The sequence below is a fragment of the Hemicordylus capensis genome, chromosome 14, assembly GCF_027244095.1.
Source record: "Hemicordylus capensis ecotype Gifberg chromosome 14, rHemCap1.1.pri, whole genome shotgun sequence".
Lineage (NCBI taxonomy): Eukaryota > Metazoa > Chordata > Lepidosauria > Squamata > Cordylidae > Hemicordylus > Hemicordylus capensis.
The window spans coordinates 4,907,147-5,047,968 of NC_069670.1; the positions used below are offsets into that span (position 1 = coordinate 4,907,147).

General features: G+C 49.7%; 5 protein-coding genes and 1 long non-coding RNA gene across 15 annotated transcripts in view; 2 read left to right on the forward strand and 4 right to left on the reverse strand.

The window, feature by feature from the left end:
• Positions 1 to 1,319: 1,319 nt before the first annotated feature.
• On the reverse strand, positions 1,320 to 34,758 carry DPF2 (double PHD fingers 2). Of its 4 annotated transcripts, XM_053277626.1 has the most exons (13): positions 34,572 to 34,679; positions 30,163 to 30,255; positions 28,163 to 28,323; positions 26,764 to 26,871; positions 23,412 to 23,575; positions 19,345 to 19,437; positions 16,557 to 16,635; positions 15,605 to 15,646; positions 9,264 to 9,401; positions 8,194 to 8,322; positions 7,827 to 7,939; positions 7,419 to 7,500; positions 1,320 to 4,253 (listed from the first exon to the last, which is right to left on the reverse strand). In XM_053277626.1, exons 3-13 carry the CDS (start codon positions 28,293 to 28,295, stop codon positions 4,177 to 4,179), a joined length of 1,158 nt encoding a protein of 385 aa, XP_053133601.1. In that variant the 5' UTR covers positions 28,296 to 28,323; positions 30,163 to 30,255; positions 34,572 to 34,679; the 3' UTR covers positions 1,320 to 4,176. The 4 variants fall into 4 exon arrangements, with proteins under 4 accessions (XP_053133601.1, XP_053133599.1, XP_053133602.1 ...); XM_053277624.1 differs by lacking the exon at positions 30,163 to 30,255 and having other exon boundaries at positions 34,572 to 34,758; XM_053277627.1 differs by lacking the exons at positions 30,163 to 30,255; positions 34,572 to 34,679 and adding an exon at positions 33,962 to 34,238.
• A 29-nt stretch (positions 34,759 to 34,787) lies between these two features.
• Positions 34,788 to 37,480, forward strand: LOC128337071 (uncharacterized). The gene is made up of 2 exons (XR_008312172.1): positions 34,788 to 35,189; positions 37,052 to 37,480. It is a non-coding gene; the product is annotated as an uncharacterized LOC128337071 (long non-coding RNA).
• A 5,818-nt stretch (positions 37,481 to 43,298) lies between these two features.
• On the reverse strand, positions 43,299 to 59,555 carry CDC42EP2 (CDC42 effector protein 2). 2 transcript variants are annotated; one of them, XM_053277634.1, is made up of 2 exons: positions 59,451 to 59,555; positions 43,299 to 44,574 (listed from the first exon to the last, which is right to left on the reverse strand). In XM_053277634.1, exon 2 carries the CDS (start codon positions 44,357 to 44,359, stop codon positions 43,649 to 43,651), a length of 711 nt encoding a protein of 236 aa, XP_053133609.1. In that variant the 5' UTR covers positions 44,360 to 44,574; positions 59,451 to 59,555; the 3' UTR covers positions 43,299 to 43,648. The 2 variants fall into 2 exon arrangements, with proteins under 2 accessions (XP_053133609.1, XP_053133610.1); XM_053277635.1 differs by lacking the exon at positions 59,451 to 59,555 and adding an exon at positions 56,642 to 56,855.
• A 17,475-nt stretch (positions 59,556 to 77,030) lies between these two features.
• POLA2 (DNA polymerase alpha 2, accessory subunit) lies at positions 77,031 to 112,422 on the reverse strand. Its single transcript, XM_053277623.1, has 18 exons — positions 112,263 to 112,422; positions 111,656 to 111,780; positions 109,590 to 109,675; positions 108,452 to 108,509; positions 107,465 to 107,562; positions 105,545 to 105,738; positions 103,753 to 103,841; positions 102,962 to 103,117; positions 101,076 to 101,138; positions 99,499 to 99,541; positions 98,053 to 98,177; positions 97,023 to 97,061; positions 94,958 to 95,031; positions 92,479 to 92,587; positions 87,049 to 87,155; positions 81,693 to 81,752; positions 79,863 to 79,989; positions 77,031 to 77,442 (listed from the first exon to the last, which is right to left on the reverse strand). Exons 1-18 carry the CDS (start codon positions 112,342 to 112,344, stop codon positions 77,296 to 77,298), a joined length of 1,782 nt encoding a protein of 593 aa, XP_053133598.1. The 5' UTR covers positions 112,345 to 112,422; the 3' UTR covers positions 77,031 to 77,295.
• On the forward strand, positions 112,354 to 126,599 carry LOC128337069 (uncharacterized). Of its 5 annotated transcripts, XM_053277628.1 has the most exons (10): positions 112,354 to 112,830; positions 113,841 to 114,189; positions 116,220 to 116,334; positions 117,161 to 117,286; positions 117,384 to 117,483; positions 118,899 to 119,155; positions 120,969 to 121,068; positions 121,694 to 121,935; positions 122,928 to 123,027; positions 124,055 to 126,599. In XM_053277628.1, the coding sequence occupies exons 3-10, from the start codon at positions 116,332 to 116,334 to the stop codon at positions 124,147 to 124,149; spliced, it is 1,023 nt and encodes a 340-aa protein (XP_053133603.1). In that variant the 5' UTR covers positions 112,354 to 112,830; positions 113,841 to 114,189; positions 116,220 to 116,331; the 3' UTR covers positions 124,150 to 126,599. The 5 variants fall into 5 exon arrangements, with proteins under 5 accessions (XP_053133603.1, XP_053133608.1, XP_053133607.1 ...); XM_053277633.1 differs by having other exon boundaries at positions 112,354 to 114,189; positions 124,099 to 126,599; XM_053277632.1 differs by having other exon boundaries at positions 112,354 to 114,189; positions 124,195 to 126,599.
• A 9,995-nt stretch (positions 126,600 to 136,594) lies between these two features.
• The window catches only part of LOC128336988 (zinc finger protein 91-like), an 8,144-nt gene continuing 3,916 nt past the window's right edge, over positions 136,595 to 140,822 (reverse strand). For both annotated transcript variants that reach the window (XM_053277384.1, XM_053277383.1), the window contains exon 2: positions 136,595 to 140,822. This exon is cut by the window's right edge. In XM_053277384.1, the coding sequence (XP_053133359.1) occupies positions 138,764 to 140,822 (2,059 nt within the window). In that variant the 3' untranslated portion in view covers positions 136,595 to 138,763.

The window sequence follows — 140,822 nt, forward strand, 5'->3', positions numbered from 1 at the left end:
AGGGCTCTGTGGTCGCCAGGAGTTGACACCGATTCAGCGGCACAACTTTACTTTTACTTTACTCCAAGATCAGATCTCCTCCCAATCTATATTTTTTAAAAATGTCTAGGAATTTGAACAGGATGTCCACTTGCACGAATTTTATCTTTTTCTGCTGCTTCTTTCTAGGCATTGCCACCTACCAGCGTGCCCTCTAATAGGGATCCCGATGTTGTTTGACTACAACTCCCCAGCTGCGGTGGCCTTTGCTTGGGGATTTTGGGAGATGTAGTCCACAACATCTGTGATTCCCTGTTCGAGGGGACACTGCCACCTACATGGTGTCCATGTTTAAAAAGCCCCACTTTCTTACCCTTACCTGCAAATAATGCTATAGGAGGAAATGTGCAAAACAGCCAGGCTCCAGTATGGAGTCTTTTTCCCATTTCTGGTTGTTTATGTTTGTGTTTTATTGTGTGTGTATAATTTAAGGCTTTTTAAAATCTGCACACACCCAACAGTTGTGTCTAGGAATTCTTGCCAACCATTTCTGAAATCCTAATCCATTCCCTTCCTGACCGGCATGCACTATCCAGAACGGTTTTCAGTTCTAGGTCACATGTGAGATTTCCAGCAGCCACATGAATAATACTGTGGCCTGCAAAGTGGTCCAAAGAGTCACTTGCATCCCAGCGAGTACTCAATTCTGTCACCAGGACTCCCCCAGAGCGTTGGCTAGGCGCTTTGACTGTGCTTTGGGGCGTGGAGTGGGGAAATTAGCTTGCTTTGGGGAGCAGTGTGGATTCCAGAGCCATTTAAGCCAGCCTCCGTGTATTTGGAAGTGATGAGAAGACAGAAATAGTTTAAACGCGTATTAAGGATAAAAGGGGGAACTTGCACCCAGGAGATCTGGTCTTGTGGCAGCAAGCAGGAATTGTCTCCTTTGCTAAGCAGGGCCTGCCCTGGTTTGCATTTGGATGGGAGACTACATGTGTGAGTGCTGTGAGATATTGCATGCAACTTTCTTGCATGCAGAAGGGTCATGTCCCCTCCCTGGCAGCATCTCCGAGAGAGAGGGCTGAGAGAGACTCCTGCTTGCAACCTTGGAGAAGCAGCTGCCAGCCTGGCTAGACAATCCTGAGCTAAACGGACCACGGGTTTGATTCAGTAAATGGCAGCGTCCGATCTTCCCGATTTGCCAGCTCCCGTGCGAAATGCACACTCGGCAAAGCTGCCGTTAGCCTGAAACCCTGCCGCTCAGTTCACAGGAAGACTCTGCGAAAGCCGGAGGACCGAATCGTCAGACAGAAGTTAATAGTCGTTGGACAGAAACCAGACACTTTCTGTGTAAAAAATGATATTTATTCACTAATGCTTCTTACAGTACCTTAAAAAAAAAAAGCCAGAATACACCATAGCTCCAACCACAATAAAAAGATGGTAAAGAAGGCAATGGGAGAAGCCCCAGAATAAGAACAACCCTAACTGATTAAACCTATAAGACAGAATTACCTGCAAATTAACGATTTGGGGAAAGGGAGAAATAAAGCCACCAACTCAAGTGTATACAGCCTGGCTGAGGTGAGGGATGGTGGGGTGTAGTGCAGATTGGGGGGGGGTGGACAGGTGCAAGGGGGGGCATGGTGAGGGGAGAGTAAGGTCAACCCCTCCCTTCCCCGGTCCCGAAAAGAAAGCCCCAAAGCACACCAATCGGCTTAAGAACCAGGGCGGCTGTCCTACTCTCACCGCCACCCCCCGCCGCAGAAATCAACGAAACTAACCTGAGCGTGGACCGCCCCACCCTGCCGCGGGCCGGGCTGCACGGACAACAAAAAGACAGGAGCTCAAACCAGCCATCAGGGGGGGGGGGCTTATGAGGAGAGCGAGTTTTAAGACACCGGCACGACCCCCTGAAGGACGGGAGGTTCGGACAGCGGAGGGACGCCTGGCCTCCTCTCGCCCGATGAGGCCGGCCGCCCACGCCGCCCCCGTCCCGGGGGGTTGTGGTTGCGGCCAAGGGAGATTCGGGGTCACCGGTGCACAAGAATGCTACCAACCCTGCGGACACTTTTCTCCACGCCCCCCCAAAAACTGGGCCAGGTTTTGGACCCTGAAGGGGTTGGAAGAATCCATCCTGTTGCCCCACAGACACCGCCAGAGGCCAAACTCCGTTCCGTTCACACCCCTTGCCTAGAGGAGTGAGACTGGAGAATGAAGAAGGCAAGATGCCGCCTCCTCCAGCAAGGCCCAGCCGACGGGCCCCGGGGCCTACCCGGGGGCTGGATTTGAACTCGCGACCCAGTGAGGCCACTAACCCTTCCCACTTCTTCAGTCCCCTGAGCTGTCTTGCACTATCTTCGGCAGGACGAGAGGCCACGGGTAGAGGAGGGGTTGACGGTTTTTTGAGAGAATGCAAGGAGCGGGGCTTTGGAGGTAGGTCTGAAGTTAATTTTTTTTTTTTTTAGAAAAAACAGGCACATCATTCTTATAGTATTACACAGAACCCAATTCTAGAGAGGGGGGCCCCCTCCCCCACAACTAGGGGGTGTGAGTGGGGCGAGGGGAGGGGGGGGAGGTCTGCCTTTAAAAACAGGGCTGGGATTTAAGGAGAGCTTTTAAAATGTCGCTTTAGAGGATCGATTCCTCGGAAGTAGGGGAAGGTGGGCGATGGAAAGAGGAGACCGCTTTCACCCCGGGAAAGGGAGATTCCGGAGAAAGGGGGTTCTAGCTGGGAAAGCCAGCAGCGCTGCTCCTGTTGGATACCCGTCTGAGCAACGGTTGAAAACTGTAACCAGTGGCCCCCACCCACTCCTCCCAGTCGTCGACAGGTGTCAAGTGAGGCTAAGACAAAAAGGACCCGCGACCAGCATGCCCCGAGAGACACGTGAAAGGTGGCGGCCTCGAGATAATCGGAGCACACATCTGCTGCTGAGTAGGAGGGAGGGAGGGAGGGACTTCCTGTTCTGGGAGGCACCCGAGGTCCTCCGCCCACCCTCTCCAAGCCACTTGCATTTTCCGGGAGAGGCCCTAAGGCCAGAGGGCGTTTTTGATGCCAACGAGCCACTTTTCAAAAGAAAAACCGCCACCCTAAAATGCTGGCAAGAGATCGGAGATGCCCCAGGGTTTGAAATAGACCAAAATCCGACACTCCACAGACCCCCATGCCGGGGGGCGAGGGGAGGCGAGGCAGAGTGAGCCTTGGCCTCCCTTTTCGGCTCGCCGGGGAGCAAACCCCGCGGCACTCATCCCTGGCAGGAATTCATCACCCTGGGGACGGGTGGAAACACAAATGGAAGCAATGGCACTTGAGCTGGAGCCGGTTCTTTGGGTCAGGAGCCAATCGCGGGCTGAACACAGGCGGGGCCTCGGGAGGGAAGCAGGAGTTTCGAGTCCACACCTGCCCGAGCCGAGGATTCCTTTTCTCCGCACAATGGGGTGGGCGCGGCTTAATCCGGGCGGCTCGAGACGAGCGGCAGATCCGCTTCCCACCCTGCTGGCAACGGAACCATCTTCTTGTGGGGGAGAAGGCAACGGGTTTGCAACTCTCTCCCCCTCTGTCTCCAGGCAACTGGGGTATGTCAGAATGCGATTTGGGGAGGGGTGGGGGTGGAGAAGATCCACACTCCGTTTTTGCTTTGCTGGCTCCACGGTGTAGAGAAAGCAGCCCGGCGGCTTCGGCTGCCGCCCGACACGGCACAGTGTCAGACCGATGAGACGGACACCGTTGCTTCTCCCAGACCCTCGCCCAGCTCAGCGAGAGAGGCTCTTTGCTTTTCTCTTGGAGAATTAAGGCTGTATATGTATGTGTATATATATATATATATATAGGACGGTCTCCGTTTGGTTCCCCGCAGTCAGTCACGGGGCAAGGGGGACCACTTCTTGGATTCGGCCGAGGTCTCAAGCCCAAAGCTCCCAAGGCGGGCCAGGGTCTCGAGAAAGAAGGAGCACGTCGTCCTGGTTTAGCAGCGGCGAGATGATGACGGCTCGGCCCCGGACAGCCGTGCCGAGGATGGCGGACAAGAACCAGCGGGCGGGTCTGAGCAGACTGGCGAAGGAGACAAACTGACCGAGAGCGGGAGGTGGCGGAAGAAAGACTAAACCGAGAACCTAAAGAGAGCCCCGCGATGCAGCAAGCAGGTGAAGGTCGCGCTTCCCGAACCCCCCCGTTTCCTCCTCGGCTGTCCCGGCACCAAATCAGGAGTTGTTCTGGTTTTGGTAGATCGAGGCCTTCTCCTTCAGCAAGTCTAGACACAGGTGGCAGCTCCAGCTTCCTGCAAGAGAGCAGAGGGAGAGGTCAACAAGGCCGGCAGAGGGAAGCACCCCCCCCTCACCTCCGCACAGCTGGAATGAATCTGGGACCTTCTGGCTGCAAAGCATGTAAGTCTTATCACTGAGCAACGGGCCCATCCCGAAGCGAAGAGTGCCTGCTGAGACTGGCTTGGCCCTAAGTAATTTTGATCGGGCGCAGACAGGCGCTTATTGGATTTGATTGATGGGCTCACGGCAGCTTAGCCTTTCTTCTTCTTCTTCTTCTAAATGTCCTGTCCCAAGAGCCTCAATCGAAGATTTTTAGATGTATTGATTGAAACAACAAATATTTATATACTGCGTTTCAACCAACGTTTCCAAAGCGGTTTATATAGGGAAACAACAAAGAAGATGGCTCCCTGTCCCCAAAGGGCTCACGATCTTAAAAAGGAAACACAAGATGGACACCACCAGCAAGAGCCACTGGAGGGACGTTGTGCAGGGGATGGAGAGGGCCAGTTGCTCTCCCCCTGCTAAATAAAGAGGATCGTCACATTTAAAAGGTGCCTCTTTGCCCAGTTAGCAGGGGTTAGGACAGGCTTCCCCAAACTGCGGCCCTCCAGATGTTGCTGAACTATAACTCCCAGCATCCCTAGACACAATTTTATGTGGCTGGGTATGCTGGGAGTTGTAGTTCAGCAACATCTGGAGGGCCGCAGTTTGAGGAAGCCTGGGTTAGGATGTAAACTTTTAATAATAAAGGCACTTGCGGTCGGTGCTACTATTGAGATAGCCTTGGTTCTCGTAGACACCCGTCAGCACACAGAGGGAGACTTTCAATGTTGAAAGGAGCGCACGGGAAAGTGAGTGAGAGAAAGCAAGAGCGCACAAACACACATACTTTCCCCATGCACTCTGTTCCACATACATACACATGAGACAAAGCAGTCTTTAAACAGCCCGAAATAATTTAGGGCTTGAAAGCGAAGAACCAGTAGGAAACAAACAGGCAACCAGACTGAACACATCAGAGTAATATGCTCCTATTGACCAGTCCCTATCAACACAGCGGGGAAGTAACTTGCCTAGTGAACAAGAGGTTGCCGGTTGGAATCCCCACTGGTGTTTCCCAGACTAAGGGAAACACCTATACCGGGCAGCAGCGATCTAGGAAGATGCTGAAAGGCATCATCTCACACTGCGCAGGAGATGGCAATGGTAAACCTGTATCCTACCAAAGACAACCACAGGGCTCTGTGGTCACCACGAGTCGACAGCGACTCGGCATAACGTTTATCAATACTCTGGTGGCTGCACTTTACATCTGCTGGCATTCCTGGACACTTTAAGCACTGTCCCATGGACAGCACACAGAGATTTGCATCATTGTGTACGTTATTATTATTGTTATTATTGTTATTATTATTTACACAGTCAGACAGGTGTTATTAACTGGTTTGTTTGATCCAGACATCGAGTCCTTCCCAAGGACCTTGGATGCCAGAATTTTATTGTCGATGTTGTTGCTGTTGTTATTATAGATATCGTCGCAGAATATAGGCTGTTCCCAGTAAAGTTGCCTTTTGTAATTGGCTGATGGTGATTTCTGTGACCCTGATGGTGTTGAGGTGCTCTTCAAGGTCTTTTGGAACTGCACCCAGGGCACCAATTACCTCTGGGATTATTTGGGTCTTCTTCTGCCACATCCTTTCAATTTCAATTGGTAGATCTTTGTATTTGGTGATTTTTTCTATTTCTTTGTCTTCTATTCTGCTATGCCCTGGTATTGCTGCTATTATTATTATTATTATTATTATTAGTTTTACATTTATATCCCGCTCTTCCTCCAAGGAGCCCAGAGTGGTGTACTACATACTTAAGTTTCTCTCTCACAACAACCCTGTAAAGTAGGCTAGGCTGAGAGAGAAGTGACTGGCCCAGAGTCACCCAGCAAGTCTCATGGCTGAATGGGGATTGGAACTCAGGTCTCCCCGGTCCTAGTCCAGCACTCTAACCACTACACCACGCTGGCTCTCTTCTCACTAAATAAGACGCCTCACACACTTCTACAAGTGTCCAAGGGGAAAGGAAGTGACACGGCCCCGAAATCACCTCTCTACACACATTGGTCTTGTCTGTACCACTAGGTTCATCCTGAAGCCTGCAGAAGGAGAAGTGGGTCTCTTCGGCATTCGATCTATGTAACTGTTTGATACGGAGTTTGGTCACTGGTCCTGACCGGGACTTGGGGTAGTCCCCCAAAGTCTCTCAGGCAGAGGAGGGTCTTTCCCAGCCCGAGATATTTTTTTAACCGGCCAGGAAGTAAATCTGGGGCCCTGTGTATGCAAACTAGGTTCTCGACCACTGCCCCATAGCTCCTGTTTTATAGCAGCCATGCAGGCAGCGGGTCACCTCGGGCAGAGTAGTTACCCTCCAGGCCAACGAGGCCTGGGTCACCGCCTGAACTATGGCCAGCAATTCCTTCGTTAAGCAATGTAACCATTAACAGGGGGTTTAAGAGCCCTCCTCCCACCTCTGGTTCGGGAAGCCTCCTCCCAAGTCAGCTGCGGCTCAGGAAATGAGTCAGCAAACGACACGCCAGAGGATGCCAGCCTGGGTTATATCACGCTATGAGCCGATCCGGGGTGCTCCCTTCCCCAATCAGCACCCTGAGCCTCATAGGGATGTAGGAAGCTGCCATATACTGAGTCAGACCCTTGGTCTATCTAGCTCAGTATTGTCTGCACAGACTGGCAGCAGCTTCTCCAAGGTTGCAGGCAGGAATCTCTCTCAGCCCGATCTTGGAGATGCTGCCAGGGAGGGAAGTTGGAACCGCAGATGCTCTTCCCAGAGCGGCCCCATTATCCCCTGAGGGGGAATCTCTTCCAGTGCTCACACTTCTAGTCTCCCATTCAGATGCAACCAGGGCAGCCCCTGCTTAGCTATGGGGACAAGTCATGCTTGCGACCACAAGGCCAGCTCTCCTCTCCTCGGTGACAGAAAAGAAAATATCCCAAGCCTGCTATTGTGCAGAACTTACTCGAAGGAGACTTCGTAGGAAGATGGAACAGAGAGGGAGAAAGAGGGACATCAACTGTGCTGAGTGATGGAACACACGCCCCCCCCCAAAAAAGTCACAGGGAGTCAGGAAGGTGGGAGGGCAGACAGGTGAAGGGAGCAGGACCTACCTTCCGGGGGCTCCGACATGGGCGGGGTGAGGCAGTACATGTGATAGCCACGGTCACAATCGTCACAGAAGAGCAGCTGGTCCTAAGCGGGAGGAAAGGGAGGAGAGATGGAGATGGCAGGTTACTCCGCCTCCTGTCAAAACGGGACATCCTGAAGAGTTTAGCTCCTCCCTTCGATTCGTGGTTCCACCGTTACAGCTGAACAGACAACTCGAAAAAGCACACAGGGGCCGACAGACAGACGGCGTGCAGTGGTGAAGGGGCAGTCCGACACCCTCTCCTTCCCCCCGGAAACATGTCCCCTGGGACTGCACAGTCCTTGGAGACGTTTCCGGGCGGCATTCCTGGCGAGGGGGTCTCCTCCTTCAAAATGGGAATGACACGAATGGCGGCGGCGGCGGTACTCACATCGTTTTCAGAGGTCCCACAGATGTTACAGCATTTGCATTCAATACACTGCCAACGGTAGGTCTTCACGGCCGCCATCATGACGGGGGTGAACTGCAGACAAGATGGGTGACCTGGTGGGGAGAAGCAAAGTGGGTGTTTATGCAGGCTCAAAGAGGATTTGGACGCCTGAGGTCTGGGCGTGCTGCGTCCGGTGACTTTCTTATCCCACAAGCAGGGCTGACGCCAAACCAGCAGGGATCTTAGGCTGCAGGACAAGTAAGTTGGGAAGTTGTCCCCAGAACAGCCAGCCAAGGGAAATCGAGGAGCGGGAGGGTGAGCAAAGCACGTTCTATAGGCAGTGAGTTCGGCAGCAAGCAGGACGGACCTGATCGCCCGCAGTCAGAGCAGGACACCAGTTCCTCAGGCTGCCCGGTCTTCTTGTTGATCTTGGAGTCTCCCAAGCAGAAGTCGCAGTAATTGTTCGGTAAGGCCAAGCCATCGGGGCCTTTCTTGGCTGTTGGGAAAGAAGTTGGTTACTCCGGGCAAGGGAGTTAATAACCCTGGCCCCTTGCAAGGATCTAGACCTGATCTCAGTCAGGTCTAGATCAACGACCCCTCTAATAGGGATTCCCAGACGTTGTGGACTACAACTCCCAGAATCCCCAGCTGCAACGGCCTTTGCTTGGGGATTCTGGGAGTTGCAGTCAACAACATCTGGGAATCCCGGTTAGAGGGAACAGTGGTCTAGATCGATACGCAGTTTTCTCTGCTGTTTAAAACAATGTTTTCAAACCCATTTCTTAAATCTTGTGAGAAGCCCATCTTACAAAACACGTTTGAAAAGGAATGTGTAAAAGTAAATATCAGTAACACGTGGCGAACATTTCCAACGTTCCCCCTCGCCCACTCCTCCCGCAAAAGGCAGGTTTATCCTTTTCAAGCTGTGCCCCTCCAATTCCAAAGACTCGGGAAATGAGGAGGCTACAACGCGAAGGCTTGCAGAGGCCATGTTGAGCAGCATTACTTCTCCCCTGGCTTCACTCCTAAAACATGAGGCACTAGAAAGCTAACACCTGCTTAGAAGAGGCGCCCTTTATAGGAAGTGCCCCGTGTTCCAATCCTCGTTCAGCCATGAAACTCACTGGGTGACTCTGGGCCAACCACTTCTCTCTCAGCCTAACCTCCCTCGCAGGGTTGTTGCGAAGATACAGATAACCATGTAAACCAGCTCTGGGCTCTTTGGAGAAGGAGCGGGATATAAATGTAGCAAATAAACCCACAGAAACGTTGCACACGAATAGCACTCTGCACACGCTCAAAGGCCTTCTTTTGTATCCTTCATTTTCTCCCAGGGCTGAGCGCCGAAAACAATTAAAGGGACTCGGCTCTGGCTCTGTTGAAGCCGAGATGAGAGATTTCTCTTATCGCCTCCCCGGGAAGAGGGAAGCAGCTTACACTTTTGCTCCTCGGATCTCTGCGAGACAGGGGTGGGAGGCTGCGAATCCTCCTTGTCCTCGCCTTCTTCCTCGGCCAGGTGGGAATGGGCGTAGTGGTAGCTCAGTCCCGGACGGTTCTTGTAACGCTTCCCGCAGACTGAACAGGGGAGAATGGAAAGAGAAGAGACAGAGAAACGGCCTGAGCATTCCCAGCAGCCTCCTCCTCAAAAACAACCAACCAAACAAACAAACCCCTCCCACAAACCCACACCTCAACCATGGTCCACCCACCTCATCTTGCTGGTGGGCCAACCAAATTACAAAAAGAGAATTCGCCAACTTGATGGATTCCTTTTGGGGGGTTGGGGGGTAGTTGGCACCCATGGGGCCCTACCACCCAACCCACTTTGGTGCCCGCTCGTCCTTAAAAATTGGGCAGGCGCCCACACCTGCAAAGACCCAAAACGAGGGCAGCAAAAAGTAGGTTCTGTTCCAAGGCTCTAGAATCTGATCTCTATAATATAATTATTATTATTATTATTTTACACAGTCGGACAGGTGTTATTGACTGGTTTGTTTTATCCAGACATCATCATCATCATCATCATTATTTCGATTTCTATACCGCCCTTCCAAAAATCGCTCAGGGCGATTTACACAGAGAAATAACAAACAAATAAGATGGCTCCCTGTCCCCAAAGGGCTCACATTCTAAAAAGAAACATAAGACACACACCAGCAACAGTCCCTGGAATTACTGTGCTGGGGGTGGAGAGGGCCAGTTGCTCTCCCCTTGCTAAATAAAGAGAATCACCACGTTAAAAAGTGCCTCTTTGCCCAGTTAGCAGGGGTCCCTGCTGGGATGCTCTTCACTTCTGCCCATCATCAACAACACGGCCTGCCGCTTTCCAAGGGCCTAACACAGCTCTTGGCCCTTTCGAGTGTCTGGAACCGCACGCCGGGTTCTGCAACGGAAGCGACTATATGCATACCTAGTTGGGTTTGTGCCTCAGGGATAGGGGCTGTGGCCAAGGAGATGGCTTTTCTTGACTAAGAACATAGGAAGCTGCCATGTACCGAGTCCAACCCTTGGTCCATCGAACTCAGGATTGTCTACCCAGACTGGCAGCGGCTTCTCCAAGGCTGCAGGCAGGAGTCCCTCTCAGCCTGGTCTTGGAGATGCTAAGGAGGGAACGTGGAACCTCCGGCACGCAAGCAGGCAGGTGCTCCTCCCAGAGCGGCCCAATCCACAGAGGCAAGGGGAGTGTGGTCAAGTCTCAAAGGCTGACCAGGGCTTCCAGGCATCAGAAGCCCGGGTAGGTGGCCAGGCACCGCAATTCACTCTCCACCCCAGATTGCCCCTTGACCAGATCGACCAATCCCCATACAAAACTCTTGCCAAGAGAGGGAGAGGAGATTCTCGTCTTGTGGTAGCAAGCATGACTTGTCCCCGTAGCTAAGCAGGGTCTGCCCTGGTTGCATATGAATGGGAGACTTGATGTGTGAGCACTGCAAGAGAGATTCCCCTCAGGGGATGGAGCCGCTCTGGGAAGAGCATCTAGGTTGCAAGTTCCCTCCCTGGCAGCATCTCCAAGAGACGGCTGAGAGAGACTCCTGCCTGCAACCTTGGAGAAGCTGCTACCAGTCTGTGAAGACAATACTGATCAATATAGACCAATGGTCTGACTCAGTATATGGCAGTTTCCTATGTAAGGCACTGGGAACTCATCGGGGTAGGGGGAGGAGAGAAGCCAACGGCAGGCTCAGAATCTGGCAAGCAGGCTGTATTCAGCGTGAACACAAGAGAAGCCCTGTTGGATCAGGCCCATCTAGTCCAGCATCCTGTTCTGCATAGTGACCCACCAGATGCCCCTGAGAAGCCCACAGGCAAGAGCGGAGAGCATGCCCTCTCTCCTGCTGTCGCTCCCCTGCAACTGGGATTGAGAGACACTGCTGGAAAAAAATGGCTGGGGGGGGGGAGATATATATATACACACACACACACACACACACACACACACACACACACTCCCCGGTTCCCCACCCTTAAAGCATGGGACCAGCTGCGGGGGGAAGAAAAGGAGCCAAATCCTTTCTAAAGCCCACTTAAGTCCCACAAGCCTTTCTGCATGGCAGCTAGAGAGCTCCTTTGCCACGACTCTCTTAAGGCCTGTGTAAACACAGCTGATTAAATAGGGGCCTGTCAGGTTGGCAGGTTCCCTCCGGTGTTCCTACTCTGCTTCCGAGGAGGTTCAGCTGGACGCAGGAAAAAGCTCACTTCGGCGCCGCCACTGGGAGGAAAGAGACGCCACCTCTCCTGGAGGCACAGAAACTTTCTTGTCCATGGAACCGCTCCGGGCAGTTCGGTTCCAGTTTGAACGGAACTCGAACCAAAACGCGAACCGGGTTGGCTTGGTTCTGCATGGTACGGGGTTGGAATACGGTTGGGGGCAGTGTTCCCTCTAACAGAAAACCCCAGATGTTGTTGACTACAATTCCCAGCATCCTCAGCCAAAGCCCACGGCAGCTAGGGATTCTGGGAGCTGTATTTATTTTTATTATTATTTTTTACATTTTATATCCCACTCTTCCTCCAAGGAGCCCAGAGCTTAAGTACCGTATTTTATGGACTATAAGACTCACTTTTTTCCTCAAAAAATATCCGCCAAAATTCAGGTGTGTCTTATATGTTTTAACAGTTTAATATGTTAAAACTCTGAAAAACCGGATTAAAATTAAGGTGCGTCTTATAGTCCGTAGCGTCTTATAGTCCGTAAAATACGGTACTACATACTTAGTTTTCTCCTCACAACAATCCTGTGACGTAGGCTAGGCTGAAAGAGAAGTGACTGGCCCAGAGTCACCCAGCCAGTCTCATGGCTGAATGGGGATTTGAACTCAGGTCTCCCCAGTCCTAGTCCAGCACTCTAGCCACTACACCACGCTGGCTCCCTTCAACATCTGGTAGTCAACATCTGGGATTCTCTCTTACAAGGAACACTGGTGGGGGGGGAGTGGAAGGTCACCTTATGCGCCGCTTGACAAAATTACAAGACTTTGTGACGGGCGGGATGTAGGAAGGCTGAATGGGCTCATTTTTCACCCCTTTACATTCTCAGCATAGAAAAAAGCCTGCCTGGGAGTGATAAACAATTGATTAAATAACTCTTCCTTCTGAATATCCTAACCTCAGTTAAATTCCTAGGCACCATTGTTCCCTGGCGTCTGGGATTTGTCAAGCCCTGACATAGTAATCATTTTTTACTATTACGGATCAAGGGTGCTGCTGCTGACCTCTCAGTTTAGGCTGCCCAAAGGAGCAAGTGGTAAGCAAAGAATTCCAAGGAAACTGAAGACTTGGGACTTAGCCTATCATTTACAGAACTAGTAAAATCCCGTTTGGACCCTGGGGCTGGGTTAATATGTAACCCCGGCTGCTCTGAGAAGAAAAGGACTTCGATCAGCTGCCTCCCCTCTCTGTCCTCACCCCAAGGGGAGTGCCTTCTATCCATTGGGGTGGGGAGGGAGCACATCAATATGTTTTATTTGCAGCACCTTCTGTCTGGGCATGATGGTTTCATTCCCCTCAAGGTGTCTCAATCTTGCTTTCTCGCTTGTAAAATACAGAGAGGGGCTTACTCTGATGTAGGTTCTTATTGTCTGCCGCAAACGGTACGAGGACTGTCTATCTGGTCATAGGAACATAAGAAGCTGCCATATACTGAGTCAGACCCTTGGTCCAGCTAGCTCAGGCTTGTCTACCCAGACTGGCAGCGGCTTCTCCAGGGTTGCAGGCAGGAGTCTCTCTCAGCCCGATCTTGGAGATGCCGCCAGGGAGGGAACTTGGAACCTCAATTCTCTTCCCAGAGCAGCTCCATCCCCTAAGTGGGAGAATCTCTTCCAGTGCTCACACATCAAGTCTCCCATTCATAAGCAACCAGGGCAGACCCTGCTTAGCTAAGGGGACAAGTCCTGCTTGCGACCTCTGCTCTCGACCGGTCCGGCCTCCGCTGGATCTGTCCGTCCGGTCTGCACCACTTTGTTCCGGCCTTGGTCAACTAAACTTCCCACCTCTGCTTTTTAAATCCGTCCTCCTCCTTTTAGTTTTAGCCTAAGTCTCACTGACACGTATAGTCGCCCCTCGTGCGGGTTGCGCTGGCAAATCCACAGCTGGAGAACAATCGGAATAAATGGGAATGAGGGGGAACCACAGTCCACAAAGCACCTCAGAAGCCGGGGTGGGGGGGAGATCTGAAGTCACTTAGGGTGCTGTGCTGCAAACCGAGACCAGAGAAGGCAAGAGGGCCAAGCAGGGAGTTGCCCCATGGACCCAGTGGTAAGGCCGGGCTCGACCATACGTGCCCGCTCCCATGCAGAGAGGGATGACTGTATATACCAGGCCCCCGAGCTGTTTTTTGAAGTCCCATAATCCACAGTCACAGTGGCCAGTAGCCAAGGATTATGGGAACTGTAGGCCAGCATCTTCAGGAGGGCCGAAGTTGAGCAGCCCTGGTCTATAAATCTCTGGTTTATTTTTAAATCGTTAAATTGTTGTAAGTTGTTGTAAATTGTTTGTATATGTTTGTATATGTTTTTCACTGGTTTTATGCTAGCGGAAACCGCCCAGAGACAAAAGTTTGGGGCGGTGTACAAATCTGATAGATAAATAAACAAACAGATAAAATAAAATAAAATAGTACCAGCAGAGGCACCACTGATCTGTGTCTCTGTTTTCAAAAGAGGCGGAAATGTTAATGATAATTGGGAGGCGGGCACTCACACAATCTGGATGGACACAATTTCAGCACACGTGGCGGGGGGGGGGGGGGGGCGCCTGCAGATATGTCGGTTCCATAAAAATCGGAAGGAAAAAACCGTAGAGGGTAAAAAAAAGCCCCCTTCCAACCGCCCCAATGTAGCGGAGTGTTCAGAGCCTCAGAGGGGACTTTTGACAACCAGGTGAGTGGAGCTGGTCGAATTCAGGGGCAGGGACGGGGGAGGAGGGCGTGGACAAGATGGACGGGGAATTTCTCAGCTTGAAAAAGACACCCTCAAGGTGGTCACAATCCCTTCTGCTTCTGCGGGGCGGGGGGGGGAGGTGTCAAAACTTTAGTTATGCTCAAGAACAGGTTCACAAGGCGCACATGCACACCAAGCAAATACAGGAGCACCTCAATATATATGGATTCTATATCCATGGTTTCGCGTATTCGCGGGTGTCTAATTGACAACCAATTTCAATATCCATGGATACGAAAGGCTTAAAACCCACATAATCCAGTTCCTAGAGGTTGCTTGCGGCCGCCATTTTGTCCATGGTAACCATTCTGTGGCTCATTTTGGCCACACACACAAAAAATGGAAACATCTACGATTTGCGGGACCTTTTTCGTTCTTTGTGGGGGGCATTATTGGATGCCAGGAGACCCCGGAACACGGCAGGACACTTTATTGGGCCCACGTTGGTGTTTGGGGGGCTGTTTTTTTTCCAAGTCTGGGAACCTAAGCCCCGCGTTCCCATAGACTCAATCACTCGTTAACCGCGGTAATCTGTGGGCACGGAACCCCCACGGTTAACGAGGTCCACCTGTACTGAAACATTTTGTTGTGAGTCTGCACTTGTCTAATTTGCTGCAGGCCAGTTTGGGAGACAATTCCTTGTCTGGAATGAGGGATGGAAATTAACACCACCCAAAAACATCTGGATGCAAGTCCTCGATTCTTGGGCACGTCTGGTCATTTTGCAGCAGCTCTTCCCAAAGCCCAGCCACAGAAGCTGTTCCCTCAAATACTGGAACATTCAATCTCCCCCGCTTCCTCCGAGGCATTTCTGAAACACTCTGGCCTGGAGCCGGTTCGGATTAGGGATGTGCACAAACCGGTTCGGAAGTCCTTTTCTGGACCTCCGAATCGGTCCGGTGCGGATGGGGTTTACCTTTAAGGAGCAAGGAGGGTGCTCTTACCCACCCACCCACGCCACGTTTCCCCGCCGGCGCTGTTTCCAAAACAGCTTAGTCCGCGCTTTAGACAGCGCTGGTGGGGGAAACACGGCGGGTGTGTGTGTGTTTAAGAGCAACCTCCCTGCTCCTTAAAGGTAACCCCCACCCGGCTGCTGACCCAGCCCAGTGCTGGTTCGTGTACATCCCCAGTTCCGATGGGCCCTTTTGAGACCCCCAAACACCACACACATAACACACACCCCAAACCCTGCCCCACCCTATCCCGTAAGAGGGAGGGATTTTTGGAGCCCTGCATCACGAGACCCAGTTTAAAAACAAACAAGAGTTTTTAAAACTAACATTTCAGAAGAACAAAGTCAGGAGGAAATAAAATAGCAGAGAGAGAGAGAGAATGGACTACCTCGGTCAGGAGGTTTCAAGGTATGCTTGTGTTTGTAACTATCTGAAATACAGAAAGAGAATAATGAGAGAAAGGTGAAAATACTCTACAGGTCACACACGGCGCATGCACACAGTCAGCTATATAGAGCGATTAAAAAGGAGAAAAGAAACATGCTACTTTGTGTTATTTTAAATTAAAAGCGGGGGGGGGGTAGTGTAAAATTCTCACAGGACAGTAAAAGAGGGAGAGAAAGAAAAGTAATTTCAAAAACTCATTCTTTGCAGTTTCGAAAAGTCTTGCCAATTCTCCCCCGCCCTTGACATTACCAGCCAGGTTTGCATGGGCATTAATTTCCAAATTGGTACGCAGGAAAGTCAGGGAAGATGGCGCTGGAGAAGGCAGCGAGCTGGATCATGGAACCCCCCAGGTAACCAGGCAAAGATGCAGCCACTGCTGGGTGGCTTCTATGCCTGCCAGGGGGTGGGGGAGACCTGTTGGGGGGGGGCACCTGTTCCATATCAATGCCGCGTTTCCTGGTGTCTCCAGTTAAAGGGCTTCAGGTGGGAGAACTGAACAAGATCCGGAGTTGGCAGGCCTGGGCCAGTCTGTTACCTTGGTCCCCGGGGAGACGAGAAAAGCTCTCCCACTGGCTTTTGTGCTTCCACAGAACTCTTCAGCCGGAAGAATAAAGAACTCTGTGAAACCGAAAAGCGGCTCGGTATCTTGCGAGCCATTCAGTGCATCCTGGGGAAGTTCCGGTCACCGGCTCTGGCCCAGGCCTCCCAAAGGAGTGTGTCATCCTCAAGAGGAACGCCAAGGAAAAGCAAGGGTCCAAGAACAGGCAGGAAGCCCACCTAGCTCTTTGGTGCTTCTCTGCAAGAGACCTGCCCGCCCCGCCCCACCCCCTCCTGTCTGGCAAAAGCAAATGTGTCCTGCTCAATTCCAGAGCAAGGCTCGCCTTCCGACTTACTGTCACAGGCATACGGTTTGTCTCGGTCTTCCAAAATGGCTGCATCCAGTTTCTTCCGGGCACTTCCGACTCCTTTGCCCTAGGAACCCAGAAAGCAAGAAGGTCAGGAAATTGCAGTTACGGAAACGCTATCACTTCCCGATTGGGACCCCGGGCGGATCACAGAATATGGAGCTGGCAAAAGCAGCAGGGCTGATCCTCCAATTTTGCACAATGGAACACACCACGGAGGCCCAAGCTGGACTGGGGAAAGTGTCATCGGACCTGGGACTCAGGCCTGGCCCAGCAGGTCTCTATCTATCTATCTATCTATCTATCTATCAAACTTCTATACCGCCCAGCAGGTCTTTATTTATTTATTTTATTATTATTTATTATTATTATTATTAATTCGATTTCTATACCGCCCTTCCAAAAATGGCTCAGGGCGGTTTACAAAGAGAGATAACAAATAAATAAGATGGCCCCCTGTCCCCAAAGGGCTCACATTCTTAAAAGAAACATAAGACACACACCAGCAACAGTCACTGGAGGTCCTGTGCTGGGGGTGGATAGGGCCAGTTACTCTCCCCCTGCTAAATAAAGAGAATCACCACGGTAAAAGGTGCCTCTTTGCCCAGTTAGCAGGGGTCTTTATTTATTAAACTTCTATACCTTCTATAAATTTATTTATTAAACTTCTATACCTTCTATAAATTTATTTATTAAACTTCTATACCACCCAGCAGGTCTCTATCTATCTATCTATTTATTTATTAAACTTCTATACTGCCCAAACTTTCATCTCTGGGTGGTTAACATAAAAACAACTAAAAACACATATAAAAAAATAAAACAATGCAACCATTTAAAAAAAACAGCCATAAAATTTAAAAACAGACCATTTTTAAAAGCTGGGAAAGCTTGGGTGAGAAGGTGGGTTTTTCAGGTGTCACTTCCTTTCCCCTTGGACACTCTTGTAGAAGTGTGTGAAGCCTCTTATCTGGCAACGGACAGGATGATGTGAATCTCTGTGCGCTGTCCACGGAACTGTGCTTAAAGTGGCCAGAAATGCCAGCAGATGTAGAGTGCAGTCACTAGAGGCTTGATAAAAGTTGTGCCGAGTCGGTGTCGACTCGTGGCGACCAGACAGCCCGGTGGTTGTCTTTGGTAGAATACAGGAGGGGTTGACCACTGCCTCCTCCCGCACAATATGAGATGATGCCTTTCAGCATCTTCCTGTATTGCTGCTGCCCGATAGAGGTGTTTCCCTTAGTCTGGGAAACATCCCAGCAGGGATCTGAACCAGCAATCTCTGGCTTGCTAATCGAGTCATTTCCCCGCTGCGCCATTAGGTGGTTTGTGTTATGTATATATACTGTAACCTTATTATAATAAGGGGGGGGGGGGCGACATTAGCAAGGATTACTTTTACTATTTAAAGCCAGATCATGTCTAAGGCAAAGGCTTTTAGACATAGACTGCCAAGATAATTTGGCCTCTGCCAGGAAATGTTTTCTCTTTAAAGTTGTCCTACTCTTTCCTCTTCCTCATTCCCAGCACCTTATCTATCTAATGTGACAGGGATCGGTCTTAAGAGAGCTTTTTCACTCGCAAAATATAATTTATTACCACCTGCACTGCTGACAGGCCGCATGGCTGGAATTCCTACTGTAGAATGTAGGAATGTGTGTCGGGGGGAAGCAGAAGAATTGATTCTATAATGGGTTACGGGATGCTTTTATTCTGGTTTATCCTGGGAAGTCTTTGGGGTTCTGTGTCAGGTTTTTATTAGCCGGCACCAACCCCCACATTACAAGAAAAGCCGCCAGCTTTTTCGTTTCTGCCATCAAGGTAGGTGGCAAGCCGGTACAGAATCCCGTACAGAATTATTCTGAGTCAATACTCAGTGTTTCTGACTGTCCTGTGGTTTTGATATGTTGTTTTAACAACCCAGGTTTTTTAAAATCAAAACTTTTTTTGCTATGGCTACCGCTAGACAAGCTGATTTGTTGAATTAGATACTTGCTTTTTAATATATTTTCACCACTGGAATAAGACAAAAGGGTAATTTCAGAAAATGTAAGATAGTCCACTACTGCCCCACAGTGGTGTTTACTTGAAATGACACCACAGACGACACAGATGGAGGAGAGCTAGTCTAGTGGTAGCAAGCATGACTTGTCCCCTTAGCTAAGCACGGTCCACCCTGGTTGCATATGAATGGGAGACCAGAAGTGTGAGCACTGCAAGAGATTCCCCTTAGGGGATGGAGCCGCTCTGGGAAGAGCATCTAGGTTCCAAGTTCCCTCTCTGGCAGCATCTCCAAGATAGGGCTGGGAGAGAGATTTCTGCCTGCAACCTTGGAGAAGCTGCTGCCAATCTGTGAAGACAATACTGAGCTAGATAGACCAATGATCTGACTCAGTATATGGCAGTTCCCTATGTTCCTACGAGGCTGTTCTCAGGAGCAGGGCGGCAAACCTGCCATACACTGCAAACTCGCACTTTAAACCGCCCAGAGACGGAAGTTTTGGGTGGTATAAAAATACATTAAATAAATAAATCTCTAGGGGCCAGAACAACAAAGCTAAGCTGCAGTCTTCATGCTGGCAAATTCGGTTTTGAAAAGAAGCCCCTGCAAGATAGTCCAAATGTACAGGTGTATTCATGTACCAGCATGGTAAGAGCACTGCCCTAGAGTCCAAATGCTGCCCCCTATTGCGGGTTCGGCAGCCCTACGGAGGCCCGGAGTGCTCAATCCAGAGGCCCAGCAATAACCCCTGAAGCCCCCTTTTGCCAGCTGTACCTTCGCCTTGCCTTTGCCTCGGCGCTTCGGGGTATCTTCTTCATAATCCTCATCGTCCAGGTCATCCAAGAAGTCGTCCGGTTCAAGGATCCTCTAGAACAGAGAAGACAGACTGCTGCGGTGAAAACAGGCCGATACGGGAGAACGAAACGAAAGGAGGTTTTCGCGTTGGGCCCCCCGACAGCAAGTTGACACTGACAACAGCTGAGGAGTGCCGAGGAGTTCGAACTGCTCGGCTGAAGCGGAAGTCATGCCCTAGTGCCACACTTAATGAATTTATAAATTAGTCCCCAAGGTCGCTCATACAACCAGGTCTACCCAGAGGAGTGCAACCCTAACCCCGGCAGAACCACCGGGATGGGTCCCAATCCTGCTGCTCCTCTGCCAGGTAGCCCAGGTTTTTGACCTGGGCTAAAAACAAGGAGGGCAGGTGTGCACCCACCTACCTCACGGCCTGGTCATGTGGGCCACCGGGCTGACGGCAGCCATTAAAATGATAGAGGCCTGGGGAAGGAGTGCCCCGGCCTCAAGGATTCCCATAATGCGCTGCGCTTTTGCACAGTGCATTGTGGGATATCTGGAGACCAGGCTTTGTCCCCCCAGCCTCCAGATGGCCACACCGCTTGCTCCAGCATGTGGGTATGCAAGCAGCACAGCTTGAGAGGAACCGGCGGTCACGTGGGGGAAGGTAGGGATGATCCTGCCTGCCCCCCGCCCTCCCCAGCCCCACATGAAGCGATCGCGTGAACAACCTTACTGAGTGGCAGACCCTCACATTTCAAGCACTGAATATCTACAGGGGCTCATTAACTGTTAATTTTTTAAAAAAACTTTTTAATTCGATTTGTATTTTCCCCCACTCCAATTTAATTTCCGTGTGCAGTTTTATATTGTTCTGTCTTGTAAGACACCTTGAGATTTATGTTAATGCAAGGCGGTATAAAAACGTAACAATAAATTAAAAAATAAATAAAAATAAACGGTCTTTGCAGCTCTCCTTCACCATGTCGGATAGAGCTGCTCAACTTCAGCCCTCTTGCAGATGTTGGCCTATGACTCCCATCACCCCTGGCTATTGGCCACTGTGGCCGGGGATGATGGGAGTTGTAGTCCAAAACCAGCTGGGGGCCCAAAGTTGAGCAGGCCCAATGTAGGAGCTCAGCCAATACCGCATAATGAACAAAGCGTTGGCAAGACCTCATGGGTTCAAAGCCCCAAACAACAAATATTTATATACCACTTTTCAACAAAAGTGTCCAAAGCAGTTTACATAGAGCAATAATAAATAAATCAGATGGCTCCCTGTCCCCAAAGGGCTCACAATCTAAAAGGAAACATCAGATAGACACCAGCAACGGCCACTGGAGGTACTGTGCTAGGGGGGTGGAGAGGGCCAGTTACTCTCCCCCTGCTAAATAAAGAGAATCACCCCTTTTTAAAGGTGCCTCTTTGCCCCAGTTAGCAGGGACAACTGCTAACCCTACATACCGCTAACCCACTTACAGGCCTGACCTGAAAAGGCAGTAGGATGCATTATACCCTCAGAATTACAAGAGCAATGAATGCACCACTGAGAAACCTTCAAGGCCAAGTTGAAGACAGATCATCCTGGAGAGAATCTATCGATGTGGTCGCTAAGAGTCGACAATGACTTGATGGCACTTAATCCATCAAATTAAGCCACAATCCACCCTGAAGCAAGCAAGCTTTGTCCACATGGAAGTTTAGAGGCAACGTAATAGCGATGCACGCATCTGAGACAACCGGAATGAAAGAGAAGGGCTCCAAGCCAGACATTTCGTGCCCACGAGCGCTCGGGCCTCCCGCAGCGATGAAAAATCTCCCTCGCACACCCCCCGCTATGCCTTGCTAGATTCTGGAAGCCAACTGCAAGCTCTCTTCTTCAGCGGCCTTACTAGGCTTTCGGAGGCGATGCTGGAAGTTGGCCAAGATCTGGCAGCTCAGCAAGCCAGAAACGATGATGGAAACCAGAGCGTTGCATCCTCACCCCGCAGCAGTTGTTGCACAGCAGACTAAATTCGGCCCAGGGTTGCAAAAGAAGTTCTAACAAGCAAAGGCAACTTCCCTCCTTTTATTGCAGACCAGGAGGACTGAAAAACCTGGAGCAAAGGAGGAGGGGGCAGCAGTGTTCCCACTAACAGAGTCCCCCAGATGCTGTTGATTACAACTCCCATAAGCCCCAAGCAAAAGCTACTGCAGCTGGGGATTCTGGGAGTTGTAGTCAACAGCATCTGGGAATCCCTTTTAGAGGGAACACGGGTGGGCAGCATAAGCTGGGGTGGGAGAAGCAGGTGGATTAAACCGCACATGAGAGTTCAGGAAGTGGCTTTGCTGGAGATCTTACAAGACAGAAGCCACTGGAGAATGTAAGAGGATGTGGCAGGAAGGGGCGGGGCTGTGAGTTTCCTCTATGATCACATCTGGATAAGACAAATGTTTATAGACCGCTTTTCAACCAGCCTTCCCAAAGTGGCTGACAAAACCATAAATCAATATTATTGTAAATCTTTGCTGGTCAATGACCGAATAAACTTATACTGATAAATCAGTAAATAAAATGGCTCCCTATCCCCAAAGGGCTCACAATCTAAAAAAGAAACTTCAAGACAAGCCACCAGCAACAGCCACTGGAGGGACGCTGTGGTGGGGATGGATCGGGCCGGTTGCTCGACCCCTGCTCAAGAAACAGAACCACCACAGGGCACCAGTGCAGAACTTAACACTAGGTGCAGAATTAGGAGAATCCCAGCTCCTTCCTTTTTTGTATTTCATTCATTCATTCATTCATTCGATTTCTATACCGCCCTTCCAAAAATGGCTCAGGGCAGTTTACACCGAGAAATAATAAATAAATAAGATGGACTGCTGTCCCCAAAGGGCTCACAATCTAAAAGAAACATCAGATCGACACCAGCCACTGGAGGTCCTGTGCTGGAGGTGGCTAGGGCCAGTTACTCTCCCCCTGCTAGATAAAGAGAATCACCACATTAAAAGGTGCCACAACCCTGTGGCTGTGGGTGCGTGGAGGGAGGACACTCTGCAGTGGGCAGTAATGCAAGAAACACTCTGACGCTGATGACGGAACAAAGAAAAAGCCCACTAACAATGGTGCCAACGGGGGATACCTAGCTTGATGGTAATACATGTGAAAAGGATCACACGACTATACTCGAACACAAGTTGAATGTGAATCAGCAGAATGCTACAACTGTTTTTTGTTTTTGTTTTAAACTAATACGATTTTAAGCTGAAACAGAACTTCCAAGTCACAAGAAATCATCATTCCACTTTACTCCACGCTAGTCAGACCTAGGGATGTACCGGAACGCGATTCGGAAGCCGAATCGCAGCACGATCCCTTTAAAATCGAGTGCGGACACAGAGGAGAGCAGGTCCATCTGTGATCCTCCACCGCTCACCACCACTGCCGTACTGGTAGTGCTTCCAGAGAGTGCTGCCAACACACGCAGATAGCTAGGTGGAATGCCACCAGTCCTGCAATGGCAGAGAGCTGAGGAGCAGCAGGGATGGAGCAGCTGGGAAAGCCCTCAATTTTAAAGGGATCGTGCCCCGATTCGGCTTCCGAATCGCGTTTCGAGCACATCCCGCGTCAGACCTCATCTAGAGCACTTAATTCTGGGCGCCACAATTCAAGAAGCCCGTAGACAAATTGGAATGGATTCAGAGGAGGGTAATGAAAGTGATCGGGGGTCTGGACAACAATCCGATGAGAAAACTGAAGAAACCGGCGATCTTCAAGGGCAAGGACTCATTTCTGACCCAAAAGGGCAGAAGTGGATCTAAGTTACAGGAGGAGAGGTTCTGGTTGAACATCTAGGAGAAATGCCTTAACAGTAACAGCAGTTTGACAATATAACCAATTACCTAGGGGAGGAGGAACTCCCCCACTGGAGGTCTTCAAGTAGAGACTGGACGGCCATCTGTTGGGGATTCTCTAACTCTGGATTTCCTGCCTCGAGCAAGGGGTTGGATGAGATTGCCTCTACAAGGCCCCCTCCAACTCTAGGATTGTCTCTCTGCCGTACCTTCCGAGCTCGGCTGTTGGCAACGGGGAACTCGCCGAGGCTGTCTTCGTCCGTGCGCGGGTCGGGCAGGCTGCGTTTCTCGAGGGGGTCCGTCCTCAGGAGGGCCTCCAGGCTGCTGCCGTCCTGAGAGATCAAGCCCTCTTTCTTGAGAGTCTGTTCAGTGTCTGCAGAAGGGAAAATCCAGTTGGGGAGCTGGGTTAGTCTGTTGGAGCAAACACAACAAAGAGTCTGGTGGCACCTTAAAGACTCGCAGGTTGACTGCGGAAGAAGCGGTTTCCGGGCCAGAATCCACGACTCTGGCCCACTAGTCCTAAAAATCCGCCACTGTCGTAGAATCCATTCTAGCAGATGTATAGGAGGACCTCGTTAACCGCGGGTCCAGCAGCCATGGTTTCACGTATCCGCGGTTAACGAGGTTAACGTATATGTGGGGAGGAAAGGGCTAAACCCATGTATCCGCGGGTCGGGGGTGGCCGGAAATGACCTCAGAGGAATGACCTCATTTAATTGAAAAAAAAGGGGCAAAAATGGCAATTTTTGGCCACTTTTAGCAGTCCAGGAACCTAACCCCCCGATTCCCATAGACCAAACGGCCCGTTATTTGCAGATTCGCTATCCGTGGATCCGCTATCCGCATTCTCCTGTATGCGGCAGACATGCATGGGTGCAGAGAAGAAGAACTCAGTCTTGTTCTAGTCTGTGCCATTTCTGAAGAAAGGCCAGTAATGCAAGAACAGTGACCACTCACAACACTAATAACTAGTAGTACAATAACCTTTCCTACTTTGCGACCACGGTTAGTTCCTAAAGAAGTTTCAGTTGCAATAGCAAAGCTAGGAAGGTGGTTGGTTTTACAAAGATATATATCACAGACCGTCTGCATTTTATGCGCTTTTGGCGACACTGTTTAAAACGTCTTTCCTCCGAGTCTGCCAACTGTGGGTAACGCCATGCCTTTCACAAAGCAGGCTTTACTCCAGGCAGGCTTTTGCCACAATAAATCTGCTACTCTTTAATGTGCCACAAGTCTTTGTCTTCTGAGGTTTTTCTTGCTGCAAAATCAAAAATGTGGGGAGGGGGACGAGAGAAGTGACTGAACAAAAGCTAAAAACGTAATCCTTTCTCACTAGAGGTGTGCACGAAACGCAATTCAAGCTCTGAATCGCAACATATTCCCCGTACCTTTAGCAGGGAGGAGAGCAGATCCATACCTGCTCCTCCTCTGCTCGCTGCCACAGGAAGTTTGGCGGCACTCAGCCAGCTAAGATCGTGCATCGGCTGTACGTCTCCCAGCTGGCCTCGTGCAACACCAGCACGCACATGGCCTCCGCGCATGTGTGCCAGCCATTTGTGTGGTCAGTGGTGAGCAAAGGAGAAGCAAATGTGGACCTGCTCTTCTCCCTGTTAGACCTGCTCCACCTCCCTCACAGAGACTGTGTCACGATTTGGAGCTCGAATCGCATTTCGTGCACATCTCGACTTTCCACATCTATTTGCCTACAGAGGTACCTCTGTGCGTTTGCCACAGGACGCCTGCGCATTTACAGAGAACCCTGGGGGACGTTCCAGGCACACGCTCAGTTCATGCAGAATGCTGGCAGGGCCTCTTGGCCATGCAAAAATTGAGAACATGCCTTGGAATACACCCAGCACCGTGCTCCTGTTCACACACAGCAAATACAGGAGGCTTGTTCTCAGTGGCTGCTCTAGACTAGACTAGAAGAGGGATCGACTTGAGCCCTCAGAACAGTTCGCTGTTGATCCCGGAGATCCCTTCTCTGCCCAATGCTTGTACATAGCAGAGCAATTCCCGCAGGGCCCATCCAAGCATGAGGGTGGCATGGAGGGCAATTTGCAGAGGGCTCTCTGAAACAAGGAGCCACCCTGTCCCAGAAGACTGGCGAGCCTGGATATTTCCATGCAGAGGCCTCTTTGTTCAGAAAGAAGGCGAGAAGATGGGGGGTTTTAATGGCTTTGTGAACTTGCTGCCGAAAAGCAGTACACAAGAACTAGTGAAACTTAATTTAATTAGGACGTTTTCCGGCTCACTTAAGAACAATCTCATCGACTGTTTCAAGCCTCTGCAATCGAGAAGGAAGAAAAAGTGCTCAAAGGCTGCGAATAATAATAATAATAATAATAATAATAATAATAATAATAATAATAATTCGATTTCTATACCGCCCTTCCAAAAATGGCTCAGGGCGGTTTACATAGAGAAATAATAAATAAATAAGATGGATCCCTGTCCCCAAAGGGCTCACAATCTAAAAGAAACATAAGACAGACACCAACAACAGTCACTGGAAGTACTGTGCTGGGGGTGGAGAGGGCCAGTTGCTCTCCCCCTGCTAAATAAAGAGAATCACGACGGTAAAAGGTGCCTCTTTGCCAAGTTAGCAGGGGGTGCTTGGAATGCAGCAATGTGGATTTGAAGGGAGAGGGAGGGAGAGAGAGAGAGAGCGCACATCAGAGAAAGATGACATTCTACTTTACCTATCTCTGATCACAAAAATGCTTGCTCCAGCAGAAGACTTAGGGGCCACTTCAGACATTCTGGTATAGTCCTCTTACAGTATGACACCAACACAGCATTGGCATAGCCGCCACTGAACTGGGGAGGTGGGACGGGGACGGACGAATGCCACCGGCCACTGGGGGCTACCCGATGCCCCGCCCGCCCCGCTCTAGACACCCAGTCAACAAACAAACCGCTTGCTATCTGGCAGAGGGCGGTGGTGAGCACTTCCGTGTCCCGATTCTGGCCACACTCCCTTGCTGGCATCAGCAGTATATCGACGCAGGGGGGTCTGGCCAGCATCGGGGCACGAACCTGCCCCTCTCCAGGAGCCGAGGCCTTTGTTTCCCAGTCCGGTGTTTCCTTTCCTCTTCCCTCAAGGGAGAGAAAAGAAGCAGCCAGCCAAGGAACTGCTTCGGACTGGGAGAGGGCAACGGCGGGCACGGCCGTGCTCTGGTGACGGCCGCACACCGCACGCAGGCAAGCCTCTGTGTGCACACGGAGCCATCGAACATGGAAGCCTTGCCAATCGCCCCCTCCCCGAGGGAGGCGGTGACCTCCCTACACTTCAGAGCACAGATTTAAAATCACACGCGCACCAGTGCTCCCTAAATCCCAGACGCTGACGACGACAACGCCCAGCATTCTCGGCCAGAGTTAAGCCAAAAGAGATACCCTGTCGTGGGCTCCCGATGACCCACCACCCCTCGGTCAGAAGAGGGTCCCTTCTAACCACGCTGTTTTTCTGCACACTTCCACCCCGCAGCCCAGGGCAACGCCAGCTTGACAGCAGAGAGAAGGCCCGAGGTCCTGGAGGGAGGAGACGAGACGTACCTGGTTTGATGGAAGGGAAGGAGAGCCGCGGATCCTCGGGAGGGTGGGAGCGGCGTTTTTTCCTCCAGCGGCGAGCTGGGTAGGAATAGAGCTGGCCGGACGCCAAACCTGCCAAAGAGATTAAAAAAGGGGGCAGGGGGAGAGCGTCAGAGAAACGGCACTAAACGCCCTGCCTTCGGACTCTAACCGGGAGCCGGTTCCGATGGTCCTGCTTCCAGAGATCAACGGGGCGCCTCTAATTCCATTAAGCGCCATTGCTAGTTGTGACCAAGCGGGGGTTACTTTGTGCTTTCTGGGGGGCGGGGGGGGCTACCCTCAGAAAAGAGATGGCTCCGACGTCCCGTAGTGCCAGGCCTGTGAGACGAGGTCAGCTCTCATCAAACCTAAGCGTGGATCGGGTCAAAGCTGAATACTCCACAGCCCTCCTGACATGGGGCAGGGGCAACCACCCTCTCTGTGCAGTGGGGCGGGGGGGTCCCTTTAAGAGAAACCGAGCTCTCTCCAGCCACAATGCCGAGGCATACAAGAAGAAGCATCGTCCTCCTCAGTACTTCCCCCAGAGGGTTCTATGGAGAAAGCCCGGGGAAGGACAACACTTAAGAACATAAGCCCTGCTGGATCAGGCCCAAGGAAGCCTCTCTAGCCCAGCCTCCTGTTTCACACAGTGGCCCACCAGATGCCCTCGGGGAGCTCACAGGCAAGAGCTGAGGGCAGGCCCTCTCTCCTGCTGTGGCTCCCCTGAAAGTATTCAGATGCATCTTGCCTCGGAGGCTGGAGGTGGCCTTTAGCCCTCAGACTAGATACAGACTTCCCAGTACTCAGTGTCAAGAGTGCACTGGAGCTCAACAGAGCTCTATTCCTCTTAGAAGGGCCCAGAGGCATTGGGCAAAGCCCAGCACTGCATGGAGATCTCTGTGGCTCCCATATCATCAGCATCAGCATCAGGGGTGAAGAAATGTTGGCTCCGTTGATCAGCCAGGCAAAAGAGTTTACTCGTGAGATGGCTCCTCAAGCTATGTTGGCACACTACTCATCAGCACTTTTTCCACTCGTCAGGCAGCATTTTTCACTCGCCACAGACTAGTAGACTAGTGAATTTCTGCAGCCCTGATAATTATTATTATTATTGGCTCAAGCAGCTCCCATGTGAAAAACCGTGCAGATCACGGCTGCGATCCACCCTGGTTGCCTCTGGTCTACACAGCCGACACAGACCCACGCTTCCGGCAACAAGTTAAGGGGTTTCCACAGGTACCTGTCCCAGGACTCAGTCAGGAGCAAGAGAAGCTGCTCTCTGACCAAAATTATGTCCCTGCTGCAAACTGCACCCCAGAAGAAGGCCATGCTGTATCCCCAAGTCCCATATCCCCAAAGGCTGCTAGGAACGTCGGCACCCAACCTGGTCCCCTGTGCCGCTTCTCCATCCAGATGTAGCAGTTACTCTGCGCCACGCCCGTCTGAGAGTCCAGGAACGGCAGTCGGACGCTCCTCTCCGCGCACAGCCGGGCGTTGTAGTTGTGGCACTGCTCCATCGCATCCTTATAATATTGTTCACCAAGGCTGGAAGGAAAGGAAGGGGGGGGGAAAGAGCTTTAGAAAAAGTCTTGCCCTGCTCGGGTGGTTTAGCTGATTTCGGGTTCGCTGCAGCACAGAGTCGTCTCGGACCACCGGCTCCCGAATAAATCAACGCACCTGATGATATGTGCAGGTAGGAGACCTGGTCTTGGGGCAGCACACATGAGTTGTCCCCTTTGCTAAGCAGGGCCCACCCTGGTTTGCATTTGAATGGGAGACTACATGTGTGAGCCCTGTAAGATATTCCCCTTTGGGGATGGGGCCGCTTTGGGAAGAGCACCTGCCTGCTTGCATGCAAAAGGTCCCAAGATTCCCCCGCTGGCGCATCTCCAAAATAAGGCTGAGAGAGACTCCCACCTGCAACCTTGGAGAAGCCTCTGCCGGTCTGTGGAGACCAGGGATTCTCAACGCTGGGTCATCAGATGATATTGGACTTCAACTCCCATAATCCTCAGCCAAAGGCCACTGGGACTGGGGGATTATGGGAGTTGAAGTCCAATATGATCTGGGGACCCAACGTGGAGAATCGTTGGTGTAGACAATACTGAGCCAGATGGACCAAGGGTCCGACTCAGTATAAGGCAGCTTCCTCTGTTCCTATGAGCTCTTTTGGGAGGGCTCTACTCTGCATGCCAAAGCCTCCAACAAGCTCGGTTGTCGTGCACACGGGAGAGGGCCTTTTGTGCAATTGCCCCCAGACTGGCGTCTTTCTTATGTTTCTTTTTTAGACTGTGAGCCCTTTGGGGACAGGCAGCCGGTTAATTCATTAATCAATCACTTTTCCTGTACGTAAACCGCTTTGGGAACTTGGGTTGAAAAGCGGCAGAAACATATTTGTCGTATTTGTATTCTCCTGGCTACCTGGAAGCAGTTGAAGACTACCCTGCTGATAGGAGCTTCATCCCCCTGGTCAGGGGATGGGGACACAGCTCCTCGCTTAGCATGCAGAAGGTCCCAGGTTCGATCCCTGGTAGCATCTCCAAGTAGGGCTGGGAAAAACCCCTGCCTAAAACCTTGAAAAGCTGCTGCCAGTCAGTGTAGCCAATCCTGAACGAGCTGGAGCAATGGTCGGACTCAGTATATGGCTCCCTATGTTCCTCGCTGTGCTGTTTTATGGGTTTGTGCTTTTTTTTTTTTTTTTTGAATGCAGCTTGAATGATTGATTGCTTTAGATGGATTTTATTCTCTCTTATGTTTGAGTTGTACAAAAGGCACTGCAAATTTTCTTTGGATCTAGGAACCAGCCCCCCAAAATCAGGAGCCGGACAATGGGATACTTGACAAAACCACTACAGTGCAGTCTTCCCTCTAACAAGGATTTGAATTCTCTATTAGCCTTCAGGAGAGCCCTTAAAACGTATTTGTTTTTAAATCGGTTTTAATATTTTAACCAAGTTTCAGGGGTTTTTTTAATTGTTGTTTTAAAATGTTTTTTTTAATTGTTAATTGTTGTTATATTGTTTTTTAATTTTTGTTTTAGCTCTTTACTGTTTTAATGGTATGTTTAAATTGTAAACCACCCTGAGCCATTTTGGAAGGGCAGTATAAAAATCAAAACAAACCAAACCAAATCAATAACAGGGATTCCCAGATGTTGTGGACTACAACTCCCATAACCCCCAGCGAAAGGCCACTGCATCTGAGGATGCTGGGAGTTGTAGTCCACAACATCTGGGAGTCCCTGTTAGAAGGAACACTGCTACAGTGATGGACATTGTGGGGAGAAAGGACACATGGATAGAGAACTCTTCATCCACTTTGCAAGTCATGTAATTAGAACAGATAAAGGGAGGCCTGGGGCAAACAAAGATTCAGTAACTCTACCTCTAGATATCCTAGTCTAGGTTCCATGGTTAAATTTCTAGGTGCCATGGCTCCCTGGCACCTGGGATTTGTCAAGCCCTGTGGTACGCCGACCTGCAGTCATTGACAAAAGGTGATACAGAAACGTAAAAAAATAAATACATCTAAGAAGGTGGAAGTCCTCGCTGCAAATAAACCTCATCGGAAGGCTGAAGCTCACCTAGGAGTGCAGATCCGTATCCCCTCTAAGAGGGAATCCCAGATGTTGTTGACTACAACTCCCAAAATCCCCAAGCAAAGGCCATTGCAGCTGGGGATGCTGGGAATTGTAGTCAACAACAGCTGGGAATCCCTGTTAGAGGGAATACGCCAATCCACAAACCAAGCACCAGAGGTAGTAGATGCCACTTCCCTGAATGTAGTTGGTTCACATTCTTAAAAAGCCAACCCCACACTGAGCTATTGTCATATTTAAAATTTAGGGTCCCAGGATCAGAATTCTGGGCAAAGACCTGCTTTCAGGCTTTCATTCCCAAAACAGAGAGGCATTCATGGAGTGGGCATTCTGCATTACTACATCTCATTTTTAGTCTATTAAGACCATGGAAGAAATAAAATATCCAATTCTATTCAATCATCTCATTAGCAAAAAGTATCAGAGGGCATGTTCTCAGAGCACGGGTGGGAGAAAAGAGCACACAGTTTGCATTTTTATTTTCATTCTTCTAGCATCTGACTTGCAGCAAGCAATGAAGTCTCCTTCTTTTAAAAGGCTATAATTACAGTAACTTCAGTGTTTAAATCTTGCCACACAAAGTAGAGGAGAGGAGAAGAGCGGAATAGAAACTTGTGGGCATCGGTTTGCTGGGATGGGGGAGAAATTTATATTCTTGCTGCCAGGAAAGAGGGGGCGAGAGAAAATTAGGCCCAATGTTTTACCAATCCTGCGACAAATATTTATATACCGCTTTTCCACAAAAGTTCCCAAAGCAGTTTACAAACAACAGCACAAACACCCAAACACCGCCCTGTCCCCAAAAGGCTCACAATATCAAAAAGAAACAGAAGACAGACAACAGCAACAGCCACTGGAGGGATGCTGTGCTGGGGACGGATAGGGCCAGTTGCTCTCCCCTCTGCTCAATCAAGAGAATAGCCACTTATAAAAAGGCGCCTCTTTGTCAGGGGAAATGTTTTATATTCATCTTGACATTACAGTACAAGCTGAAACAGCGATGCTGAGCACTGCTGAACTCACCCCTGCTTTCTCTTGACCCTCATTCTACCTGCATTCAGCTAGCAGTGAGCACGGTTTGCAATTTTATACAAGCCCCAGTATTTCGGCGTAGTGAGAAGGCAGCCAAACAGAACTTCCTAACTAATTATACCAAAGCAATGGGGGAAATGACTTGACTAGCAAGCCAGAGGTTGCCGGTTCGAATTCCCGCTGGGATGTTTCCCAGACGATGGGAAACGACTATATCAGGTAGCAGAGATATAGGAAGATGCCGAAAGGCATCATCTCAGACTGCGCGGGAGATGGCCATGGCCAACCCCTCCTGGATTCTACCAAAGACAACCACAGGGCTCTGCGGTCGCCACGAGTCGACGGCACACTTTACCTTAACAGAGAAACAGCAAGTTCTGATGCCCTCTCCTTCACCCTGAAAATATGTCCTGGAGAGACGCATAACCCTCAGGGACATATTTTTGGATGGCACAGAGAGCTTCCGGGCATGGGGAGGGCATCAAAAACTACCGCTTCCTGGCGGCACTGGTGCAGTTGGTGGGGAAGTTCTGTTAGGCTGCTCTCTCACTGCCTCCGGGGTCTAATTTCTCTATCTCCAAATATCTTTTAAAATGTTATGGGGAGGTCCATCTCTCCATTCTACACCCAAGCAATAAAGGCAGAGGGGCTTTCTCTTGTGTTTACCCCTCCACTTTCCAGGGGGTGGGGAGGGCGCGATGGCGGTACAATATCACCCCCTTTCCAACACAGCTTCTTTTAAAACCTGATTTGGCAAGGGCAATATTTTCAGTGCCACCATTCCCTTTACGGGCCAGAGACTTCCCTCTCCCTATTCTCCATAGAAACCTATGAATGGTGCTGTGGGTTTTTATTCCTATTCCACCTCTCCCAGTCACACTTTACCTGCGCTGGGGTTTGGGATGGGTGGGGGACAGATCTCTTTTCTACCATCCCCTTCCTTTGAACATACTTCATTTTTATTCTTTCTCTCTCCTACTTTTGTTTGGGACCAAGCAAAAAGGGACTACCGCCACCACACCCCATTACTGGATTCCTATTTTTAGGGGTCTGCTTTTCCTCTTCTGCCTCCACCTTTTTTCATATGAGATTTGTTGTAAGGGGAGAATGTTTGTTCTCTTCTCTAATGCCTCTTTTAATTGGGGGCGAGGGAGCAGGAAAAAGAAATTCACTCTTATTCTTTCCCCCTGTTTTCTTCCAAGACATCCTCCCACAACCTCTCGGCTCTCTCTTCTCAACACCATGGGAGGAGAGCTGGTCTTGTGGTGGCAAGCATGAATTGCCCCCTTTGCTAAGCAGAGTCTGCCCTGGTTTGCATTTGGATGGGAGACTACATGCGTGAACGCTGTAAGATATTAGTGGGGGGGGGCCTCTGGGAAGAGCATCTGCCCTAAGTTCCCTCCCTGGCAGTATCTCCAAGCTAGGGCTGAGAGAGACTCCTGCCTGCAAGCTTGGAGAAGCCGCTGCCAGCCTGGGTAGACAATACTGAGCTCGATGGACAAGGGTCTGACTCAGTATAAAGCAGCTTCCTGTATTCCTTCTTTCAAAGGGTCAGAGGAACGCACATAATTTCCAAATAGACATTTGGAAGGAACCAGGGCTTTTCAGAGGGCATTCCCTGTCATTCATTTCAGCACATTCCCTAGGCCTAGAGCATCCGCGTGGCATGAAGGAAGTCCCAAGTTTCCCTCCCTGGCAGCATCTCTTAGACAGGGCTGAGAGAGATTCCTGCCTGCAACCCTTGGAGAAGCCGCTGCCAGTCTGGGTAGACAATACTGAGCTAGATGGACCAAGGGTCTGACTCCGTATATGGCAGCTTCCTTTGTCCCACCTCCTCTCTCCCAGTTTTCTTTTTATACATTTTTTAAGAGGAAAGGGTGCCTTTTTTTCTTTCCCGTTCCCTCATTTACAATGCCAGAAGAGGGAGGCACCTTTCTCTCTCACACACACATAACATCTGGGAATCCGTTAGAGGGAACACGGCTTTTATCCCACGAAGCCAGTGTTCCCTATAATAGGGGATTCCCAGTTGTGGTCGACTACAACTCCCAGCACACCCAGCTGCAATGGCTTTCGTTTGGGGGATGCTGGGAGTGGTAGTCCACAACATCTGGAAATCCCTGTTAAAGGGAACCCTGCACGAAACGGCTTTAACTTTCCTCCCCTGTGGAATGGCTTTAACTCAGGCCTGCTCAAAGTAGGCCCCCCCAGCTGTTTGAGGACTACAACTCCCATAATCCCCAGCCACAGCAGCCAACAGCCGAGCCAATATCTGAGGGCCGAAGTTGAGCAGCCCCGTCTTAACGGTTGCTTCTGCTCTGGTTCTGTCCTTGTGGCTTTGAACGGTGTGTGCCACCTAGAGAAAATAGGATAAATTTATATTTATATGTATTCACTTAGTGCGTGCATATACTGCTCCCTACAAAAAGCCCCCCGGGGGGCAGCAAACAAATATAAAGCCAGTATGGTGCAGTGGTTATGATGTGTTCAGAAAACCAAAGAAACTCCAGTTTTTGTCCTAGAAAACCTCATTTTAATTTAAAGTAACCTCACATTAGTTAGGAGCATTGGGACTAGGACCCAGGAGGCCCAAGTTCAAATCCCCATCCAGCCACAAAGCTCACTGGGCAGGCTCCGAGCCAGCCACGTCGCTCTCGGCCGCGTGGCCTACCTCGCAGGGTTGTTGTGAGCAGAAATGCAACCATGATGGGCTCCTCGGGGGAAGGGCAGGATAGAAATGCGGTAAGTAAATCGATAGATATGAATAGATAACTGGGGCGGGGGCCCCTATTGCTCCACATAACCCCTGATTTTTGTATTTTGGGGGGTCTTCCTCTTCCCCACCTTCAAATTTGGGACTCTAATGGAGGGCACTTTTACTCCCCCACCCATTTGTCCCCCACTCCCCCCAATCCAGGGAAGAGCAACGCAATTCTCTCTCTAAGAAAAAGAAAACTGAGTAACTGGAGGCGTGAACAATGAAAAAGGACAAAAAGGCTCAAAGGCCGTCCCCCCCTCTCCTCTTGGTCTCCCCCAAAGCCACAGGCACCCCCGCCAGCAGACTGCCCTCCTGCGCGCGCTCCATCGGGTTCCGGCTATACCATTAGAACCCGGACGGGGGGGGGAGGAAGGGAACGGGGGGTAGAGCGAGAGTCCCACTCACAGTTTCACCACATTCTGTACCACCGCCGCCATCTTTCCCTCCGCCGCCTGGGCCGAGAATGCGGAAGCGCGCATGCGCCGGCTTACCCCGCGCCGGCGCACTTGGTCGGTTTTCTGGCCCGTAAACAGTTCTCCCTGGGCATGCGCAGCCCCTCGCTCACTCTTCCCTCACCACAACCCCCACCCCCGCGCATGACCACTACCCACCATGCGCCGCGAAAGAGCACACGATGCCGCCGCCCGTCTTCCCGCCGCCGTTTCAGTCAAACGTTGAGACGGCGCACGCGCAAAGGAGGGAAGGGCGCCCCGGCTCGGCTGCTCATGGAGCCCTACTGCGCTTGCGTCAAGAGGCTGGCCTTTTTCGTTTCTTTCTTTCTGGTCTCTGAAAAGTTTTTCTTGGGGCGGTTTAGGGGAATGATTTAAAGGAGCGCTTTTGGAACAACTGAAAAATAACCATAGAGCTTGGATAATAGCGGGATCGAGACCCCCATAAGAAGCATTCCCAAGATCAATAAAAATGAGCTAATCCGTTTGTTAAATCCAAAGGATTTAAACACAAAATTAAAACTTGGAAGTAGCGAAACAATATGAGCCATACGATGCACATGCAAAAATAATGGTAATTTATTTTTATTTATTTTTATTTTCGAAGGTGGCTTTGAATTCAGGAGGAAGAGAGACAACATCTCTCTCCCTCTCAACATCCCTTGTCAAAATAATTCAGAAATAGACACCAACTTTCAATTTTATCCCCTCCACCCGCGAAATCAATTTCCCCTTCATTGCACGTATTTGCATAATGAGCATACAAGCAGGACCATCTCCCGCGTGTTGATAGATAATGAATGTAGTTTTCTCGTTGCCAATTGCAGAAGCTATTTGTCTTGAATACCATTCTGAATTCTATGAGTTGCAACTTTACATCAAATGTTGCTTATTAGTACTATTGGCTTCATTTGATCAGGGTGAACCCTTTCCATCCAGCTCTTTATTCAAATTGATCTGGTTTTCCTTACTGGTTTAACTTCTAACTGAGCAAAGAGACACCTTTCAAAGTGCTGATTCTCTTATATTTAGCAGGGGGAGAGCAACCGGCCATATCCATCCCCAGCACAGGATCCTTCCAGTGGCTGTTTTTGGTGTTTATCTTATCTTTCTTTTTTAGATTGTGAGCCCTTTGGGGACAGGGAACCATCTTATTTATTTATTCTTTATTTTTCTATGTAAAGCACTTTGGAAACTTTGTTGAAAAGCAGTATTTAAGTAGGAGGAGGAGCAGTCGTAGTAAAAACAATTTCATGGGAATTCGGTGAAATCTGGAAATTTTTAAACCATGAAAAAAACTCTTTCCAGAGTGGCTTCATCCCCTGAGGGGAATCTTCTCTTCTAGTGCTCACACATCAAGTCTCCCATACATATGCAACCAGGGCAGACCCTGCTTAACTAAGGGAACAAGCTATGCTTGCTACCACAAGACCAGCTTTCCTCTCCAACTTGCCTTGGGGAGACTGCAACTGCGTGGGGAAGAGAAACCGGGGGGGGGGGTTTACATACATACACCCCATGCCACCGCTACCCCCTGGCCTTTGGGGAGGGGGGCAAGGACAGCCCATGCCACCCGCTGGCGACGGGGCCCGACCAGGTTTGGGAGCTGTGTGTGCTCCCAATTTTCAGTGGTGTGAGTGCAAACAAGCAGATGAGAGGAGGGAGAAGTGAATGTGTGGAATCAAGATAGGAGGAAAAGCTAGGTGGTTGCTGACCGCGCATGCGCGGCAGCCATGTTTTGTGCATGCCGACGCCACCACCGTGCGAGGTGGTGATTCAGAGCTCAGCTGGGGCACCTTTAAAAGTGAGGAGAGGAGGTCCGTACCTCCAAACACCCCACGTGCGGTGGCGGCATTGGCACGCGTATGGTCTCTGCACATGCGCGGCGGCCATTTGCGTGGTCAGCAATCACATCACTTTCCCTCCTACCTTGATTCAACACCATCCCTTCTCCCTCCTCTTCCCTAGTCATTTGCACCCACACAACTGAAAACTGGGAGCACACACACAACTCACAAACCTGGATTGGGCACCGTTTCCGATGGTGTGAATGACCTCCTTGCGTTTTGCCATTCGAGATGCGTTCAGCATTGCCCGTCTGCCTGGATCTGCAAGAAGGGAGGGTGGGTAGAAAATGCTGAGCTGTAATGTACACTTGGGAAGCGTATTTGTTAACTTAAGGAGAGGCCTAAGTGCATAGAAAGGAAACTGAGTGCATATATTAACTCTGAATGTTTCCGGTCCTTTGGGTAAAAACAACATTCTTTTGCAAAGAGCAGATCGCTCCATTAGGAATTCATTTCATGCCATGAGTTTTGTGTGGGCCAGCTGCATCCAGACACGAGCAGACACTTTCTTGGCCTATGTAGCGGGGAAATGAAGGATAACTCAATATGGTTTTTTTAATTGTTGATCCTCTTGCTTCACTTTCTTCAGAAACTTCCTTTAAAGAGGATCGATCCTTTGTCACTGGTGAAAATGTAAGAAGAGCCCTGCTGGATCGAACCAAGGATCCATCGATCTACCCCAGTGTCCTGTTTCCAGCAGTGGACAGCCAAACGCCTCCAAAGAAGACGACCAGAAGGGCCTGAAGACCACCCCCTGGCTTGTTTTTCAGCATCCGGTTTTCAGAGGGGACGAATACTCCGACACCAGCATTTAAACAGCTGCCATCGTATAAATTATCAAACAACGTAAACACTTAACGCAGATTTCTTTCATTTCTCACCTGCACTTACATCACTGCCATATTTATTTTGCATGTCTGATTGTATCTATTGAGGTGAACGGTTGACTCCTAACCCTCTCCTCCACTGCCAAACTCTTTTTCCAATCCCCATTAAAAATGTAAGGTTTTAAAATTTGCGTCCTCTCCTCTTCTTGCCGGTTGTGTCCAAGAATTCTCTCTGAGGAATGTGGCAGCCCGGATTGGAAGCTTTCTGCTTCTGAAAAGTCCACATGCAAGAACTAAAGGCAACAGCCTCCTCTCCCATGACCCCCTACATATACGTGTTCTTCCAGTATCTGGGAGTCTCTGAATACTCTTACAAAATGGTTATGGATTATAGCTTTCCTTAGATCATCCTTCTCCAGGAATTTGTCTTAACCCATCCTAGCCAGCCACCAGCTTGTGGCATAACTTAATAACGCCCTGCTTTGAGAAATCTTTGGGCAGGTTCCCACAACCGCCGGGGTAAATGTTGAGCGAAGCCACTTTGAATGACACCCACGGCATTGAGGGGAAAAACCCCTCCCCTCTGCTCTCGGGTTTTGTTTTGGTGCAAGTTCACATGGCATGCCTCCACATTGGCCTTCTAGCCAATGGGGTGGGGGAGATTTCTAAAGCCTATATCTGCATTCCTAAAGACGGTATCCCTCTTATCATGTCCATGATTCTATATCAGTGCCTCTCCCTATTTGCTCCGGCGTTTTCAGAAAAAACTCTCTTAAAACCGGCATTTTAAAAACCTGGAAATACTTTGAGCTAAGCTAGAATTCGGAAGACAAAGCCTGATTTGTGCGTGGAGTGCTTCCAAGGATCTCGAAGGGATTTCGGGGTAAGTTTGGCTGGTGTGTGAATGTGCATACTCTTTTCCGGAGGAGATTCGGGGTAACAGCCCTGTCGGTAAAGCCTCCAGCTAGCCTGGAAGTGGAGGAAATGCCAGAGATACATCTATACCCAAGATCTGGAAGTCGGCAGGAGAATCTCGGGAGAACATCCAGCAGAGTGTGCAGGAGCTGAACATGAGCGGGTTCAGATGTCACACTTGCCGGGACACTTACCCCACTTCCGGACTGCCTGGTGGTCATGCGAATGGACCTTTTGCGTTGGTCTATCCTGAATCTCCTGCCATTCCAATTCTGCCTACCTATGACCCTCTGTGATGATTTCAAAACACCACTGGAGCCCTCTGCTTTTCCATACCAGGCAACTTGACTTGGACATGTATTTAATTCTCTGAGGTCATTCACACAACCAAGAACTGTGTTCTACCCAGGTTTGGGAGCTGTGTGTGCTCCCAGTTTTCGGTTGTGTGGAAGCAAGGTAAGAGGAAAACCTGGGTAGAAGTGATTGTGTGGAAGCAAGGTAGGAGGAGAACCTGGGTAGAAGAGATTGTGTGGAAGCAAGGTAGGAGGAGAACCTGGGTAACCTTTCCTCTTACCTTGCTTCCAATCAATCACTTCCACCCAGGTTCTCCGCTTATTTTGCTTCCACACCATCACTTCTATCCAGGTTTCCCTCCTTGATCTTGACCACCTTTTAGTGAAATTTCCAAATTTTAATATCATAGGAGGAAAGTGGGGCTGCAATGCAATCAAGCGACACAAGTCATTTTGGCAGGGGAGGGGAGACGTGTGAATTTTCTAAAAGTACCTGGTGTGAGTGGGGACGGGGAGGAGGTTGGAGAGGAAAGGAAAGAGTCTTTTTAAATGTATGGAGTGAGATCTGAGGGAGTCCCATGTGGGAGGAGAGCTGGTCTTGAGGGAGCAAGCATTACTCTTTGCTAAGCAGGGTGTACCCTGGTTTGCATTTGAATGAGAGACAACTTCTTTGAGCGCTGTAAGAGCTTCCCTTTAGGGGATGGAGCCACTCTGGGAAGAGAATCTAGGTTCCAAGTTCCCTCCCTGGCAGCATCTCCAAGATAGGGCTGAGAGGGACTCCTGCCTGCAACCTTGGAGAAGCCGCTGCCAGTCTGGGTAGACAATCCTGAGCGAGGTGGACCAAGGGTCTGACTCAGTATATGGCAGCTTCCTATGTTCCTAAGGGCGAGAGACCCCTGGATGAGTTACATCCAGAAAAGCACACTGGCAGATGGAGGGAAGCAGGAAAATGAGTACGCGCAGGGTTCACCTCAGGTTCAGCTCCATTTGCGTTTGACTTTGGCAAGGAGAAATCCATGGAAACAGCAAAGTTGCTGTGCTGTCACCACCGGCTGGCCGTCACCATGGCCACAGAGCACAGGCAGGGATTATGGACAGCATGGTAACAGGCTGGCTTCTACACAAAGCACAATAGTGTTGGTCCCAGAAAAGGGCTTCACATTTACCTGACAATACACTGCAAACCATCAGGAAACAATTGCTTAAAAAAAGGGGGGGGGGAGAGGGAAATCCAAAATCACAAGAGAGAAAGAGCCTGTTAAAAGGGAGGCGTCCTGTCCTCACATTTTTCTGCCAGGGAGACCCCTCCAAGGGGGGAAAAACACACACACAGAGAAGTTAGCCCAAAGCCTTCACCACTGTAAACCGAACAGAAAGTTCTGCTTTCAATTTTTGCAGTTGGAAGACGTTTTGCACGCCCGCCAAATAAAGCGTGCATATGCAGAAACTCTCTCCTTCAGCAGTGTTTATCCCTGTTCCTATCAATTTCGCAACGCCTGGACCAATATGAACCCAATTTGCGACAGCTTGTAGCAAGGGACACCTCAACAGCAGAGTTTGCGATGTCATCCATCCCAATTCAAGATGGCGGGCGCGGAAACGTTTGAAGGGCGAATGGGCTAACTTGTGGACCGTCTCACCGATCCGAAAACAAGTTTGGCACAGTTGCAAGTGACACACAGGGACACCTCAACGGCGTCGGAGTTTGCGATGATGTCATCCACCCCGATTCAAAATGGTGGGCGCGTGAAGAATGGCTGAGGCGCAAGCGGGCTCCCTTGTAAATTGCCTAACCGATTCGGACCAAATTAAGTCCCATTGTAGGGATAGTGAAAGGAAAGGAGGCAGATTAGTTCTTACTAGAACAACTTGTTTAAAAATATTTAATTGCAGTTGGCGGGGGTGAACCCTAGTAGAACTGCGGGGTGGATAAAACAAACCAGTCAATAACTCCGGTCCGACTGTGTAAACAAGACGATAATAATAATAAACCACGGCGATTAAATTCGAAACAAGGCATCGGAAATGTGAACAGCGCCTTCAACTGCGGCATCACAAACAGGAAGTGTGGAAGCCAACATCCGAGTTCCGCCGTGACCCCGTTGCTGGGTGTAATCTAGAAAGCGCCCAGGTGTCTCTCTGATGTTTCCTTTTTTAGATTTGGAGACAGGGAGCCATTTTATTTATTTTCATTTCTCTAGGTAAACCGCTCCGGAAACCTTTGTTGAAAAGCAGACTATAAATAAATATCCATAAAGCTGCGCTCCAACTGGGTTGTCCAGTTCTCGGAACACAATCCGACTGAGGATTTCCAGTCCTCAAGGAGATCCAAGAGATTGTGTAAACCTGACATAGGGCCATATGAGCTGTGCACATCACCCAGGCCAGGAAAGACGGCAACGGCAGCCCCATTCAAAAGCCAGCCCTGCTTTTCCGAATCGGTCACGCAACGGGGGCCTCGGACAGACACCGTCTCCCCTGGTGAGGCTCCTCGCTTCGCAAAGCCGCTGCCGTTGCAACAACAGATGGGGTGGACAAAACAGGCCTGCCAAGGGACAATCGCCTAGGGACAAAGCCCTGGTTTGTTAGCATAACAAGCTGCTATTTATTCTCCCCCTGAACATGTTCCAGCAAAGCTTCATATGTTGCACCAGACAGCTGACCAGCAAGGCAGTCACAAAGACGAAGGAAAAAACCACTCACAAGGGCGGTCAGGAAATCAGAGTTGTCTGGGTTTCACCTGGATTTTAAGCATCTCACCCAGATTGCTTTGCCCACCAAGATTCCAGTTTGCTTTCTTTTCTCTCTCTTTTTTTAAGCTAAGCCCTTGTAGAAGCAGTTATGGAGCAAAACGTGTAGTGACTCTTCTGCTCAAAAATCATTATTTTCAAGCTCATTGGCATAACGTGCAAATTAGGCAGCTGGATTTGGAAAACCAGAATGTGGCAACCTTATGCTGGCTGTGCCTCCTGGAAGTTTTTCACACTGATTTATTTATTATTTCTTGCTTACACAGTCAGACAGGTGTTCTTGACTGGTTTGTTTTATCCAGACATCGAGTCCTTCCCAAGGACCTGGGATGGCTGAATTTTATTGTCAATTGTTATAGATATCGTCACAGAATATACAGTATAGGCTGTTCCCAGTAAAGCTGCTTTTTGTAACTGGCTGATGGTGATTTCTGTGGCCCCGATGGTGTTGAGGTGCTCTTCAAGGTCTTTTGGAACTGCACCCAGGGCGCCAGTTACCACTGGGATGATTTGGGTCTTTTTCTGCCACAGCCTTTCAATTTCAGTTTGTAGATCGTTGTATTTGGTGATTTTTTCTATTTCTTTTTCTTCTATTCTGCTATCCCCTGGTATTGCTATGTCAATTATTTATTATTTATTATTATTATTTACATTTATATCCCACTCTTCCTACATACTTCCGTGTCTCCTCACAACAACCCTGTGAAGTAGGCGAGGCTGAGAGAGAAGTGACTGGCCCAGAGTCACTCAGCAAGTCTCAGGGCTGAATGGGGATTTGAACTCGGGTCTCCCCGGTCCTAGTCCAGCACTCTAACCACTACACCATGCTGGCTCTCGTTAAAAACACTGCGTATTCAAAGTTCTGATTCAAGACAGGATCCCTGCCTCTAAGCAGTGCTGCAGGTGTGTCTGATATCGCTTGCGTCCCAGGGCATGTTCCACACAGGGCTTTTAGCTTGCATCTCCTCCGGAACAGGGCAGGTGCGTTCACCTATCGGCCAGATTTGCCCTGAAGAAGTCCCGGTGAACTATCAGGGAGTACTTGACACACAATTCAGGTTTTTCATCGCACATTAGAGCGTATCCCGTTTTCCATCCGGAGGTTTTTTTAAAAATCCGCTTTTTGAGTCGGTTTCGGGGGGAAACTTCGAACTGGCAGTGAAACCTTAGAGAAAACCCACAGTAAAGCGTGCTGACTGGGAAAGCTCAGATGCAGTTCCCAGCAAAAAACACAGAATATTGTTGGCTGCTGGGCCAGATGTGAGCCTCTGGGGTGTCTAGGTCCCACCTAGTCTTTACCAGGCATCTCGCCATCCACTGTCACTAAACCTCATCAGGCCTGTTCAGTTTCACCCTCCTGCAGATGTCGGCCTACAACTCCCATAATCCTTGGCTCTTGGCTACTCAACCAGGGATTATGGGAGTTGTCGTCCAAAAAGAGCTGGGGATGGGGCTAAGTTGAGCAGGCCCGGTAGCTGAAACAAGTGCCTCTTACGCAGGAAGCGGTCTCAGAGTCTTGGTCCCTCGGGCTCAGCATCGTCTACCCAGGCTGGCAGCGGCTTCTCCAAGGTTGCAGGCAGGAGTCTCTCTCAGCCCGATCTTGGAGATGCTGCCAGGGAAAGAACTTGGAGCCTAGATGCTCTCCCTAGGAACATAGGAAGCTGCCATATAGTGAGTCAGACCCTTGGTCTGTCTAGCTCAGTATTGTCTTCACAGACTGGCAGCGGCTTCTCCAAGGTTACAGGCAGGAGTCGCTCCCAGCCCTATCTTAGAGATGCTGCCAAGGGAGGGAACTTGAGACCTTCTGCATGCAAGCATCCAGATGCTCTTCTTAGAGCCCCATCCCCTCCTGAGAATATCTAGCAGTGCTCACATGCAGTCTCCCATCCAAATGCAAACCAGGGCAGACCTTGCTTAGCAAAGGGGACACTTCATGCTTGCGGCTGCTCTCCGCCACGTCACCCCCACAGCATGGAATGGAGAACAGCGCAATGCCCCCCCCCCGGCTGTTTTGGAGCTCTTCAACCGCCACACCCAGAAAACGACGATCCTTGTTTGCAGGTAACAAGATGCCTGTGAATTTATTGTTCTGTTTACAGGTTCCCGAAGCTCAGGGTAGGGGAGAACCTCCGCCCGCCCAAGTCTCAGCTTGGTTGATGCAGGGTGTGCTGGAGGAAGGAGACGGCGGCGGCTGACTCAGCAAGATAATCTTTGAAAAGCTTGGCAATAATATTAGTGAAGCTGCACCCAACGCGCACACACACACACACACTCATACTCTTTCTTTCCAATCCCCTAATTATACGTGGCCCAGTTAACAGCAAAACACTCATCAACAAAACGTTGCATTTAAAAAATAATAATAATAACGACATGTCCTTTCCGATGGAGGCCCAGCTCATCACGTCAAGATTTCCTCCCTGTTGGCATCCTGCAAAGGCATCTCCTCTTTCCCGGGATGGTGCTTCTCCATCACCTGGAGAACATCGTCCAAGATGGACGGCCCCAAGTCCACGTGGAGAGAGAGGAGGGAGCCGGCGTGGGACAGAAAGGGCTCGTCGGTCTGGTCTTCCCCCACAAAGCCATTCAGAGGGGCTGCCGGGCACTTGCCGTTGGGTGTGTCTCGGGGCTGGAGAGTCCTAACCTCCGTGGCCGGATTCTCAACAGGGTCCTTGACTTGGCAAGCCGGTTGGCCCTTGTCATCGAGGTGGAGCCGGGGCGGCTTGGGCGGGGCTTGAGCCGGCGGCAAGGTGAGAGCCTGCAGGCCCCCGATGACGGGCAGCGAGATGGCGTTCTTGAGGACGGGCGACGGGATGTCCAGAGACGGCTCGTAACCCGAGATGGTAGCCGTCCGGGAGAACTCGAAGGGTACCACGTAATGGCCAGACCCGTCCGGGTGGCCCTCCGTCCTCGGCAGGAGGTGGAACTTGCCTTGCAGGAACGAGACGTCCCCAAACATGTCGCTCTCCCCGCCGCTCCCAATGTGGATCGTGTGCCGGAAATCCCCCAGAGGGGGGCTGATCATGTCAGAGGAGAGGATGTCGCGGAGCTTCTCTTTTTTCCCTCTCCGGCTCCCCCGTTTCAGGTAGATGGGCACTTTCGTGGTGGACATCTTGCCAGGGATCGTACCGCGGGGAAAGGCCCTACGCCGTGTCGTTTTGAGCCATCAGGAACAGCGGGAGAAGGGGAAACGGAACGTCTGCAGGAGTCTTTGGCGGGCGTGATCTGCAGCAGAGATGTCCGGGACCCACAACCGCCTCCTCTACATCTCCTGGATGGACGTCTCTCCGGCCGGGGATGTTCCCTCCACGGATTCTGGCAACGGCTCTGTGAATAAAGAGATGGAAAGCCGGCTAAGCATTCGGTTTATAGTCTGAACCAACGCCACATTGGGCCTTTTTAATCCAGCCTAAGGACACTAAAAAGCCAGTGGGAAAATAAAATTAACTCACTGGGCTGGGCGCAAAGCATCAGCACCTCTAGTTCACCATCGCCGACTTCTCTCCCCTACCTGCCCGCCACCCTGATGTTGCCATCCCCCGCCGCTCCCCGCCCCCTTGGTGCCACCGCCATTTTCTTCCCACCGGACCACGGCAGCTTCCTATGTTCCTAGCGGGTCCTGTTTTCGATTGTAAGCCCTTTGGGGACAGGGAGCCATTTTAAAAAAAATATAATCTATGTAAACCGCTTTGGAAACTTTTGTTGAGAAGTGGTATAGAAATATTAGTCAGATTTGTCACCGTCACGGACCAAAATGATGACGGGTTTATTCAGTTGCAGCCCAGAGAGTTGCTAACTCAAGGCCACTTAGCGTGTTCACGAGAGAGGCAAAGATCTGAAGCAGGGACATCCTGACGCATAGGTCGGCCCAGCTGGATCAGACCCCAAACGGTCACCTGGTCTCCTCCAGTGGCCCACCCGATGCTCCCAGAAAGCCCGCGAGCAAGAGAAGGCAGCCACCGCATCCGTCACTCCAACCCAGACTGCCTTTGAGGCTGTCTTGCTTGAATCGCCATTACTTGTTTCGCCATCCTCCATGAATTTGTCCAATCTTTCTCTTTCTCTGTTCTTTTTTTGAGCCATCTAAGCCATCGACTGTCACCACATCTGGTGGAAGCAAATTCCATGTACATTCCACAAACATCTCACAAATTCCATGTACATCTCAAATTCCATCAAATTCCATGTACATCTCAAATTCCTTCAAATTTTCCATCAAATTCCATGTACATCTCAAATTCCATCTCAAATTCCATCAAATTCCATGTACATCTCACTGCTGGTATCCGCCCTGAATTTTATTCATTCATTCAACCGTATTTTTAAGACCGCCTTATACTTATTTATTATTCCTCCATGGAAACCGCTTTGGAAACTTTTGTTGAAAAGCGGTATATAAATATTTTTTGTTGTTGTTCTATAAAACCTCAGGGTGGTTTACAATTTGCTTGAAATTGACTGCCCAGGTCGTTGGGCAATGCCAAACAGGGTTAAGAGAGAGATAAAACAGCACCCGTCCTGTCCCACAAACTGACGAGAGTCCAGATTCTCGCCTCACACGTCTTCACCAATTCAATTTGTGATGTCCAGGGCATTTTTTCACACAGCAGGCTTTACAACGAGTTCGAAGTTGCCCCCGCAAAAACAATGCAAAAAGTGGTTTTTTGTTTTTTTTACCCCGGATATAAATTGGGCTGCACTCTTAACGCGCAGTGAAAACCCCGAATTGGGTGTGAACTGCTCCCCCGATAACTTGCAGGGACAAGGAAACGCCCGGGAGGAAAGAGAACACACAGAACAAGTCCAGCCACATTTTCTCCTGCAAGAGCAACACACTGTTCCCTGTAAGAGGGATTCCCAGATCTTATGGACTACAATTCCCATCATCCCCAGCAGCAGTGGCCTTTGGCTAGGGATGATGGGAGTTGTAGTCCACAACATCTGGGAATCCCTCTGACAGGGAATAATGCACCAACACCTTTCACCATTGAAACAGGAGAAGACCACCGAATGCCAGGAAACTCCGGAGCATGGACGCAGCCCAGACTTCAACTTTCCTGTGCCATTTTAGATGGTGAGCCCTTTGGGGGCAGGGATCCATCTAATTTATTTATTATTTCTCTGTGTAAACTGCCCTGAGCCGTTTTTGGAAAGGCGGTATAGAAATCAAATAAATAATAAAATAATAATAATGCTCCCCCCCCCGCATTATTGGATGTAGATCTTCCCAACGAAGCCTGCAAAAGTGAATAGCCAAAAGCAACCGGCCAGCCTGCCCACACATGCCCGTGTCAATCACGTGGGGCGTGCGTGCGTGGAGGCTGGCCGGTTGTTTTCTGTAAAAACAAAACAACTTTTGAAAGTTGTTTCAACTTTACTAGGCTACTCCCTGCCTTGGGGCCTCCGATCTGCCCCAGATTTATTTTATTTTATTTTATATACAAACTTGGCTTTGCATTTCAGCCTGAGAGGTTCAGGCTAGAACATTCAGCTGGACACATTTGGAAACGATTTCCCCAGAGTTTGGACACTTGTCTCTTTTAGGGAAAGTAGGGCACAGCAGCACAGGAAGCTGCCATATACTGAGTCAGACCATTGGTCTATCTAGCTCAGTATTGTCAACCCAGACTGGCAGCGGCTTCTCCAAGGTTGCAGGCAGGAATCTCTCTCAGCCCTATCTTGGAGATGCTGCCAGGGAGGGAACTTGCAACCTTCTGCTCTTCCCAGAGTGGCTCCATTCCCTCCTGGTTTTCATTTGATTGGGGGACTACATGTGAGCACTGTAAGATATTTCTCTCAAGGGATGGGGCCACTCTGGGAAGAGCATCTGCGGTTCCAACTTCCCTCCCTGGCAGCATCTCCAAGATCAGGCTGAAAGAGACTCCTGCCTGCAACCTTGGGAAAAACCACTGCCAGTCTGTGAAGACAATACTGAGCTAGATAGACCAATGGTCTGACTCAGTATATGACAGCTTCCTATGTTCCCATTTCCAACCCTCGCCAGCTGGCAAGAGAGGCAGGAACTGCCTCTCCAAATGTCTCTCTGGGTGGCAAAGCTCCATTTAACAATCACCGCTAATGAGCATCGACAGGTTTATTTCCCAGTGAATCTGTCGCCTCGCCTAACCTCCTTTCAGGGAACACCCAGACAGTTATTAGCACACTGTGTCCAACTATTGCCTTTTTAGGAGAAAATAAGCAGCATGTTTCTAAATCGACGAGAGGTTCGGCAGCAAGGCAGGCCACACAATAGTTAATGTGGGAGGTCAAGCATCCGACCAGCTCCTGCACAACATAAAATCCGACACAATTTTTGTGAGGCTTGTGGAAATCCAAGACCGCTCGAGTGCCTCCACCCCAAGACTCGCCATTTATTTATGACCGTATTTTCGGAAACGCCATAGATATGTTCGACGGCACAATCTTTCCTTTTAGCAGGCCAGAGGTTGTCAGTTCGAATCCCCGCTGGGGTGTTTCCCAGACTATGGGAAGCACCTATATTGGGCAGCAGCATATAGGAAGATGCTGAAAGGCATAATCTCATACTGCGTGGGAGGAGGCAATGGTCAACCGCTCCTGTATCCTACCAAAGACAACCACAGGGCTCTGTGGTCTCCACGAGTCGACACCAATTCGACGGCACGCTACCTTTATCTTATATATAGTTTCTTATAGTAAGTCCGGAGATTACTATGAATGTGGGTTCCGCAGGCGTCCAAAATCAGCTTTGAAACACGTATACACTGCAGCGTTTCTGCTGAAAATTACGATACATATACATACCGCTTCATACCAGTGTCTCATGGCGGCTTACAAAATAAACGATAAAACCAGAATTAAAAAAAAAAAAAAATTTAAAACAGTCATTTAGGAACAAACCGAGCTTCAACCAAGTGTCATTTTTATCCCAAGATAAAGTTGGACGGTCTTAAGGAGGCTTTTCCTCAACGCTGCCCTTTTCACAGGAAGATCCTTCGCTCGCTCCATGAGATACAGACTGGACACCCAAGCACCAACGAGATTTTGTATATCGCTCAGATGCTCTCAAAGATAGTCCCCTGATAACTGAGCAAAGAGACACTTTTTCAAAATGGCAATTCTTTTTATTTAGCAGGCAGAGAGCAATCGGCCCTATCCGTCCCCAGCACAGCATCCCTCCAGTGGCTGTTGCTGGCGACTATCTTATGTTTCTTTTTCAGACTGCGAGTCATTTGGGGGCAGGGAGCCATTTTATTTAATTCACATTTATTTCTATCTTTATAAACTGCTTTGGGAACTTTTGTAGAAAAGCAGTATATAAAATATCCGCCGTCCTCAAAGCCTCCATCCCACCCCACGGACCTTCAGTAGGTGTCTTTTAAGAGTTTCCCGCTTTTCAGCCGTTTTGCTTGGCTGAGCACCCCAAACCCCAAAAAATCCAGTCCGACACGACTGAATCCGAACACAGAGAGCTGCGCAGCGGATGCGAATCGGGTGGGTCCTCCGCCGGGGACGAGCCGATAACGAAGCAGCCTCTGTTCCAGATCTTGGCACGGAGCAAACTGCAGCCCCGGCTGTGGGCACTGCGGACAGAGCCGGTGTTAGAAGCAGCCGTTGAATGGTCCCGCCCGGAACTGCATCAGGAAGGGAAGGACCGAGAAGGGAAGCGGCCTCCTTGGAAACCGCCACAGCAAAGGAGCCAGGCAGCTGTTTTGGGAGAGCAGAGCTGGGGGCCTGCGGCAAAGGCGACGACACCCGGGACCGAAACGAGCCCGAACCCGCCACCACACCCCGATTCGGAACATGGTCATTCGCTCCACGCCCCGGGAAATTTCCTCCTGAAGAGTAGCAACGCTGCAGCTAATGTGGTGTAGTGGTTAGAGCGCTGGACTAAGACCAGGGGGAGACCCGAGTTCAAATCCCCATGCAGCCATAAAACCCACGGGGCGACTCTGGGCCAGGCACTCAGCCGAGCCTACCTCACAGGGTTGTTGTGAGGAGAAAGCTAACCATGCACACCATTCTGGGCTCCTTGAAGGAAGAGCAGGATATAAATGTAAAAATAAAATACTGGTTATCAGACTGGGGTGGGGTGGACCAGGAAACACCCAACCAGACAAGCAAAAAGGAGATGAGGTCTCACAGTGGTATGAAGCATTGATTGAAGCCCAACACGTTTCAGCCTTGGAGACCTTCTTCGGGGGCAATAATTTGGAACTAGCTGGGCTGGGCGCCCGCCACCCTTGTAGCTTGTCCTCCTGCACCCAGGATGCACAGGTATACTGCCTCTAGATGCAGAGGTTCCACTTATCCTATTGCGGCTAAACAGCTACCCACAAATTTGCCCAATTGCTGCCAAAAGCCATCTCAGCTCGTGGCCAACACAGTGAGTTCTGTGGACCGTGTGAAGGGACTTCCTTGTGTCTGCCAGGAAATTTCCCTGGGGAAGCCCCATATTTCAGATACAAGGAAGACATCCTGGTCTTGTAGTAGGAGAGCTGGTCTTGTGGTAGCAAGCAAGACTTGTCCCCTTAGCTAAGCAGGGTCTGCTCTGGTTTGCATTTGGATGGGAGACTACCTGTGTGAGCACTGCAAGATACTCCCCTTAGGGGATGAAGCCGCTCTGGGGAGAGCAGAAGGTCCCAAGTTCCCTCCCTGGCAGCATCTCCAAGATAGGGCTGAGAGAGACTCCTGCCTGCAACCTTGGAGAAGCCGCTGCCAGCCTGGGTAGACAACACTGAGCTAGATGGACCAAGGGTCTGACTCAGTATGTGGCAGCTTCCTCTGTTTCTAGCCTCCCTCTATCCACCCCTTTCGTAATTTGATAAGCTTCTCAAATATATATTTATTTATACATATGCAAAGATGCCTCTGGGAAGCCCACAGGCAAGAGCTGAGGGCATGCCCTCTCTTCTGCTGTTGCTCCCCTGAAACTGGGATTCAGAAGCATTTTGCCTCTGAGGCTGGAGGTGGCCTATAGCCTTCAGATTAATAGGCATTGATAGACCCATTCTCCGTGAACTGATCTAAACCCCCTCTTAAAGCCATCCAGGCTGTTGGTTGTCGCCACATCTTGTGGCAGTGAATTCCATAGGCTGTGTGAAAAAGTATTTCCTTTTGCCAGTCCGAAATTGCTTGGCAACCAGCCTTTCCTTCATAATTGGGGGTGTCCTTTTTTTTTAACCTTATAACACCACTTTCCCCCAGATAGAAAGATGCAAGAAAAGCCCAAGGGGTGTGTGTGTGTTTGTCAGCACTGCGCCCTCTAAGACATGCACACTTAAACGTTTTTGGATGTCCACTCAGTACATTTTTGATCCTGCTCAGCTTGGCCGCATTCTGAATGCACATGCGCACACAGGACCTTGATACGGCCGCGCAGAACAAAACTCATTCTGCACAGAGATGAAATAAACTAGAAAAAAAACTTAGCGGCGGTTCTGTGCGCAAAACAGGAAGTGAACACTCACATTTTGATTCCAGTAATATCCTGCAGCAGGCAGGAAACCAATTCACTGTCTATGCCAGGGCTGCTCAACTTCGGCCCTCCTGCAGATGTTGGCCTACAACTCCCATAACCCCTGGCTAATTGGCCACTGTGGCTGGGGATTATGGGAGTTGTCGTCCAAAAACAGCTGCGGGGTGTGTGTGTGTGTGTGGCAAAGTTGAGCAAGCCTGCTCTATGCTGACTGCCAACAGCTCACCAGCGTCTTCGGAGAGCGTTTTGCGATCATAAGAGCAGCCCTGTTGGATCAGGGCCAAGGCTTTGCTAGTCCAGCCTCCGAGGAACATAGGAAGCTGCCATATACTGAGTCAGACCCTTGTTCCATCTAGCTCAGTATTGTCTTCCCAGACTGGCAGCAGCTTCTCCGAGGTTGTAGGCAGGAATCTCTCTCAGCCCGATCTTGGAGATGCTGCCAGGGAGGGAACTGGGAAGCTTCTGCTCTTCCTAGAGTGGCTCCATCCATCTTATATCTTACAGTGCTCACACTTCTAGTCTCCCATTCAGATGCAACCAGGGCGGACCCTGCTTAGCTAAAGGGACAAGTCATGCTTGCTACCACCAGACCAGCTCTCCTCTCCTTCACTCAGTAACAACTGGAGGAAACCTGCTTGTGAACGACTGGATTAGGGCATGCCCCCTTCCTGCTGCTGCTCACTTGCAACTGGTTCTCAGAGGCATCTTGCTTCCGAGCCTGGAGTTGGCCTATAGCCACCAGGCTAGTAGCCCTCAATAGAGCTGTCCTGCATGGATTTGGCCAAGCTCCACTTAAAACCATCCAAGCCACTGGTGATCACCACAATACTGTGGCGGAGAATCCCGCAGATTAATTCTGCCCTGTGTGGAAGAGGACATCATTTTGTCGTTCCCCAGCCCTGAGCCCCGAGGACTTTTTAACCTGGAATCTCCTGCACACAAAGCGATGCAGGTGGTAAAAGATGCCAGCAACACAACCATCCTCTGCTAGTTATTCCACTTTTTAAATTTTAAGCCAGCGTGGTGTAGTGGTTAGAGCGCTGGACTAGGATTGGAGAGACCCGAGTTCAAATCCCAATTCAACTTCATGATACTTGCTGGGTGACGCTGGGCCAGTCACTTCTCTCTCAGCCTAACCTACTTCGCAGGGTTGTTGTGTTGTGAGGAGGAACTTAAGTATGTAGTACACCACTCTGGGCTCCTTGGAGGAAGAGCGGGATATAAAATGTAAATGTAAATAATAATAAATAATAATAGCAGGAAAGAAACTGACCACTTTTACTATGGGAGGAGAAACCTCCCAGGTGAACAGAGCATTTCCAAACAGAACAAAAACGACAAATATTTATACATCGCTTCTCAACCAAAGTTTCCCAAAGCGGTTTACATAGAAATAAACAAATACAGATGGCTCCCTGTCCCCAAAGGGCTCACCAGCTCAAAAAGAAACATACACGAGACACCAGCAACAGCCACTGGAGGGATGCTGTGCTGGGGACGGATACGGCCAGTTGCTCTCAGCCTGCTAAATACAAGAGAATCACCACTTTAGAGATGTTGCCTCTTTGCTCAGTTAAACAACAATAGAGCATAGTTACACGCTACTATTACTGTAAGTTTGTGCTGGTTTCTTGCCAGTTTCATTTATTTTTATTTATTTATGTCACACTTATATCCCGCTCCTCCTCCAAGAGCTCAGAGGTTACATGGCTATGGTTATTTTTACAAGTATATCCCACTCTTCCTCCAAGAGCTCAGAGCGGTGTACTTGGTTACGTTTATCCTCACAACCCCCCTGCGAGGTAGGTTAGGCTGAGAGATACATGACTGGCCCAGGGTCACCCAGTGAGTTTCATGGCTGAATGGGGATTTGAGTTTCATGACAAACCCCACCCCTCCCCACATTCCTAGGAACTTTACTTTGCTGAGAATTATTGGTCAGAGATCTCTAGGAGGATTTTCAGACAGCAGGCGTCACCACAGGTTTACTGCAAGTTCAGGGCTTAACAGATACTTGATGCAAAGAGAGGGTTTTTTTTAACCTGGACATAAATCGTGCTAGGCTCCGATACGGAGCGAAGCACCCGAATCGTGTGTGAAGCACTCTCTTGAAAGGTCACACAGACTTCGGGATAATTCTGGCCAATATGTGAACGCCGATATGTGAACCCTCCCAAAGTAAAGTCATGGTAAAGTCGCCATCTGAAAAAGCTTTAGACTAGTATAGCCCTTCTTTGCAGAACTAAAGTCCCCAAAGTTTCCTCTGGAAAGGAAGTGTCTACTAATGTTTAAGATGCATGGGGTGTCGCTTTGCTCTTTAAGATCCAGGGATGCGCCATTCCATTCGTGGATACCCCTCCCTTGTTGCTCTCGCCTTCCTCGTCCTTGCTTCCTTCCGGTTCAGTTCAGATTCAGAATGCAACGCTAGCTTGCAGGCGGCTTGGGGCAGGGACCTACCTTTTCTCGCTTATGCTGCAGAGAACAGGCTCTGCTTTATGAGCAGCCACGGAGGGAACGGGGCCACCCACGGAGGCTGCTTGCAACATCCAGGACTCCCAGGTAATCATTAACGCAATTTTCATGTGACCGGCCGACACACCCGAAGTAAAGGTTGGAGGGCAGGCGGGTGGGGCAGCCGTTTGTGGCTCTTCCAATGAAAGACACTCTCTGGATGCGGGGAATTTGATTGACAACGAGAAAGCCCCCCCTGCCTGCACCCCACCCCAGCAATCAACATTCTTCTTCCTAAGCTCCTTTGCATCAGAACAGCCCGGCTGGATCAGGCCCAAGGAGGCCCATCTAGTCCAGCCTCCTGTTTCACACAGTGGCCCACCAGATGCCGCTGGAAGCCTACAGGCAGGAGCTGAAAGGGGCGTGCCCTCTCTCCTGCTGTTGCTCCCCTGCAACTGGGACTCAGAGGCATCTTGGATCTGAGACTGGCCTATAGCCCTCCGGCTAGTAGCCACTGATAGTCCTGCCCTCCATGAACTGATCGAAACCCCTCTTAAAGCCATCCAGGCTGTTGGCCGTCACCACATCTGGTGGCAGAGAATTCCACAGGTTGATCATGCGCTGTGTGAAGAAGTACTTCCTCTCCATTAGATATTGCTTTAATGGTGTTTTCAGCGTTTTAACTTTTTAAATTTTAATTGTTGAAAAGTGCCAGTCTTTTTATTGGTTGTTTTTGTGGTTTTTGTAAACTGCCCAGAGAACTTGCGTTTTGGGCAGTATAAAAATATGTTAAATAAATAAATAAATAAATAAATAAATAAATAAATAAATAAATAAATAAAATTTATTTCCTGGCTATCCGTTTCATGGGATGACCCCTGTTTCTAGCGTTATGAGAGAGGGAGACAAATTTCTCTCTATCCACCTTCTCCACCCCATGCATGATTTTATAGACCTCTAATCATGTCTCCTCTCAGTCGTCCTTTACTCTAAACTAAAAAGCCCCAAGCCACCTAATGGCACAGCGGGGAAATGACTTGCTTAGCAAGCCAGAGGTTGCTGGTTCGAATCCCTGCTGGTCTGTTCCCCAGACTATGGGAAGCTCCTATATCGGGCAGCAGTGATCTAGGAAGATGCTGAAAGGCATCATCATCTCATACTGTGCGGGAGGAGGCCATGGTCAACCCCTCCTGTATCCTACCAAAGACAACCACAGGGCTCTCTGGGCGCCAGGAGTCGACACCAACTCGAAGGCACACTTTACCTTTAAAAAGCCCAGGCATTGTAGCCTTGCTTCGGAAGGAAGGCTTGCCACTGGCCACGATAGTCAAGCAGAACCTCCATGGTCAGAGTCACTATACCAGTGAATAACAAATGTCTTCGTGCCCCGCATTTGGGATTTCCCAGAAGCATCTCGTAGGCCACCTCTAGGACCAGATGGACATTTGGCCTGATCCAGCCCAGCAACACGTGTTCCGATTCGCCAGGAGAGCCCAAAGGACCCTCCACCTTCAGCATCCCGTTAGTGGGGATCGGTGCCCAGAGACTACTGACTACAACTCCCAGAATCCCAAGCTTCAATGGCTTTTGCTTGAGGATTCTGGGAGTTGTAGTCCACGACATCTGGGAATCCCTGTTAGAAGGGACACTGATTGCATTCCATGATACTGCTGGGGACCAACAGATGTTTCGGTGGACGTTTCCCTAAAGCCACTGCTGGAAACAAGAAGGTGGACCCTGCTGGGCTCTTCTGGCCCTCCCCACCACACGTTCTTGAGCGCCCCCTACAGATCCGACCCCCTTTTCTGCCCAGCCCAAAGGGAGAGCTCACAGGGACACAAGAAGCTGCCATATACTGAATCAGACTCTTGGGGATTGTCTACACAGACTGGCAGCGGCTTCTCCAAAGTTACAGGCAGGAGCCTCTCTCGGCCCTACCTGGAGATGCTGCCAGGGAGGGAACTTGGAACCTTCTGCATGCATGAAGATGCTCTTCCCAGAAGGGCCCCATCCCTTCAGGGGGGATCTCTACCAGCGCTCACGCATGTCGTCTCCCATTCAAATGCAAACCAGGGTGGCCCCTGCTTAGCAAAGGGGACAAGTCACGTTTGCTACTGCAAGACCCACGCTCTTCTTGGAACCTTTTTAAAAAAAAATAATTTAATTAATTTTACCTTTTTATATCCCGCTCTTCCCCCAAAGGAGTCCAGAGCAGTGAACGGCATACTTCAGTTCCTCCTCACAACAACCCTGCGAAGCAGGTTCAGCTGAGAGAGTCACGACTGGCCCAAGGTCCCCCAGCAAGTCTCAAGGCTGAGTGGGGGATTTGAACTCGGGTCTCCCCGGTCCTAGTCCGGCACTCTGACCACTACACCACGCAGTCACCGACCAGACAAAAATCGCAACACAAGGGGTAAGCGGTCACCTCCAGCGACCACGATTCTGACAGCAGTTGCTGACAAAGCACCGTTGACAACAGAACAATATACAGATAGTGCAATCGACACTCGTGATTTTACACCCTACACGGCTTGCAGTGTTGCAACAGCTCTGCTCCCTCACCCCACACCCCGACGTCACAGGACGCACGGATCCATTCCACGGGCGTCCCTCAGCCCAGCGCCTCCAAAGATAGCCTGGGTGCGGTGGTCTAAAGTTACAAAGTGGCCGCCAGGCGGACCAGATATTAGTGTCCCCAACCCTTGCCGTGGGCCCCAGAAACCTCTTCTGTCCCTCCTCTCTTTTCAGAGAGAGGAGAGCGGGTCTTGCAAGCAGGACTTGTCCCCTTAGCTAAGCAGGGTCCACCTTGGTTTGCATTTGGATGGGAGACTAGAAGTGTGAGCACTGGAAGATCTTCCCCTTCAGGGGATAGAGCCTCTCTGGGAAGAGCAGAAGGTTCCAAGTTCCCTCCCTGGCAGCATATCCCAGATAGGGCTCAGAGAGATTCCTGCCTGCAAGCTTGGGGAAGCCGCTGCCAGTCTGTGTAGACAATCCTGAGCTAGGTAGAGCAAGGGTCTGACTCAGTATATGGCAGCTGCCTACGTTCCATGCCTTTTCATAAGTTTCCAAGAGGCATCTAGTGGGCCACTACGAGAGGAGAGCTGGTCTTGTGGTAGCGAACATGACTTGTCCCCTTAGCTAAGCAGGGTCTGCCCTGGTTGCATATGAATGGGAGACTAGAGGTGTGAGCACTGGAAGAGATTCCCCCCTTTGGGGATGGAGCCGCTCTAGGAAGAGCATCTAGGTTCCAAGTTCCCTCCCTGGCAGCATCTCCAAGATAGGGATGAGAGAGATTCCTGCCTGCAACCTTGGAGAAGCCGCTGCCAGTCTGTGAAGACAATACTAAGCTAGATAGGCCAATAGTCTGACTCAGTATGTGGCAGCTTCCGACGTCTCTAATCATTAATGCTTGGGCACAGGCAGGGAAATATTGGCGAAGGGGGGGGGCAGATGTGGGGTGCTGCCGGAAAGAGAAACGAGACTCACTTGCAGAGGGTTTTTTGTAGAGGACTCTGGGGGCCGGAGGGGTGGGGGGAGGCTAGCCGTCCGGTGACGCCAGCTTCCAAACTCCAGCATTTATAGTTACTCCGCCTGGTCTCAGAGTTCAGATTGAGACTCCCTCCCGGCCACCACACCCTGCTGTCAAAAGTCCAGGGTCGCTGATTTTTTCTCTCTCTCCCTTCTTCGAGCCGCCTGGCCACTTTCCCCAAATATAGAGAGGTGTGGAAACTCAAGCCAGATGGGAGCAGGGCGTAGCTGGTTGCCAGATGGCTGGTCTTATCTAATTTATTTATTGAAAGGAAGCCGTCTTCCTTTTAAAAGGGCCAGCCCTCATTCCCGAATCGCACAGCTCCAAAAAGAGCTGACATCAGAGATGCTGTGTTGATTTCTAAAAAGAGAGCTGCCAGGGTTGCCAACTAACCAGAATAAGAGCAGGCGGGCCTGCTCTTGTGCCCCTGCTAACTGGGCAAAGAGGCACCTTTTTATTTATTTTATTTTATTTTATTTTATTTTAACATTTTTATATCCCACTCTTGCTCCAAGGAGCCCAGAGTGGTATACTACATACTTGAGTTTCTCCTCACAACAACCCTGTGAAGTAGGTTAGGCTGAGAGAGAAGTGACTGGCCCAGAGTCACCCAGCAAGTCTCGTGGCTGAATGGGGATTGGAACTCAGGTCTCCCCGGTCCTAGTCCAGCACTCTAACCACTACACCACGCTGGCTCCTTTTTAACATGGTGATGATTCTCTTACATCTAGCAGGAGGAGAGCAACTGGCCCTCTCCACCCCAGCACCCCTCCAATGACTGTTGCTGGCGTCTGTCTTATGTTTCTTTTTAGACAGTGAGCCCTTCAGGGACAGGGATCCATCTTATGTTATTTATTTGTTATTTCTCTATATCAACTGCTTTGGAAACTTTTTGTTGAAAAATATAAATATTATTTGTTGTTGTTTAACAGAGCTTGGTGGGTTAAAGAGATCATGCTCTTCAGGGTAAGGAGAGACGGAGGTCATTCACACAATCCAAAAGGGCATTCTACCCGGGTTTGGGAGCTATGTGTGCTCCCAGATTTTGGTTGTGTTGAAGCAAGGCAGGAGGAAAAGCTACCCAGGTTTCCCTCCCACCTTGCTTCCACACAACCAAAATCTGGGAGCACACACAGCTCCCAAACCCGGGTAGAACACCCTTTTGGATTGTGTGAATGATTTCAAGGAAAGCTCTCCAGAAACAGTCAGTGGATGGAACACCTTCTGTACCAAGATTTTAGTTTGGCGGGTGTGTATGTGTGTGTGAGAAAAGACAGAACAGATATTTCTAACGGTATGGAGAGCATATCTCCCTCTTTCAATCACCCCAGGATATTGACAAGCCATGGCGTCAGGCCTGAACAGAAAGTACTTGTTCACACAGCACAGAATGAACCTGCAGAACCCCCTGCTACAAGACTTGACAATGCCCCCAGCTTTAAAAGGGATCAGGCAAATTCCTGGAGGGCAGAACTAGCAAGATGGAAACACAGGAAGCTGCTGTCTACCGAGTCAGACCCTTGGTCCGTCTAGCTCAGTATTGTCAACCCTGACTGGCAGCAGCTCTCTGAGGTTTCAGGCAGGAGCCTCTCCCAGCCCTACTTGGAGATGCTGCCAGGGATTGAACCTGGGAATTTCAGCGCACAAAGCCACTGAGTTATGGCCCCATTCTCAGTGCTGTTCACCACTGCTCCCTCTTAACAGGGAATCCCGGATGTTGTCGACTACAACTCCCATAATTCCCAGCCAAAGGCCATTGCAGCTGGGGATGCTGGGAGCTGTAGTCCACACCATCTGGGAATCCCTGTTAGAGGGAATGCTGCTGTCCACCCAGTTGTTAAATGGCACCTCCTTATCCAGAGGCAGTCTACCAGAAGCCAGACAGCACCAGGGGCCTGTGGAAGGCACCATGCCCTGCTCATATCCTTTCCAGAGGCTCTGGCCAGCAGATCCCTCCTTTATCTGATCTGCGTTTTTCTCATATTCATTATCCCCCCGCCGCAAACACACACACCCCCACACACACTTACACTTTTTTTTAAAAAGATTTTAAAACAAGAAGCAAAACAGCATTTGGTTAAGGACAAAAAAAACCAAACTTCGTCACTTGCAAATGCTTGCAGATCAAGCAGCTGCAAACAGCACAGGAGCAGAGGCAGATAAAGACAGTTGGCAGCCCTAACTGGGATGCAGAGTGGGCCTGCTTCACGCCCCACCACGCGCCAAACCCCACCCCGTTCGGGTCTAGCCTTGTTTGGCAGGGCTACTTGCACATGCTCAGAGGAACTCTTGCTCTGCTGGCAGATTGGCGAAGGATTGAGCAGAGAAAAGCCCAAGGCAGGCTCCGACTCCAGACTTTTAAGCCTGATCTGGCAAACCCCGAAGCTTTGACATCTCAGCGCAGCCAGCCACACGCCCGCCAAGAAGACTGCCCCGTGCGTGCCCCTCCCCACACAGGGGGGGCTTGCCCCCTTTTTAACTCTGAGCGCATATGCAGAAGATAGCACAGCACGGGGTGTGGGTGGGACAAGGAAGGAGATCGGAGATCTAGCCAGATCTTATGGGAAAGAAACTGAGGGCGGGGGTGCCTCTGAACATAGGCAGAGTGCCTCCCCCCCCGACGGAAGTGCCTCTGAACATATGCAGAGTGCCCCCCCCCGGGGGGAGGTTTCTTTCCCAATCCCAAGAACCAGGAAAGGGCTCCTCTGGGAACCCTCCTCCTCCTCTTCCTCCCCCAGTCTCCCAACTGCACAGGCAGCTACTCACCCGGAGAAGTCCGCAGCGGCTGCTGCTCCTGCAGTAAGTGAAGTCAGCAAAAGCGCGGAGGGCTTCCCTAGGCAGCCCTGCCTTGCCCGGCCCCGCCCCTCCAGCCTCTAGCCAATCCGAACGCGCTGCGATGTAACCAACGCCCCTCTCCAGCCACACCCCTTTCAGAGCCTCCTCCAGTCCAGGGCCTCTCGCTCCCCCGCCCCCGCCCTCCAGAATGAACCACCGTATTTGCCCGAATAAAAGACGACTCTTTTAAAAAAATAAAATAAAATGAGAGAATGTATTGTTTTTCACAAAGAAAAGAAACCCAAACAGAAGATGGCCTTTTCCAAGAAATACACAGTGCAGAAAGCGATCAGTTACAGTTGATTATCTTACAGCTGAATAACAAGAGGACTCTTCTGCATTTAAGACGACCCCCTGGGGGAAAAAAACAACCTGCGTTTACTCGAAAGCAAGAGGAGAGGACACTGAATTTAAGCTGGGCCCTGCTTTTCCAAAATTAAAGAACTGGGGAGGAGGGGGGGGAATCTAATCTTGGATTCAGGTAAGCAGAGTGTCCTCTTTCTCTCCTCCTCTCTGGGTTGTGGTGGGGAGAATAGAAAGACTCTTCCCTGTGTGGGCGACCCTGTTGGGTGTGGGTCCTCACAGCTTGCCATAAAAGGATCCATTCCACTCCAACGTTCCTTGGTGGGGTTTCCTTTGACATGCCGTAGATGAGATGGGAATTGAAGAGCCCCTTCCACAACACCGCAGAGTCCAAGACAGTAACTAAGAGTGTAGATCATCTTCCTGGAGAGCGAAGGGAGTCCACGGACAATGTAACGCAGAACCCGAGGAAGACGATTCTTAATGTCCCTGTTGCTTGATCAAGCAGAGCTTGTTCAGACGGAACGTTTGCAGACTCAGAGTGGGGTTAACAGACAACCAGGTGGGTTGGAATGTTCGCAGACTCAGAGTGGGGTTAACAGACAACCAGGTGGCTAAATGAACTCGGGGGGGGGGGAGTGGGGGAAGAAAAGGTTGAACAAAAAGAGCAGGGAATTTCTCAGGTCGAAGAATACTCCTTCCAGAGAGTCACAACCTCTTCTGCTTCTCTGGGAGTTTTCCCCAATGGTGATTTTACTGTGACTTTACTTTGGGAGGGTGGGGTTGCATTCCCAAATCGGCCAGATTGACCCCAAAGTCCATGCGATCTTTCAGAGATAATTCCAAACACGATTCGGGTTTTCCCCTCCGTATTGGAACCTAGCCCGATTTATGTCCGGGGTTAAAAAAAAAAAATCTTCTTTTTGCATCGGAGTATCCCGTATGCCCCGAATTTGCAGTAAAGCCTCATCGTCCAGGAGAGGAAATAAAAACTTAAGAGTGAAATCCACACTTAGGCCTGGAGCGGCACAAAGCGAGCCAAGCCGATGATTTTTAATTATGTGGCATTTTTTCAGGCTCAAGAGAAGATTAACATCTTTTGCGAGGCGCCACATTTCAGGGCAAAACAAACTGTTCTTTGGGGCTGGAGGAATGTGGTCCGGATTCCTTCTTTCCACACAAGTCAGATGCAAGATGCCCTAGAGGTGGGACAGGTTGTTAAAAGTGCTGCTTGGGGCCCCCGACAGGAATCTGGAAAAGAACATTCTCTCTTGCGGGGAAGAGAACACCAAGTCATTTGGCCCAAGAAATAGAATTCCTCCAGGCAGGCATAAGAGAAATAAATACGCAGAGAACGGCAGACCCTTCTCGGCTGAAGCATGATATTTCTTGCCCAATGCCATGATGCAGATTATACTACAACTGTTTTAGTAGTATATAATGAGAGGAGAGCTGGTCCAGAGGTTGCTGGTTCGAATCCCTGCTGGGATGTTCCCCAGACTATAGGAAACACCTCTATTGGGCAGCAACAATATCAGAAGATGCTGAAAGGCATCATCTCATACTGTGCGGGAGGAGGCAATGGTCAACCCCTCCTGTATTCTGCCAAAGACAACCACAGGGCTCTGGGGTCGCCGGAAGTCAACACTGACTCCACGGCACACTTTACTTTTACCTCTGGTTAGGAACATCGGCAGCTGCCACCTACCAAAGTCAGACCTTTGGTCCACCTAGCTCAGCATTGTCGACCCAGACTGGCAGCGGCTTCTCCAAGGTTGCAGGCAGGAGAATCTCTCTCTCAGCCCCATCTTGGAGATGCTTCCAGGGAGTGCACGTGGAACTCTCTGGCGCGCAAGCAGATTGGATGTTGCATTGGCCTGCTGCTAACCATTATGGCAACGTTTCCGGGTTTTTAGGGCCAGAAACGGAGAGCTGGCTGTCTCCAGATTCCCGGCCAGGAGGCATTGGGCGGACTGCAAGAACCCGCCCGATGTATTAATGTTTTTTTGATGCCTCTTTCTCCCAGCTGCAGCTGACTGCTCTGAACTTCCAACCACTGGAACTTCCAACCACTGGAACTTCCAGCCACTGGAGCAATCAATCCACTAGGACTCCCTTTGAGCCCTGTCACCCCCGCCCAGCAAAGCGGCCTTTCCTAGGAAAAAACCCTCCTTCCGTGGAGTCCAGCGGCCTTCTCGAGTTGATGGGGAAGTACGGAAGGTCGCTCGGGGCCCCTCGCTGCGTCTCTGAGCGCGCACACACGCAACTCTCTTTCTCATGAGTGATTCATCCCTTTCCTTTAAGAAATGCATAATTTTTTCCCCCTCCAGCTTTCCCATGCCAGCTGGCTGCCGCCCAGAGCCTGCGTCTTCCTGTTGTGCAACGCATTGCAACCAAATTCAGAGACAAATACCCCCCTCAACAAAAAGACGCCCCACCCCAGCGCGTTTCTGGAGAAAAGCAACCCAGTTCGAAAGTCTCGGCGGCAGCAAAAACCCTTGGAGAGGATTTCCTCTTCCGAGGAATATTTCCTCAGCGGCGGGTGGGCGGGATGGGGAATTTTATCCTGAGCGGCGGGCCGGCGTATCCGGGTGGCGCTGACCTTCGGCCTGGGCCAAACAGCTTAAGCCCGCGCTGAGCTTCTTGGACATGGCTGCGATTGCTTCAGGACACTGGCATTTACGACAGGAAAGCCTTCTTTGGGGAGGTGGCAGCGGGGTGGGAAGACGTTGGAAAACATGACGGGGAAAATGGCCTTGCCCTCGCAACGCCACCTGGGTCAACAGAGAGCGGCCGGGACATCAGGAATCTGCCCACAATGGACACTCCAAAAAGGCCACGTCCTCCTTGCCCTGTTGAACCAACGGCGCAGCGGGGAAATGACTTGATTAGCAAGCCAGAGGTTGCCGGTTCGAATCCCCACTGGTCTGTTTCCCAAACTATGGGGAACGCCTCTATCGGGCAGCAGCCATCTAGGAAGGTGTTGAAAGGTATCGTCTCATATTGCGTGGGAGGAAGCAATGGTAAACCCTTCCTGTATCCTGCCAAAGACAATCACAGGGCTCTGTGGGCGCCAAGAGTTGACACCGACTCAACGGCACACTTTACCTTCACAACCCCGAGGCAAATATCTTAGCGACCTTGGAAGCTGCCTTCTACCGAGTCAGACCCTTGGTCCACCTAGCTCAGGATTGTCGACTCAGGCTGGCAGCGGCGTCTCCAAGGTTGCAGGCAGGAGTCTCTCCCAGCCTTATCTGGAGATGCTGCCCGGGAGGGAACTTGGGACGTACTGATTGCAGAGAGGCAAGTGCTCTTCCCAGAGCAGCCCCATCCCCTGAGGGGAATCTCTTCCAGTGCTCACACATGTAGTCTCCCATCCAAATGCAAACCAGGGCAGACCCTGCTTAACAAAGGGGACAATTCATGCTTGCTGCCACAAGACCAGCTCTCCTCCCATAAAAACCATAAATAAACTTGGAACATAGGGAGCTGCCATATACTGAGTCAGACCCTTGGTCCATCTAGCTCAGTATCATCTACACAGACTGGCAGCAGCTTCTCCAAGGTTGCAGGCAGGGGAGGTCTCTCAGCCCTATCTGGAGATGTTGCCAGGGTGCTCTTCTCAGGTAGGCCCCATCCACTAAGGGGAATATCTTACAGAGCTCACACAGGTCTCCCATTCAAGTGCAAACCAGGGTGGACACTGCTTAGCCAAGGTGGCAATTCACACTCGCCACCACAAAACCAGCTCTCCTCTGCCATGACAGGGAGTTGTGCAAAGGCACCTTTAGCAGGGTTAAGGCACCAGTGGCCAGAGGGAGCTTGTAGGAGAATCCCCTGGTATATTAGTCCCTGCTAATCTGAGCAAAGGGACACCTTTCCAAAGTGGAGATTCTCGTGTATTTAGCAGGGAGAGAGCAATTGGCTGGACGCAAGGTGGGAGGAAGAAAACCCGGGTAGACGTGATTGTGTGGAAGCAAGGTGGGAAGAGGAAAACCTGGGTAGCATTTCCTCCTCCCTTGCTTCCACACAACCGAAAATTGGGAGCACACACACGGCTCCCAAACCCAGATAGAAGACAGTTTTTGAATGTGTGAAGGACCTCAGGGTGCAATGTGAAACCTGCCACCAGGTTTTCGCACCAGCACCTTTTTGATGCACTCACAATGAAGAGCACTTCTAAACATGTGCAGAGAGGGGAGCTGGCCTTGTGGTAGCAAGCATGACTTGTCCCCATAGCTAAGCAGGGTCTGCCCTGGTTTGCATTTGAATGGGAGACTTGATGTGTGGGCACTAGAAGAGATTCCCCTTAAGGGATGGAGCCGCTCTGGGAAGAGCATCTAGGTTTCAAGTTCCCTCCCTGGCAAGATCTCCAAGGTAGGGCTGAGAGAGACTCCTGCCTGCAACCTTGGAGAAGCCGCTGCCAGTCTGGGTTGACAATACTGAGCTAGACAGACCAATGGTCTGACTCAGTATATGGCAGCTTCCTATGTTCCTATGCCTCTCCCTTACCAATGAATGATCGCCAGCAGCAGTGACATCCCTGTAAGGATGGTAGTGACAGCAGGGGGATGGTAATCACCACGTCTAAGAATATTCCTTCTCGGCAGAATTTTCTATCCCGGCCTCTCTTGCTTTCGAAATCAAGCCTGTTTACAAGCTCGGAAATAAATTAATGCAAAGCAGCCCTGGCTGAAAAGGGACGATGACTCTCACAGAAAGGAATTCAGGGCGGGTGGTTTCAGAGACAGCAGCCAGGAGAATCCCCAAAAGGGAAGGAGAAAGAAAAGGAAGAAATTGTGGAAGTAAGAGGAGCCTCTGCCTTCCTCCTCTAGTTTGGAAGTGCCCAAATTTCTTTTCTTTTCTTTTTAAATAGCCCCAAATGCTGAAGCCTCAACAGAAAACGCTGCACTGAAATTTCCAACTTAGCTCCTGGGAGGAGTTGAAAGAAGTGACTGAGTTTGGTAAGGCAGTTCTGCTGCCTCGGAACAGCAAGAGGTGCAGGGGCAGAAAAGACACAGAGCTACCAAGAGGACGCGGGAACAGACGAGCTGGTTTTGTGGTAAAGGCAAAGTGTGCCGTTCACTCCTGGCACCCACAGAGCCCTGTGGTTGTCTCTTGGTAGGATACAGGAAGGGTTGACCATTGCCTCCTCCCGTACAGTATGAGATGATGCCTTTCAGCATCTTCCTAGATCGCTGCTGCCCGATAGAGGTGTGTCCCATAGTCTGGGAAACATCCCAGAGGGGATTCGAACCAGCAACCTCTGGCTTGATAACCAAGTCATTTCCCCACTGCACCATGCTGGCATGAATTGTCCCCTTGGCTGAGCAGGGTCCACCCTGGTTTGCATTTGAATGGAAGCCCATATGTGTGAGCACTGTAAGATATTCCCCTTAGGGGATGGAGCTGCTCTGGGAAGAGAACCTGCTTGCTTGCACGCAGAAGGTCCCAAGTTCCCTCCCTGGCGGCATCTCCCAAACAGAGCTGAGAAAGAGACTCCTGCATGTAACCTTGGAGACGCTGCTGCCAGCCTGGGTAGACAATACTGAGCTAGATGGACCAAGGGTCTGACTCGGTATATGGCAGCTGCCTATGTTCCTATACTAACAAACCAACCAAATAGGATTTCATGGTGACTAGCAATGTTGGTGCTAAATCCCAATTTAGCATTGTCAGTGCTAAATCCAAAAGGCCCGATCACAGAGGGTCTGGTGGCGATTTCTCTATGGCCACCCTGAGACATCCTTGGTAGACTTTAGAAAAATGCTCAGATCACACCTGTTTAAGCAGGTTGTGTGTGTGTGTGTGTGTGTGTGTGTGTGTGTGTGAACTTCTAAACAGTTTTAAAATGCTTGTATTGTTTTTATTTTGTGTCTTTAAAGGGTTTTTCCATTTAAAGGAATTCTTGCTTTTGCGAGCTGCCTGGAGACATATGTCTAGGCGGTTACAAATATTTTATTATTGTGTTTTTAAATTCAACATATTTATAGACCACCCACGACCAAAGTCTCTAGGCGGTTTGCAATAACGAAACAAACCCCAAAGACCCACACCTTTAAAACATATCTACACATTTAAATTTAGACAATCAAAATTCAACCAAAAAAACATCCACTATGTTGACACATTATTTGCATGTCAAAAAAATAAATACAGTCACCCTTTGTCAACCCCGAGGATAACGTTTTGGCCAAACCCCACAGTTGGCAAATCTGTGGTTGGCGAGGCATTAACATGAATGGAAAACAGGGATTTAAGAGGAACTGTTTCCCCATCATGAAAACACCTAAAAAATCAAAGGAAAAATGCCTTAAAATTGGCAAAAATCACCCCAAATGCCTTAATATCCCAGGAGTCACCAAGAGGAATAAGCAGATTGAACCTCTAGAAATTTTTCAAAAAGCCCACCCCTGAATTACTCAAATGCACTTTAAATCGGGTACATTGAACCTCTGCATCTCCAAAAATCACTACCCCACCCCCCACAAAAAACCTCCACTAAAATACCTTGCCAACCACAGAAATTCGGGTCGTGGTTGTCGAGACCGGCCACAATTTCCCATTCATGGATGATGTTTAAAACCACGGTTGGTGAGGAATCCCCATGGAATGACATAAGCCTCTCTTTTGCTTCCCACAACTCTCTTGTTGTGAGAAGCATATCTGGAGGTTGCCTTCTGGAGGCTTCACTTTCATCAAGGAGAAGAAGAAGAAGAAGAAGAAGAAGAAGAAGAAGAAGAAGAAGAAGAAGAAGACCCACCCACCACAGCCTATATGGATTCTCCTATATGGGAGAGGAGAGCTGGTCTTGTGGTAGCAAGCATGACTTGTCCCCATAGCTAAGCAGGGTCTGCCCTGGTTGCATCTGAATGGGAGACTTGATGTGTGAGCACTGGAAGAGATTCCCCTCCGGGGATGGAGCCGCTCTGGGAAGAGCATCTAGGCTCCAAGTTCCCTCCCTGGCAGCATCTCCAAGATAAGGCTGAGAGAGATTCCTGCCTGCAACCTTGGAGAAGCCGCTGCCAGTCTGTGAAGACAATACTGAGCTAGATAGACCAATGGTCTGACTCAGTATATGGCAGTTTCCTATGTTCCTAATGGTTAAAGATGCATCTGTTCACCCAGGCTTTTAGTTAAATGCTAATAGTTTTAACATTGCTTTTAAAACATTGTTTTAAAATTTTAATTTGTTTTATTGTGCTAGCTTTTCCTGCTGTCATTTAGTTTAACTAATGTCTTAATTTTTTTCCTGTGGTCATTTATTTTGTTTTGTTGGAAACCACCCAGAGACGTAAGTTTGGGGCGGTATAAACATATGTTAACTAAAAAAATAATAAAATATAAATGTCGGGAATCCAAAACATATTCCCTGTTCATAAAATATGAACAGGGAATCCAAGTATCATGTTCTGGCATTTCAATCGAATCTTAACGAAGCCATGCGATTCAAAGACTCTACAACTGCATGCGTTATAACAACAGTGGAATAAAAATATGTCTGTATGTTTCAATAAAATGGATGCAAAATGGTCATTAAAATAAGTCTCTATGTCCAACTTGAAAGATTGGATCCAATAGCTCATATTGAAGATATATTGGTGGTAAAGAGTGGGAGAAGCATGAGTGACTATTTCAGAAGTCTCATGTAGAGATTCCTAATGAGTCCTGTATTTTCTTGCCAAACGCGTTTTGACTCTGTGGAGTCTTCTTCAGTGGCAGTTTTCTGGAAAATCTCTTTCTACCTGTGGTCTCGACTCACCTTGAGCAGATTGCTTCTCTCTCCAGCTTGCTATTGGATCCTGTTCCCTGTTAATACTTGGATTTTGTCCCTAGGAGGAACTTAGCTAGGGGGACAAGTCATGCTTGCTACCACCAGACCAGCTGTCCTCTCTGTGCGACTTGTGCAACACTACGGTGATTCTTTCCCATGGCTGTTGCGCTGCGCATGCACAGTAGAGCAGCTTTATGTATTGGCGCAAGCGACAAGAACGCTCTCATACAACAGTGCTAGTGTGGCTTTAGATGCCCATGGGTGGTGCAGAACCTCCTGTGGTCTGTTATACAGCAGGTCTTTCTTCCCAAAAAATTGGAACTAAAATTGTTTTCACTGGAGCTTTTGTCACAATGCCACAAGATTCTTGCTCTTAAATTGGCCAGTTTTCTCGCTTTCTGGTGTCACCTTAAGCGACCAGAATATTTCAAGCTGCCTGATCCCATTTATTTATTTACTTGAGATTTTGTATACCACCCAAAACTTGCATCTCTGGGAGGTTTGCAACAAAACAAGACAAACAAAAAGCAAAAGGTTGAACACATTAAAGGTAAAGTGTGCCGTCAAGTCGATTCCGACTCCCGGCGCCCACAGAGCCCTGTGGTTTTTCTTTTGGTAGAATGCAGGAGAGGTTTGCCATTGCCTCCTCCTGCACAGTATGAGATGATGCCTTTCAACATCTTCCTATATCACTGCTGCCCGGTAGAGGTGTTTCCCATAGTCTGGGAATCACACCAGCGAGGATTCGAACCGGCAACCATCTGCTTGTTAGACAAGCTGGCGGCAACTGCAGACGAACCTCTCCTGATGATCTCAACGGGCGGTGGGGTTCGTGGCGAAGAAGACGTTCTCTTCCATTTCTCTCTCCCCTTTACTTTTTAAGCAGCTGTTTTCAGCATCAGAGAGAGTGTGTGTAGTGGTTAGACTAAGACCGGGGGGGGGGGGCGGGACCCGAGTTCAAATCCCCACTCAGCCATGACACTCCCTAGGTGACTCTGGGCCAGTCACTTCTCTCTCGGCCTAACCTACCTCACAGGGTTGTTGTGAGGTGAAACCTAACCATGCACACCACTCTGGGCTCCTTGGAGGAAGAGATGAGATATACACATCATAAATCACATACTCTTAACTTTCCTGACCCCACACGACTCCGTTCTCAAACGGTGCAAAAGGAAAGCCAGGCACACAGGCCTACGTGTCCGTTCCAAGAGGACAGAGATTTTTTACTTCCTTGTAGCTGGGAGGGGAAGGAGCGGGTGGACACAGAGCGATTTGCAACCCTAAGTGGAAAGTATTATCGTGCTGCTTATAAACCGCTCTGCACTTTGGTTTTATGGAGCAGGCCGGCTGGACTTTAGAGACCTGTGCCATCCGCCGCAAGGACGTCGTTTCCGGTTTTAACACCACGCACTTCTGGTTCCACACAAATGAGGAAAGTTGGTTTCTTGGGCCCGAAACAATACTATCCCTCAATGGGGAGACCCATTGGGTCTGGGCAAAGCTTTAGCTGAAGCCAAATACTCCCTCCCCAAGGGACCCCCTGGCACTGTGCAGAGACAACTGCACCCATCATGCATTGCTACAATTTCCCCACTGCCTCCTTATCCTTTGAGATAAAGGGAGCCCACAAATCCCATCTTGGAAGGTGTGCAGGGAGCATCGGGAAGTGTAGTCCTGCCTAAAGAACTCGGTGGGGAAAGGGCTGGGAAAGACTACACCTCCCAGCAGTCTGTGCACACCTTAAAACAGGCCTGCTCAGCTTTGCGCCCCCCCCCAGCTGCTTTTGGACGACAACTCCCATAATCCCCATCCACAGTGGCCAATAGCCAGGGAGTTGTAGGCCAACATCTGCAGGAGGGCCAAAGCTGAGTAGCCCTGCCTTAGAAACATAGGAAGCTGCCATCTACTGAGTCAGACCATTGGTCACTCTAGCTCAGTATTGTCTACCCAGGCTGGCAGCGGCTTCTCCAAGGTTGCAGGCAGGAGTCTCTCCCCCAGCCCTATCTCGTTGGAGATGCTGCCAGGGAGGGAACTTGGAACTTTCTGCACTCAAGCGTCTGAGATGGCCCTGGGGAATGACAAGGCTGTTTCTCATAATCGTTTCGACACTGGGAGTTTTTCGCCTATGTGGCCGCCGTTTGGAAAAAGATCCCCGCCAAGATCCCTGACCCTAGTCTGCTCCCAACAGCAACCAACCAAGTGTTTCTGCATGAAGGCGAGTCTCTTTTGCCCTGCCCCCCCAAAAACCCCGCCACTCAGGTAAACTGCCTCAGAACATGGAGGTTTAACGGAGCCACCGTAACAAAACCCACTCCTCTTGTGAGCCGGTTCGCAAGAGAGGGGCTGGGGCTTCGGGAAAGCATGCAAACCTCAACCCTTAGCCCTTGAAGGTCTGTTTTCCAGCTCTTACATAGGGGAGGCTTCATGGTTGAGGGAAATACACACTACACATGCTCAGGAGATAACCACATTCACCACCACCGTCTTTTTTTTTGCCACAGCTGAGCCTGCACCGTGAGAAGGGGACCTAGGGCCCTTTCCAAACAGCATCATGGGGAACAATATGATGATGATGATTTCGATTTCTATACCGCCCTTCCAAAAATGGCTCAGGGCGGTTTACAAAGAGAAATCACACACAAACACACACACACAATAAAACTTTGCTGAGTGAGAGAGCTCAACAAAATGGAGAGAAAGAGAAAGCCGTCTCTGCCTGCTCACAGCCGCTGTGATTTCACAACGCTTGGACGTGTTTTCTGCCTCCTCGGGCCAACCACGCCTGACCGGCCCTCTCCACAGGGAAATCACCTGCGGAAACCCACGTTCGGGCCGAAGACACTTGCAGCTGTCTGCTTCTTGCAGCGAGAAGTTGTTGAAAAAGCTCTCTACAGAGGCGGGGTGGGTAGAATTTCAGAAAAGGAATAATGCCGGCTGATGCTCCGTTTTCCCTCCACACATCTGTACAAGCAGCAACTTTCTCGCTCCGAGCCAAAATGAAGATGTGGCACCCTTTTTACTGCGAGAAAAACCTTGCTTTCGGCAAACAAGACACACACACACACTCCCTCCAACAGGATTAACTGAAAAGAAAGCACAAGTGGAACCGGGTTTCCCCAAGAGGGTGTCACCACGGGGGACGTGCCACCCCAAGAGGTGCACCTAGGTAATTTTGGAGCCTGGATCTGAAGGCCTTCACCCACCCACTATTTTTAAACACATTTTTAACACGACCACACCACCCAGGACAGACTAAAAAAAGATTTGGAGGCCCCGGACTTTGGCCCCAAAGTCCAGTGGTAAGAGTGCCTCTGGCCACGCCAGGTGCCACGCCGACTTGACCCAGAAGTGGGGAGTTTAAATTACTGGCTCTGCAGCTGACTTGCTCCTCTACGCATCAGGGTGCCCCATTCCCAGAAGGGGCATAGCTAGGGGAGGGGGGCCTGTGTTCACCCCTTTCCCTGGTGGCCCCTCGGAGTGAGAGAGATAACAGAGAAAAAAGGAGAGGAGAGCTGGTCTGGTGGTAGCAAGCATAACTTGTCCCCGTAGCTAAGCAGGGTCCACCCTGGTTGCATATGAATGGGAGACTAGAAGTGTGAGCACTGGAAGAGATTCCGCTTTAGGGGATAGAGCCACTCTGGGAAGAGCATCTAGGCTCCAAGATCCCTCCCTGGCAGCATCTCCAAGATAGGGCTGAGAGAGACTCCTGCCTGCAACCTCAGAGAAGCCGCTGCCAGCCTGGGAAGACAATACTGAGCTCGATAGACCAATGGTCTGACTCAGTATGTGGCAGCTTCCTATGGGAGCTGAGGGGCCCTCAGGAACTGGGGTGGGTGGGTGGGTTCCTTGAACCCATCCGCTCAATTATAGCAACACCCATTAGTGAATCAGCTCCAAAATGGGCATTATTTATTTATTTACTTTTTAAAAAATACATTTAAACACCACTTTTTCCTCTGAGGAGCTCATGGTTATGTTTATCCTCACAACCACCCTGCGAGGTAGGTTAGGCCGAGAGAGAGATACATGACTGGCCCAGAGTTACCCAGTGTGTTTTGTGTTTGAATGGGGATTCGAACTCGGGTCCTCCTGGTCTTAGTCCAGCACTCTAACCACTACGCTATGCTGGCTCTCTCTATAAACTCTATGAACTCCCTGCATTTGGAGCTGACACACTCCATGATGCACAGGGAAAGAAGCACCCCGCTTCTCAATGCATAAAGAGCAAGCCAACTGCAGAGCTGGGGAGTTTTTAAGTTCTGCAGCTGTCATAACGCACCAGGAAGTTAAGATGACAAAAAGTGCAGCCGTTTAAACAGAACAAAACAGGCTGTCTGCAGGGCGGGGAGTGTGCCCCATTCTTATTATTTTCTTAACCTAAGTGTGCCTCAGGGAAAGAAAGGTTGGGAAACACTGAAACAGAGAACCACCGTCTTGACAAACGCAGATAGAATTTACAGTAAGATACAATTCAGCCAGAGTGCAATTCAGCCATCAGTGGGTAAGGTCTTCTGACAGGCGTGTGGGGCCACCAGTGCAAGCCAAGGGGCTGCTTAACCCTTTTCCTCCCCACTGTCTGCTATAAATCACCTCGCCGCCCCCAGCTGATACTCTCCTTACAGGAGAAAAGATACAGGGGCCCACAACTTTTCACTTGAGAGTGGGATAGCAGCGGGTGGGGGGGGGTTTCTAGGGAGAAAAAAAAAGCTCACCTCGAACCTTTCGGCTCCCAGTGCAGCTTCCAATGATGCTTTTCAGACACACACACACACACACACACACACACACACACACACACACACACTCAGCCAGGATGCTGATTACATCTCCTGCCTCTTATCTAATTTCACCTGTGTGGAGAATGTCTGGGCGTTTGCACACAGGGCTTTTAGCTCGCAGCTAGGAACATAGGCAGCTGCCGTATACTGAGGTCAGACCCTGGGTCCATCTAGCTCAGCATTGTCCACCCAGACTGGCAGCAGCTTCTGCAAGGTTGCAGGCAGGAGTCTCTCTCGGCCCTATCGTGGAGATGCTGCCGGGCAGGGAACGTGGAACCTAGATGCTCTTCGCAGAGTGGCCCCATCGCCATAAGGGGAATATCTTACAGTGCTCACATGTGGTCTCCCTTCCAACTGCAAACCAGGGTGGACCCTGCTTAGCAAAGGGGGCAATTCATGCTTGCTCGCTCTCCTCCGGAATGGAGGGGGATGCGTTCACATATTGTCCAGATTTACCCCCAAAGTCCCTGCAAGCTATCGGGGAACAATTCACACACAATTCGGGTTTTTCGTCACACGTTAATAGCATAGCTCGATTTATGTCTGGGGCCGAAGAAGAAGAAGAAGAAGAAGAAGAAGGCACTCTTTGCATCATTTTTTGGGGGGGTCAACTTCAAACTCACAGTCAAGCCTCACAGTCAGCTCCCGGTAAAGCCTGCTGTGTGAAAAACGCCCTGGTGAGAGAAATCAGGGGAGTGACCACATCAGTGGTCCCTGTAATGTTTTTCATCTCCGTGTGGAATGAGTTTTGTTCTGGGCGGCAGTATCAAGGCAGCGTACGTGCACATGTGCATGCAGAGTGGGGCATGCAGAGTGCACGCCTTAATGGCGCAGCGGGGGAAATGCTTGACTGACCAGCAGAAGGTTGCCGGTTCAAATCCCCACTGGTACTATATCGGGCAGCAGCGATACAGGAAGATGCTGAAAGGCATCATCTCAGACTGCGTGGGAGGAGGCAATGGTCAACCTCTCCTTAATTCTCACAAAAGAAAACCACTGGGCTCTGTGGGCACCCAGGAGTCAAAATCAACTTGATGGCACACTTTGCCTGACTTTGGGAGAAGAGAGCTGGTCTGGTGGTCGCAAGCATGACTTGTCCCCTTAGCTAAGCAGGGTCCACCCTGGTTGCATATGAAGGGGAGACTTGATGTGTGAGCACTGCAAGACATTCCCCTCAGGGGATGAAGCCGCTCTGGGAAGAGCAGAAGGTTCCCAGTTCCCTCCCTGGCGGCATCTCCAAGATAGGGCTGAAAGAGACTCCTGACTGCAACCAGAAATGGATGGAGAATGGATGGATGGAGAAGCCGCTGCCAGTCTGTGAAGACGATGCTGAGCTAGATAGACCAACAGTCTGTCTCCATCAGTATATGGCAGCTTCCGATGTTCCTTAGAAGGGACAGTGGTCCAGTGCATGGCCCAGCTCACCTCTCCCCACATGGCAGTTCATGGACTCTCCTCCAGGAAGCCCACAGAGCCACCTTGGCAGGCACCCCCATTGGGCCTCACTACCTTCAGGGAATGTTTCCCCCGCCCCCAAGTAAAAAAAGGAGCTCTCCCCTGCCATGCAACCCAAATCTCTGCGCTAAGCAGATTGCACTAAGGAGATTGACTCCAAGCTCCCTTCCAGCTCCAGAAACCAAGGATATTCTTACGGAAGACCCCCCACACACCCTCCATCACCTTTCAATGGGCCTCGAGCAAGTCAATGGCTAGAGAGGCCTGGGAGAGCCCACCACAGATCCAGACCAGAGCGAGGTAACCAAGGCAAGCTTGAAGGTGTACCTGATGCCCTCTGCATGAGCCGTCGATCTGGGCTTGCCTCCTGAACGGAAAGAGGCGAGACCACAGCAGTAACTCAGGCAGAGATGCAACAGAGTTTCCTCTGGTGCATCTTTGCACGGATTGATTCAGTGCTGTCAAGTCGGGTGTCAATTCTTAGTGGCCACATAGAACTGGGAAAGGTGCAGAAGAGGGCAACCCAGATGATCAGAGGCCTGGAGCACCTTCCTTATGGGGTAAGGCTACAACACCGGGGGCTGTTTAGTTTAGGAAAAAAGACGACTGCGGGGAGACATGAGAGAGGGCTATAAAAGCATGCATGGTGTGGAGGAAGTGGATCGAGAGAAATTCTTCCCTCTCTCACGTAACACTAGAACCAGGAGTCATCCCATGGAATTGATTGCCGGGAAATCAAGGACCAACCAACGGAAGTACTTTTTCACACAACGCACCATCAACCTGTGGAATTCTCTGCCACGAGATGTGGTGACAGCCAACCACGTGGATGGCTTGAAGAGGGGTTTGGAGAACTTCATGGAGGAGAGGCCTATCATCGGCTACTAGTCGGGGGGCTACAGGCCACCTCCAGCCTCAAAGGGAGGATGCCTCTGAGTACCAGTTGCAGGGGAGTAACAGCTGCTTCCAGCGGCATCTGGTGGGCCACTGTGTGAAACAGGATGCTGGACTACATGGGCTTCCTTGGGCCTGATCCAGCAGGGCTGTTCTTATAGATTCTCTCCAGCATGATCTGTCTGCAACTTGGCCTTTTGGGTCTCTCAGTGGTGCATTCATTGCTATCGTCATCGAGTCCATCTACCTTGCTGCTGGTCGTCCTCTTCTTCTCTTTCCTTCCACTTTCCTCAGCATGATGGACTTCTCAAGGGCGCTGGGTCTTCTCTGAAGTATGATAGTTTGAGCCTGGCCATTTGTGCCTCGAGTGAAAATCCTGGATTGATTTGTTCCATGATCCATTGGTTTGTTTTCCTGGCTGTCCAGGGTGTCCTCAAAAGTCTTCTCCAGCACCCAAGTTCAAAAGCGGCAATACTTTTCCTGTCTTGCTTCTTCAGAGCCCAGCTTTCGCACAGAGTGTCACGTGGGGAGACCATTGCATCTTTGCACAGGGAGTCGTGAAGTCACACTAAATGCACAGATTCTACAAGATCACCCTCTCCCATGGAGCAACAGTAAAGCAGATGCAGAAACATGAGAAGGCACTGTTCCCCAGCTTCTGGCTCACAGGAGCCCTTCACCCCTGTATTATTATTTTGACATTTTATATCCCGCTCTTCCTCCACGGAGCCCAGAGTGGTGCACTACATACTTAAGTTTCTCCTCACAACAACCCTGTGAAGTAGGTGAGGCTGAGAGAGAAGCGACTGGCCCAGAGTCACCCAGCAAGTCTCATGAGGCTGAATGGGGATAAGAACTCGGATCTCCCCACTACACCACACTGTAGTGATGGGAAGGCTTTGAGGGAGGCCTCTCTTACAGCAATCCTAAAAAGGAAAAAAAAAAAGCCTGGAAAGTTCAAATCAAAAAGGGACCAATCCAGATGACTGGGTGGGGATTTGTTGGTCTGGCCCAAGAGGGCCCGGAGGAAACAGCAGGCTGAGCGCTGCTGGAGTTATGGGAAGGCCACAGCCTGTGAGTCACAAGTTAAAACCAGTTCAGTTAGATGCGTCAGAGAAGCTATTTTTCTTTGCTGATTGCCTGGAGTCCGCGTTGCCAGCTTAATGAAAACTCTCTCTTGCAATCGGCTTTATGAAAAGGCCATTGTTCTCACGGCATACCTTGTCCGTTTAATCTAATAATAAATTCTTGTCGCTGAAGTAGGCTGCTCTTCATTTCTGGGTCTGCCTTAGCCACACGCCTTGGGAGGCCTAGGACCGCTCAACCCTTCTAGGGAGGGTTTTGCCACTTTAACCTCCCCTAGGAATCTCACATAGAAAGAGTGGCTTGACCCATATCAAAATTATTATTATTATTATTTTTACATTTATATCCCGCTCTTCCTCCAAGGAGCCCAAAGCAATGTACTACATACTTGAGTTTCTCCTCACAACAACCCTGTGAAGTAGGTGAGGCTGAGAGAGAAGTGACTGGCCCAGAGTCACCCAGCTAGTTTCATGGCTGAATGGGGATTTGAACCCGGGTCTCCCCGGTCCTAATCCAGCACTCTTACCACTACACCACGCTGGCTCTAAATTAAATTAAATTAAATTAAATAAATAAATAAAATAAAATAAAAGTGGATGGTGGCCACAGGTGCACCTAGGTCATTTTGGAGCCTGGACCTTAAGGCCTTTGGAGGCCTCCCCGTCACCCGCTGCAAATTAAGCATCACCATGCTTGGCCGGGCGACCACACCACCCAGGACAGACTAATGAGGATTTGGGGGGCCCCAGGGGCTGTGGAGACCTGGACTTTGGCACCAGCTTGCTGGGAATCCCTTACAGACAAGGATTCAACCCCAGTGAACTCTTCCCTCTCCCCGGCTCATCTGGTTCTGGTAGCAGTCACGACAATCCCTCAAGGTGCACAGCTCTTGCTGCACACGTGCATGTCCTGACTCATTTGTTTTGGCGACCTGCTGCATGCAAGGCAAAGATTCGCTATCGAGGGCCATCGAAGCTGACCAGGGGAAATCCCTCCCAGGCTCTAAACATGGAAACCAAGCAAATTCATTGGGCAGGAAGGAAAGTTTAACCGGGGCGGGGCGGGGCGGGGTAGGGAATGCTGGCACTGCCACCACCCTCCCGACCTGTAAACTATGGGGCAGAGGCCACATAGTTACAGATTAAAATTCGGAGCGGATTCAAACTCGGAGCGGATTCAAACTCGGAACTTTGACTCGTATACCACAGAGCAACAAGCAGATACAGGCTTCGTTTTAATCGGCGTACAAAAGGTGTGTCAACAGGACATTCGCCCCAACAAGTTTAGTGCTCCCCCGCACCCAAAGGGAAACAGATCTGCTCCATGGGTCTGCTCAAAGGCAGAAGGCAACATTCCAGACAGTTGCAGCCCTGAGAGAGGGCGGGAGACGCTGGAGAAGGGGCAGGCGCTGCTTCCACCCCCACCCCCCAACTGGGTCTGGGTCCAGCTTCTCCTGGCAGGTCCCGGTTATGGGCCGAGGCCCGCTTCAGATTCTGACGACCTGGGCCGCGATGCAAGGACTCTTCCGGGTCTCCTCGGAGACCTGTCGCTGGACACACAAGCGGCCATAGGTGCCCCCCACCTGGCCTTTCGTTAGACGGCCTGGATTCACGCAGATGCACCCAAGGACGTCCTGGGAGAGGCAGAAAGACAGAGGGAGGACACTGAGACAAGGAACAAAGCCACTGCATCCCCAAGGTTTAAACTGGACCGCATTTGCCCATATGAACCTGCCAGGCCCTCCCGTTCGTCATCTCAGGACCTGCTCAAAGCCCGGCTACTAACAGAGATCAGACTGGCAGGGACAAGAGGCAGGGCCTTCTTGGTTGTGGCCCCTCGGCTTTGGAACACCCTCCCCAAAGAGCTTCGCCATGCTCCCTCCCTCAGTGTTTTTAAAAAAACAATTAAAAACACACATCTTTTTAAAGAGGCTTTTTGAGGTTTCATCCGCTGGGTAAATCTGGCAGCCTCTTTACTTTTTTATAGCTCCCCGTTTTTATTTTTTTTAATGACTTTTAATTTGCATTTTTTAAAAAAAACAACCTTTTAAAAAGACTTTTAGTTTGATTCATTAAAAGTTTAATTACTTAATTAAAGACTTTTTAAAATTCTTAATTTAATTTAAGACTTTTAATTTGAATTTATTAATTTTTTTTAAAATGGAATCTTCATGGTGGTTTGAGCCTGGTCTTTTAAATGTGGTTTTAGCCTGGTCTTTGTTAATGTCATGAGCTGCCCTGAGCAGTCGTGTACTGGAGGGGCAGGGCATAAATATTCCTGAATGAATGAATGAATGAATAAATATAAATAATAAAATAAAATAAAATAAAATAAAATAAAATAAACAGGAGCACCCAAGGCAGATCTGAGTTGCACAGATCTTGCTGGATGTCCCAGATGTTCCATCTAACCCAGCATTCTGGTTTGTTAGTTTGTTTAAAATATTCATACCCCGCCCCTCCAGTGCAATACTGCTTAGGGCGGCTTACAACAATAAGACAGACACAGATACAAGTAATAAAAATTAAATTTAAAACAGAACAAAACAGAGAACGATACAGAGAACGATACAGAGAACAAAACGTCAGACTAAGAACAATTATTAGGTTCCAACAGAGGCCACTCAAACACCCCTCACAGTGATGGCTCAAGACCCCGCCCGAGTCAAGGGACAATTTGCCACCTTGTCTCAGCCCCCAGGTCCCTCGGAGGCGGGCACCGACAAACCACGCCCTTGCCAGCACCGCCTCCACACCTGAGAGTCTGGTTCCGGCTCCAGCCAGCTTCCTCCGCACCTTCCGGGCTTCCGGGGCTCTTGGGGCCCAGCACGGCTACTGTCTGCTATCTCGGGCAGGCAGCATGCCCCACCCAGATCTGCTAGCCCCATCCCTCCCTGCCAGCACTGGGCCAGGAGCGGGGGAAGCTGACCAGCCCCAGACCCAGCCTACGACACTGTCGATGACTTTCCACTTCCATTCCCAAAACAGGTTTTTAAAACAATTGTGGCTTTTGCCTGGTCTCTTAACTGTTTAACCTTATTGATTTTTTTTTATTCGAGGTTGCATTCGATAATGTATCTTAGTCATCTGAGGGGACTCGGCTCCGGGCGCCGACAATGAAGGAAGCTCGGTTGTCGTGCGTGCGGGACAGGGCTTTCTCTGTGGCTGCCCCCAGACTCTTAAATGCTCTCCCAGTGGCTATTCATTCCTCGGTCTCCATCATGGCTTTTTAGAAAACATGCAAAGACTTGGCTTTTTACTCAGGCTTTTATGTGATTGTCTCCATTGCTGCTTCTTTGTACTGAACTCATTTATTTGCGGCCAACGACCAAATAAACACTACAGCAAAGAGCAATACAGTACAATCCAATAATGCAATAAAAATCTAAAAACCAGCCTTATTCTACTTGCCTCTGAACAAAAACAAGCAATCTGCTTCTTTGTATATTGTATGGTATTTTAATGTATGTATTTTTAAATTTTTTTTAAAATGAGATCCAGAGAGCCAGCGTGGTGTAGTGGTTAGAGTGCTGGACTAGGAGTGGGGAGACCCGAGTTCAAATCCCCATTCAGCCATAAAACTAGCTGGGTGACTTTGGGCTAGTCACTTCTCTCTCAGCCTAACCTACTTCACAGGGTCGTTGTGAGGAGAAACTTGAGTATGTAGCACACCGCTCTGGGCTCCTTGGAGGAAGAGCGGGATATAAAATGTAAAAAAGAAGAAGAAGAAGAATATGAAGCTGCCTTCTACCGAGTCAGACCACTAGTCCATCTAGCCCAGTATTTTCAACCCAGGCTGGCAGCACCTTCCTCAAGGCTGCAGGCGGGCGTTTCTCTCAGCCCTGCCAGGAGATGCTGGCAGGCCTGCAAGCAGGCCGACGCTCCGCCCAGAGCGGCCCCATCCCCGAAGGCGAATATCTCCCAGAGCTCACCCATGGAGTCTCCATCCAAATAAAAACCAGGACCACCCCTGCTTAGCCAAGGGGACAAGGCCTGCTGCTGGCTGCCACAAGGCCAGCTCCCCTCCCTCCCAACCACCCCCCTCCCCTCCCACCTTCACGAAGTAGCGCAGTTCCGACGGCGTGATCAAGACATCTGGCGTGACGGGCAGAGGCGCAAACCGCTCGAAATGTTCATAGTCGACGTTCATCTCTTCCGCAGGAGGGTAGAGCGGATAGTAGCTGCTCGGGAAGAAGGAGGAGGAGAGAGGAGACCCGTCAGTCCACAGCAACCCAATCCTCTCCCATCCAGACGCACCCCACACCTGTTCCCCCTCGCTCGGGTACCAGCGGGCTGCCAAGCTGGCCTTTCGGCAGCCCTGCTAATTTTGGCACGCCCTCCTGGGACTTTTCTGCAGGCTTCGGATTCAGTGCTGGGAAGAGGCCGCAGATTCCAAGGGGGCATTTTCCGCATGTCCCTGGCATGATCGCAATGGGGTGGGAGAGGGGAGGGGGGGATTTCCACCAAATATAATTCCACTTGGCCTGCTGGGCAAGCTATAAGGCTGGTGGAGAGAAAAGGGCCTGGCTTTGGAGGGAGGGCGGCAGAGAGGCCTGCCCCTCTGCAGACCGTCTGTATCCAATATCAGCCGTGGCACGGAGGGGAACCATTTAAACGCCATCCCCATTATCAGCATAGGCTCAAAGGATGCCGTGAAAGCACAATTTCCCCAGCTGCAGTGGGGAAGTGGAAATTTTCAACGCCTTCCCCTTTCCCAGGAAGCCCTCTGTGCCCCCCTACAAATATTTCCCCGAGGGCCACGCAGCCCTCAGGGACATGTTTTGAGGGGGACGGGGAGGGCGGTCAAAAATGGCCCCTTCTGGACCAATCGCACCAGTGCAGCGGGGAAGTTCTGTCAGGCTGCTCTCTGTATTTATTTTTATTTTATTGTCTTTGTTTATCAAATTTGTCTACCGCCCCAAACTTTCGTCTCGGGGCGGTTTACAATAACATAAAACCAGTTTAAAACATACACAAAAACTTTAAAATCATTTAACAATTTAAAAATGAACCAGAGATTAAAACCTAAATTTTTTTAGGAAGCTGAGAAAGCTTGGGCGAAAAGATGGGTTTTTTCAGGTGTTTTTTTGAAAATCGCCAGAGATGGGGAGGATCGTATCTCAGCAGGAAGTGCATCCCACAATCTCGGGGCAGCGACCGAGAAGGCCCGTCTCTGTGCAGCCACCAAACGGGTTGGCGGTAACTGGAGACAGACCTCCTCAGATGACTTCAGTGGGCGGTGGGGCTCGTAATGAAGAAGACGCTCTCTTAGATACCCAGGGCCTAAGCCGTTTAAGGCTTTGTAAGTTATAACTAGCACTTTGTATTTTGTCCGGAAACCCACTGGCAGCCAGTGTAACTCCATCAATAAAGGAGGAACGTGGTCTCTCCGAGATGTATGTCAGCCATTAAAGGGGGCTTAGACAAAGTCATGGAGATCAGGCCTATTGAGGGCTCCTGGTCTGGTGGGTGTGGCCCACCTCCAGCTTCAGAGGCACGATGTCCAGGAATCTCAGTTGCAAGGGAGCAATAGCAGGAGAGAGGGGATGCCCTCACCTCTTGCCTGTGGGCTTCTCGGAGGCATCTGGTGGGCCACTGTATGAAACAGGATGCTGGACTAGATGGGCATTCTTGGGCCTGATCCAGCTATGTTATGATCTGTTATGCCTCAGGTGCAACCCCCTGCGGCATCGGTTGGGAGAGACGCCTGCCTGAAACTTTGGAGTGCCGTTGCCAGTCAGAGTAGATAATACTGAGCAAGATGGATTAAGGGTCTGACTGAGTAGAAGGCAGCTGCCGAGGTTCCTATAAATCCTTGGTAGATAATCCTTTGCATCGGTAGGGAAGAAATACGCTACTGGCTGCCTTAACCAAGACGGCTCACCTCCGCTGAGTCAGAACATGCTTGAGAATCCGGGAAAACCGATCCAGGACGCCGGAAGAACTGGAGAGGGAAACGGAGGGCGGAAGGACAGGTTAGGAATCGGAAAACAAAGAAGGCGTAAAAAAGCAAAGGGGGGGGGAGAAGCCAATCAGCACCCCACGCAAACGGTTCGAAACTTCGTTCGCCTCGGAACGAAGCGGGTGCCCGATGCGAGAAGTGATGGTTCGGAGCAGACCTCTCCCTATCCACCCCCAGCACAGTGACTGTTGCTGGTGTCTTATCTGAGGTTTCTTTTAGATTGTGAGCCCTTTGGGGACAGGGAGCCATCTTATTTATTTATTATTTCTCTGTGTAAACCGCCCTGAGCCATTTTTGGAAGAGCAGTCTAGAAATTGAATGAATGAATGAATGAATGAATGGATAGATGAAGCGATTTTACCAACGCCTGGGCTAAATGAGAGGGAACCAAGGCCCTACCTGCAAAATTATCATGCTAGGTGTGTGTGTTTGTTTTGAGGGAGGGAGGTGCAGAAGAAGAAAAATCACATGGCCACCTTGTATCAGACCTGGCCCCATGCCCGCCTCTGGCAGTCTGCAAATCTCCTTCGGGGCCGAGAGGCGTTTTGGCAGCTTTCATATCCCCGAAACCAGCAAGTGCATCATTTTACTCCCAGCCCCCGATAAATTAAACCTTTCCAAAAGCTTCCTGCTTCCCAAACCCCAGATTGCCCCAGCAAATCACCCAACGGGGAAGCACCATCAAGAGTGTTTCCACACACCCTGTCGACGAGGCTGGGAGCTGGAGGCATTTAATTAGAACAAAGCCCAGCTCAGCAGGGCCTAGAGGCCACGCAGGGAGTTCGCGACACAACTCATTATGTGGGCTGATCCCAAAAGCTTAGAGTCTCGGTAACACACACACACACACACACACACACACACACACACACACACACACACAGAAGCGTTAGTCTGGAATGACCAAGTAAAATAAATAGGATGACTGTGTCTCTCAGAGAAATGCCCAGCAGAGACTTGTCACTTCACTATGTTACCGGGCAGAGAAAAGCTGCATCTGTCAAAATTCTCTCTTCTGCACAGCTCTTCAGAGGCACCATTGCTGCTCTCCCGTGCCCACAGCCACCTGAAGGCAGATCTGCTCAACGTCGGTCCTCCTGCAGATGTCGGCCGACAGTTCCCATAATCTTGGTCCTAAATTTCCCGACCTTTCGTTTAAACTCATGGGAGGAGAGGTCTATCACTGGCTACTAGTCTGGTGGCTGTAGGCCACCTCCAGCCTCAGAGACAAGATGCAAAATAAAATAAGTACTTATTTTTTTTAATTTATAGACCGCCTGACCCCGTAAGGCTCTAGGCGGTTCACAAAAAGTGAGCACAATAAAATGAAAATAAATTTAAAACATTCAAAGCCTGGCTGTGAAAAGGGCTCCTTTAAAGGCTGGTACTCCTGTATTCTACTAAAGAGAACCACCGCATTCATAGCTCAGGAGTGCCCCCACGGACCTCTCTCGATGTGTGAGTTACAAGAAGGAATCTTGACTTGTTTTAAAGGGCTTCCATATTAGATCCACGGAAGGAACTTCTCATAAGCTGAAGAACATAAATATATATGGTAGCAAGCATGACTTGTCCCCATAGCTAAGCAGGGTCTGCCCTGGTTGCATATGAATGGGAGACTTGATGTGTCAGCACTCACTGTAAGATATTCCCTGGAGGGGATGGAGCTGCTCTGGGAAGAGCATCTAGGTCCCAAGTTCCCTCCCTGGCAGAATCTCCAAGATAGGGCTCAGAGAGATTCCTGCCTGCCACCTTGGAGAAGCTGCTTCCAGTCTGGGTAGTCAATGCTGAGCGAGATGGACCAAGGGTTTGACTCAGTATGTGGCCACTAAGGGTGGGGACACCTCAGGGGATGCAGCGCTACAAAAGGACGGCAGCAGGCTGGGAAAGAAGGCACGGCCGAGCCATAAAAAGGGAAGTAAACAAGGCGGGAAGGATGTGACACACACCCCTCAAGGCCCGGAATGGCTGAGCAGCCTCCTCTCTCTCCCACGACGGGCTGCTCGGCTGCTTCCACAGGGCCAAACCCACCCCCACCATGGCACACCTCTCACCCTGATTGCTTAACAGGCAGATTGCTGAGCTGCGTGTTTTCAAGAGAAGCACTGCCTTTCGTCCTCCCGGCCCCCGCTCCCCAGTCAAGTTTGCTTGAAGAGGAAGGAACTCTGCGCACACTCAGAGGTGCTCACTCTCTGGGGCTACTCCCCCCAGCGCCGACTCCCAGGGACGCAAGGGACAACAAAACTTGCGGTTAAGATGAAGTGGGACGGCGCACAGCCGTAGCGTTCCCTCCAAGGTGTGCCGACTCACAAGTTTTTTTGACGTCCGGCTCAGTTCGTTTTAGTTGAATCGGGAAGGTTGAATCGGTTGAATCGGGATGGTCCCACTCTGAATGCACACTGCCTTGATACGGCCGCCCAGAACAAAACTCATTCCGCAAACAGATTGGGGAAAATTAGAGCGAACACTGCTCAACCGAGCAAAAAACCAGGGCCGACTGAAGCCATTTTGCTGCCCTCGGGGAATTCAGGGCAGCCCTTCCTCCACTCTCTCCCTTGGGCTATAGGAACCTAGGAAGCGGCCACATACTGAGTCAGACCCTTGGTCCATCTAACTTAGTCTTGTCTACTCAGACTGGCAGCAGCTTCTCCAAGTTGCAGGCGGGAGTCTCTCTCAGCCCAATCTTGGAGATGCTGCCAGGGAGGGAACTTGGAACCTTCTGCAGGCAAGCAGGCAGACGCTCTTCCCAGGGTGGCCCCATCCCCCGAGGGGAATATTTTTATTTTATTTATTTATTTATTACATTTTATATCCCGCTCTTCCTCCAAGGAGCCCAGAGCGGTGTACTCCATACTTAGGTTTCTCCTCACAACAACCCTGTGAAGTAGGTTAGGCTGAGAGAGAAGTGACTGGCTCAGAATCACCCAGCAAGTCTTATGGCCGAATGGGGATTTGAACTCGGGTCTCCCTAGTCCAGCGCTCTAGCCACTACACCACGCTGGCTCACTTCCAGTCCTCACTGCCAGTCCATTGATCCAGGTCAGCCCTGCGGGGGTGGGAGGACACCCTGATGCAGACAGAACTGATGATCCCGGAAGGACTGACTGCTTACTTTTCAAAATGGACTTTTGTGGTTTGACAGTCACCGTGACTTGAGTTTCTTTCCATTATAACATAATCCCAGCCGGCTCGACAGCACAACTTTCGCTTTAATTGCGGGCCGAGCCTGCGTTCCAGGCTGAAAGTCAAGGAGACCAGCGGAATTGTTCACTTTCATAGTGAAAAGAGCTCACTTTTGCTGCCAAGGTCCGATGGTTAAGAGATCATTAAGGTCATGGATGTTCTCATTCAGTCCTTCGATTTCTATACCTCCCTTTCAAAAATGGCTCAGGGAGGTTTACACAGAGAAAAAAATAAATAAATAAGATGGACCCCTGTCCCCAAAGGGCTCACAATCTAAGAAGAAACATAAGAGAGAATCATCACATTAAAAGGTGCCTCTTTGCCAAGTAGTTGTTCTCTTAACCATCAGATCATTAATGCCATTAAGGTCTGATGATTAAGAGAGAACATCTGTTGAGGTTAAACATCACAGTGATTCTGAAATGGGAGAATTTTTGTTTGAGGCTGTTGCATGTTCCCTTTTTAGTACTGTAAATTGGTTAGGTTAAAGTTTCTTTTATTGCTTTATGTGCTTAGAGCTTTGCTGGTTGCTTGATCAATGAAGTTTATTCATTCGCTTTTATAGAAACCCAGCATTATTAAGAGCTATAATAAGTCATTACAACGTGTTAAAAAGCCTTGGGCAATAACTATTTTTGCCATTCGTTGAGAACTGCTGATGAGTGAATCTTTTTCGTTGCTCCAACGAAATCAACACTTGTCAAATATTCTTTTTTGACCAGCAAGAGGAACAACTCCCAGCTTCCCAGAAATTGCTTCGAGGGGCCACGTTCACACAGTAATTCAAATCTAGGTTTAATGCAGGTTACCAGCTCTGTTGCCAGATTTGGCTTTTTTGAAGCCAAATTTTGGGTTACGGCCCATTTGACTCACGAGTATACAGCCTTAGTGTGATTGAGTGAATCCATGCGGAGAGGGAAATCTCAGATTTATCTTTGGACATAAACCATCTTGGTAGGAATTCACACAATCAAGTCAAATGTCAGTAACCCACATTAAACCGAGATTCGAACCGTGTGAACCGGAGCGACGTAAAACAGGAAAGAACGTTGAAAACATGGCGGAAGATCAGGGACATCTCAGGACGGACACTTCAAGACGTCCGCTGGTTTCTCTCTTCCATTTTTGGAACCTGAATCATGCCTGAATCATGTTTCCTCATTCCACCCACCCTCGTTAAGGGGCCACATTCTCACACCCTCAGCTGCGAGGAGTTTAGCAGAGGCTGTATTGGGCAAGAGACATCCAGGCCTGAACCAAAGGGCCCTGAAGAGCAGGGATGTCACTATAATAGAACAAGGGTGGGGAGGGGAAACAAGTGTATCTGGGTCCATGAGGGAGGGCCCTCTTGCTGGCTGGGAAACCATCTGCTCTTTACGCTCCACTCCTGCCTCCCTGACAAGCTGCTGGCTCCTGATCAGTGTGTGGGGAGTGTGCGATATTATTTGCATAGGGGCAAGAGAAAGGGCATGCCAAGAATTCTTCATTTCCCACCATGACCATCATTTCCCACCCCCCACCCCAGCTTGGTTTGAATTCGAACCTGCAGCTCAAACCTGACAGCTGGTTTGGTTCGAATTCGAACCATTGAATCGTACCGGTTCGAATTCGAACCATCGAATCGAACCGGTTCAAATTCGAACCATCAAATCGAACCGGTTCAAATTCGAACCATCGAATCAAACCGGTTCAAATTCGAACCAGTTTGCACATCCCTACTATACCCTTGCCAATGCCCCCCCCCTCCACCCAGCCAGCAAACAGATGAACATCACTTGACCTTATTGCCTGGAGCATTTCCAAACAGCAGGCTTTACTGCGAGTTTGAATTTGCTCAAAATAACCGATGCAAAAAAAGGGGATTTTTTTTTAAACCCTGGACATAAATCGAGCTACACGCTAATGCGCAATGAGAAACCCAAAACGTGTGTGAAATGCTCCCTGATAACTCGCAGGGACTTTGGGATAAAGCTGGCCAATATGTGGACACACACCTCCTTTCCGGAGAAGTGACATAAAAGCCCCTTCTGAAAATACTCCTGGTGACCTAAGGTTTTAGAGTTGCTTAAAAAAATAAAAAAATCAAACGACACACCTGCTAATTTCTTCAGCACCCATATGAAAGAGGAGATCTACAGAGGTCAGGCCAAAAACCACACCATTGACATCCAGGGTGCAGGGGTCGGAGACAAACATCACCCTCTGGAATTAGAAAGGAGAGGGGTGGTTGGTTAACAGAGCTGCCCCAATCAAGCCCTCAACAGTACATAAGCAGATATTTGGGGAGGGAAAGAACATAGGAAACTGTATAAGGCAGCATCCAAAGATGTGGGGCATTTGAAATAGGGATGCGCACGAAATTCAAACTCCAAACCACTGAACAGAGTGGCGATTCGTTCAAATCGATTCGAATTTGCCCAAATTCGATTCGACTTTGGGCAAATTCGAATCGATCGAATCCACTCTTTCCCATTGTTTTGAATTCAAATAGATACGTCGGAATTCTGTGCACATTCCTAATTTGGAAGCATTGTGCCCGCCCGCCCCGTCCCAGGCCAATTCAGTCTGCTTGGATCTGGGAGACCCCAAGCTGGAATTCCAGGTCAGTGCTATGAGTTTCGGGATAGCCTTGGGCAAGTCGTTCTTGTTCAGCCTCAGCTCCTCCTCATCTGTAACGTGGGTCCAAGACTGATCACACCTCCCGGGTTGTCACAAAGTCTCAGAAAGAAACACTGGACTTAGCATGAAGGGCTCTTCCTACACAATGGGCACCACCCTCCATTGGGTTGTATGTCCAACTTGCTCTGCTGATAGGCAGGGGCTTATGTAAATCAGCTGATTAGGGTTCGACCCAGCAGGCTGTGGGAGCAGACCCCTCCCAGTCCCAGGAATGGTGCAGCTCCATAATCAGGAGAGAGGAAAGTCCATAGAACAGAGAGAACTCTGCTCAAGTTTTTGGCGGCGCAAGCTGGACAGGCAATTAGGGATGTGCCCGAATTGTGGTTTGCAGTACGGTTCGAGGCCTTTTAGGGGAAATTCAAAAGGGAACTGTAAGGGGGGGGGAATAGGAGAGTCTGCTCTCTACCACCGCGCGGTTCGGGCCCATCCCTACAGACAACTCACTGTGAGGATGCCTGTCCACACTGAGTGAGAAACACCTCCCCAGTTAGGACCGATTCTTTCCTTTTCCGGTCACCTTTATCACCCATCCTTTATACAAGGAACCACATGGAAGAGGAAGGGATAAGCCCATTTTACCCCCACATCCACTCTGGAAGGCAGGTTATGGGGAGGGGGAGAAGAGGAAACCTATTCCTTGGGTTTAAGAAAAAGCTGGGCTTAGTCAGCTCAGAGAAGGCAGGGGGTGACAGGGGCCGTTAAGATGTGTCAAGTGTCTGAAGAAGTAATAAGTTATGACTTATGACTGGGCCTCCAGTGATGACTGGAGTTATGACCGGAGTTACGACATTATGAAAGGAGACCCGAGTTCAAATCCTCATTCAGCCATGATACTTGCTGGGTGACTCTGGGCCAGTCACTTCTCTCTCAGCCTCACCTACTTCACAGGGTTGTTGTGAAAGAGAAACTCAAGTATGTAGTACACCGCTCTGGGCTCCTTGGAGGAAGAGCGAGATATGAATGTAATAATAATAATAATAATAATAATAATAATAATGACTGGTGGCCCAGTCATAAAGAGTTTCAATGAAAAGGAAAACAGAGATGCCCCCCCCCAAAAGAGAATGTGGCTTCCCCATTTATTTATTTATTTAAGTGATGAGCTGAAGTTAAAAAGAATAATGTATGCAAGATGACCGCCCCCCTACCAATTAAAAATAGGGAGGAGAAGCATCAGGAAAGGGAAAACTCTGAACAACCCCAGGCTGTCAGCAGCAAGCATGAATTGTCCCCTTAGCTGGTTGCATATGAATGGGAGACAGTGTGTGAGCACTGTAAGATATTCCCCTTAGGGGATGGAGCCGCTCTGGGAAGAGCGGAAGGTCCCAAGTTCCCTCCCTGGCAGCATCTCCAAGATCGGGCTGAGAGAGATTCTTGCCTGCAACCTGAGAGAAGCTGCTGCCAGTCTGGGTAGACAATCCTGAGTTAGATGGACCAAGGGTCTGACTCAGTATATGGCAGCTTCCTATGTTCCCCTTTGCTAAGCAAGGTCCAGCCTGGTTTGCATTTAAATGGGAGACTACATGCATGAGCACTGTAAGATATTCCCCTTAGGGGATGGAGCTACTCTGGGAAGAGCAGAAGGTTCCCAGTTCCCTCCCTGGCAGCATCTCCAAGATAGGGCCAAGAGAGATTCCTGCCTGCAGCCTTGGAGAAGCCGCTGCCAGTCTGTGTAAACAATCCTGAGCTAGAGAGAACAATGCTCTGACTTGGTATATGGCAGCTTCCTATGTCTTCCTAAGAGAGACTTTTTCAGGTACAACCGAAGAAAAAGGAAGGAAACGGCAGGCCTGTTGCTCAAGGTGAAACGTTGCCTTCTCTGTCAGAGACACAGGGGAACTGTTCAGCTCCTATTCTGCCTCCATCTTCCCCCAAGCAAGAAACCATCTACAGCCTCACAGAGGGAGCTGCCATATACTGAGTCAGACCCTTGGTCTATCTAGCTCAGTATTGTCTTCACAGACTGGCAGCAGCAAGGTTGCAGGCAGGAATCGCTCTCAGCCTTATCTTGGAGATGCTGCCAGGGAGGGAACTTGGAACCCTTAAATACCCTGCAACTAGTATTTAAAGTTATTTTGCCTCTAAAGCTGGAGGTGGGCTGCAGCCACCCGACTAGTAGCCACTGATAGACCTGCCCTTCGTGAATTTGCCAAAGCCCCATTTCGAGCCATCCAAGCTGGTGGCCATCACCACATCCTGTGGCAGAGAATCCCACAGGTTAATTATGTGCTGTGTGAAAGTGGACTTCCTTTGGTTGGCCTGGAATCCCCCAGCCTTCAGTTTCGTGGGATGACCCCCTGGTTCTAGTGCTGTGAGAGAGGGAGAAAAAGCTATTTGACCTCTGGCCTCTCCAGGCCAAGTTCAGCGCTCTAACCACTATGCCACACTGGTGCTGCTGTCTCCAAAGAGGAAGAAAAACAAGCTGGTTCCATGTGCATGGTGTGTGTGGCCGGCGGGGTGTGGGGGAACACAGCTGGAACAATCTTTGGCTTCTGGTGGGATATTTCCCTAAGGAATTCCCCAGCGCAAAGCAAGACATATCAAGGTTGTGCAAGTCTCAAAGATCTGGGCCTCCGAAAGCTTCTTAGCGGCCCGAGGGAAGTCCCCATCTGCATCTTCGAGGACGAACTAATGACACAGACTTCCTGGCAAGAGGCTCCGATAGGAAGTGAAATCTCGTTTCCCGAGAAACCAAGTTAAAAAGTAATGGGCTGAAGGCAGGGTTACCCAAGAGGAGTCTTCCTGCCTCCAGCAGGAATTAGCAGGAAGAGAAAATTCCCAGAAGCCTGGCCTCCGGCGATATCCACTGCATTCCAGCCTCCCTTTTGCAAGGTGAAGAGCAAAGGGAGAGAAAAAGCAGCCACAATCCAAGACAGTGTGGACAGGCTGCACGTTTGCCCAAATTCCGGCAAACCCTCAGCCCCTCTTGCCTGGCTAGGGATGTGCAAATCGATTCGACTCAGATCGGGGTGATTAGAATCAAATAATACCTTAAAGGGGCAATCCAATTCAAATTCGAATCGATTTTTTAAAAGTTCGATTCGAATACGATTCGAGAGCCATTTGGCACCTTAAAAAAAAAAAAAAGGATTCAGGCCCCCTGATTGGTTAAAAAAAAAAAGGTGCCCAAAGAGGATCAAATCGTTTTGGATTTTCAGACCAGATTCAAATTTGATTTTAATGAATTGCCAGAATTCAAATTCAAATCCAAGAAAAATTCGTTTCGTGCATATCTCTACGCTAGGCTGCTCTTTCCCCTAGCCTCGGCTTGCTGGCCTGGGAGTATTACCTGGCAGGAAACCGCTCATGCACTCCACACGCTCAGGCAGAACCGGCTCACGGGGTCCCTGGCCCAACAAGCCAAGTCCAAGAACATCCATCCAAATTGCGCCTACTGGCAAGCAGATGACACAGAGCTTGTGATGCAAGGCGGCCCCCTCCAGCTTGCGCTTTACTCGCCAGGGCTGAAGAGCTTCCCGCCCCCCCCCAAAGAGGCATAGTTTCATCAGAGCCCCTGCAACCGTCCACCAGAAGGGGCAAGGAAACCCACGCCTTGCCCAGAATGCCGCAGAACACGGACATGGCTTTGCCCCAACTTCTACCGCCATCTGCTGGACGTTTAGGGAACTACTGAAACTTTGCAATGAGTAGAGCCAAGCAAATGGAACCATAAAAGACCCCAGAAGTATTTTCTTTAAAAAGCCGTCACAGCGGCTGCCGAAGGGTTATTAAACTGCTTCATGAGCAGACTGGCGTGTGGGGCGGTGAGGACCCTAGGCTGCTCCACGAGCTCCAATCTTTAATTAGCTTTATGGTTTAAAATTTTTAAATGGTGGTTTTAAATGATTTTAATGTTTGTTTAAATGATTTTAATTGTTGAATCAATTCAGTTTTGATTTTGTTAATTGTTTCTAATAGTTTTTATTTTGATGTAAACCACCCCGAGTCATTTTTGGAAGGGTGGCATATATAAAATAAAATAAAATAAAATAAAATAAAATAAAATCCGATTTCCAGCCCCGAACTGGAAGAGAAGGAGCCATCCGCACTCGTGACGGATCATCAGCTAGCCAAGCCACTGGTGGCAACTGAGCCAGTGACTTCTAGCCCCCCTACTCCTGGGGAGTCCTTTCCACAGGTACAGCCTGTGTGCGCGCCCAGGTCCCACACAAATGGAAAACATTCAGCTCCACATCTGGAGGGGCAGGGGTGACAGAGGGCACGAGATGGGGGGTAAAACCAGCCTCCCTCCCCCCAGTGTCTCCACTGCCAGTTCTGGAAGGGGCCACGATTTCCCCCTTCACACAGCGATGCCACATCATGAAGCATGACAACGGATCACTGGGGGAAAGAGCGGGGGAAGCGAGAGGGAAAAGAGCGGGGGAAGCGAGAGGGAAAAGAGCGGGGGAAGCGAGAGGGAAAAGAGCGGGGGAAGCGAGAGGGAAAAGAGCGGGGGAAGCGAGAGGGAAAAGAGCGGGGGAAGCGAGAGGGAAAAGAGCGGGGGAAGCGAGAGGGAAAAGAGCGGGGGCTTTGGGGAGAAACCCCACTGGTGCTGGTGAACCCCTCCCGACACCTCCCCAGAGCAGATGCGGGGGGCATTTTGGGTCAGCCCCAACATACACACAGCAGAGAAATCTGGCACAGGTGGGCAGAGAGGCTGTATGCCGTGACTCAGCTTTCAGCAAGAAGCTCCCCCAAAGCCTACAAGGAGTTCCCGGGTTCTTAACAGACAAAGCTCGGCGCTACCACCACCGGTGACCCCGGGAGATCCACCCAGAAATCCACCCCCCCACACACACACACACACCCGCCAACTAGACCAGGCTTCTTGGGCAGCGGGACATACCTGCTTGTCCTCTTTGGACAGCTCGTAGGAGCTGAAAGGCGGCTGAGGATAGATGCAGTCGTGGTGGACGTCGCGCAGAGAAGGAACGATGACGAGACGTGATCCAGCACTGCCGGGACACACACACACACAGAAAGAGAGAGAAACAGTTTTGTTAAAAAGCAGGACATCAGAGAGGAGCAAAGGGGCAGCCGTTTCAGCAGCAAACCCGGGAAAAGACACATCTCGACATGCAGAGAACGGCATTTTGCCTGGGCACGGGGTGGGGGAGAGTCTGGGTGGCAGGCAGGAAGACCCAGTTTAGAATCTTCTTCCGGTGGGCTGGAAAGAGACTAGCGTTTGGGGCGGAACAGAGGAAGCTGCCATATACGGAGTCAGACCAATGGTCGATCTAGCTCAGAATCGTCATCACAGACTGGCAGCGGCTTCTCCAAGGTTGCAGGCAGGAGTCTCTCTCAGCCCTATCTTGGAGATGCTGCCAGGGAGGGAACTTGGAACCTTCTGCTCTTCCCAGGGCGGCTCCATCCCCTAAAGCGGAAGATCTTCCAATGCTCACACATCAAGTCTCCCATTCAGATGCAACCAGGGCAGGCCCTGCTTAGCTAAGGGGACAAGTCATGCTTCCTACCTCAAGACCAGCAGTCCTCTATACAAATACATTAGTTAAATAAATAAACTTTATTTAGAGCTGCTGGCAGTCAGTGCAGAGGTCAGACGGACCAAGGGTTCGACTCGGCATAGCTGTGCCCTCTGAGCCCCACCAAAACGATTCGGCGTGTGCCTGCTGGATGCTCCGAATCGATTCATGCACATCCCTACTCAGGAGACAGTTCGTCCCTGCCTTTTTGGCCAGGCTGAATCATCCAGCATGTAACCCCTGCTAACTTGGCAAAGAGGCACCTTTTACCATGGTGATTCTCTTTATTTAACAGGGGGAGAGCAACTGGCCCTATCCATCCCCAGCACAGCACCCCTCCAGTGACTGTTGCTGGTGTCTGTCTTATGTTTCTTTTTAGATTGCGAGCCCTTTGGGAACAGGGATCCATCTTATTTATTTATTCTTTCTCTGTGTAAACTGCCCTGAGCCATTTTTGGAAGGGTGGTATAGAAATCGAATTCTTCATCATCATCATCTTCAATGTTGTTGCCTTCAACAACAAAAACTGCCCTGGGAGGCAGAGGCAGCAGCTTTGTGTCAATGCAGGACAGTCTTCACTGTCCCTTGGCATTTTGCAAAACAAAAATCAACCCCCCCCCAAAAAACAACCCAACACATTAAGAGGACAGATGCTGACCAGACAACAAATACTGGCAAGAGATGAAAAGGAAGGCGGGCACTTGGAGCTCAACCCAAGAAGCGGGCAGAAAAGAAGGAGGGTTTTGTCTTTTGTTGCCTTCACCTCAGGGTAACTCAGACAGGGAGGGAGGGAGATGGCCGCAAGCACGCATTGTCCCCTTTGCTAAGCAGAGCCCACCTGGTTTGCATTTGAATGGGAGACTACATGTGAGGACGGTAAGATATGTCCTGTAGGGGATGGGGCCGCCATTCTAGGAAGAGCATCTGCATGCAGAAGGTTACAAGTTCCCTCCCGGGTATCTCCAAGACAGGGCTGAGAGAGACTCCTGCCAGTAACGTTGGAGAAGCCGCTGCCAGTCTGTGTTGACAATACTCAGCTAGATGGAGCAATGGACTCAATAGACAGCAGCTTCCTAAGGGGAGAGAACCTCAAGGGAGGCGAGGAGAGCTGGTCTTGTGGTAGCAAGTATGGATCATCCACTTTGCTAAGCAGGGTCCATCCTGGTTTGCATTAGAATGGGAGACTACATGAGAGCACTGTAAGATATTTCCCTCAGGGAAGAATACCTCCATGCTTGCATGCAAAAGGTTCCAAGCTCCCTCCCTGGCGGCATCTCCAAGATAGGGCTGGGAGAGATTCCGCTTAGAGCAGGGCCTGCTCAACTTTGGCCTCCCCCCACCCCCGCTGCTTTTGGACTACAACTCCCACAATCCCCAGCAATCGTGGCCAATAGCCAAGGCTTATGGGAGTCGTAGGCCAACTGCTGCAGGGAGTTCCAACTTGTGGAATTCTCTGCCACAAGACGTGGTGACAGCCAACAACCTGGTTGGCTTTAAGAGGGGTATGGATAACTTCATGGAGGGAGAGGTCTATCAGTGGCTACTAGTCAGAGGGCTACAGGCCACCTCCAGCCTCAAAGGCAGGATGCCTCTGAGTCCCAGTTGCAGGGGAGCAACAGCAGGAGGGAGGGCCTGCCCTCAACTCCTGCCTGTGGGCTTCTCAGAGGCATCTGGTGGGCCACTGTGTGAAACAAGGTGCTGGATTAGATGGGCCTCCTTGGGCCTGATCCAGCAGGGCTGTTCTTAGGTTCTTATGAGTTGAGCAGGTCTTGTTTAGAGCCTTTGGAATCAGGCGGTAGGTAAACGGAATACATACAATAAGAGGGCGGATCGGGGCCTTACCTCCTCGTCCCTTCAATGATCATCTTCACACAGTGCTTGAAGACCTCTTCAAAGGGGGCCGTGAGCTGGGACTTCTGAGAGGAGCAAACGAGAGAGAAAGAAACCGTGCTTTGTTTGGCTGGGGAAAGCCAGGCTGGGGGTGGTTGGGGGGTGATTTACCCTGAAGTAAAAGAAGGGCATTCAGGAGGAGCCTCTTGCATCCCCCCAAAGGCTGTGGGTAGATCCACACAACCTCCAGCATGGGGGTCAGCCGCTAACGCCTCACTCAAGAGCAGGTGTCCTCGGGGGCGGGGCGGCATCGGAACCGAACCGTATCGGTCCCCGAGACTCTTCGCCCAACTTGGGCAACTTCTTTGCCCAACTTGGAAAGGAGAGCTGGTCTTGTGGTAGCAAGCATGAATTGTCCCCTTAGTTAAGCAGGGTCCGCCCTGGCTGCATATGAAAGGGAGACTTGATGTGTGAGCACTGTAAGATATTCCCCTCAGGGGTGGAGCCGCTCTGGGAAGAGCATCTAGGTCCCAAGTTCCCTCCCTGACTTCTCCAAGATAGGGCTGAGAGAGATTCCTGCCTGCAACCTTGGAGAAGCCGCTGCCAGTCTGTGAAAACAATACTGAGCTAGATGGACCAATAGTCTGACTCAGTATATGGCAGCTTCCTGTGTTCCTATGTAATTTCACCTATCTTGGGGGCAGGACTGGGGAGAACCTCAGGAACTGGACTTGGGTGGGTGCCAGCATCAAAACCTGTCAGGAAGGGGCGCTCTGGCAGCTCAACTGTTTATTGAGGAACTATTGGCTTACTGCTATGCTGGTGGTCGTGAGAATCTGCTGTGTGTGTGTGTGTGTGTGTGTGTGTGTGTGTGTGTGTGTGTGTGTGTGTGTGTGTGTCCCCTACCTAAACATATCTCAGCGACACTGATTTTATTTACTTTACATCTCTATCCCACTCTTCCTCCAAGGACCCCCGAGGTACATGGTTATGCTTCTCCTCACAACAACCCTGCGAAGGTTGAGAGAGAGGTGACTGGCCCAGAGTCACCAAGTGAGTTTCATGGCTGGATGTGGATTTGAACTCGGGTCCAGCACTCTAACCACTACACCACACTGGCTCTATGGCAGTCAACTCTATGGCAGAGCAACTTATTTTTATGTTGTTGTTTTTTATATTTTCATACAAAAATATAGAATAGACCAGAACCTCAGTATTCGTGGGGATTCCGTTCTCCGCAATTACTGTGGATGAGGAAACCGTGAATACTGAGTAATTGTGTCTATGGGATCGGGAGGGTTAGGTTCCCGGAGGGACTCAAAAGAGGTGCCAGAAATAAGTAAAACTGTCCAAAAATCACAGGCAAAAGTGCCCTACCATTCTCAGTATGTCCCCAACTGTCCAGCAATGCCCCCTTATACTGCCATTTGATGGGGTTTTTTGCCAAAAGATTGTGAGTTTTTTTGTTTTTTTTAAAAAAGAAAAAAAAAGCCAGAAAATAGCTGCCTTACACAGAACCGCAGGCAGAAATGACCTCAGAGGTCCCTTCCTCCCACCCACAGATACGTGAAAATCAACCCTTTGGGGGCCGTTTTCCATGTATACCAAGGTTGGGTGCCAATTACTTAACCGTGGAGCCACGAAACCGCAGATGTAGAGTCCACGATTAACGTGGTTCCCCTGTTCCTATTTTCATATCCTGCGTTCAGATTTATTTATTTTTTTCATGTTTCGCTTCTTAGAACAACATGTCTATTACGCCACCAAATTTGGAGCAAATTTAAGTTCCCGCAGAAAACAATTTAAAGTGCTGTCCGGTTTTTCCCCTAATCTTTTTTTCCCAATAAAGCGTTTTTTGGGGGTTTTTTGGAAGATTTTAAAATTTTAAAAAAGCTAAACATTTCAGGGAGGAACTGGGAAGATCTCCGAGGAGCCCCCGCCTCCACAGCCCTGGCCACGATGCTGACAGGAACCCCCACTGCCAGTTTCCAAAGAAAAGCAGGACATCAGCCCCCAAACACACTTTGCACGCCTCCCGGCGCCATTTGCGGCTCCATCCCTTCGACTCTGAACTCACCTCGACTTGCTGGTGTTTCGCATCAAGGAAGGGGCCCAGCTGCAACAATCAGAGGAAACCAAGGGTCAGAAGAGGGGAGGGCAACACCCTCATCAAGGCCCTCCGAGGGCCCCGGCGATGAACTAACAGCAGCAGGAAAAGGAGGACTCGGATTCCGAGACGAGGACCGCAGGAAAGCGGCTGGGAAAGCCAAGCACGTTCCAGCGGTGATCAGTGTCCTGGGGGGCTAGACTGATCCTCTTTGGATCTAGGAGCCAGAGCAAGATGCATGGGGCCCAGAGAGTGGTGGCCCCTTGGCAAAGTTACTGGGCCCAGTAACAAGACACTGCGGAGGGAGAGAGCCAAACGGGCTCCTCTTTATCCCCGTTACGGGCAACATCCTTTGAACACAAACAGGGTTGCCTGGGACAAATAGAGGTTTTATTACATAAACCCTTCCCCTAAATGCCCTAGCCCAAGCCTTACATTTCTAAATGCCATGGTTCCCTGGCGCCTGGGATCTGACACTTACACCGACCCCCTTAACGCACTGGGCGTTGATTCTCTTTATTTAGCAGGGGGGAGCAACCGGCCCTCTCCACCCCCAGCACAGCATCCCTCCAGTGGCTGTTGCTGGTATCTGCCTTAGGTTTCTTATTATTATTATTATTATTATTTATATCCTGCTCTTCCTCCAAGGAGCCCAGAGCAGTGTACGACATACTTGAGTTTCTCCTCACAACAACCCTGTGAAGTAGGCTAGGCTGAGAGAGAAGGGACTGGCCCAGAGTCACCCAGCTAGTTTCATGGCTGAATGGGGATTTGAACTCGGGTCTCCCCGGTCCTAGTCCAGCACTCTAACTACTACACCACGCTGGCTCTCTTTTTAGACTGTGAGTCCATCGGGGACAGGGATCCATCTTATTTATCGATCATTTTCTCCGTGTAAACTGCTTGGGAAACTTTGGTTGAAAAGCGGCCTAAAAACATTTGTCGTCGTTGTTAGCGCATGCACACCGGCCCCGGGATCACAGGGCAGTGCCGCCCTTACCAAAATGCAAACGTCCGGTTTGTCCTTCTTGATCACTTCGATCAGGTCCAGCATGGGGTCGTAGGTGATGCTGTCGGAGGTGGTGTACGGGCCGCAGGCCACCAAGACCATCTGCATCTCCGCGTCTGAAAGGGGGGAGAGGGCTGTTAAAAGAGTGGGAGGAGGACATCCGTTGCCACTGCGAACCAAGACGGCGACGAGGGAAATGCTCACGGCACGGCCTCTGTGCAAGAGCTTCCAATAAAGACATAAAAACTGAAAAGCCGAATTTCTAGCCTAGGCCTGCGAAGATATGTGAAGGAAGGACCCAACATGGAAGTAGAGCCCGGTTTCCAATGGCAAAGGCCCTCCCTAAATACATGCCTGTATTTAGGAACATAGGAAGCTGCCATATACTGAGTCAGACCCTTGGTTCATCTAGCTCAGGATTGTCTACCCAGACTGGCAGCGGCTTCTCCAAAGTTGCAGGCAGGAATCTCTCTCAGCCCTCTCTTGGAGATGCTGCCAGGGAGGGAACCTAGAACCATGCTGGAACAGGCAAGCGTGCGGGTGCTCTTCCCAGAGTGGCCCCATCCTCAGAAGTCAGCATGGTGTAGTGGTTAGAGTGCTGGACTAGGACCGGGGAGACCCGAGTTCAAATCCCCATCCAGCCATGAGACTTGCTGGGTGACTCTGGGCCAGTCACTTCTCTCTCAGCCTCACCTACTTCACAGGGTTGTTGTGAGGAGAAACCTAAGTATGTTGTACACTGCTCTGGGCTCCTTGGAGGAATAGCAGGATATAAAATGCAAAATAAATAAATAAATAAATATATATATATATATATATATATATTTCACAGTGCTCACACAGGTAGTCTCCCATGCAAATGCAAACCAGGGTGGGCCCTGCTTAGCAAAGGGAACAATTCACGCTCGCTACCACAAGACTAGTTCTCCTCCCGCACCATAACCCCCATTACGGGGTGGCCAATAACATTATTATTCCTTGCTCCCTACCACTACCACAAATATTTATATTCCGCTCTTCAACCAAAGTTCAAAGTGCCGCTTTACACAGAAAAATAAATAACTGTGATAAATCGTAACAAATACAACGGCCCCCTGACTCACAATTTAAAAAGAATCGTAAGGCAGATACCAGCAACAGCCACTGGAGGGATGCTGTGCTGGGGACGGATAGGGCCAGCCGCTCTCCCCGTGCTAAATAGGAGAGAATCACTCCCTTGGCTGATTTGCACAGCAAACAGCTCACGCCAGGCTCAAGCTACTGCACGGCCCCCTTGCTTCACCTGTCTGGGGTCCTGATGGCCCCGAATCCCCTCAGACAGTGAGGCTTTCCAGGGCACCCTTCTCCATCTTCTATCAAGCCCAGTTCTTCCAAGAGCGTGGACAGTTCTCCCAGCACCCACTTCCCTTAAAAAGCGAAACGCTAAGTTTAACTCACCTTCAGCTTGATCGGCAGACTTATGGAAAGGAAGTGGAACCCCCTGAAGAGATAGAGAGAAGAAGAAGAAAAATATTTGTCATATTTGTATACCGCCCGATATGCACATCTCTAGGCAGCGTACAACATTCCACACAACACATAAAACAGTGTACGTAGTACTCTTCCCTTGGAGGAAGAGTGGGATATAAAATCTAAATACAAAACAAAACACTTATTTTTTTAAAATTTATTTTACTATTTACATTCCTCCTCCAAGGAGCCCAGAGCGGTGCACTCCATACTCGGGTTTCTCCTCACAACAACCCTGTGAAGTAGGTGAGGCTGAGAGAGAAGTGACTGGCCCAGAGTCACCCAGCAAGTCTCATGGCTGAAGGGGGATTGGAACTCGGGTCTCGCCGGTCCTAGTCCAGCACTATAACCACTACACCATGCTGGCAATAAAATAAAATAAGAATGTGAATGAAAGCCGGCAAAAAAGGGTTTCAACTCCACATATCCACGGGTTGGGAATGACCGGAGGGTCATTTCTGGCCACCATTTTGCGAATCGGAGACATTTTGTGGCTCATTTCCTCAGGAGGAGGGGAACCACGAAAAATCATGCGGCGGGGGGGGGAGAAAATCAAAATTGGACTATTTTTGACTGGGGGACATTGCTGAGCATGCGGAGACCTGCAGAGCATGGTAGGGCACTCCCCCCCCCCCCCCGCCGGCACTTTTAACTAACTCTTGGGACTTAGGGAACTTAACCCCCGTGATTCCACGGTCCCAATAACCCAGTATTCACGGTTTCCGTATCTGCAGTCGTATCGGAAAACGGAACCCCCGCTCCCGTATCTGCGGTAGTATCCATATCTGTAGGTTTCCATATCTGCGGTCGTATCGGAAAACGGAACCCCCGCTCCCGTATCTGCAGTAGTATCCATATCTGTAGGTTTCCGTATCTGCGGTCGTATCGGAGAACGGAACCCCCGCTCCCGTATCTGCGGTAGTATCCGTATCTGTAAGTTTCCGTATCTGCGGTCGTATCGGAAAACAGAACCCCCGCTCCCGTATCTGCGGTAGTATCCATATCTGTAGGTTTCCGTATCTGCGGTCGTATCGGAAAACAGAACCCCCGCTCCCGTATCTGCGGTAGTATCCATATCTGTAAGTTTCTGTATCTGCGGTCGTATCGGAGAACGGAACCCCCGCTCCCGTATCTGCGGTAGTATCCGTATCTGTAAGTTTCCGTATCTGCGGTCGTATCGGAGAACGGAACCCCCGCTCCCGTATCTGCGGTCGTATCCATATCTGTAAGTTTCCGTATCTGCAGTCGTATCAGAGAACGGAACCCCCGTTTCCTCTCCCCCATTCAGAATACCCTGTCCCCCATTCAACCAGGATGTTTGCATTTCGAGCGCCTGCCTCTCCTCCTGCCGCCTCCCCCCCAATGGAGCTGCTGTGAAGAGAGGCAGAAATCCTGGCTCTGCCTATAAAGCCTGAAAGGGCGGGGGATGCAGGGACCACTTAGAGAGCCATTCAGAACCACAGAGAGAGAGAGAGAGAGAGAGAGAGAGAGAGAGGTTGCATCACCTCGTAGAGCTTGGATGCCACCAGCCGTCCACCAGTACTGTTCATCCCTTCCATGGCCACAACCTGTAGGGTGGAGAGAGGAGAGAGATTTTGGAACGAGGCAAGGGGGCTTTGCGGCCCTATCGGCAACAATGCTCTCCTCCACCAGCCCCAACTGCTCCCTGCTTGGGAGGGAGACATCTTCGGGGGGGCGGGGGTCAGAACAGAGCTGATTCTTACCCAGCTCTGGACAGGAAGTGGAGCGAGCTGGTCTGGTGGTCGCAAGCATAACTTGTCCCCTTAGCTAAGCAGGGTCCACCCTGGTTGCAAAAATGAATGGGAGACTAGAAATGTGAGCACTGGAAGATATTCCCTATTCCCCTCAGGGGATGGAGCCACTCTGGGAAGAGCGTCGAGGTTCCAAGTCCCCTCCCTGGCAGCATCTCCAAGAGAGACTCCTGCCTGCAAGCTTGGAGAAGCCACTGCCAGTCTGGGAAGACAATACTGAGCTAGATAGACCAATGGTCTGACTCCGTATAGGGCAGCTTCCTATGTTCCTAAGGTTCTAATCCTGCTTGGGTCAGGACACAACTTGGCCCCGACTTCCTCCCCAAAGAGGGAAAGACAAGGCTGAAATGAGGGAGAAGATGGGGGGGGGGATGCCCCCACAATTCTTCCAGGACTTTCAAGTAAATGGAAGAGATGAAAAGAAGCCTGATATAGAAACAGAGACCCTTGGACATCGGAACCTAGGAAATGGCCTTCTGCCAGTCAGAGCCTTGTTCCATCTAGCTCAGTATTGTCTACCCAGACTGGCAGCGGCTTCTCCAAGGTTGCAGGCAGGAATCTCTCTCAGCCCTATAATGGAGATGCTGCCAGGGAGGGAACCGGGAACCTTCTGCACGCAAGCAGGCGGGTGCTCTTCCCAGAGTGGCCCCATCCCCGAAGGGGAATCTCTGACAGTGCTCACACAGGTAGTCTCCCATTCAAATGCAAACCAAGGCACACACTGCTTAGCAAAGGGGACTATTCATGCTTGCTTCCACAAGACCAGCTCTCCTCCCTGAATGAATGTGTTTATTTTATTTATTAGCAAGTTTATTGACTATAGTCTCGAAGCAGTTTACATAAATTAAAAACAACGAAAACAAGACTAAAAAGGGGGGAAACAGACACAGACAGAGACACAGACACAGACACAGACACACACAAAACTAAAAGCCTGGCAAGATAAATAAGTTTTCAAAACGCTTCTTAAAGGACAGAAGGGAGGTGGCATTACAAACACATTGTGTTGATTTAGGAACATCAGAAGCTGCCCTAGACGGAGTCAGACCCTTGGTCCATCTAGCTCAGTATTGCCTACCCAGACAGGCAGTGGCTTCTCCAAGGCTGCAGGCAGGAATCTCTCTCTGCCCTATCTTGGAGATGCTGCCAGGGAGGGAACTTGGAACCTTCTGCTGTTCCCAGAGCAGCTCCATCCCTGAAGGGGAATCCCTTTATTTTATTATTTAATTTTTAGACCGCCTTTCAAAACTAATCTCAAGGCAGTTTACAAAAGTTAAAATACAATAAAATTCCATAAAAGTGGCATTTAAACCCTTAAAATCAAACACTGAAACATTAACGCCAAGAAACCATGAAAACACACACACACACACAATATTTATTTATAAAGTGCTCTTCCAGGGCTCACACATGTCGTCTCCCATTCAAATGCAAGCCAGGGTGGACCCTGCTTAGCAAAGGGGGGCCATTCATCCTCGCTACCACAAGACCTGTGTCCCTGGCTGGGACCCCCTGAGCTAGATGGACCACGGGTCCGGCTCTGTAGAAAGCAGCTCCATAGATTTACAAGTTAGTCTTCTAAAAACCAGAGACGTATCCCTGAAGCCTGGAAGCCTCACCTGTCCGGGAAAGAGGGAATATTCCGGAAGCTCCGATACATCCACGGGAACCTGCCCTCCCGAGGAGTGCTCTTGATCTCCTTCCAAGATGATGGATTTGGCATTCAGTTTCCCATTGGAGTCACAGCCAATCTGGCCCAGAACCACCACCGGCTCCTTCACGGCATGAAATACACAAGCCAAAGAAACATTTCAACCCTTAGCCCAACATTTGACACTTCTTGCAACAAAGCATATCTCCATGTCACCGAGAGTCTCTCAGGTCTAGCCTACTCGCAGGACTGTTGTGCAGAGAAGAGAAGAGAACTCCACATACAGCAGGGCCTGACAAATCCCAGGCGCCAGGGAGCCAAGGTGCCAGAAATTTAACTGTGGTGCCATGCTCGCTTCGGAAGCACATATACGAAAATTGGAACGATACAGAGAAGAGACTGTGGTGCCTTGAATAATGGAGCGTTGGGTAGAGAGAGGGGTAAGTGCACCCTCCCCTGCCCTTAAAGTGCGACCCCCCGCCTTTGAACCGGCCGTACAGCCGGTTCAAACCGATTCGGAGGTTCGAACCGATTCGGAGGTCCACCGAACGGGTTCATGCACATCCCTAGCTTGGAGGAAGGGTGGGATACAGATCAATATAATATTAAGGACTGTCCACATTAATGGTGCTTAGGTGAGATGTGTAGGCAAAAAACATAGCTGAGCGCCTGCCTATGAGACTTAGCTGGAAGCAATCGTCCCCACTCCGAAAACCCAAGACACACCAGGACACCCGGTGTCTTAACAGTAGAGCTGACCTGCGCAGGGATGAGCAGAGAGGAGAATTCTTCTATTTTGTAGTGCTCCTGCAGCGCTTTGCCAAGCTCTTCAATCTTGAAAGACAGCACTATAGAAAGGGGAGGAAAGGGAAGATAAGGTGGAGGTCATGTCAACATCAAGCAAAGGAGAGGGCAGTTTGTAGAGCATTTGTGTTTGAAACTTTTGGGCTACTTTTCAGCAAGGCTTCCAAAATGGCGCACAGCACCAGAAACTTATTAATTTTAGTATGTACAGTCATCCCTAACCAACCACAAGGGTCCAGTTCCAGGAAAACCTCGTGGTTGGTGAATTCGCAGTGGGCGAGCCATGGAAATCAATGGCAAACTATTGATTAGGGGGAATCTATTAGGGGGAATCTATTAAACTATTAGGGGGAATCGCCACAAAATACAATAAAAGCATAGAAAAAATCCCTCCAAATCACCACGAGTCAGTAAGAGGAGTGAAAGGGAACCCCTGAGAATTACCCCATGACCCCCCCAAATTGCCTCCAAACTCCCCCAAATCACCCAACCCCCCAGAATCAAGAAGACCCCCCCCCAAATTGCCAAAAAATCTTGCCAATCCACAGATACTCGGGTCATGGTTGGCAAGAACTGCGACAATTTCCAGTCGCAGATACTCAAAATCGCGATAGGGGAACCCGCAGTCAGCAAGGGGTGACCATATTAGAAGTGTGAACACTGTAAGATATTCCCCTGAGGGGATGAAGTCGCTCTGGGAAGAGCAGCTAGGCTCCAAGTTCCCCCCCTGGCAGCATCTCCAAGATAGAGGAGAGAGATTCCTGCCTGCAACCTGGGAGAAGCCGCTGCCAGTCTGTGTAGACAATCCTGAGCTAGATGGATCAATAGTCTGACTCAGTATATGGCAGCTTCCTATGTACTTGTCAACTTTATATTTACCCAAAGAGAAGATGGCCTTCAATTTAAGTTGGCCCCCTTAAAAACAGAAGTTAAATACAAGTTATACCTCTGTCTACCCAAAAGGAACAGACTCTGAATTCAAGGTAAACCCCCACCCACAATTTATAAAATTAAAGCGCTCAGAACAAACTTAGTCTAGGATTCAGGTAAATATGGTACAGGAGAACTTTGTTGTTTGTGGAATCGAGGATTCGTGAGGTATCGAATCGACGCCCATTTCCAGGATCCGTGGATACGATGCGGTTAAAACCCACGTATCCGTGGCTCCTAGAGGGCCAGAAGTGTCCACGGTCACTTCCGCCCCAGATTTTGTCTCAAGCAGCCATGGGGGGGCGGGGTTTGCCAGGCATGACCTCAAAAGTCATTTCCCTCTGCCATTTTAAGCACACAAGCCTTTTTGTGGCTCGTTCTGTTAAGAAAAACCGTTTTTAAAAAAAATTGCAGAATAATGGCAAAATTTGGACTTCTGGGGGATATTGCTGGACTGCGGGAGGCCCGCGGAGCACAGGAGCGCACGTTACTTGGAGGTTGTTTTTGCCATTTTTTGTAAGATTTCCAGGCCTCCAAGTACCGAAACACCCCCCTCCCCCCAATCCCAGAGGTGTTAATGACTCTGTAGTGGCGGTTTCGCTACCCGTGGCCACTGCGGAGAAAGGAACCCCCGCGAATACCGCGGCCCACCCTGTACCGCCTATCAACAAAAGTCCTCAAAGAGGTTGGCACCGAAAACAAGCCGTTAGGAAGCGCCACGCAAGCCCCACTGCTCCACGCCCAGGGGCTTCGCTCAGAGGAACCCAGAGAGCCACAGGAGGTGGCTCGTTTTCACACAAGCACGAGCAGAAGTTACCTTCCCGGCTCTCCATGAGGTCTTGAAACATGAACTTGTAGGGCTTCGCGAGAGAACCTTCGGCAGAGCCGAACGGCCGCACAGTGGTGGCCACACCACCATTGCCCACCCAGGAGGTGCCCAGCGCCGAACCAAAGGAGACCACCACTTCCCCGCGTCCGATTCGGGAGCTGTACTTCCGGGAAGGGGTAGCACTGGGGAAAGGGAGAATTTAAACAAAAATAATGAAAATATATGTCCACGCATCTTCACTGGTACTAATATTTCAAGCACCGACGCATTCTTTATTACAATGATGTACTTATTTTATTTTATTATTTACATTTTATATCCCGCTCTTCCTCTAAGGAGCCCAGAGCGGGGTACTACATACTTAAGTTTCTCTTTCACAACAACCCTGTGAAGTAGGCTAGGGTGAGAGAGAAGTGACTGGCCCAGAGTCACCCAGCAAGTCTCATGGCTGGATGGGGATTGGAACTCGGGTCTCCCCGGTCCTAGTCTGGCACTCTAACCACTACACCATGCTGGGTTTCAATTAGCTATAGCCAGACACTCCAAACATTGGAAAGAGCCATCTTAGGAGAAACTTAAGTATGTAGTACACCGCTCTAAGCTCCTTGGAGGGAGAGCGGGATATAAAATGTAAAAATAAATAAATAAATAAATAATGGTACCGTGGGGAAGTAACCTGCCTAGAGAGCAGGAGGCTGTTGGTTCAAATCCCCGCTGGTATGTTTCCCAGAATACGGGAAACAACAACAATAAATATTTATATACCACTTTTCAACAAAAGGTTCCAAAGCAGTTTACATAGAGAAATAATAAATAATTCAGATGGCTCCCTGTCCCCAAAGGGCTCGCAATCTAAAAAGAAACATAAGATAGACACCAGCAACAGCCACTGGAGGGATGCTGTGCTGGGGATGGATATGTCCGGTTGCTCTCCTCCTGCTAAATAAAGAGAATCACTACGTTAAAAAGGTGCCTCTTTGCCCAGTTAGCAGGGGTTATGCCTAGTTAGCAGGGATATAGGAAGGTGCTGAAAAGCATCATTATCTCATACTGAGCGGGAGAAGGCAATGGTAAACCTCTCCCGTTCTACCAAGAAAACCACATGGCTGTGGTCGCCACGAGTCGACACCGACTCGATGGCACAACCGACAACAAACATTGGAAAAATACAGTAAATAAATAATATTCATTATTTTGGAGGAAGAGAGCTGCTCTTGGGGTAGCAAGCAGGAATTGTCCCCTTTGCTAAGCAGGGTCCACCCTGGTTTGCAAGTGAATGGAAACTGTACATTAGCTCCGTAAGATCTTCCCCTTCGGGGATGGGGCCGCTCTGGGAAGAGCACCTGCCCGCTTGCCCGTTAAGAGGAAATCCTCTAACACAGGGATACTCAACGTTGGGCCCCCAGATGTTCTTGGACTTCAACTCCCATAATCCTCAACCAAAGGCCACTGGGCCTGGGGATTGTGGGAGTTGAAGTCCAAGAACATCTGGGAGCCCAACGTTGAGGATCCCTGCTCTAACAGGGATCCCCAGATGTTGTTGACTACAACTCCCAGAATCTCCAGCTGCAATGGCCTTTGACTGGGGATTCTGGGAGTTGTAGTCAACAACATCTGGGAATCCCTGTTAGAGCAGGGATCCTCAACATTGGGCCCCCAGATGTTCTTGGACTTCAACTCCCATAATCCTCAACCAAAGGCCACTGGGCCTGGGGATTGTGGGAGTTGAAGTCCAAGAACCTTGGGGAAGTCGCTGCCAGTCAGGGTAGACAATACTGAGCTGGATGGACCAAGCGCCTGACTCAGTTGAAGGCGGCTTCCCACGTTCCTAAGTTCTGGAGCTCTTTGCAAGGCGACATCAGCAGCAAACAACAAGAGGCTGACGATCTGTTCTCCGCCGGGAAATACCTGGGCGAGAAGCTGTTGGGAGAAAACAGGAGGTGGGGGCTCCGAGTCCGCTTGGGGCGTGGGTTCTCCGGCGTCGTCATAGCCCGCTTCGGAGCACTCTGAAACAGTTCAGGACACAACAGCACAGGATGACACAGTGAGGGGGACGGCAGGCGCAGCTAAGGCAATGTGCTGAAGAGCACATAGAGGAGAAGCGTATCATATAGTGAGATCATTCACACAATCAAAAATCATGGTCTACCCAGGTTTGGGAGCTGCACATGCTCCCAGTTCTCAGCTGTGTGGAAGCAAGGTAGGAGGGAAACCTGGGCAGCTTTTCCTCCTACCTCACTTCCACACCACCACCTCTACCCAGCTTTCCCTCCTCCTACCTCGCTTCCACACCACCACCTCTACCCAGCTTTCCCTCCTCCTACCTCGCTTCCACACCACCACCTCTACCCAGGTTTCCCTCCTCCTACCTCGCTTCCACACCACCACCTCTACCCAGGTTTCCCTCCTCCTACCTCGCCTCCACACCACCACCTCTACCCAGGTTTCCCTCCTCCTACCTCACCTCCACACCACCACCTCTACCCAGGTTTCCCTCCTCCTACCTCGTCTCCACACCACCACTTCTACCCAGGTTTCCCTCCTCCTACCTCGCTTCCACACCACCGAAAACTGGGAGCACACGCAGCCTTCCAAGCCCACACAGTCAAAAACTGTGTTCTACCTGTGGTTGGGTGCTATGTGTGCACCCTAAGAACAGAGTTTTTGATTGTGTGAATGACCTCAGTGAGTAAGAGCTATTTATATGGCCACTCCATAACCTGGCATCTTGGACGTGCCAAGCCCTGACCAAGAAGTAGGCCTCAGCAAGTCAACAGCCTCTGAATTTTGCACCTCTCAACGCCTCCTATTCCCATCTCGTTCCCATCTTTTCCAGGATCGTGGAGGCTTCTTTAACTGACATAAAACCTCCTGGGCTCCGTGCCGTATACTTACTTTGGATGGGGACGCATAGGTATCAAGGAGATCTTCTTCATCCTCGTCAACATCCAGGCTAAGAAGGCGTTAAGACTCAAAATACACGAAACGACAGAGCTACCATTGTCCAGTGGGTAGACAATATGACTTCCCGGGAGATGTGGATTTAAGTCCCACGGCTGCCACAAATCCACCAGCAGCCTGGAGTAATCCACCCCACTGAGCCTCACTCATCCCCAGTGGGGAAAGAGGACTCTTGGGTAGTATCGTGCACAAAGCGAGATTCGTGTACGATTCGGAGAGGCAATCCGGGCACCTCTAAGAGAGAGAGAGAAGGAGAGAGAGAGAGAGCAGGTTTGTACCTGCTCCTCCGCCAATCTCCCCCCCAGCACTCATCGCGTGGTGGCCGCAGCTGCGGCGAGTGGCGAAGGAACAGATACGGACCTGCTCTCCTCGCTCTTAAAAAGGTGCCCTTCGATCCGGACACGAATCGAGACTCCTACACAACCCTACTCTTGGGGACGGAGCTCAAGCGCAAGGTCTGGAAGGGATGCGGGAGTTTCTTCTGGAGCTCTCCCATTAACAAGGCCCTGCCCTCGGGCTCTGTGCTACAGAAAGGTGACCCTGGTGAGGCAAGTGCACTTTGCACATGTTCAGAGGCCTAGTGTTAAGGCCGAGCTAAACTACAGCGTTTCCTGGGATCCCGTTACTAACACAGACCTTGAACAGCAACACTGCCCTAGAAGTCTGCAATGGATACCTGCCCCTCCACTTATTCTATAGTTTACTCTCATTCGCCAAAGCTCTGTTCATGCTGTGCCTTAGTCATCATTGGTCATAGGAACATAGGAAGCTGCCATATACTGAGTCAGACCCTTGGTCTATCTAGCTCAGTATTGCCTAACCAGACTGGCAGCGGCTTCTCCAAGGTTGCAGGCAGGAATCTCTCTCAGCCCGGCTTCAAGAAGAACCCTTGGCCACCCAAACGTGAAGCAAATTGCTTTAATTTAAAGGGAAAAAAGTGGGGGGGAAGCTAAGCAGACTTTTAATTGTGTGGCTTGTTCCAGAGTCGTTTTAGCACCAGGAAATATTGCTGTCATAGCTTATCATATCTGCCAGGTCTCTCCACACCCGCCATAGGCAACAAAGAGGATACAGTTCTTGAATGGTGTGGATGTCTCGGACGGCCGGATGGCGGCTCTCTTTCCTCGGGAGAGATTTCACGACTCTCTTAATAAGCACCTGAAAGAAGGGCATATGCGGTCACAGGAACATAGGAAGCTGCCATATACCGAGTCAGACCATTGGTCCATCTAGCTCAGTATTGTCTTCACAGACTGGCAGCGGCTTCTCCCAGGTGGCAGGCAGGAATCTCTCTCAGCCCTATCTTGGAGAAGCCAGGGAGGGAACTGGGAACCTTCTGCTCTTCCCAGAGCGGCTCCATCCCCTGAGGGGAAAATCTTGCAGTGCTCACACTTCTAGTCTCCCATTCAGATGTAACCAGGGCAGACCCTGCTTAGCTATGGGGACAAGTCATGCTTTCTGCCACAAGACCAGCTCTCCTCTCCTAGGCTCAGAGCCTTTCATTTCCATACTTCCAATTCTGGGAGTTGTAGTCAACAACAACAAGGGGATTCTGGGAGTTGTAGTCAACAACATCTGGGAACACTGCTGCTTAGTAAAGGGTCTCCCCCTTTACTAAGCAGTGATTGTCTTGGTTTGCATTTGGACTCCATGCAAGTGCGGTTGGATACTCCTGCTCACCACCGCAAAGCCGGCCCTTCAACCCCAAACAGGTCTCTAGCAGGAATTGTTCCACTCTATTCCGCCCTGTTCTGGCTTCATTTCGAATCCTGCATCCAGTTCTGGGCACTGCATTTTAAAGGGGCATCGATGACAACAACAAATATTTATATACTGATTCATTTGGAATCCTGCATCCAGTTCTGGGCAGTGGCTTTTAAAGGGGCATCGATAACAACAAATATTTACATACCGATTTTCAACAAAAGCTTCCAAAGCAGTTTACATAGAGAAAAAAATAAATAAAGATGGCTCCCTGTCCCCAGAGGGCTCACAGTCTAAAAAGGAACTTAAGATAGACACCAGCAGCAGCCACTGGAGGGATGCTGTGCTGGGGATGGATATGGCGGTTGCTCTCCTCCTGCTCAATAAAGAGAGTCACCACGTTGAAAGGGTGCCTCTTTGCACAGTTAGCAGGGGTTACTGAAATAAATTGGAAGGGCAAAATCCAAAGCAGGGAGGGGTCTGAAAACCAAGTCCAGTGAGGAGCAGTGGAAGGACCCAGGGGTCTTTAGACTTGGGAAAATAAGGCTGGGGTGGGGAAAGGAATGGGCAAGCGGTTTTCAAATATCTAGGAACATAGGAAGCTGCCTCTACTGAGTCAGACCACTAGTGCATCTAGCTCAGGATTGTCTTCACAGACTGGCAGCGGCTTCTCCAAGGCTGCAGGCAGGAATCTCTCTCAGCTCTATCTTGGAGATGCTGCCAGGGAGGGAACTTGGAACCTAGATGCTCTTCCCAGAGTGGCTTCATCCCCTAAGGGGAGTATCTTGCAGTGCTCACATGTAGTCTCCCATTCAAATACAAACCAGGGCAGACCCTGCTTAGCCAAGGGGAGTGTTCATGCTTGCTACCAGAAGACCAGCTCTCCTTCCTGCAAGGCTGTTGCATAAAAACAGGAGCACGCTTGTTCCCTATAGCTCACGAGGGCAGGACTGGAACCTTCTATAACAAGATAGCAGATTCAGGCTAGACGTTTTTATATATATATATATATATATATATATATATAAAAATATATAATTTTTTTTAAAGTCCTCAGGAGAAATTTCCCGATGGTAAAAGCTGTTCAGTAGTGGAGCAGTCTGCCTCGTGCTGTTGGGGGTGGGGCTTTCCTCCGCTGGAGGCAGGTCAGCCACCCCCAGCAGCTCCGAGAACTAGGTCGGACTAGACGACCTCTAAAGATCCCTTCCAATCTCAACATTCGACGATACAAGCCGAGCCCCTCCAAGCTACTCAAGGTCCTTCCGCCGAGCAATCCGAGAAGTAGGTTTCGGACCAGGGTCACCCCCAGCGTCGTGACTAGGCGGGGATTCGAACTCAGGGGCCCCTCACTTAAAGACCAACACTCACCACTACCCCATCCCAGACTCTGTATAATGGGTCGCCGCCCCCCTCCCCACCCCAGATCCCGCTTACTTCATGTTCGAAGACGTTCAAGGAGTCGATCGAAAGGAGGAAGCCATCCTTCTTTGAAGCAAAGGCCACCAGCTCATCTCCCAGGTCCGTCTCTGTGAGCCTGTGCAGCGTGCAGAGTTCCACCACTGCAAGAGAGAGGAGCATGGAGTTTGCCCGTCCATCCCAAACATGACTATGCTGCCCCCCTCTCGTACCGACACACCCAGCACACCCGGAATCTCCAGAGCCCCTCCCCAAATTCCAATGCTCCTAGGGCGCTTGATCCATGCAAAGGGGACAATCCATGCCATTCAAGGCCTGCAGCTCTCTCAATAGGCTTCGTAGTGGTTTTAAGGGAGGGTTAGGTCAACTCCTGGCAGCCACTTCCTCGTCAGTCGGTGCAGACGGAACCTCCACGGTCAGAGGCAGTCTACCAGGTGCTGGGGGAAAGGCCGTCTCCGCCCTGCTTGTGCACCCCCCACGGGCGGCCTCTGCAGGCTGCCGGCGGTATTGCAGTCTCGGTCTGGCCCCAGAAGGCTCAGGTCCAGGTCCCTGCCGAGATGCTTCTGCCCCCACCCCGCTTCCTCCTTGCCCCAGAGACTGGCGCGCCCCTCCCTTGGCGGCTCACGCTTCTCGGTCACGGCGGCCTCCTCTTCGCCCTCCTCCAGTTCCAGTCCGAAGACCTGGAGATCGGCCAGCACAGCCTCCATCGCCGCCCTCTTTTCCCGCCACCGCCAGACTCGAAGAAGCGGCCCGGGTTACAAAAATGCGTGCGCAGCGACTCCACGAATTACGGCGGCTCCTTCGCGGCCGCGGAGGGGGCGGGGCCAGCGCTGCCGCGGCCAATGGGAGAGAGCCGAGGAGGGGGGCCGGCGGAGAGCCGCCGAGACGCCCCAGCAGCAAGTCCTAGAGCGGCTCTCTTTGTTATTTTTATATTTTTTTGCTGGTTGTTGGGGATTTCCTGGCTAGCTTGGAGAGATTTGGGGCGGGGGGGGGAGTGTTGGCAGAGGGGCACTGCTCCTCCAACAGGGGTTCCCAAGCTGTGGCCCTCCAGATCTTGAGGGACTACAACTCCCATCACCCCGAGCCACAGGTTCTTGCAAAAGCAGGAAATGTCAGTGACTGCAGTAGGCAAACTACAAAACAACAACAAAACACACCAGGTTTTTGAGGCAGAGGAATGCGTGCACGGAGTTGTGAGTGAAACTGGGTGGCGGATGGGTGTGATATTGTTTGCACAGGAGTGGAGGAAAGGGAGCATCCCCCCCCCACCCATGCCCTTAACAATTTTTCTGCAAGGATATGAAGGGAGAGGTGAACAAGGGAGGATCCACCTTCATTTTTGTCCCAGTGCCAACCAAGAACAGGTTCTGGAAACGTCCTGCTTGCACGCAGAAGGTCCTAGTTCCCTCCCTGGCAGCATCTCCAAGATAGGGCTGGGAGAGATTCCTGCCTGCAACCTGGGAGAAGCCGCTGCCAGCCTGGGTAGACAATCCTGAGCTAGATGGACCCAAGGGTCTGACTCGGGACCCAATGTTTCTTCAATGTTCCTTCAGCACAAAAATATTGACATGGCACCAAAGTAGTCTCTCTCTCTCTCTCTCTCTATGCCTCCCTCCCCATCTCTGCTTTTTACTCTTGCTAACTGAGCAAGGAGACACCTTTCAAAGTGGTGGTTCTCTCATATTTAGCAGCGAGAGAGCAACTGGCCCTATCCAGCCCCAGCACAGGAACCTTCCAGTGGCTGTTGCTGGTATCCGCCTTATGTTTCTTTTTAGATTGCGAGCCCTTTGGGGACTGGTAAAGGTAAAATGTGCCATCAGGTCTGTGTCGACTCCTAGTGCCCACAGTCACAGAGCCCTGTGGTTGTCTTTGGTAGGATACAGGAGGGGTTTACCATTGCCTCCTCCTGCTCAGCATGAGATGATGCCTTTCAGCATCTTCCTCTATCGCTGCTGCCCAATATAGGTGTTTCCCATAGTCTGGGAAACAGACAAACTGCAAACATAGTCCCATAGTCTGGGAAACATACCCGCGGGGATTCGAACCGGCAACCTCTGGCTTGCTAATCAAGTCCTTTCCCTGCTGCACCATTAGGTGCACAAGGGACAATCTTATTCATGCCTTATTTATTTTTCTTTGTAAACCTCCTTGAGAGCTCTGGTCGACGAGCAGTCTATAAATATTTGTGCCTTGTCGTTTTCAGAAGTACCTTTTCCGGGGAGGAAAGCACTCACTGCAAACTGTGTCAATCTCTGCCACCTTTGACATAAAGGTTCTTATTCTTCGTATCGTGTTTACGATGCCGTTCGTAGACACTCTGATACAGAGATCTGGAAAAAAACAAGGTGCAGGGATTCTCTGCATTCCTGCCCTGGTGACCCCTGTTTCCAGGGCAGCTCCTGAACACAGAACAAGGCCAAGTTCAGCTTTCCCGTAAATGGAAATCCCCAGGGCAGCCACATCCGCCCACATCACAGCGCCACCCCTTCCCAGATCTGAAGCGCAGACTGTGAGACACACTGCTCCCACTGTGGGAAGAGGAGGACCGTGCTGTAAGTACCAGCTGCTGCTCGAAGGGTCTCTCTGGGGTCTTTCCCCTGCAGTTTCGATTGCTGAGAGTGTGTTCGGGTGGGCTGATTTGGATCAGGGCAATTGCAGTCACCAGGGGGGGAAAGAGGCCAGAGGGGAATCTGGTTTCCCACGGCCTGGTGTGTGCACACAAAAGAGGTCTGAGCTGCATTCATTGTGCTGGGAACCTCTTTTTAGTGGGGGGGTCTGGCAGCAGGGGTGTCGCTATAATTGAGCGGATGCGTTCAAAGAACCTGGGCCCCCCAATTCCTGGGCCATCCCCAGCTCCGTCCCTCCCGATTTTCTTCATTATCTCCCTCCATCCGAGGGCCCGCCAGGGAAGAGGGGCCAACATGCCCCCCCCCCGCTAGCTAAGCCCATTTATGCCAGACAGCAACAAACACCAATGGAGTGCTCAGATCTGCTCTCCCCTCTCCCCACTGGAGGGTGATTGGGGGCGGTGGATCGGGTGCCGCAATCCTGCAGCACAACCCCTGTGTGTTTGCACAATCTCCTCTGTTGGTCTGTGTTAGGGGAAAATGCATGCGCTTGTTTCAGAATGGCAGACAGGCTTGAGGAAGTGGTGGTTAACCCTTTCCTGACAGTCTGCTCTCTGTATTTATTTATTTAAAATATGCACACCCTGCCCCTCCGGTACAGATCTGCTTGGGGCGGCTCTCGGCAATGAAACAGATACACTGAACCAGGGGCGTAGCAAGGTTGGAGGGGGCCCAGAGACACGATTTTAAAATGCCACACACACCCCACTGAAGCTCAGCTCATGAAGTAAAGAAATCTTAAATAAGGCTGAATAGTGGTAACAACAAGCATAGGTATATATATTCTATGTGACACAATAGAACATCATCCTAAATTATGTTTTTACACAAGTGATTTTAAAAGCTGAAAACTGTGAAAACTAAAGAACCAACCAGATATAGCCCAAGGTGGTGCATTTTAAAAGCCTATTTAAAAAGATGTGTGCTCACACATGTAGCCTCCCATTCAAATGCAAACCAGGGTAGACCCTTCTTAGCAAAGGGGACAATTCATGCTGTCACTGCAGCACAGTATATGGTCCTCTACAGCTACATTCTTAATTGTCAAGTGTATATATGGAAGAGAAGGATCTAGACAAGCTGAAGCCATTTAGTAATAAGGCAAATTATGTTTATTTATTTATTTATTTATTATTGCTCTTATCCTGCTCTTCCTCCAAAGATTGTTGCCAGAACCTGAGGGGTATACTCATGGGTCAAATGGGCCGTAACCCAAAATTTGACTTAAAATAAGCCAAATGTGGCAACAGAGTGAAGGAACCCAGAGCGGTGTACTACATTCTTGAGTTTCTCCTCACAACAACCCTGTGAAGTAGGTTCGGCTGAGAGAGAAGTGACTGGCCCAGAGTCACCCAGCAAATCTCATGGCTGAATGGGGATTTGAACTCGGGCCTCCCCACTCCTAGTCCAGCACTCTAACCACTACACCACACTGGCTCCTGCATGTTCGGGGACAATTAAACATCCTTCCAATTAAAATCAGCTTTCAGGTCTTCCCGCCCCCCGCATACCCGCGTTTGCGGAAAGTTTTCTTTCCTTTTTCTTTAAGCAGTGGGCAGACACCCATCTGTCAGGGATGCTTTTCCTGTGGCTGTCTGACCCTCTCCACCCCCAGCACAGTACTTCCAGTGACTGTTGCTGGTGTCTGTCTTATGTTTCTTTGTAGATTGTGAGCCCTTTGGGGACAGGGAGCCATCTGATTTGTTTGTTATATTTCTCTGTGTCAACTGCTTTGGAAACTTTAGTTGAGAAGCAGCAGTAAGCAGAGGGTTGGATTAGATGACCTTCAAGGTCCCTTCCAAAGGGGTAGGCAATTGATTGGGGCTGGGGATAATGGGAGTTTGTATTCGGGCTGTAGTTCCAGCCCTGTCCAGGTTCCCTGCCAGGAGGTAGTTATCCGCTCACCCTCAGCTTCCTTCTGATGCCTCATTTTTGGAATCTGATTCCTCTCCCAGCCCGGACATCGAAGTGGAGCTTCCTGGAGATGTGAAACAGCCTCGAAAAAGGAACGGTAGTGAGAGGGGGGTGGTCCGAAAAAAGAACCCCAGACATCTGAGCCGAGACATCATGGTAACTACAAGGGTCCTCCGGCCACGGAACGTGTATGGGGTGGGGGGCGGGTCTGCATTTTTCATCTTTGTGTTGATGCAGTGGGCGGGGAAGTTTATTTTATTTTATTTCATAGTTATTTATTCATTCATTCATTCATTCATTTATTATCTTTATACTGCCCAAAAATTTCGTCTCTGGGCGGTTTACAACAAAATAAAAACCACATTAAAACTTTCGTTAAAAACAAAACCAAGAAATTTAAAAGATGACAATTAAAAAAAAAATTGACACAATATTCTAAAACATTAACACAACTAAAGCAATATGAATGAAAAGCCTGGGTGAACAGGTGAGTCTTTAAAGACTTTTTAAAAAGCTGTCAGAGATGGGGAGGCTCTCATTTCACTAGGGGGCGCATCCCAAAGCCTCGGGGGCAGCAACGGAGAAGGCCCCGTCCCTGAGCAGCCACCAGACCGAGCCGGTGGCAAAAGCAGATGAGCTTGGGGCTTTATAGGGCTTGGTGGGCAGGGATTGGCCCTTGGCGGGGTCAGCTGACGGCTGGCACGTGCCGGTGGAACTGCCGCCTAGGTGGCGCCCTCGAGGCAGTAAGCCCAGGTTTATCGAGGAAATAGACCACTGGTGGTACCGGGTAGATGGTGCCGGAGTTTGACCGCTGGGAACCCCCACTTGAAGAAGTGCCCCCTACACACACACACACACACACACACACACACACACACACACACACAAGCAGACAACCTCCAGGAAAGCTCAGCGTCCAACAAGGTTGCAGGGCTCAGAATGGTTCAACTCACGACTGATTGCCCCATTCCCCCCTCTGCAGGACCCGGTTCACGGCGTCCTGAAGAAGGTGGGCGGCAGCATTTACCACCACTGGGCTCTCTACCGATGCAACGGCTACCTCGTCCACCAGGCTTACGGCGGGAACAGCGGGCTAGTGCCACAGCAGGTAAAGCGGTCTGTCGGGAGCCCCAGGTGAAGACCAACCCCTTCCCCGGCTCTGGAGATCCGGGGTCCGTATCTCTTGCCTCGTTCTCTTCTTGTAGGAACCCCAACCGGGAGACCTGGTGGAGATTTTCCGGGGCTTTTACAGCCACTGGGCTGTCTTCGTAGGGGACGGATACGTGGTCCACCTGGCTTCGGCAGGTAAGGGCTCCTCTCCGTTACCTAGAAAGCAGCGGCTGCCGTCTACTGAGTCAGACCCTTGGTCCACTGGGCTCAGTATTGTCTGCACTGACTCCTATGACGATGACGACGGATATTTATATACTGCTCTTCAACAAAATTCTCAAAGCCGTTTACATAGAGTAATGCACAAATAAGATGGTCCCCTGTCCCCAAAGGTCGCCCTTTGACGTATGTTTGGGCGGGATATAAATTTAATAAATCAAATAAACAATAATAAACACAAGGCAAACACCAGCAACAGCCCCAAGAGGGACGTGGTGCTGGGGTTGGATAGGGCCAGTTGCTCTCCTCCTGCTAAATCTAAGAGAATCGCCACTTTCAAAGGTGCCTCTTGCCTCAGTTAGCAGCAGTTAGGGTTTCCAACAAACCAACCTTGGAGATGCTTCCAGGGGTTGGACGATTCATTGTGCCATGCCCCCTGGACCCCTGCTAACTGGGCAAAGAGGCACCTTTTAAGGTGATGATTCTCTTTGTTTAGCAGGGGGGGAGCAACTGGCCCTCTCCGTCCCCAGCACAGCACCCCTCCAGTGACTGTTGCTGGTGTCTATCTTACATTTCTTTTTAGATTGTGAGCCCTTCAGGGACAGGGATCCATCTGAGTTATTTGTTTGTTATTTCTCTGTGTCAACTGCTTTGGAAACATTTGTCGAAAAGCGGTATATAAATATTTGGTTTTGCTGTTGTTGTAAATTCTTTCCCTCACACAATAAATCCATGAGGAGCTTCAGTGCTGTAACCAGACACATCTGTGCTGCTGAGAGTCCTCCGCACAACACAAATTTATTCCCAATAACGTCAGACCACTAGCTCAGTATTGTCTACCCAGACTGGCAGTGGCTTCTCCAAGGCTGCAGGCAGGAATCTCTCTCTCAGCCCGATCTGGGAGATGCTGCCAGGGAGGGAACTTGGAACCCTCTGCTCTTCCCAGAGCAGTCCCATCCTTGACAGGGGATATCTTTGAGTGCTCACACATTTAGTCCCCCATTCAAATGCAAACCCAGATGGACCCTGCTTAGCAGAGAATGATTGATTGATTGATTGAATTTATATACCGCCTAGTATAAAAATCACTAGGTGATCTAGTATGGCCTACGGCCGCAATAAATTGAATTGATTGACTAGGTGGTCTACAGAATTAAAATGTAATATAACACATTTAAAATTCCAAAAAAAAAGATTTTAAAAAACATAATAGATAAAAACACATTAAGATTTAAAAATTGAGTCTCAGTCGAAGGCCAGGAAAAACAGGTACGTCATGCTTGCTACCACAAGATCAGCCCTGTTAATTAACTTAATTAAGACAAAGCCAGGCATTTTGGCCCAAGACTGACGGGGTCGGTGTCTTCCTTTTCTCTCTCCGTGGGTTGCAGGACCGTCTTCCTCTCTCGTCCAATCTGTCCATCCCAAAAAAGTCGTGGTGAAGAAAGAGCTTCTCCAGGACGTGGCGGGGAATCACAATTACCGGGTCAACAACAAGCAGGATTTGAAATGCCACCCCAGACCCGTGAAATATATCCTCCACGATGCGGAGGCAGAGGTCGGGAAGCCGGTGGAATACGACATGACCAGTTGGAACTGCGAACATTTCGCCAAATACCTGCGTTACGGCATCCCCATCTGCGAGCAGGTGCGTAGTGTGCCCATAGTGATCGCCGGAGGAAAGAGATCGCAGCCGGGGAAAGGCCCGTGGTCCCGGGAAATGAGAGAGCAAAAGCGTGGAAAGGATGGTTTGCATGCTAAATATCAGTTTAGCACCCGCAGGGTGGGCCGGGTGGAACTTTGTCCGTGGGGATGGTGCAAAGGAGGCTAGAAAGCGGAGCAGAAACGAAGAGAGAGGATAGCATGCAAAACCAGTCCTCGCCAGTCACACTTTTGCTGCCTCAGCAGGGGGCCTGCTTCCGTCAGGACGGGAGGGCGGTTCAGACCATAGAAGTTAGCAGTTTCCCTGCACGGTTGAGAACATGCCCTGCTGGATCAGGCCCAAGGAGGCCCATCTAGTCCAGCATCCTGTTTCCCACAGTGGCCCACCAGATGCCGCTGGAAGCCACAGGCAGGAGTTGAGGGCAGGCCCTCTCCCCCTGCTGTGACTCCCCTGCAATGATATTCAGAGGCTGGAGGTGGCTTATAGACCTCCGACTAGTAGCCACCTCTCCTCCGTGAAGTTATCCAAACCCCTCTTCAAGCCATCCAGCTTGTTGGCTGTCACCACATCTTGTGGCAGAGAATTCCACAAGTGGATGATGCACTGTGTGAAAAAATACTTCTGTTCGTTGGTCCTAAATGTCCTGGCCATCAATTTCATGGGATGACTCCTGGTTCTAGTGTTATGGGAGAGGGAGAAGAATTTCTCTCTCTCCACTTTCTCCACACCATGCATGATTTTATAGACCTCTATCATGTCTCTCTGCAGTCGTCTTTTTTCTAAACGAAATAGCCCCAGGTGTTGTAGTCTTGCCTCATAAGGAAGGTATTCTAGGCCCCCGGTCATCTTGGTTGCCCTCTTCTGCACCTTTTCCAGTTCTACAATGTCCTCCTTAAGATACGGTGACCAGAATTGATTCGGGATGACCAGGGATTGCGCACTGAAGGATCGGGGCCAGAGCGGCACACGCTCACCTGTCCACATACGCTGGGCTGCGGCTTGGTCAGCTCACCTGAAGTGGCCCGTGGGGTCACCAGAATGGCTCGGGCCTCTGTCAAAACTTGGAGAAATAGGCCTCCCTTTGCTCCATCTGGGGATTTGGGATCAGCTCTGCCAGGCAGTCCCTTTCCAGCACACAGGCAGGGAGAGTTGAAGTGGGCCCCAGCATTTGTGACGGCCACCTACTGAGTCTCACCCCGAGCCATCTAGTTCAGTATTGTCTACACTGACTGGCAGCAGCGCTCCAAGATGGGGGGACTCCAGGATTAAACCTGGAACCTTCTGCATGGCAGGCGGGGGCCCTGCCCATAAGTTGCAGTCCTTCCCTGGCAAAGCAGAGGAGTGGCCCAAAAGGGGCTGGAGTTGGATTCCGGGGCAGGCAGCAGGACAGGATCGGAGGAGTGGAGGCTTGGTCAAAACCAGGAACGGATCCGGGGAAAGACTGCAGGAATTCAGCAGCGTCCACACCAGGAGACCCGTTGACCAAACGGAGGTGCAATCACTGAACTTGCGGTTTTATAGGACCCGGTGGTCAGGGATTGGCCAATGGGGGGGTCAGCTGACTGGTGGCCAATGCAGGTGGAACTGCAGCCTAGGGGGCGCCCTTGAGGTACTGAGATCAGCCTATAAGGTTAGCAGAAGCAGTGACCTCGTAGTGCAGGACGGAAGGTGCCAGAGCTTGACCGCTGGGAACCCCCACTGAAGAAACTCACCACCACCACCGGTGCCCTGGACACCCCCCAGGAAGGCTGCACAGCTGTTTAAAGCAAGCCGACATTGCCTCATTTCCTTCGGGTAGGTCCCAGCACCTGAAGACCCGGCTGAGATGCCCCGAAGCACTGATGAGGACTGGAGTCTCTGCCTAGACATTTCCGAGGGGTTCTCCCAGGCCCAGACAGGTAAGGGCTCTCCTCCTAGGAAGGGGGAAGGACGGAAGGCTTCATCAGAGGGAGGGCATGTCCTTTCCAGATCAAGCTTGCCCCCCCCCAGCAGTTTTTACATTAGCCATGCCCTATCTGGAGGGAGGGAACTAGGAGCCTTCTGCGTACAAAATGCGGACACTCTTCCCAGAGCTGAAAGGGGGTATCTTTGAGTGCTCACACATGTAGTCTCCCATTGAAATGCAAACCAGAGTGGAACCTACTTAGAAAAGCGGGCCATTCATGCTTTTGCTACCCCGAGGCCGAAGAACCACCGAATGGCGCAGCGGGGAAATGACTTGACTAGCAAGCTGGAGGTTGCCGGTTCGAATCCCGCTGGTATGTTTCCCAGACTGGGAAACACCTCTATCGGGCAGCAGCGATCTAGGAAGATGCTGAAAGGCAACATCTCATACTGAGCGGGAGGAGGCCATGGCAAACCCCTCCTGTATTCTACCAAAGACAACCGCAGGGCTCTGTGGACGCCAGGAGTCGACACCGACTCGACGGCACAACTTTACTTTACTTTTGCCCTCTCTCCTTCCTGAGACTACTTAATTAAGACAAAGCCGGGCACTGAGGATTTCTTTTCTCTCTTCATGAGGTGCAGGAGCGGTTTGTCCAAAAAATGTCGTGGTGAAGAACGAGCTTCCTAAGGACGTAGTGGGGAAGCACAATTCCCCAGTCAACAACCAGCAGGATTTGAAATGTCACCTCAAACCCTTGAAGAATAGCTTCCATGAGGCGGAGGTGGAGGTTGAGGAGTCGGTGGAATATGACGTAGCCAGTAGGAACGGCAAGCAATTCGCCAAATACCTGCGCTGCAGCATCCCTGTCAGCGAGCAGGTGCGTATTGCGTCCGTAGTGATAGCCTGTGGAACATAGGAAGCTGCCATATACTGAGTCGGACCCTTGGTCCATCTAGCTCAGTATCGTCTACACAGACTGGCAGCGGCTTCTCCAAGCTTGCCGGCAGGAATCTCAGCCCGATCTTGGAGAAGCCAGGGAGGGAACTTGAAACCGTCTGCTCTTCCCAGAGCAGCTTCATCCCCTGAGGGGAATAGCTTGCAGTGCTCACACATCAAGTCTCCCATTCATATGCAACCAGGGTGGACCCTGCTTAGCTAAGGGGACAGGTCATGCTTGCTGCCACAAGACCAGCTTTGGATGATATCACTGCTAGGGCGAGTCTCATTGTCCTAGGAAATGAGAGAGCAAAACACTGGGAAAGATCATTTGCATGCCAAATATCAGTTTATCACCCTTTGAATGTGGGGATTGTGTGGAGGAGGCCAGAACCATGGGCGTAGCACTCGTTGGACAAACAGGGACAATGGTCCCTAGGCCGCCCTTGTCCCTGTCCGAGCAGCGGCGGCTGCTATGGATGGATGGCTTCTCCACCAGCCTCTCCAGCTGAACTGTGTGGTTGCAGCCCCTGCCTTGCCACCACTATTTGTGTTGGCTGGTGGTGGGGGGGGGTAAGCTGGGTGGGGGGAGGAGACAGCAGGCGCTGTGGCTGGCCAGCCTGTCCGCCAGCCTCTTGGTCCGAACTTCATGTCTGTGCAGTTTGGATATGGGCCAGGAGACCAGCTGGCCAAACTGAGGCCCAATTTCAGATCTTGGGGCTTTATAGGAACTGTTGGGCAGGGATTGGCCTTTGGGGAGTCAGCTGACTGGTGGTGGCACATGCGGGTGGAACTGCAGCCTAGGGGGCGCCCTAGAGCTCTCGTTGAAGCCACCCACCCCCACCCCACCAGTGCCCTGGACCCCTCCCAGGAAGCCTGCAGGACGCACAGCTGTTAAAACAAAGCTGACATTGCCTCATTTCCTTCGGGTAGGTCCCAGCACCTGAAGACCCGGCTGAGATGCCCCGAAGCCCTGATGAGGACTGGAGTCTCTGTCTAGACATTTCCGAGGGGTTCTCCCAGGCCCAGACAGGTAAGGGCTCTCCTCCTAGGAAGGACGGAAGGCTTCATCAGAGGGAGGGCATGTCCTTTCCAGATCGAACTGCCCTCGCCCAGCAGATTTTACATTAGCCATGCCAGTGGGGCTAAACCCTTTCCCTGCAGAATTGAAGCGAATGTCTTTTGAGGTGTTCAGGCCCCCCCGGGTCTATCTGGGCGGGCCCCAACTGGTATACTGCTGCTACCCCCTGCTCATAAACTTGGGAAGGATTTACTGACCCTTTCATTTTAGGGTTCACTAGGATACCCTGTCCCCCTCACAGTCTCTCCAAAAGCCCGATACTGCAAATTGATCCCTTGGGATGGAATATTAGCAAACTAGCCAGGCTGGGCACAGAACATCCTCGCCTCCAGTTTCCCCAGATGTCACCGCTTTCTCTGTTTCCCCGCTGCCCTCTGCCACCAAATTCTAACCCCACCCCCACCCCGCTGCTGCTTTCTCTCCCCGCCTGCCCACCCACCTGCCTGTTTACTTGCCTCTCCTTTGGACTTATCTTCCCCGCCACAATCACTTTCCTCTCCCCTCGCTCACGAACTCTCGCTCACGAACTCTCGAGAGAACTGCCACGCATGGGATTAGAGACGGATACATCTAAGAGAATTATATAGGTAGGTAGGTAGATAGATTGTGGTTCCTATGGCCCAGGGTTAGAGGCATGTTGCTGGGGCCCTCCTTTCCCCACTGTGCTCTCAGAAAACAATATGAACAATCTAAAAGGATCCTCTACTCACTGTTTCTCTGCCTGGTTCCCCAGAATAAACATTCTGCAGGCATCCTATTTTCAAACTCTAACCCAACCCTCATGTGCGCAGAGCTTTCTCAGAACATTCTATTCGGTATGATTCGATACGATACGGATATTTATATTTCTCAGAACATTCTATTCGGTATGATTCGATACGATACGGATATTTATTTATCGCTTTCCAAACCAGTTTGCAAAGTGGTTTACATAGAAGAATAAATCAATAATAAATAAGACTATTCCCTGTCCCCAAAGGCTTACAGTCTAAAGGTGATGCCCTTCTTCTTTGGGGGAAAAAGGTTCCTGCAGATGAAGTAATGAACTCCGTGCTTCTTGAGACCAGTTGTTGAGGCCTGGCAGGGCAGCGGTTAAAGGCTGTGTTTCCTCTTCTTGAGGTGAGGCTGCAGAGGTTGCTTCCTCGTGTCCTCCAGCCATTTGACGGCCACGGTGAAGAGTCCCGTTGTTGTTATCACGGTGTCCTGGGGCAAAACAAGGCCTGAAACTGTCACGGCAGCCCCAGATCCATGGGCAAAGACGTCTGCAGCGCAAAGCAAGCCGGCTGGCGGGAGAGGAGCTCCAACATTGTCATTGAGAATGCCGTGAGGCTATTTTGAGGCATCCCTGGCCAAGACAGATGTGTAGCAATGGGTGCTCTTCAAGGGTGCCCCCTAGTGGCCGTGTTCTGATATCGCAATGGAGGCTCGGTTCCTGGTCCCAGAAGCAGGAGGAGGACCATACCTCAGGGGAAGAGCATCTGCTTTGCCGGCAGAAGGTCCCTCGCATTAGCAGGGCTGGGAAACCGCCCTCCGAAACCCCGGAGTGCTGCTGCCAGACGGTGCAGACAGCATTGAGTTAGACCAACCAATGATCTCTGTATAAAGCCACTTATTATGGGGAGATGGGGCTGCAGCTCAAGGGAAGAGCATCTGCTTTGCATGCAGGAGGTGCCAGGTTCAATGCCTGGCAGCATCTCTAGGTAGGGCTGGGGAAAGGCCCCTGCCTGAAAGCTTAGAGTGCTGCTGCCAGTCAGTGTAGGCAATCCTGAGCTAGATGGACCAAGAGCCTGACTCAGTCGAAGGCAGCTTACTGTGTAATATAAGCAGGTGGGGGGGGGGAGAGAGAACAGGATAACTTGCAAGCTAAAGGTCAGTTTCTGACCCTCATGGCTGGCAGGGCAGAATGCCAAGAGGCATAAATGAGGTCGGTGGAACAAATATTTGAAAATAGTTGCCTTCCCAAAGCTGGAAGCATATCGAAGGAGCATATCGAAGGAGCAGCAGACTAGGGCTGTGCACGAAACCGGCTGGTCCAGTTTGGTTCGAGTCCGAACCGGACCGGAACCAGACTGGGCCAGTTCGGTCCGGTACCCCCTCATTTGTACCTGCGTGCCCTGGGTCATGCCCAGGCCACGCAGAGGCCCATTGTGCAGGTGCGACGGCCTCCAAAATGGCCACTGCACCAGTGGGGGGAAAGGCCCGAATGGGCTAAAGAATGGCCGAACGGGGCCATTTTTGAAGGTGGGGAGAGGGGGAACCTCTGTGGGACCCCCCCACCACAACCTCAGAGAACCCCCACCCCGAAGGGTAAGTTTTAAAAAAATTGTTTGCGACCCCCCCCCGAACGAGCCAGGGGGGGTTGGTCTGAGGGTCGAGCCGAACCGGGGGTGGTTCGGCTCGACCCCAAGCCTTTGAACCGAACCAGATCGACTTTGAACCGGTTCGGTTTTGAACTGTTTGCACACCCCTTGTTCTCTGGTGCTCCCAAAGGCAGGTCTAGAACCAGTGGGTTGAAATGACAAGGAAGCAGATTTCGGCTAGACATGTTTGTCTCGTGCAGTAACTTCACTGGAGATTTCCAAATAGAGGCTGGATGGGAGGTTAGGGATGCTGTTAGCATCAGTGCTGAGCAAGGGGTCAGAGTAGAAGACCTCAAAGACTCCTTCCACTCTAAAATTCTATGACTGACATCCAGACGAAGTTACTCAATAGTATAACATGGGAGTTACTCCAAAGGACTACTTAATTTTAATAGAACGACTCAGGAGTTACTGCGTCTGGATGTCAGCCTCTGGTTCTATGATTCTAAATTGATATAGTGCAATCAAAAATAACTTGCACCTCACATATATGCATTCAGAAAATGACAGTGTCTGAGGGGATAAATTAAAACAACCCAAATTCAAGTTTCGACATTTGTCCAAGATGAAAAATGTCAGGTCTCTTTGTCAATGAAAGCATTCAAACTTCAGTCACAGTATGTATCTTTCTGCACCAAGGTTTGGCCTTTTTCATGGTATTAACTGCAAAAATAAATAAGAAGAAAATCTAAAACCCAAAGAGTTTTCCCCAAGAATCTGAGTTTTAAAATAACTTGTTTGCAATTTTTGTAAACTTTTTATTGATCTTTTCTTACTTCTTATATAAGTAATAAATGCATGTAACTGATAACGTTTTACAAAATAAAAGCCACAAACCCCACACTTTCCCTTTCAGCCAAACAACTGTTTCTAAATCTATGTATATGCACTTTATGGAGTACTCACTACAAAATAAGCACGCATTTCAATCTTTCTGGTTTGTCAAAACGTTTTTTTCTTTTGATCTACATCATTCAAATAGGAAAATCTTCTTTCTTTCTTTCTTTCTTTCTTTTTCTTTCTTTCTTTAAATTTAATGTTTTTTTGACATTTTGTATTTGTGAATCAGTAAGGTTCGGCATCTGGATTTGGTCCAGGAGTTGCTGGACCTCTTCATGAGAAGGAACATGGTTATATTGTGCTAAATAAAAAATTTCAAACGCCCGATTGATTGCTTCGTTGCCCGTATGTAAGTGCCCTTTACTGTCCTTGATGCCTGTTATATGGGAGCTGTTTTGTATTTGTTTGATTCTGTGGGCCAGAAGCTTGCCTGCTTTTTCTCCTGATTCCCAGCCTGTTTGGCATGTATCAGATTTACTTAAGAACATAAAAACCTAAGAACAGCCCTGCTGGATCAGTCCCAAGGCCCCAGCCACTTGGTCTTGATGTTCAGGGGAGATATTTCAGGGGCCATCACGTCCGCAAGCAGTTTGAAGGGCTCGGCAAGGAGTTGTGGCCGTAGGTGTTCCTTTGCAGGGTCTCCGGTTCTTGAGGAGGGGGTTGAGGGGCCGGATTTTGTAGGATGCAGGCGAGGAGGCTTATGGAGCTCACAGGGACGCCCCCGTTCTAACTGGAAGAGACCACCAGAAGTCCGACAACCACCTTTCTAAGAAATAATTTTTGTACGACTTGTGCAACCCTGATTTAATTTGCGAGTAGATTTTGTCTTGAACCAAAATTATCCATATTTTATCAAACCATAACAAAAAGCTAGGGGCTTAAAAAAAAATCTTCACAGTGCTTTGTTATAACACATTTGAGTGCTACCAAGAGCAATACTATCAGTTCTTTAATTATTTTGTTGTTGTTGTTGTTGACGTCAGGGTAAAGATTTTTTGGGACCCAACTCGTGTTTTGATGATCCATATCACAAATCCTCCACTTCAGAGCCTTCATGGCAGTATAAAAAAAAAAAAAAAGAATAATACGTAGGAGCAAAACGAGAAGTCAATAGTTTAGATTCCAGTTTTATACACCAGGTGGATCTAAATGTTAGAGGTTGTTAATTTTTACCGCAGTAGGTAAAAACAACAGAGCACTAAGGAATGAGCACACATTCCAGTTACAGAGTAGGTAGCAGAGGATGGTTTAGTGGTTGCAGCTATTTAGAGAAAACACATGGAGATCCTTGTAGAACTAAATACTAAGTAGATTTATTGGTTAAGTACACTTGGATAGGAAAGACCTAAACCTGATTTAAAGGACTACATAATGAATAGGTAAGGAGGGAGAAAGATATTTCCATCTGCTCTATAGGAGGAAAGGAAGGGATTCTGACTCAGCCCAGGAAATACCTGAGGAGTCAAAGCAGGGGTCATAGAGTAGAGAAAGTCAGAGAGACCCCTTACTCACTATCTCTACTCCCAAAACCCCTAATGGTCATTAGGATAGTTGGTGCAAAATTTCAATGCACTGGAGGTCCATCTCCAACACTAAAAGTATCCAAACCACATGGGAGAAGGTTATGTTTTAACCAAAAAGTCAATATAGAATGCCAAATTTTGGTTTCCACCTTTAAAATACCAGCTTCAAGTCTTAAAATTACATTGGTAGTGAGTTTAGCAATGTCAAAGATTCCTCTTAAAAAGGTGGATTGTACAGTCGCATGAGGGGGGGAATTTGAATACACCCTGAGTTGAGCTCTATAATGTTTCTGAACAAGCACTTTGGCTTCAAAAAGCCTAATGGCTGCAGTTATATAATTTCCACCTCTAGTTAAAAAAAACCACATTAAAATGGCTTACACTCCTTTGCACAGTCTGAATTTCACCCAGAATCCACATTCCAGAAGTAGACACATAAATGTTTTCAAAGGCAAGAAGACATATGTTGTGAAAAATTAATATTTATTAATCAGTTTGAATGAATTCTGCACATTTATTCATAACACAGACACAAAACAAATCTATGAATTCCCTCAGAAGAAAACAAGACAAATCAGAAGCGGAAATCTCACAAGGGTTTAAATTTCACAAATTGTGGGAGGTTCTAGGGCTTGTCAGCAGTTCCACATGCATGATTTCTATTCTGTTTCAATTTGCACATGTGCAGTAATTCCTCCTTCTTACTTCCAGTGTGGGTTCTATGGTGTCTAGTAAGATGTCCACCCATGCTGAAGCTCTTTCCACACTCGAAGCATTTATGTGGTTTCTCCCCAGAGTGGGTTCTATGGTGCATAATAAGATGTCCTGCCTGGCTGAAGCTCTTTCCACACTCAAAGCATTTATGTGTTTTCTCCCCAGTGTGGGTTCTATGGTGTCTACTAAGAGCTCCACTCGTGCTGAAGCTCCTTCCACACTCAAAGCATTTATGTAGTTTCTCCCCAGAGTGGGTTCTATGGTGTATAGCAAGATCTTCACTCCTGCTGAAGTTCTTTCCACACTCAAAGCATTTATGTAGTTTCTCCCTAGTGTGGGTTCTATGGTGCATAATAAGATGTCCTGCCTGGCTGAAGCTCTTTACACACTCAAAGCATTTATGTGGTTTCTCCACCGAGTGGGTACTATGATGCATAGTAAGATTTTCACTTTTGCGGAAGCTCTTTCCACACTTGAAGCGTTTATGTGGTTTCTCCCCAGTGTGAGTTGTATGGTGTCTACTAAGAGTTCCACTTTTGCTGAAGCTCTTTCCACACTCGAAGCATTTGTAAGAGATTTTTGACTCCCCAAAATCCCTGCAACCAGGAATAAATAAGGGCTCCAAAAATCCTCACATTAATAGACCGTGGGTCCTTTCTGATGGACCTGGCTGTCAAGAATCCCAAGACTCAAGAAGACACGAGGAGAAGTGAAGAGATTATATTTAATCAAAACACATTTCTTTTCTTACCAAAATTCAGATGAATCACAGCATACAGCAAAATTACTTCTCTCACACAAAGCAGTCATAAAACTAACAGCCTTGAGACACTGACACGACAGCCAGACCCTTGCGGTCACAATATACTATACCCCAAGGGAGCCTCGACTTGTTCCTCTTTTTGCTAGATGCTCGGTGCCGTTAAATTGATTGATCGGATCAACTTCCTCCTTTCCTCCTCCTGTGTGCTGTGCCTGAGCCACCCTCCCTGAGGGAGAGAGCCGTTCCCCCTCTATCCTCAGATTAGGGTTTTAAGTATCCTCACCTTTCCCACCTACGCATCAATAGTGATTGGACAAGGAAGGGGTCTTCCATGACCTTCTGTTTGACATTTAATACTATTGGTCAAAGGTGGCCTGTGCGTAAGGGAACCGAAAGGCACAGAGTCTGGGCAGCACCAATCTTTCCAAGCGTGAAGTTTGTGGTTAGCATACTCTTACTTTTTAGACTATGCTTTTCAGTGAAAAATGAGGATGTTTGCCTGAGTTGACAGGCTGGGTCTCTAAGATTAGACAAGAGAGAAGGTGGGGGCTTTCTTGAGATTGCTGGAGGGGGGAATTTGGCATGGTATGTCTAATTTGGACACATTGCATGGGATTTGGAAATCCACCTTTTATGACAGCATTCACTGATGGGTTCATACTGAGATCAAGGCCTAAACTATATCAAGCGAACAGACTCATGTCAAGCATTTATCTAATACAATATGGCTAACCTATCTATGCACTTATTCAATATAAAAATGATCCCAATTGGACCTTACATCTTCCCCCCTCGGTAAATGGGATTAGTCCTAATCCAAATTTACCGAACAAATACATTCTTCTCATAAGCAAACACATATAGAATGAATACAAATGATAAATGAATAACATGAATATAATCACATGGTGTACCTATTGATCTAAGAGCAGGCATACATAAAAATAGGTGCATATTGTAAAAATGAATAAGAAGCCTCATTCAATGAAGTGGATCAAATGAATGGGTAATGATTCAAAAGAGCTACTGCTAAAAATGGACAGATGTTGCAAGTGCAAATCATAACACCATGTGAAACCTTGTGAGACTTCCCTGAGACATCATCCCATCACCTGTGTGACAGGTGCATCTTCCCCCCTTGTCACTTAGACCACAATTTCACCCTTGCGCCCCTCAGAAACAACATTCAAACCTTCTGACAGTTTATCGGTTGCCCTTCTCATGTGTGAGCCTACAGCTTGTTAGCCGCCACCTCTAGAGACATGGCATTCAACCCTGCCCCTGCAGACCCAATTCCCCCCAAGATTGTCCCAAGGTCCCTCTTTTGAAGATGTCCATGACATTCTGGAATGAAGAAGTATGAAGTGGACAGTTCCTTTTCGCTGGGATGCTGCGTTGTAGACCATTTTGCGCTCCAAAGATTCCAGGAAGCCCAGTCAACAGACAAGACTGGTTTGCATTGTGGGAAACGTTTTGCTACATCGATGGCAGACAGGTCGAGGGTCATTCCTGTTCTGACCAGCTGATGACGCAACACCAAGGAAACAGGAATGTCCTTTCTGTATGAACGATCACCGATATAGGAGATGGAACGTCTTTCAACTGGTTCGGAGGTAGGACCGGTTTTGGTCTCATCCTCTGCCAATCTTGTGAAAACAACGGGTGGTTGCGTGGTGGATGGACAGCGAACATCTCATGGAGCATCACGGGGGACGTTGCACCAAACATGGGGTACATCCTTAGTGCTCCAGGAACACTGCTGCACCAGGAAGATTGTCCATTTGAATCTAGGTCGACAGACTGTCCCCAAGACTTGCACATGTGCGAACTTGAAGCCTTTTTCATCATAATGGACTGCCCCATCTGGGAATTCATCGTCTTCACTGTAGGCCGTGAGAATGAAGAACTCTGGGCCAACTTGGAACTTCAGGACATTGCGCCAGCATCCTTGCGGACACGGGGACGTAGTCTCCCAGGCAGTGCTGCTGATCAACAGGACAGGAGATGTAGGGTACAGTTCATGGTATGTCAGGACCACGTGTCCCATAGAGCACAGACTAGTGTCTATGGCCCCTTCGAGATCCTTCCAGGGAAAACTGCTATTCCAGGTACATCTTCCCATTCTCTTCACATCAGGGAGCATCTATGCCTTGATGGCTTGGTCTGTGCCTTTGTTGGACGACCAGTGTCCTTTCTCCATGCAGCTGCGAACCATGGTAGATGTCCATTCGCAGGTATGTTCTGTCTTCTGAAGGGAGACTTATCTAGATGATGTCACGACCCACAGCACTCCTCCAGGACCATCTTCCTGGCTGAATTCATAGGTTGATTTTTTTCCCATTGAAGTATGCAATCATGCTGCTCATACAATGTCCATAAGTCTGCCATTTCACCTTCGTCCCAGGTAGCAACTTCAAAGGATTCAAAATATCACTCAGAACGCATTCCCACAATTGTCCTTCACTGGGCAAACCTGGAATCGATGTTATGGTAACAGATGGGAGCACAGCAACATGGTCTAGGGATCTAATCTTCCTTGTCTTTCGACGGCGGTCTTCGGACCTGTTAAGCTTCACACCAGGCTCGGGCCTACTCATAATGGGTAACTCGGTTTGAGGTTGGAGCGCATTCCCCTCCCTTGGTGGATGGGTGGAGGTCACTTGACAAAAAGACACATACCACCCAACTCCGTAACCATTTTCCCATCCCAAATAACCATTGGCATACAATACAATATACCCCAATACCCCTTCCAGACAATACAGGTTATATGTGGGTGTAGGATGTGTATAAATGCATGACCCAAGTCTCCGTCTGCTCACGCCAAGCTCCCACCCTGTCCAAATACCAAATCGAGGGCAGTAATAGCCTTCGCACACGTCAGGTGACTCTAACACTCTCAAGTCCCCCTCTGGCCATTGTGACTATATCTGGAATAAAACACATGCAAAATTAAAATATATATATCAAAACAAAACAAAGAAAGCCCTCCCTTCTGGAGTGGGAAAGAGAATAGGAAAAACAAGGGGGGGGGAATGAAAATAATAGCAGATAACATGCAAGCATGGAAGTGATGGGGGAAACCACATTCCCCTTTTCCTAAGCACGACAGGGACTCCAGTGAACTGGTGGAACTCCATAGTACGTCCCTGGTATGGTCTCCTGTGCGATGTACCATGCTTGTCATCTTCTCCATATGAAAGTATATGGGCAAAACACTGTTCACTATCCTGGCTCCATCGTCTGAGAAAATAAACAGAGGAAACAGGAAATCATGCCTCCCCCCTCCCCCTGGACCCCAAACATATTCTGCATCCCTTCTCAGGGGAGTGTAAAGGGGTTTGGTGATAGAGGCCAAGTCCAGAATGAAGTTGTCAAGGTCTGGCCCAAGGCCAGGGAAGTTCTCGGCTCGGCTGCACACTGTCGGCTGAATGACGAACGTTGAATCTCAGCAATGAGTCGGAGTTTGGAGCTGTAATTTATGGAGCAAGCCGAGAGCTCCCAGCTGGTAGGAATTTACGGCTTGTCAGCCTTCAACAATAGCCGTTTGCTCCTCCTAACCGCTTCTAATTGTGTCCTGCGTTTAGAACACCTGCGTTGTTGCGGTGTCTGCGGTGTTCCAATGTCTAGTTCACCCTCTGATTGGTTCCTTACGCTTTCTGTTGACTCAGGCTGCTGAGCCTGTTCTAAATCATCAGCTGGATTCACTGCAGCTGTCTTAGGAACGCTGACAGCCGGGCTCTGCCCTTCAGACATTCCTGACTCGGCTGGAAAGCCGACAGCTTCCCCTTCCTCCTCACTGTCGGAGCTCGAGGGCATGACAGAAGTCCTTGGAGAAGTTCATTACTCCCAAAAACTGCACAAAGCACTTTCAGACCCAGGGATGGGCAATTCCATGATTGCCTTGACCCTTTGGGTATCTGGACACCTTTCTTCCTTTCCGAGTGTTATACCTACGTAACTGACCTCTTCTTTGCACAACTGGACCTTTTTCCGGTTCATTTTGAACCCAGTTTCCTGAATAAACTCCATTGCCTGCTCTGCGTGTTCTTGGATCTCTACCAGGGGTTTGGCCATCATCGATATGTCATCCTTAAATGAATCCACGCGGGATCTGTGCTCAAGGGGTAAGCAATTCAGCATAGTGGATATCACAGTATGTGCTATTTTTCCACTTTCAACCCAACCTTGACCCAACCGGGTCATCAAAAGAGATTCAACAGAATGCTGTATTGAAAACATAACATAATCACTGGGGTCAAGAGCAATGGAGTGGTAGCAATTAGCCAAATCCAAAGTGGAATAATATCATGTCCCATCCTTTATGGCAGGTCCATGAATCTTAGGCACTGTATAATTCTTCACTAGACCCGCTTCATCCTTATTGGTGATCCATACACCTGGGAACTTCTTGACCCAATAATCTTCCTTATCCAACACAATCGGAAACAATGAACCTGATCTTTGCCAGTGAGACTCAGAGGGAATAATTTGGACATCATTTACAGCCTCAGGGTTATGATACAGGCATTTTGATGCTAAGTCCACTATGAGATTTCCAGCCATCATAGTAGGAGCACCCAGAATTCCTATATCAGATATGTCACTGCCTGCTGCACTCACTTGAAATTTCAGAGGACCAATTTCTATAGGGACATCCTCTAAGACCACACCCAGTTGCGTTGCCCCAGTGTACCCCACTAGGGGAACATTATGTCCAGTTATGCATTTTTGAGGTGTCCATTCTGTTTTGAAAACATTAAGACTAGCTCCAGTATCAATCAAGAATAATCTATCTTCATCCCTGTCTGACACCTTAATTTTCACAGTAGGTCTGCTATGTTCATCCAACTTCAAATCAGAGATTAACAATAACCCATTTTCGGTGGAGGCAGGGCACCCTCAGTCACGGGTCCCAGAGGTGGTAGGCCCAGAATGGGGTATTTCCCTGGTCGGACGTCAGAACAGCGACAGGAGCTGCCTGTCCTGAATTCTGGGGCGACCTCATAGGTCCCTGTGCAGTCCCAGCAGATGGAGCAATTCCATCACCAATACATCAGTAGACTGATTATGCATTCTGTTCATGCCCGTCCCTAAGCTACTCAGAGCTCACCACAGCTGGGTCCTAAGAGGAATATCCTCATGGGAATCGTCTTGGGAATCTTCCCCCATAGAGTTTCTCCGAAAGGGGCCTGGAGAAACCAATCCATCACTGTACCGAGATGGACCACCTTGATTCCCTCGTGGAAGAGGTCGTGGTGAATTTGGTTGACTAGAAGGGTGATATACTGTATCATCCCAGCTTACCCTCCTGGGGGCAGGAATTGGAGCTGTGCTCTGGAATTCTGATCTGGGTTCCTGGTTTCTAAAGGACCTGTTTTCTGAAAAGTCACGTGGAGCCTGTTCTTGGAAATTATTGATGGGTCTTAGGGATTGAAGTTGTGCAACCCTATTCCCTTGTATACAGCCATCCTTAACATGGCCCAGGTCACAGGCAATTCTCCAGGATTCCCTAGCCTTCCTAACGATAGTGGCTGTGTCATCCCTCATCCCAAAATCACTTGATATTCCCACCTCAAACTTGGCAAATGCCTTAACAGTGGGGAGGAATCCCACAATCAATGCCCTTCTGAATTCTGCATCCTCAAAGTCCCAATCTCTCCATTCTGGGATATATCTGGCAAGCCCAGTCACTGCGTAAAACCCCTTCTTTTGAGAAATATAGCTTTCTGGGGTCTGGCCTGGCTTTTGTTGGACCTGATAAAAGAACCCAGGGTCCAAAGTTCAAGAGACGGTTGATTCAACAACCTGCATAAACCATTTTTCAGGACTATCCTCACTCACTGTTAGATTGGAAAATAGGGAGGAATCCACGGAATCATTGGAACAACAAATGGCTAAGCTATTCAGATCCGATACGCTAAGATTATGCACCTGCCAGACCCTGATCGCCTTAGGAATCCAATTATGTTAGGTATCTATTCCCAAGGGCCCTACAAGCTTGGCTAGTGCCTGGATCTCTACCATTCCCATTGGTTTGTAGGCCATTATTTCCTCTGTTTCCACTTTCGGAAAACTCCCTCCGGGATTACCGGGATTTGATTCTGCAAAGTTTTTTAAAAGACCTTGAATTTTCTTTACCATGAGTGCTCTTTTTTGGGGTGGAAATTGGGGTTGTCAGTCTTGTGTTCCTGCTCTAATTCCGCAAACACGGAATGCTCAATATCCTCCAAACCTTCCATAAAGGTCTCCCCGTCCCATGGCCTGTGGGGGCAATTCATCAGGTCTTGGGAAAATTGGCCCCCACCAGCAGATTGCCTCATAATTTTCGTTTTAGTCAGGGCACAAACAGGTTTGGCATCCTTGTTCTCTACTTCCTCTGGTTCAGAGAATAACTGATCAATAATCTCCCACTTCCCAAAATCCTTGTAGGGTATTAATGAGTCAGTGGGAAATTTTGGGGCATTGCAATTTCTTAATGTGTCAGCAGGTGGCGCTGAAGGCACACAATTAATACCTCCTGATGTCATAGGATTAGTTCTCAGGTTAACATAGTCGGGACCGACTTGACCATTATAGGGGGAATTCAGGGGAACTTTTGTGGTGGAATCTAATGGGGAATCTTTAGTTACCGTTGCGATCATTGCAGCCCTGATTTTAAGCTGACTCCTAAGCCTATGGATCTCCTTCAAGCATTTTTCATGTGCCTCCCCAGTGGGTTTTCTGTCCTCCTCCTTTCATTCCAAAATTAACTTAAAAGCAGTCTCAGCATCTTGTGCTTTGGACACTGAGAGTTTTAATTCTCGATCCAATTGTGTAATCTGCTCCTGCAACCCATGAATAATCCTATCCTTTCCTAGGGAATCTTGTGTCAAGGAAAAAACCCTATTAGAAAGCTCAGAGTTCTGCGTGGTAATTTGGGAACAGAATAATTTGGAATTCTCAATTTGTTCTGTCAAGATTTTCACTCTTGACAATTATGTAACTGTAACTGGTCAGTCAGTCTTTGGGTCTCTATGTCCAGGGCATTGCATGTTAAAAATAGACCCCAAAGGCATGCTTTGTGATTACTCTGTGGTTTAAAAATCCCCCTATTGTTCTTCCTGAACTCCTCAAACCGAGTCTGGAAGTCCCTAAAAGCATGTGCCCCAACAAAGGCCTTTTTCGCCCAGGGATTTGACCCTTTGCTTTTCAGATAGGTCAAAAGAGGAGAGTCTATTTCGACAGCCAGCACCTTACCCATTCCTGAAGTCCCAGACATTGCAAACTCTCTAATAAATGTTGCTCACTCTAGCTTAGAATGACCACACTCGCCACAAACCGCTGACACAAATAAACTATACTATGAGGTACTCAACAGCCTTGTACAACTACAGGCCTTGATAGGAGGTGCCAAAATGACCTCCCCAGGAATTGCTTTAAAAGCAATGTGCTCCCGGGTAGCAAAACACGAAGCCTTCAACAGGTTGATTAAAATGCTTTCCAAGGCATAGTGTCACTCTAAGTCTAGAGAATCTAGCTTTAACTTCTACAATCTCATATGAGTATCCATTTCCCGTTTGGGCAAATTTACAAGAAAACCCACATAAACAAAAATTTCAAAGTGGCCGCAGTGAGTAGATATAAAAAGCAAATTCAAAACCCCATAAACAGATAAGTTAGCTTAGTTGAAAAAGAAGAAAAAGGAGGGACGGAAGGATTGGGTGGAAGGAGGAGTGGATCGCACACAGGAGCGCCCGGGGAGGGGGAAAATGAGAGAAAGGATATCTTCTGGGAAAGAGGTTTATGGAAGGAAAGTGGAGTGAAAGACGGGAGAGAGGGGAAGAGAGGTGGATGAGCCAAGAAGGATGTGGTGGGTAGAGTGAGGTCGGCTAAGGAAGAGTTCAGACCAGATGTAAGAGAGGGATAAGGTGGGGTGGAAGAGTTGAAAAGACGGACCTTTACTTTAAGCAAGGGAGGGGAGTTAAAGAGAAAGGAGAGATGGAGGTCGGAAAAAGGAGTAGATGAGAGGGGTCGATAGAGAGCTTATGGAAGATTCTATTTCTCCAAAGGGGAGAGATTTCTCCTGATAGAAGGGGAGAAGTAACCAAGAGGCAAACAGACAGAAAGAGGCTTGAGGCAAGTGAGAGTTGGAAGAGGGAGGGGAGGAAGAAAGCAAGGATGGAGAAAGCCAAGAGGGAGGGGGGGAAACAGGGGACTTTGTGTCCTCTGAAGCCACAAGACTCAAAACAGCCAGAAGAACCCCAATATCCCACTGCTGACACCAAATATGTAAGAGATTTTTGACTCCCCAAAATCCCTGCAACCAGGAATAAACGAGGGCTCCAAAAATCCTCACATTAATAGACCGTGGGTCCTTTCTGATGGTCCTGGCTGTCAAGAATCCCAAGACTCAAGAAGACATGAGGAGAAGTGAAGAGATTATATTTAATCAAAACATATTTCTTTTCTTACCAAAATTCAGATGAAACACAGCATACAGCATGCAGCAAAATTACTTCTCTCACACAAAGCAGTCATAAAACTAACAGCCTTGAGACACTGACCCTTGTGGTCACAATATACTATACCCCAAGGGAGCCTCGACTTGTTCCTCTTTTTGCTAGATGCTAGGTGCCGTTAAATTGATTGATCAGATCAACTTCCTCCTTTCCTCCTCCTGTGTGCTGTGCCTGAGCCACACTCCCTGAGGGAGAGAGCCGTTCCTCCTCTATCCTCAGATTAGGGTTTTAAGTATCCTCACCTTTCCCACCTACGCATCAATAGTGATTGGACAAGGAAGGGGTCTTCCATGACCTTCTGTTTGACATTTAATACTATTGGTCAAAGGTGGCCTGTGCGTAAGGGAACCGAAAGGCACAGAGTCTGGGCAGCACCAATCTTTCCAAGCATGAAGTTTGTGGTTAGCATACTCTTACTTTTTAGACTATGCTTTTCAGTGAAAAATGAGGATGTTTGCCTGAGTTGACAGGCTGGGTCTCTAAGATTAGACGAGAGAGAAGGTGGGGGCTTTCTTGAGATTGCTGGAGGGGAGAATTTGGTATGTCTAATTTGGACGCATTGCGTGGGATTTGGAAATCCACCTTTTATGACAGCATTCACTGATGGGTTCATACTAAGATCAAGGCCTAAACTGTATCAAGCGAACAGACTCATGTCAAGCATTTATCTAATACAATATGGCTAACCTATCTATGCACTTATTCAATGTAAAAATGATCCCAATTGGACCTTACACATTTATGTGGTTTCTCCCCAGTGTGGGTTCTATGGTGTCTACTAAGAGCTCCACTTGTGCTGAAGCTCTTTCCACACTCGAAGCATTTATGTGGTTTCTCCCCAGAGTGGGTTCTGTGGTGCATAATAAGATGTCCTGCCTGGCTGAAGCACTTTCAACACTCAAAGCATTTATGTGGTTTCTCCCCAGAGTGGGTTCTATGGTGCATAGTAAGATTTTCACTTTTGCTGAAGCTTTTTCCACACTCGAATCATTTACGTGGTTTCGCCCCAGTGTGGGTTCTATGGTGTCTACTAAGAGCTCCACTCGTGCTGAAGCTCTTTCCACACTCGAAGCATTTATGTGGTTTCTCCCCGGTGTGGGTTCTATGGTGTAGAGCAAGATCTTCACTCTTGATGAAGCTCTTTCCACACTCGAAGCATTTATGTGGTTTCTCCCCAGTGTGGGTTCTATGGTGTATAGCAAGACCTTCACTCCTGTTGAAGCTCTTTCCACACTTGAAGCATTTATGTGGTTTCTCCCCAGTGTGGGTTCTATGGTGTCTACTAAGAGCTCCACCCGTGCTAAAGCTCTTTCCACACTCTAAGCATTTATGTGGTTTCTCTCCAGTGTGGGTTCTATGGTGCGTAATAAGATGTCCTGCCTGGTTGAAGCTCTTTCCACACTCGAAGCATTTATGTGGTTTCTCCCCAGTATGGGTTCTATAGTGTCTACTAAGAGCACCACTCATGCTGAAGCTCTTTCCACACTCGAAGCATTTATGTGGTTTCTCCCCAGTGTGCGTTCTGTGGTGTATAGCAAGATCTTGACTCCTGCTGAAGCTCTTTCCGCATTCAAAGCATTTATGTGGCTTCTCCCCAGTGTGGGTTCTATGGTGTGTAGCAAGATCTTGACTCCTGCTGAAGCTCTTTCCACACTCGAAGCATTTATGTGGTTTCTCTCCAGTGTGGGTTCTATAGTGTCTACTAAGAGCTTCACTCATGCTGAAGCTCTTTCCACACTCAAAGCATTTATGTGGTTTCTCCCCAGTGTGGGTTCTATGGTGTATAGCAAGACCTTCACTCCTGCTGAAGCTCTTTCCACACTCGAAGCATTTATGTGGTTTCTCCCCAGTATGGGTTCTATAGTGTCTACTAAGTGCTCCACTCATGCTGAAGCTCTTTCCACACACGAAGCATTTATGTGGTTTCTCCCCAGTGTGGGTTCTATGGTGCATAGTAAGATTTTCACTTTTGCTGAAGCTCTTTCCACACTCGAAGCATTTATGTGGTTTCTCCCCAGTGTGGGTTCTATGGTGTGTAGCAAGATCTTGACTCCTGCTGAAGCTCTTTCCACACTCGAAGCATTTATGTGGTTTCTCTCCAGTGTGGGTCCTATAGTGTCTACTAAGAGCTTCACTCATGCTGAAGCTCTTTCCACACTCAAAGCATTTATGTGGTTTCTCCCCAGTGTGGGTTCTATGGTGTATAGCAAGACCTTCACTCCTGCTGAAGCTCTTTCCACACTTGAAGCATTTATGTGGTTTCTCCCCAGTGTGGGTTCTATGGTGTCTACTAAGAGCTCCACCAGTGCTGAAGCTCTTTCCACACTCTAAACATTTATGTGGTTTCTCCCCAGTGTGGGTTCTATGGTGCATAATAAGTTGTCCTGCCTGGTTGAAGCTCTTTCCACACTCGAAGCATTTATGTGGTTTCTCCCCAGTATGGGTTCTATAGTGCCTACTAAGAGCTCCACTCCTGCTGAAGCTCTTTCCACACTCGAAACATTTATGTGGTTTCTCCCCAGTGTGGGTTCTATGGTGTATAGCAAGATCTTGACTCCAGCTGAAGCTCTTTCCACACTCGAAGCATTTATGTGGTTTCTCCCCAGTGTGGGTTCTATGGTGTTTACTAAGAGCTCCACGTGTGCTAAAGCTCTTTTCACACTCAAAGCATTTATGTGGTTTCTCCCCAGTGTGGGTTCTATGGTGCATAATAAGACTTTCACTTTTGCTGAAGCTCTTTCCACAATCTAAGCATTTATGTGGTTTCTCCCCGGTGTGGGTTCTATGGTGTCTACTAAGAGCTCCACGTTTGCTGAAGCTCTTTCCACACTCGAAGCATTTATGTGGTTTCTCCCCAGAGTGGGTTCTATAGTGCATAATAAGATGTCCTGCCTGGCTGAAGCTCTTTCCACACTCGAAGCATTTATGTGGTTTCTCCCCAGTGTGGGTTCTATGGTGTCTACTAAGAGCTCCACTCCTGCTGAAGCTCTTTCCACACTCGAAGCATTTATGTGGTTTCTCCCCAGAGTGGGTTCTATGGTGTGTA

Excerpts from the sequence above, each read along its gene's own strand:
- CDC42EP2 (XM_053277634.1), bottom strand. The coding sequence starts at position 44,359 with ATGTCCACCACGAAAGTGCCCATCTACCTGAAACGGGGGAGCCGGAGA.
- DPF2 (XM_053277624.1), bottom strand. The coding sequence starts at position 34,645 with ATGCGCGCTTCCGCATTCTCGGCCCAGGCGGCGGAGGGAAAGATGGCG. Across the intron at positions 16,636-19,344 it reads GAGGCAAAGGCAAGGCGAAG|GGCAAAGGAGTCGGAAGTGC; the intron begins GTACAGCTGGCA and ends CTGGGTTCCTAG. Across the intron at positions 7,501-7,826 it reads GTGGGACCTCTGAAAACGAT|GACCAGCTGCTCTTCTGTGA; the intron begins GTGAGTACCGCC and ends CCTCCCGCTTAG.
- LOC128337069 (XM_053277628.1), top strand. Across the intron at positions 117,287-117,383 it reads GCGGGCTAGTGCCACAGCAG|GAACCCCAACCGGGAGACCT; the intron begins GTAAAGCGGTCT and ends CTCTTCTTGTAG. Across the intron at positions 117,484-118,898 it reads GGTCCACCTGGCTTCGGCAG|GACCGTCTTCCTCTCTCGTC; the intron begins GTAAGGGCTCCT and ends CGTGGGTTGCAG.
- POLA2 (XM_053277623.1), bottom strand. The coding sequence starts at position 112,344 with ATGGAGGCTGTGCTGGCCGATCTCCAGGTCTTCGGACTGGAACTGGAG. Across the intron at positions 97,062-98,052 it reads AACCGGACGTTTGCATTTTG|CTGGGCCCCTTCCTTGATGC; the intron begins GTAAGGGCGGCA and ends TGATTGTTGCAG. Across the intron at positions 81,753-87,048 it reads GGTGCTGAAGAAATTAGCAG|TTCTTCCGGCGTCCTGGATC; the intron begins GTGTGTCGTTTG and ends TTCCCTCTCCAG.